Source organism: Bubalus kerabau, chromosome X (genome assembly GCF_029407905.1).
Source record: "Bubalus kerabau isolate K-KA32 ecotype Philippines breed swamp buffalo chromosome X, PCC_UOA_SB_1v2, whole genome shotgun sequence".
NCBI classification, from domain to species: Eukaryota; Metazoa; Chordata; class Mammalia; order Artiodactyla; family Bovidae; genus Bubalus; species Bubalus kerabau.
In genome coordinates, this window is record NC_073647.1 from 138,534,168 (window position 1) to 138,678,346 (window position 144,179).

Here is a 144,179-nt window from a genome sequence, read left to right on the forward strand (position 1 = left end):
GAGGAATACTTTACCAGTGACAGCTTTTAAATCAATGGACTCAACACTTCAACACTAGATGGAGAAACATTTATATGGATGTTAAAAGAGGGCAGAAGTCAAAGTAGATGATAAATATATGAAAAATATTAATGAAGAGAAACACACCCTGCAGAGCTGTTTAAGTTGTGGGTTTTAAATCCAGATTCTCAGATAGCTTGTGTTTCTAAGGGTAAACATGACATGACAATTCTAAAGCAGGCTGAATGTTATGAAAATATAAATGACAACGACCTGGGGCATGTTCCAAATAAACCAGAAAGAATGATTCCCTTCGATGGCCTATTTCACACCTAGTGGAGTGCATCACCACAGGGACTTAGAAAACTGCAAAGGAATATGATGTGACAAAAGGACCGTATTCACTGGTAAATTGTTACACGAGCATAAAAACTTCACTTCCCGCTCTTCACAAACTTGATAATGACTTGAAGGTAGTTTTTCACTTAAGATCTTTGAAACCAAGCAGCTAAGTGAAAAATCCCAAGACAACTTTTGGAACACTTTAATCAACAGAATGGAAGTATACAAATGAATTTCAAAATGAAATCAATGCACCCAAGAGGGAGATCTAACATGAGAGTATCTACAGCTCACAATGAGAATCTGGTCAGATGGAAGAAGGCCCGAGTCCAAAGCAGAGAGTAAAGAGGGATGCGTAAGAGAGAGGAAGGGCTCTGGGACCGAAATATCAAGACGTGCTCATCTGATGTCTTCAAATTCCAGACTCCCCAAGGCCATAGTTGGTGGTTTGGGACAAACATGGTATTTGGTCACAAAGAGCAGCAGTAGAGATCGGCTGTATCTGGAATGGGGAGGGAGGTGAGACATCTGGGGAGACTGTAGACAGTCTATGATAAAGAAGACGGAGGTATGAGAGCACGGGCACTAATAAGGCTCTGTGTCCCCTTACGACAGGCGCCAACCAAACCACAGCAATGTACTATGAAAAATGACTCAAGTTACTGCTTTAGTGGAAGATATGAAGTAGCTACAGGAAACTTCTGTGGAAAAGGTCCAGCTTATATGGAGAAAAATACACATTCAAGCACTGGATTATCTATAGCGCCATGTTCAGAGTTGGTGGAAGAAAGGAGCTCTTTCCGGCTGACTTGCAGAAGGCCATCTTTTCTTCACGTAGAGGACTGAAGCATTCAGTTCTTTACAAAGTTCTGTTAGTCTTCATCTTATCCCTACAAAGAAAATAATGGGGACAGCCCCAGTGAGTTTATGAGGACAACCTTCTCTATTGTAACTGAGATGTACTCAGAGCATTTAGTTACAGTGACGATTCAAAAACCCACGTCTTATCTCAGAATTATTCTCTATAGTTACTACAGAAACAGAATTAGCATTTAATGACATATATACACTAAAGCAGTTCTTTCCTCTCAGTGAAAAACCTGCTTAGAAATGGGGAACCACTGCCAATGGGCATGGGGTTTCTTTGGGGGATGGTGAATATGGTCTAAAATCAGACAGTGGTGAGGAGCACACCACCCTGGGAATTTACTAAAAACCACTGAGTTGTATGCTTTCAAAGGGTGACTTTTATGGTATGTGAATTATATCTCAATAAAGTTGAAATTCAAAATCTGCTTAGAAATTAAATTTTCTTAGCATTTCTCGTTCACCTAATGAATTTAATATAACTACTAAATACTTTCCCAGGTGGCCACCAATTATCCTATTTCTGTTAACTGAAAAATTTTCAGCGTCAGGGTAGCCATTTTAGAATCTTAAAAACTGCTTTCTGATAACATTTGCTTGCCTAATAAGATATCAGAAATGAAGACTCAGGGACTTCCTTGATGGTCTCAATGCAGGGGGCATGGGTTTGATCCCTAGTCAGGGAACTAAGATGATGCATGCTGCCCAGCATGATCAATAAATAAATAAATAAAATTTCCCCTAAATAATAATGTATCATCCTTTAGAAAAAAGAAATTAAGACTCATACTTAATTACAGTATACAACCTGCTAAACTATTTAAATAGGCTTTAAAACAATATTCAACTAAAACCATCTTTTTACAATCCAAATGGACTTTAATGTTCATAAAGACCATTTTCTGTGCTACCCAAATAATTCCCCCACCAGAGCCATCCCTGGAATTAACTGCTCATACTGATACCCAATATACTACTTGACTTATACGAACTGAAAATGGGATCAAGGGAAACTGAGCCAGGTGTTTCAAGCTCATTTAGCTTAACCTTGGCCAGGGATGGTGTGTATATGTGTATACACACACCTGTGTGCACGCTCACACTCACGTGCATAAAACAAACTCCTCTAAATTTCATCATTTGAGGTGAGTGACCAATGCAACAACATTGCACAGAGGCCCATCACAATACTTCCAGAGGAAAAAAAGTAGCAATATAAATAACCTTTTACATCCTTCATCCGAAAAGATCAATGCTACTATAATGGTACAAAGTCACAAAGCTATATAAACCCTATTTGCCTACAAATACCTGTCTGTTGCACTGTGTTAGGAATCAAGGTTTTCAGGGTAAGAGGAAATATATACAGTTAAAATAGATTAAGGAGAAATATTACAATGTTAAAAGAGAATTAAAAATCAATGTGAACTTACATATCTTAAACCATGTTTTATAGGTCTGTGCAGAAAAGAAGACTAGAAAAGATGTCATGTACACCTCCAGCTCCCAGATTAGGGTCTCTAATACCCATTAAAAGTAAACAGGAGTCTTAGTATGAGATGAACTTAGGACATCCTCTTGGGCCAAAAAGTAAGGAAGCTTTCAAAGACCAACAGGATTTCACCAATGGAACATAAAGGATATGGCTAGAAATAGCTTCCAATGGCCAAAGGTGTGCCAATTTTAGCATCAAAAAGATGGCCACTACATGCAGCGACAGGGTGAACCTCAGAGAGAAGAGAGCCAGACACAAAAACAGCATGCACTGTATGTTCCATTTATTTTAAATTCAAGAAGAGAAGAGAGTCAGATATAGTGATAGGTGATAGAGTTGGAGTAATGGTTACATGGTGGGGAGGGAAAAAGGAGAAGACTGTGACTAGGAAGTGGCCTTTTCAGGTCCTGGAGATACAGATGTAAAAATTCATCATGTTACAAACTTTGTATCTGTACACTTTATATATATATGTTAAATACTGACCAAAATATACCAACAAAGCAATAAAAATCTACCACATCCATAATACTACTTAAAAAAAAGGAAGCCTGAAACTCACCCGTCACCATTTAAGGTGGTTTCTAACTCAGCATAGGCCTGGAAAATTTGCAATTTAAAAGAAAGATTTAAATGCCTATCCTGCCTTGCCAGGAGGAACTGTACTTCAGAAGGTACCTAAATGACCTTAGTTGATGAGGAAAAACTTGATAGGAGAATGTCAGCTAACTGTCAAAGGAATGACACTAACAAAAAACTCATCATTTTATAAACATTAACAAAATTACTGATTCAGGCCAAGTTTTTCAACTGGTCTTAATAACCCCTAAGTGATGGTTGTATGGTGGCAAAGTAACACTACGCATATCATTTTCTGATTAAGAAGGGAAAATTAACCACACTGTGGAGGGACCAGGCAGTCACCATCTGAATTATGGGCAGTCTTAACATTACTAACACTGGATCAACCGAACTGCATGGGTCTCAGAGTGTAATTCTGCATCCATATTTATGAAATATTCTAGCAAAAAAAAAAAAATGCTCCACTGAGCCTTTAGATGAACTTCCAGTTTACGGGAGAGCCAGGGTTTCAAAGAAAAAAAATCAAACAAATCAAGGTGGGACATTTTGCAGGACAACTGGTATGGTCTTTCAATAACAAAAAATTGTTCTACATTAAAATCTAGAGACCTATTCAGATGTGTTATGTGGTCCTGGAATCGATTTGTCTTTGGGACAAATCAGGGGAATTTTCATGATGAAAATATAATGACACGGAAAGATGGAGACAGTTAAATGAAATAAAACTAGACTGCGTGACAGTATGAAAAGTCTGATCTCATTTGGGAAAAAATACATATACATATACAAATAGCAAAACACCTGGAAGGACACAGATAAAGCTCTAAGAATGGTAATCTCGGGATTATCAGAATACAATAGTTTCTCTTTTTTTTTGCTTATTTATATTTTTTAACAGTGTACATATACTGCTTTTTGATTATGAAAAGATTACTTTAAATTAAACAAATAATCAGAACCCTTACTGTTGTTAGTAGAGTTGGAGCTTAAAGGTTGTCAGAAGAAAGAAAACTGGAAACCAAAGACTGGATTATTTATTGTCGTTATTACCACAAAGTAGTAAAACTCGTTATTCTGTGATTGATCATTTTCTTCATTTCTTTTATTGTGGTAAACTATATGTAAAGTTTACCCTTTGGTTAAGATGGAAAAAAATGTTTTATTAAGTGTACAGCTCAGCAGCGTTCAGTACATTCACAGTGTTGTACCACCATCCATCTCCAGAACTTTTTCATCTTTCTCCAATGAAACTTGTCCTCATTAAACACTAAATTTGTTTTTCCCCTACTCCCCAGCCATGGCAACCACCATTCTACTTTCTTCAGGTGCCTTACATAAGTTGAAGCATACAGTATCTGTCCTTCAGGGTCTGGATTATTTCACTTACCATAATGACTTCAAGATTTATCTATACTGTAGCATGTCACAACCTTATTCCTTTTAAAGGCTGAATAATAATAATTGGATATGGATAAACCCACTGTTTACCTTGATTGATAATTTTAACTTTTTTATTTTTCTGGTTTCAATCCATCTACGGACTTTCTCTAAACATTCTTCTGTCAATTCTATGGATGATGACAAACTGAATTACTTTTTAAATAAGATTGGTGGCAGGATACACACCCTGATTACTGCTTTTAATACCTCCATAGGGCAAGGACTCCCAGAACATCAGGTCCGCTACTGAAATGGCTACTCTGGTGACCCAGTTCGTGCTCTCCTTCCTGTCTGGGGTGAAAAAATACTCCCATCTTTCTTTAGGGATCACTTTGCTTTTCCAGTGGCAAAACCACAAAGATGTGGCTGAAAATATCAATCGTCTGGCTGGTAGACTCTGAGGAAAAATCAGATATTTTGTAATAGAAAGAAAAGTAGTCAATTACTGTTTTGCCTTGTATTTGGAAGCGTCCCTGGGCTCACTGCTGGGATTGCTCCAATCGTCAGCTTCAGCTGTGCTCTTGTAATGGCGCCATGCGGACTTGTTAAAAACTGGAAGTCTCTCAAAGGATTCACTTGAAAGGGCCTAAGGAGAGAAACAAAAATGTATACTAAAGGTCTACAGTGTCATCTTGCTCATGTGAAATACTAACTCAAATTTTACTATTCAAAGCATCAGAAACCTTAATGTGGAGGTATACTAAAATTACATTTTAGCATTTTACTTAGACTGGACTGGATGAAATTAAAGCATTTTTTAAAGGAATAAAAACATTCACTCATGAAAAACCAGTAAACATGACGAGAACAAAAACCATTTTCGTTCAGTTAATACTGATGAAGATATCCGATTGTCTTAAACCAAACACTATTGTCCACTGGGTAAATGCTCTCCCAGAGGGCCCAGAAGAAATAAAGTTTCACGGTAGATTTATAAATATAAACTCATAGAGTGATATCAAACAGCATATCATTTCTGTGTATTGGCATCTAAGATAAACACCCCAAATAAAGGGTTATTTTATGATATAACATATAAAACACTACACAGCTGTTAAAAGGATGAGCCAGTTCTATGTGAATTGATATGGAAGTATCTCCAAGAGATATTGGAAAGTAAAAAAGAGCAAAGTGCTAAAATAATCACTGGTGTGAAAACAATTAGATTCTCTCTCCATATGTTTATCAATACAGAATCAACTTATAAGAGGATTCACATGAAACTGGTACCCATGGTCACCCCAGAAAAGAGAACCCAGTGGCTCTGGGCCAGTAATGGAAGACAGTTTTCCCTTTCACAGCTTTAAAATTTCATACAATGTGCCCCTATTACATAATGAAAAAGTACTCCAAATATTCTAGAGTTTCAGTTCAGTTCGGTTGCTCAGTCATGTCCAACTCTTTGTGACCCCATGAACCGCAGCACGCCAGGCCTCCCTGTCCATCACCAACTCCCAAAGCTTGCTCAAACTCATGCCCATTGAGTCGGTGATGCTATCCAACCATCTCATCCCCTGTCGTCCCCTTCTCCTCCTGCCTTCAATCTTTCCCAGCATCAGGGTCTTTTCAAATGAGTCAGTTCTTCACATCAGGTGGCCAAAGTATTGGAACTTCAGCTTCAGCATCAGTCCTTCCAATGAATATTCAGGACTGGTCTCCTTTAGGATGGACTGGTTGGATCTCCTTGCAGTCCAAGGGACTCTCAAGAGTCTTCTCCAACACCACAGTTCAAAAGCATCAATTCTTTGGCACTCAGCTTTCTTTACAATCCAACTCTCACATCCATACATGACTAATGGAAAAACCATAGCCTTGACTAGACGGACCTTTGTTGGCAAAGTAACGTCTCTGCTTTTTAACATGCTATCTAGGTTGGTCATAACTTTCCTTCCAAGGAGTAAGCATCTTTTAATTTCATGGCTGCAATCACCATCTGCAGTGATTTTGGAGCCCAAAATATAAAGTCTGACACTGTTTCCATTGTTTCCCCATCTATTTGCCATGAAGTGATGGGACCGGATGCCATGATGTTAGTTTTCTGAATGTTGAGCTTTAAGCCAACTTTTTCACTCCCCTCTTTCACTTTCATCAAGAGGCTCTTTACTTCTTCTTCGCCTTCTGCCATAATGGTGGTGTCATCTGCATATCTGAGGTTATTGATATTTCTCCCAGCAATCTTGATTCCAGCTTGTGCTTCCTCCAGCCCGGCATTTCTCATGATGTACTCTGCATATAAGTTAAATAAGCAGGGTGACAATATACAGCCTTGATGTACTCCTTTCCCTATTTGGAACCAGTCTGTTGTTCCATGTCCAATTCTAACTGTCGCTTCCTGACCTGCATACAGATTTCTCAAGAAATTTCTCAAGCAGATCAGGTGGTCTGGTATTCCCATCTCTTTCAGAATTTTCCACAGTTTGTTGTGGTATTCTAGAGGTTAGAAGTAAATAAAAGTTTGATACCACCACTGAATGAGAAAACTTGTATTACAGAGAACTTTGTTATCTGATCAGACTTTTAGGTAAATATATTATAAGCACTGAAATCTTGCAACTTTAAGCCAGCAAGTCTCTAAAATAAAAGACTTCAGTTTATGAAAATCTGTCTTTTAAATGAGTCCTTTTAATGGATATGTAAATTTTTAAAAAATCAGAACTTAGAATTAAGGTTTTTAAAAATCAGTATTAAATTTTCATATCTCCATATTTCCTATTTTGCTCTGAGCATAAAATCAAGGGTCATAACTTGGTTTTCACGTAAAAGTGAAGTAAATCCTAGTTGAACATAAGATATATATTAAATCATATATATGATTATTCATATATTCATATATATAATATGAGATGATGATACAGTGCTAATCTGCTTTAGTTATTAGAACTTACAGCTTTAAAAAGTAAAGATGCTTTCCTGTAACAGAAATGAAATTCAGTACCTTTAAATAAATGACAGCATCAGTACCCACGCCTTCCATAGAATAGAGCTTTAGATCTCCTTGAAAATATCTAGCATACAGCCGAGAAATTGGCAAGCCATAACCAAATCCAGCCTATTGAGAAAAGAAAATTAATACACTGAGAAAGGCACAAAATGCTAACACGTTGAGTTTGAGGACCATCTGAAAGATTAGAATTAATTCTTGATTCATATTTAAAGCAAATACATTGACCCAACCCATACTATGATGTACATACAAGGCATCTATGGCAAACAATCTATTTTCATCCTCCAAAAATATTTCTCACGTGTTTGGAAAAGAATAGAAACACTCCTATTTTGACTAATGCTTTTTTTAAATATCACAAATAATGCTTTTAATTATTTAGCTTCTTGTAGTACTCACATAACAGAAACTGACAAATCCATGTTGTCGTTATTTAGTCACTAAGTCACGTGTAACTCTCTTGCAATCCCATGGACTATAGCCCAGCAGGCTCCTTTGTCCATGGGATTTCCCAGGTAAGAATACTGGAGTGAATGAATGGGTTGCAATTCCTTCTCCCAGAAGACTAATGCTTTTTGAATGTTTTAAGGCAACTGTTTTGCATTGTTTAAAAACAAATCCCAAATCAAGTGGAATTTGAACTGGAAACTCAACTAAACCACATCATTCCAGAGTTCTATTAACTCATTTCTTTGCTCTTTATAGTGAACATTCAATTGAGTAGCACAGGAGTTGAAACCTACCAGTACCAAGGCTAACACAATGAAAAGAAAGTGATCTCCTAAGGGCTACTTCCTAAAGCTGTGGGAACACTACAGTATTTTGAGATGTGGTCATCCACGTATTTTTAGAGACAAGAAAGCAAAGCCAGTACCCTCCTGTATCTCTGTGTCATAGAACCCTGACTGTAACAGGTTGTTGGGGGAGGGGGGGGAAGATCTCCGATACTGACAAGAATAAGAACAATTGAGACTAATTTCAAAACCTCTGGGTTGGAGAGGAAAGGGCTGTTCCTCAAGCTTTGGCCCCTCTGATTAAGTCCACCGACAGGTTAGTGAAGGAGGCAGTGGGCAAACACACAGCAGTGGTTGGGTGGGCTTTAGGTTCAGACAGGTGAAACCCACTTTTTGTGCAACTAGCAGTTTGCTCAACCTAAGACTGTTTTCTTATCTGAAAAATGTAATAAAAAGCTTACATAAGAGCTTCTGTAAGAATGAAATGATATAAGGAGTGTAAAGTCTTGGGACAGTGTCTAAGACACAGCAGAATGAAAGAAATGGAAGCTGCCATGACGGCTACCACCCAGCAGTAATTTTACTAAGTTCTGCAGCTTTCAATTGCTTTCTAACAGCTTTCCTAGATTCCCTCCGTGGGGTTAGGGCCTAAACAAGGGTTGGGTGTGATAGAGTCCACCATCATGGAAGGGCTGCAGGACAGGCAGAACACGGCCAGGAGCAAAGACGAGACAGCCGAAATGGTGACTGAGGTCACCACAGCAAAGCAATCAGCGGACTCTGGAGGAGGCTGAGGAAACCTGCCTTCTCCAGTCAAGCAAGGCCCGGAGCCGGCTCCCAGGGCTACCAGGGAACAGCTGAGACCATCTGAGCCCGATGCAGTCACGAGTGTGAGGAGACGGGTGACCCCAGGGTCCCACGGAATGCAAAGGAGGGGCCTCTACCTCAGATTTGGTCAGGTTCTGGAAAGTCTTCCCAGGGTGTCAAAGGATCAATAGGAGTTGGCTGGGACAGTTCCAAAAAAGAAATGCATGTGTCACAGCACAGGGCTGTAACACAGTAAGGTGCTTGATGATGAAATTACATTTCCTAGTAGTACATACCCACATGCCCGCTTACAGGCTGAAGAGAGCTAACTGGGAGACATGCTAGTGGAAGCATTTCTTCAAAAGCAGAGCCACACAGCACACTGGAAAGAATGCAGACAGACATGGCCAGTGCTGGCTTGACCATCACGAGCTCAATGACCTTGGGCAAGCAGGTAACCTCATTTCCTCATCTATAACGTGTGAGGTTGGATGCACACTTTTTACAACTCTTACTTCAACTGCTCAGTTTCATTAAAAAAAAATGACATCACAGCTGTCCTCAAGATGCTATTTTGAGACCTGGAAGAGACGATCCATATTCCTTTTAAACAACTGGTGAAGGCTCTAGATTTGCTTGTGGCATTTTGTTTTCCTTTTGACATTTGTTTAAGTAGGTACCAGAAATTAGTCAAGGTGATCAGTTTCAAACTGATCTCTCAAATATTTTCTTGAATCCTATATAAACGACTTCCTCTCTGCTTTCAATATGCTGTGTTAACAAACTCTGTCTTGAATAAATGATGTTAACTGTTGGATTTTATTCATACAAGTAAAACATAATCTCATGTGCTTATCAGACAGGTGAGACTTGAAAATGAAAATGTACACCCTGAACTATTTTGCAGAATGATAGCTATGTTGCTGTGTTTAATGACAAAGGGTTCAATTGTTGTTTGTCAATTAGAAACACTCAGCGGGGGAAGAAAATGTGGCCCTACCAGGATCTAAATGCTGCCATGGTAACCAGAGGCTTTCCTCACTGCCTTAATAGAGCTGAAGATTTTTTCCACATTGAGACACAAAAGACTCTGAAAATGCATACACAACCTATATGTTTCCTGCTTATGTTATTTCATGTAAAAAATGTAATGTGTTCATAATTTAACATTTAATTATATAAACAAATTTAGCAGGGGAAGTTCTAAGGCCCTGGCTGATCCAAGCCATGGAGGTATGCAGCGCCCAGGGCCTGCTGCAGCCAGACACACGGTGCTGTTCCCCGTTCACCTGCTATTAAACTTCCACCCCCGCCAAGGGGAACGCCAGGTGGTACGCCAGGTGGTAAATGGTGCTCTGGCAGCCTTCTTAACCATGATGTTTTTTTCTCTATTGGGAAGGTAGGCACTCAGCTCTGAGTGTTTTTTACATACAAATTAGAGAAGAAATCTGAGGCCAAAAGAGTCATAAAGAAAGTGGCAGTAGCATAAAACTCCCCCTCCTTCAAACCAGGTGGAAAACATTCAAATTCAACAAGGCTAATGCAACACCCTGGGGAAACAGCCTGCCCTGCCCGTTCTCGTGTTAATGGTCCTTCCTCCAACAACAGCTTGAGAGGCTTACCAACGGGGCAGCTCGGGTAGGCTCCAGGCTAGGTCTTGGAGCAGTTGAATACATGTAGTTAAAAAGGCGATCTATTTTTCGGAGTGGAACCCCACCACCTAGGTCACTTATCTGTAACGTACAAAAACATTAAAAGAAGAAAAAGTCATCATCAATATACTTAGCAGGTGGCAAGGAGTTCATTACACAAAGTATATGACAGATTACTCTAAACTGTGCAAGGGCTTCAACTCCCAAAGAAATATGGTCCCTTTGTGAATGGTATAAAACAAAGGAGGTGGGCAACTGGGGTCAGCATCCAATAGGCTTGGGTTTGAGATCTTGATCAGCTCCCTAAAAATGGGGTTCTAATGAAGTTTAAACAAGGTAACTTAAGCCAAGGATCTAATGTAGTACTTAGAAATAAAAACTCCCAAACTCATTCTATGAGGCGACCATCATCCTGATACCAAAACCACAGGCCAATATCAATGATGAACATAGATGCAAAAATTCTCAACAAAATTTTGGCAAACAGAATCCAATAACACATTAAAAGGATCATATATCATGATCACATGGGCTTTATCCCAGGGATGCAAGGATTCTTCAACATTCGTGAATCAATCAATGTGATATACAATATTAATAAACTGAAATATAAAAACCATTATGATCATCTCAATAAATGCAGAGAAAGTCTTTGATAAAATTCAATACTCATTTATGATAAAAACTCTCTAGCAAGGAGGCATAGAAGGAACCTATCTCAACATAATGGGCTTCCATGGTAGCTCAGATGGTGAAGAATCTGCCTGTAACCCAGGAGACCTAGGTTCGATCCCTGGGTTGAGAAGATCCCCTGGAGGAGGTCATGGCAACCCACTCCAGTATTCTTGCCTGGAGAATCCCCATGGACAGAGGAGCCTTGCGGGCTACAGTCCATAGGGTCAGAAAGAGTCGGACATGACTGAGCAACTAAGCACAGCTCAGTACATCGCAACATAATAAAGGCCATATATGACAAACCCACAGCAAACATTTCTCTCAATGGTGAAAAACTGAGAGCATCTCCTCTAAGATCAGGAACAAGACAAGGGTGCCCACACTTGCCACTATTATTCAACATAGTTTTGGAAGTCCTAGTCATGGCAATCAGAGAAGAAAAAGAAAAGGAATCCAGATTGAAAAAGGAGAAGTAAAACTCTCACTCTTTGCAGATGACATGATACCATACATAGAAAACCCTAAAGATGCCATCAGAAAATTACTAGACCTAATCAATTAATATAGTAAACTCACAGGATATAAAATATACAGAGATCATTTGCATTCCTATCAGCTAACAATGAAAAATTGGAAAGAGAAATTAAGGAAACAATTCCATTCACCACTGCAGCAAAAAGAATAAAATACTTAGGAGTAAACCTAAAGAGATAAAAGACCTGTATGCAGAAAACCATAAGACACAGATGAAAAAAATCAAAGAAGACACAAACAGATGGAGAGATATACCATGTTCTTGGATTGGAAGAAACAATATTGTGAAAATGACTATACTACCCAAAGCAATCTACAGATTCAATGCAACTCCTATGAAACTACCAATGGTATTTTTCAAAGAACTAGAACAAAAATATTTTACAATTCATATGGAAACACAAAAGACCCTGAAGAGCCAAAGCAATCTTGAAGAAAGAAAAATGGTGCTGAAGGAATCAACTTTCCAGACTATACCACAAAGCTAGTCATCAAGACAGTATGGTACTGGCACAGAAACAGAAATATAAAGCAATGGAACAAGACAGTCTAGAGATAAACCCACACACCTATGGGCACCTTATCTTTGACAAAGGAGGCAAGAATACACAATGGAGAAAAGACAGTCTCTTCAATAACTGCTGCTGGGAAAACTGGACCCCTACATGTAAAAGAATGAAACTAGAATACTTCCTAACACCATACAAAAAATGAACTCAAAATGGATTAAAGACTTAAATATAAGGCCAGAAACTATAAAGCTCTTAGAGGAAAACACAGGCAGTACACTTTTTGACATAAATCACAGCAGGATCCTCTTTGACCCAGCTCCAAGAATAAAAATAAACAAATGGGACTTAATGAAACTTTGAACCTTTTGCCCAACAAAGAAAACAATAAACAAGATTAAAAGACAACCCTCAGAGTGGGAGAAAATAATTTCAAACAAAACAACCGACAAAGGATTAATCTCCAAAATATATAAGCAGCTCGTATAGCTCAATACCTGAAAAATAAAGAGCTTAATCAAAAAATTGGCAGAAACAGCAAAGGAAACTACAAATAAGGTGAAAGGACAATGCTCAGAATGGGAGAAAATAATAGCAAATGAAACAACTGACAAAGAATTAATTTCCAAAATATACAAGCAGCTCATATAACTCAATACCAGAAAAACAGATAGCCCAATCAAAAAGTGGGGAAAAGACCTAAAAAGACATTTCTCCAAAGAAGACATACAGATGGCTAGCAAACACATGAAAAGATGCTCAACATCACTTATTATTCAGTTCAGTTCAGTTACTCAGTCATGTCCGACTCTTTGCGACCCCATGAATCGCAGCACGCCAGGCCTCCCTGTCCATCACCAACTCCTGGAGTTCACTCAGACTCACGTCCATCGAGTCCGTGATGCCATCCAGCCATCTCATCCTCTGTCGTCTTCTTCTCCTCTTGCCCCCAATCCCTCCCAGCATGAGAGTTCTTTTCCAATGAGTCAACTCTTCGCATGAGGTGGCCAAAGTACAGTCAGAATAGCCATCATCAAAAAGTCTACAAATAATAAATGCTGGAGAGGGTGTGGAGAAAAGGGAACCCTCTTGCATTGCTGGTGGGAATGTAAACTGATACAGTCACTATGGAAGACAGCATAGAGCTTCCTTTAAAAGCTAGGAATAAATTTAAAGAGGAGAATGAAAAAGCTGGCTTAAAACTCAACATTCAGAAAACCAAGATCATGGTGGCAAACAGATGGGGAAACAATGGAAGCAGTCAGAGACTTTAATTTTGGGGGCTCCAAAATCACTGCAGATGGTGACTGTAGCCATGAAGTCAAAAGATGCTTGCTCCTTAGAAGAAAAGCTATGACCAACCTAGATGGCATATTAAAAAGCAAAGACATTACTTTGCCGACAAAGGTCCATCTAGTCAAAGCTATGGTTTTTCCAATAGGCATGTATGGACATGAGAGTTGGACTATAAAGAAAGCTGAGCACTGAAGAACTGACGCTTTTGAACTGTGGTGTTGGAGAAGACTCTTGAGAGTCCCTTGGACTGCAAGGCGATCCAACCAGTCCATTCTAAAGGAAATCAGTCCTGAATATTCATTGGAAGGACTGATGCTGAAACTGAAACCCCAATACTTTGGCCACCTGATGCCAAAACCTAGAGCCTATTATACAGAGTGAAGTAAGTCAGAAAAAGAAATATAAATATCGAATACTGACACACATATATGGAATCTAAAAAAAATGGTACTGATGAATTTATTTTCAGGGCAGCAATGGAGAAAAAGACATAGAGAACAGACCTATGGACATGGGGGAGGGGAGGAGGGAGAGGATGAGATGTATGCACAGAGGAACAAGAAAACTTACAATACCATATGTAAAATAGATAGCCAATGGGAATTTGCTGTATGACTCAGGGAACTCAAACAGGAGCTCTGTGACAATTTAGAAGGGTGGGATGTGGAGGCAGATGGGAGGGAACTTCAGGAGGAAGGGGACATTGGTGTACCTATGGCTGATTCTTGTTGATGTATGACAGAAAACCACAAAATTCTGTAAAGCAATTATCCTTCAATTAAAAAAAACAGGCAAAAGACCTAAACAGATTTCTCCAAAGAGGACATATAAAAGGCCAACAGACACATGAAAAGATGCTCAATATCACTAATTATTAGAGAAATGCAAATCAAAACTACAGTGAGGGAGGTGGTCCTAAGATGGCGGAGGAACAGGATGGGGAGACCACTTTCTCCCCCACAAATTCATCGAAAGAACATTTGAACATTGAGCAAACTCCACAAAACAACTTCTGAATGCTGGCAGAGGACATCAGGCACCCAGAAAAGCAGCCCATTGTCTTCGAAAGGAGGTAGGACAAAAATATAAAAGACAAAAAGAGAGACAAAAGAGTTAGGGACAGAGATCCATCCCGGGAAGGGAGTCTAGAGGAGAAGTTTCCAAACACCAGGAAACCCTCTCACTGGTGGGTCTGGGGGAAGTTTTCAAATCTCAGAGGGCAACATAACTGGGAGGAAAAATAAATAAATAAAACCCACAGATTACGTGCCTAAAGGCAACTCCCAGCAGAGAAGTACCCCAGACGCTCGCATCCGCCACCAGCAAGTGGGGGCTGAACGGACAGGAGGAAGAAATAGAAAATATTAACAGATCCATCACAAGCACAGAAATCAAAACTGTAATCAGAAATCTTCCAGCAAACAGAAGCCCAGGACCAGACGGCTTCACAGCTGAATTCTACCAAAAATTTAGAGAAGAGCTAACACCTATCTTACTCAAACTCTTCCAGAAAATTGCTGTAGGTAAACTTCCAAACTCATTCTATGAGGCCACCATCATCCTAATCCCAAAACCAGACAAAGATGCCACAAAAAAAGAAAACTACAGGCCAATATCACTGATGAACATAGACGCAAAAATCCTTAACAAAATTCTAGCAAACAGAATCCAACAACACATCAAAAAGATCATACATCATGACCAAGTGGGCTTTATCCTAGGAATGCAAGGATTCTTTAATATCCACAAATCAATCAATGTAATACACCACATTAACAAACTGAAAGATAAAAACCATATGATTATCTCAATAGACGCAGAGAAAGCCTCTGACAAAATTCAACATCCATTTATGATAAAAACTCTCCAGAAAGCAGGAATAGAAGGAACATACCCTCAACATAATAAAAGCTATATATGACAAACCCACAGCAAACATTATCCTCAATGGTGAAAAATTGAAAGCATTTCCTCTAAAGTCAGGAATAAGACAAGGGTGCCCACTCTCACCTCTACTATTCAACATAGTTTTGGAAGTTTTAGCCACAGCAATCAGAGCAGAAAAAGAAATAAAAGGAATCCAGATTGGAAAAGAAGAAGTAAAGTTCTCACTGTTTGCAGATGACATGATTCTCTACATAGAAAACCCTAAAGACTCTACCAGAAAATTACTAAAGCTAATCAATGAATATAGTAAAGTTGCAGGATATAAAATTAGCACACAGAAATCCCTTGCATTCCTATACACTAACAATGAGAAAATAGAAAGAGAAATTAAGGAAACAATTCCATTCACCATTGCAATGAAAAGCATAAAATACTTAGGAATATATCTACCTAAAGAAACAAAAGACCTATATATAGAAAACTATAAAACACCGATGAAAGACATCAAAGAGGACACAAATAGATGGAGAAATATACCATCTTCATGGATTGGAAGAATCAATATAGTGAAAATGAGTATACTACCCAAAGCAATCTATAGATTCAATGCAATCCCTATCAAACTACCAACAGTATTTTTCACAGATCTAGAATAAATAATTCCACAATTTGTATGGAAATACAAAAAAACCTCGAATAGCCAAAGCAATCTTGAGAAAGAAGAATGGAACTAGAGGAATCAACCTGCCTGACTTCAGGCTCTACTACAAAGCCACAGTCATCAGGACAGTATGGTACTGGCACAAAGACAGAAATATAGATCAATGGAACAAAATAGAAAGCCCAGAGATAAATCCACGTACCTATGGACACCTTATCTTTGACAAAGGAGGCAAGAATATACAATGGATTAAAGACAATCTCTTTAAGTGGTGCTGGGAAAACTGGTCAATCACTTGTAAAAGAATGAAACTAGAACACTTTCTAACACCATACACAAAAATAAACTCAAAATGGATTAAAGTTCTAAATGTAAGACCAGAAACTATAAAACTCCTAGAGGAGAACATAGGCAAAACACTCTCTGACATACATCACAGCAGGATCCTCTATGACCCACCTCCCAGAATATTAGAAATAAAAACAAAAATAAACAAATGGGACCTAATTAAACTTAAAAGCTTTTGCACAACAAAGGAAACTATAAGCAAGGTGAAAAGACAGACTTCAGAATGGGAGAAAATAATAGCAAACGAAGCAACTGACAAAGAATTAATCTAAAAAATAGACAAGCAACTCCTGCAGCTCAATTCCAGAAAAATAAATGACCCAATCAAAAAATGGGCCAAAGAACTAAACAGACATTTCTCCCAAGAAGACATACAGATGGCTAACAAACACATGAAAAGATGTCACCATCACTCATTATCAGAGAAATGCAAATCAAAACTACAATGAGGTACCATTTCATGCCAGTCAGAATGGCTGCTATCCAAAAGTCTACAAGCAATAAATGCTGGAGAGGGTGTGGAGAAAAGGGAACCCTCTTACACTGTTGGTGGGAATGCAAACTAGTACAGCCACTATGGAGAACAGTGTGGAGATTCCTTAAAAAACTGGAAATAGAACTGCCGTACAACCAAGCAATCCACTGCTGGGCATACACACCGAGGAAACCACAATGGAAAGAGACACGTGTACCCCACTGTTCATCGCAGCACTGTTTATAATAGCCAGGACATGGACGCAACCTAGATGTCCATCAGCAGACGAATGGATAAGAAAGCTGTGGTACATATATACAATGGAATATTACTCAGCCATTAAAAATACATCTGAATCAGTTCTAATGAGGTGGACACAACTGGAGCCTATTATACAGAGTGAAGGAAGCCAGAAAGAAAAACACCAATACAGTATACTAATGCATATATATGCAATTTAGAAAGATGGTAACGATGACCCTATATGTGAGAAAGCAAAAGAGACACAGATGTATAGAACAGCCTTTTGGACTCTGTGGGAGAGGGAGAGGGTGGGATGATTTGGGAGAATGGCATTGAAACATGTATAATATCATATAAGAAACAAATCACCAGTCCAGATTTGATGCAGGATACAGGATGCTTGGGGCTGGTGCACTGGGACAACCCAGAGGGATGGGATGGGGAGGGAGGTGGGAGGGGGGTTCAGGATGGGGAACACATGTAAACCCACATGTAAACACATGTAAATATGTATTGATTCATATCAATGTATGGGAAAAACCACAATACTATAAAGTAATTAGCCTCCAACTAAAATAAATAAATTAAAAAAAAACTACAATGAGGTTATTATCTCACACCAATCAGAATGGCCATCATCAAACAATACAAGTCCTACTGCACTGATGGTGAGAATGTAAACTGATACAGCCAGTATGGAGAACAGTATGAAGACTCCTTAAAAAAACTAGAAAATAAAACTACCATATGAACCAAAAATCCCACTGCTGGTCATATACCCTCAGAAAACCATAACAGAAAAAGACACATGTACCCTAATGTTGATAACGGCACTATTTACAATAGCCAGGACAGGGAAGCAACCTAGATGTCCATCGACAAATGAATGGATAAAGATGTGGTACATATAAACAATGGAATATTACTCAGCCATAAAAAAGACACTCAAAGCCAGTTCTCTTTCCTTCCCTTTGATTCTTCAATGTCTACACACTATGAAACTAACTGATAATTCAAGAGTATGTACAAATAAAGCAGTTACCTTAATGGATAAGTCTTCTTTACCCAGAGTAACCAGGGTTTTAACAGCTGGGTAGCCCTCTTTTCTATCTTCATATAGTTCAACTGTTGCTCTCATTGAGTTCTGAAATCACAGAACCTTTTTTTTAGCATGACACCAATTCACAAACTACTACTTTAAAGAAACCAGCAAAAATTTACCAATAAACAACAATTCTTTAGTGGGACAAATATTAGTTGGATTTCTATGGCACTTTTTTCTCCCTCTAAAGAACTTAACATGTGTTAAGATCTAGGAAAAATTTTCTGATGCTTTGTTTTTTCATCTCATTTCAGTCTCATCCACCATACTAAATGCTTATTTTTCTTTCCTTCCTTTTTTTCTTTTTGTTTTTGCTTTAGGGTATTTAAATTATTCAACTTTTAACCAAGAGGGATGTTTTTATCACGTGTAATGAGGCTGTAAAGGCTCACTGATACACTTTAAATTCGATTATCAGTTTGCATTTACAGAGCACTCTTCCTCTAAAGAAGGTGGAAAACCAGAGATGATTTTGGCTTCCCACAAAATAAATCATTTGGCTGGGGCAAAAAAAAAAGTCAAAGAAATGTCAAGTGAAAAGAAATTCTGAAAAAGCCACAGCTTTTGAAGAATAAGTTCACAATTGAATCCCCATCTCAACCTTAAGTGTCACATCAGTAACATTATAATTCGGGGAAGCAAATCAGCATAACTGATTTTTCTGGTGTTCAGTTTACGGTTTTACACATTGGAAGAAATGGAATTTTACTCAAATGCCTTGTGCTTGTAATACTGCTACTTACATGCCATTAGCTACCAGTTAATAAAAGCAACAGTTTAAGTTGTAGAGAGTCTATTTCTTTTTTTTTTTCCTATTTTTTACGTGTGTGTGGTGGGGTCCTTTTTGGTCCAGCCCTTCCACATCTTTCCCCTCTGCCTCTGCCAGAGCTTCGGAATTTTCTAAAATGACTCAACTGTGTAAGGGTGTTAACATATCTTTCGGGACTGGAACAATTGCTAATGCATCAACACGGTTAACAGTCAGAAGCATAAAAGAGGCATACACGTGTTTTTATTTTGATCTGGATACCACTAATCAAGCTTTTGCCAGGTTTGGAAACTAAAAAGTATCTCTAAGCTCATATCTAAAGAAAAAACAGTATGGATTTTACATAAAGTCATAATGGTACAACTAAGCTTCAAAATCAATATGTACCAATATTCAGGAAAACTACAGTGTACACAGCAATTTTTCATCTCAGTGTACAAATTATAAAACCCACAGGATATCAGAAATAGAATTTTTTAAGTGGTTATGCAAAACCTTTTTCTTATGCTAATCTAATGAATCCATTATGCCCTGAATCAAAGTAATTTAAAATGAAGACTTCTTTCCATATTTTCAAATTCCACTTACCTTGAACAACTCAAAGAGCATGTGAAAGAGGTGTGAGGGCACATAAACTACCTGAATAGGTTTGTTTGGAGCTTTGGCTGAAAACAGAGACAAAACCGTCAATGAGTAAGGACCAAGACTAGAAGAAAGTCAAGAATGTTGTTGCATCCTTACTTCCAAGTACATAAAAAAGAATGCTACAAAAAACTAATGGAGGATTCCAACTCTAAAAGCAGGATGAAATTTCGCTCCTTCACTTACCAGCTGTATGACCTCAGGCAAATTTTTCTCTTTGGAACTTAAGTTGAGCAAAACTGGAATATCATTACGTATGTCCTAATGTTGAGCATTACATAAGGGCACCCAAACATCCCCTGCATGGTGCATGCTTAGTCACTCAGTTGTGTTTGACTCTTTGCAACCCCATGGGGTGTAGCTGGCCAGGTTCCTCTGTCCATGGAATTTCCCAAGCAAGAATACTGGAGTGGGTTGCCATGTCCTCCTCCAGGGGATCTTCCCAACCCAAGGATTGAACCTGCAGTTCCTGTGTCTCCTGCATTGGCAGGCAGATTCTTTAGCACTGAGCCGCCATGGAAGCCCTCAAGTATCTCTTGGTATTTCTCAAAATGGGGGCTACCCTCCACCACCACAAGTGACCCTGGTGGTCAACCAGGAGGAGGTGAAACCACAGAGCAAGGGGGCACATCCTCTTGGAGAAACGGACGAAATAGGAACATTAAGTTCTGTTAAACTATGACAAACAAGGCATGCTACCAGCAGCTAGCAGACCAACCACCAGAGACCTACAGTCCTTTCGCCTTGTGTCAGAGACATTCTGAGGAAAATCTGTGAAACCCCGAATCCCAGCATAGGCTTGAGAGTAGATACTGGACAACTTAGGCTTTCCTCCTCCTCATGATCCGGAATCATTAAGAAATCGACACTGCGTAAACTTTCTCAAGTAGAAATGTTATGATTTCAACTTAACTACTTCCTCTACTAAAGCAAGTAATTAACAGTAATATAAAGGAGAGTGAGCATTTGTTTGCGTGAGCAGTTTACAAAGAGCTTGCAAATACATTACTCAACTGAACCCTCATGACAAGAGAGAAGTTGAGAAGTGCTTCCTTTATATGAAAAGGTGAAAGTTCTCTACTTAATAAGGAAAGGGGAAAAAGAAATCTGTGCTATAATAGTTTTGCTGTCACACCTCAAATTGCAAAAGCATCACATGGCTGTAGAGTATGTATATACTTAGTTAAATGTACTCTGTACATTTCTACATTTTGAGAAAGAGCAACCACATTCACATAACTTACATTGTAGTATATTGTTATAACTTTTATTTTTTTTGTTATAACTTTTATTATCAGTTACTGTTGTTAATCTCTTTCTGTGCCTAATTTTAAGTTAAATTTTATTATAGATATGGATGTCTAGAAAAAAACAAAGTATATAAACAGGGTTTGGTACCATCTGTGGCTTCAGGCATCCACTGAGGGTCTTAGAATGTATTCCCTGTGGAAAAGATAGGACTACTAATGATTTTTTAAATTTTTAAAAGAAGAAAAGTAAAAGTTGCTGTACCCTCTTCCCATCAGTCTGCACACACAGGCAGCTTTAATACTACATATGCTTCAGTCTTTCAGTTCCTGTTTTTTTCCATTCTATTCTGTAACCCTAATGAACTCTTAGGTACTTTGTCCACAGGCTCTTTTTAAAAAGCTGTAATTAGAAAAGATGCAAGCACCCCTATGTTCACAGCAGCCAAGAAATGGAAATAACCTAAATGTCCATGAACAGATAACGAAGATGTAGTACATATATCCAATGGAATGCTATTCAGCCATAAAAAAGAAGGCAACAATGCCATTTGCCACAACATGGATGCAACTAGAGATTATCATGCTAAGTGAAGTCAGAGAAAGACAAATATCATGATATCACTGATTTGTGGACTCTCAAAAATGGTATCAATGAACTTACTTACAAAACAGAAATAGACTCACAGACATAAAAAAGAAACTTATGATATATGCAATATGGAAAATAAAAAAGCAAATTTATGATTACCAAAGGGGAAAGTGGGTAAGGAGGGATAAATTAGGAGTTTGGGATTAACATATACACACTACTATATATAAAACAGATAACCAACAAGTATCTACTCTACAGCATAGGGAGGTGCACTCAATATTTTGTAATAAGCTATAATGGAAAATAATCTGAAAAAGAATATACACACATATATAATAGAATCACTTGAAACTCATATAACATCAACTGTTTCAATAAAAATTAAAAAATAAAATAAAGTGGGTTTCCTGTAAAAAGTATATATGTTGGTAACATAACCAGGTAAATATTGTTCACTTCAGCATGGCCACAGGAACGTACCAGAATGATGGTTCCTTCCTTATAAGTCTAATGTGTCGAGTTATGCATCATTGGAAGGAGAATGTTCTCAGGCTTAAGATGAAATGGATTCACTTTATCCACCTCCAACAGCTCAAAATCATGATACCTTTTTAGGTTGCCAAATGTTTGGACCATGTATTTCTGATACAGTTTGATCTATTTCCTAGAGTTTCTAACTCCTCCTCCTCTTGGGTAACTGGACAAGAGACGTAATAGACTGCTATCCAAACATGCTGCACAGCCATCACTGCAACTGTTTTTGACTGAAGTTCTAGAATGTTGTCTGCATTTGAAATCACTTTCTTTTGGCATTTAGAAAGGCAGGAGGGTCTTCTGATCAGGACAATGCAGCTGAGAAGTTCAATGCCGGTCAGGTTTTCATTCATGCTGCTGGTATTTTGCCGAAAGTCTGATCTACATTGGTTGTAATAGTCTTGTTGAAGAATGAGGAACTGGATTATTCATTTGAGGGAGCTGGTGTTGACTTCCCCTGGCAGCTCTCCCCTAAGCGGGAAGGCTGACGTGAAGCTCTGAGTGCCTGGTCAAGACTTTTCCACTGGCTTTAGGATGAGCAGGACAGCCAGCCAGCCTCTGACTGGAGGGTCCCCCAAATGTTTGAATGGAGAGGGCTTTACTTTAGGAAAAGTTACATGAACAGCCCTAGTTTTTCCCAGGTTGTTCTGGAAGAAACTATTTTCATTGTTTGCCCCAGGGAAAATGCTAGTGGCTGCCAGCAGGAGAGCAGAGCCAGAGTCAAGCTGCTCCCAGTACCCATCCTTACCCCACCTTAGACGGTTCTCCATTTATCCCATCTTCTGATGTCCCAATCCAGTCCTTGGCCCCCTCCCAGCTCTGCCCCCAGCACCCCTCCAGGATCATCCAGTGCCATTTCTGCCGCAGCCTTCTCCTTTGTGGCTTCTTCTGTTCTGTCCCATCAATCAGCCAGTGTGCTTCCGCCTGGTTACTCTTTGGCTGGAGGTGGGATCAAGGACCGACTGATGAGTCCCCCTGGGTTCTCAGCTGTTTCTGTTTGTATTCCCTGTGGTCTTTTTAATGGATCCCCAGGAACACGCTGAATGCTTGGTCCCTCTTGTACCAGAAGGCATGATTAGTTATATAAACAGTCTTCTGAGATCAACCTCTTCAGTTCAAAACTCAGGGAAATTAAGGTACTTTTGATAGCTTTTTTTTCAACCATCATTCTGTAGGAGCCATCTGAGGGCTTGCTCAATTACTTGTACTTTTCTTCAAGAACATCATAGTTTAGATATCTTTCCTTTTTTTTAAACCATGTCAAGTGTTTTGGTCCATAGCTCTTCCCTAATACTGGGCCTAGCCAGGGGCTTGACAGAGTGGACCCTTAATAGATGTTTGCTGGCTTTCTAAAATAAGGCATAAATGGAATATGAATTTTCATCTAAGGGCGCATTTCTAAAAGTCAATAGAAAAAGTGGCCCAGATTTTTCATGCTCAAGACTCAAGAAATAATGAAGTCTCTATTTGTATAGTCACTGCTCCAAACATCATTAGTTGAAAAGACATTTAATAAATGCCAACAGAACTCTATGTTGGGTATAAAGAATTTAATTTTCAGATAGTTCTCCTATGAGAATGAAAAAAAAAAGGAGACCAAGCAGAAAAAAATAAGAGAAACTTGATCTGTGATTGGTTGAACTCGTGGATGCAGAAGCACTGGATATAGAGGGCTGACTGTACTATGCCAATTCATATAAAAGACTTGAGCATCCATAGATTTAGGAATTTACAGGCAGTTGGGGAGAGGTCCTCGAACCAACCCTCTGCGGACACCAAGGGAGGGGTATATAATAATAGGAATTCAATGCATTTGGGTCTCCAGCATTCCATTTCTATAATGGGCACAATACAAGGATGGGAATGGGGGGAAGGGATAGTGAGAGATGCACATGTACACACAGCTATACTTAAAATGGATAACCAACAAGGACTTACTCTCTAGCACAGGGAACTTTGCTCAACATTATGTGGAAGCCTCGATGAGAGGGGAGTTTGGGAGAGAACAGATGCATGTATATGTATGGCTGAGTCCCTTTGCTGTTCACCTAAAACTATCACAACATTGTTAATCAGCTATATACCAACATAAAATTTAAAAGTTTTAAAGAAAATAAATAAAATTATTTCTCATATCTCACTGGGTTAATGTAAGGATTAAACGAAATAACAGTGATAAACTAGTTTACCCAGAGCCTGCCACACAGTAAGCCATCAATAAATAAGTGTTGGCTATTCCATTACTAAAAAATTAACCTCAACAGTGTCAACACAGCTACCGTAAGGGCTTTTTCAATTCTCGAGCAGAAGCACCTAACTAAAAATATCCACAGAAGTATCCAATATGAGGAAACTAGGCATAGGTCACAGATCCCAGGATAGATGTGTACTTTTTCTATGAACCCTCTTATAACAAAATACACATAGTATGGACAGAAATTTTTACTTTTCCAACAAAACATAAAGCTATGAATCAACCTCTTGACAAGAAAGACTAATCTAGAAAAGGTGAAAAAAATGCCAGTGTGGTAACCAGAAGTCTTATCTTTCCCAAGTCAACCTTGACTTCCAGTAGCCAGCCTTTATTACATTTCTAGCACATGCTTATGCTCTATTTGAGGACTTAGAAAATTTATCCTTCCATCTCCTCACAAGGAGAGCTCACAGCTGAGTGTCAGAGGTGAAGTGACTTGTCTCCTAAGTGTCAGGATTCAGATTTCCACCCCCTGAGCTGGCTACAAACTTCATGTCTTTCAGCCATGTTGCTTTACCATGGGAATGCAAAAAAGGGAAGTAAAAAGGTTTACTTACTTCATGTTTTGGCAGTTGCCAAAAGAGAAAGAGAACGTGGAAATGAGAAAAAGCACAGTGGGATAGCCACCTGTCTTTGGAGCAACCACATGGGTTGCTGTGGGTAACTAACCAGTAATATTTGAAACCTGATGTAAGGTAAGTAAAATTCTGTTATTTTTAATGTTTCTTGAAATGTATTACTAAAAGGAAAAAAAAAGGAAGATTACTACAGCTAGCCCCCCATATATAAAATGCTAGTGATGACTGTAAATACTGATGGTGTTCACACACTATGTTCTGCATAAGCCTATTTACTCCTTTCTCAGGGGGCTGAAATGGGCAAGGAAAAAAGTCAAATAGTCAGAAAATGAGATGACGGGTCGATCTAACAGAACTTAACAATCTCAGGTAGCAACACATTGTTCTTTGAGGGTTAATGGCAGCCTTACTCCTCTGAAGTGCAGAACAGAGGGCAGTGAGTGCCATCACTGACGTTGTTCAAGGGACCTGGTGGACCCAGCAGGGTTGGAAAATGGGAGCGTCCTGAAGAAGGTGCTATGCTAGTTCACACGGGCTCTGAAAATGAATCCACAGACTCTGGATCTGATTCTTAGCTGGGAAAGAGTCTGCTACAAAGCCGCAGTGTCTGCTTCAGGTATTCATGACCGACCTCTGACCTGCTGTCTCTATGATGAAGCTTGTGAGAGCTCAAATGCAGTTCTGAACTGCACTCGCAAAGAGCTTTGGCTTTCAAGAAACAACAAGTAGAAATCCTAACTATACTGCCCAAAGCCACAGGAAACTAGGGGCTACCTGTAACTACCAGCATTCATTTCTCTTAGTGATGGCAGAAGGGGCTTCAAAAATCACGCATAAGATGGTGCCAAAAACACTTGGAAAACTTCTCTTTTGGTGGGGTGGACTGCCCAGAGAGACAGGGAAGGAATGCGCTGACCTGACTGGCACCAGGTATCAGCAAGACCAAGCGAGTGAGGCTGGCACTCATGCCAAAGAGCAATTAATTACTACCGGTGAGTGCGAGTTTCATGTCTGACGAACAGAAATCTGGACGGTGAGGTCAGGTTCCACCTGGCCAGTAGGGAGAAATAAAGCTGCTTCTCAGAAATACTCAAGCAAAATCTACTTGGTCCTAGAGGCATATTTCGGTAAAATAGGGGTGCAACTCTTTTCAGAGAACCCAACAGACTTTTCAAGCAGCTTTGATTCTCTATCTCCCAGTAGAATATTGGGGCAGGAGTCCTGTCATGGCAGCCTGAAGTCTTCACATTCTGAACTCATTTTAAGAGAAATAGATTTTTGGAATATTTTTGAGGAAATGTGGTTTATCTTTAATGCATAGCCTAAGAACCCATACCCTAAGACTCAGTCACTCTGCTTCTAAGAATGTAACCAACAGAAATACCTCCATACATTCATATGTTTTCCCACCCACACACATACCCCTTCATGCCCCATCAGATGGAACATGGGAAAATTAGAAATCCTAGATGCCCATCCAATGGAAAAATGATTACATAAATTAAGATAATCTACACCATGGACAATCTCTAAAAGACAGAAATACATGCCAAGATCTTTAAGGTGAAGTGAAATATGTAAGTTAAAGAACATGTATGGTTTTAGACTCATTTATGTAAAAAACAAAACTGTATGGGAGACAGTAGTGGGGACTTTTACTTATTCTACATTTATGCTTGTATTATGATAAGCATGTCTCTTTCATAACTTACAATAAAAAAGTAACATGTAAATATAGTTCCATATAACTAATAGAAAAATCAGCTAAAATGCCACTATTCAGGGAGCTGCTATTTGTATTATGGTGGTAATAAATCCTTTGACATATTATCCAATGAACCTGCACAATAGCAAACTTTTATAGCCCATGTTTACAACTTTTCTCAAATATTAAATATTCTGTAAAGCATTATTCTGAATGGCTGCATAGTATTCTATCTTATGGGTATGCCAGAATTAATTTAATAACCCCTACGGTGGAAAACTTGGGTTGTTTTCTAATTTTTCTCTATAAGAAAATCACTGTGGGGTTTCCTTGGTGGCTCAGTGGTAAAGAATCCACCTGTCAATCCAAGAGACACGGGTTCGATCCCTAGTGCAGGAAGCTCCCACATGCCACGGAGCAACTAAGCCCAAGCACCGCAACTACTGAGCCTGCCCTCTAGAGCCCAAGAGCTGCAACTACCAAACCCCCCATGGCCTAGAAGCCTGTGCTCCACAAGAGAAGCCACTGCAGGAGAAGCCCACACATCACAACTAGAGACTAGCCTCCACTCACCACAACTAGAGAAATCCGGGCAGCAAAGAAGACCCAGTGCAACCATAAATAAATAAATAAAATTATTTTTTTAAACCCACTGAGATCATCATTCTTTTTTTTTTTTTTTTGATCATCATTCTTATACACAGATCTGTGCAATCTCTATGTTCTTATAATAAATTTTCTGAAGTTTATTTACTGGACCAAAGAATATAACCATTATTAATTTAATGTACTAGGCGAAGAGACAGAACACTGTTAGCCTTTTGTTAAAGAAAGGCTGTACCAATTTAAATGTACACCAGAAATATGTAAGTGTTGGGGAAAGGTATTTTTCTGGGCATCAATTCAAAGCATTAAAATGTTTTAATCACTGCCATTTTTAAAGGCAAAAATATCATTTGTTTTCCTTTGTTCTTTTTTGATTATTAAAGTTAAACACCTTCCCATTTGTTTAATGACTGTTGGCATCTGTTATTTTGAGAACTGTCTGTTTATATCTTTGTGCATCTTCTACCTTGATTACTTCTGTTCCAAAACCTGGGGGTTCTCATAGATTACTGTACAAAAACTCGTTGACCAAAGACAAAGAAAGGGTTTTAAGAACACATAAAAGATGAAAAAGCAACACAATTTGAGGATCTCAGTGAAATATAGCTCAGGTAGAGTCAGTTTTTTAGTCAGCTTATTTGTATCTGAGGTAAAAATTATTTTTCTTTTACCATTGAATTCTTCAACTTCCAGCTCTGGAGCTACCAGATAATACTGTTCACAAAGCATCTTGGCGGTTTCATATGCATCTGCAAAATGAGAAAAAGAAGTCTAGCTGATGCACTAATACTGTGGACTCAGACAGATAGGCTTAATAAACAAGGACAACGTGAATCAATTACTGCCTTTAAAAAATAGCCTTTTTGGGCTACAGAAAAGGAATTACAATAACTGAACCAAAATTCCTCTTTTAGTTTTAATGACCACAAGAATATAAATATGCTGTATTAATGACAACATGCTGCTATGCTGTGCTTAGCTGTGTCCAACTCTGTGCAACTCCATGGACTATAGCCCATCAGGCTCCTCTGTCCATGGGGATTCTCCAGGCAAGAATACTGGAGTGGATTGCCATGCTCTCCTCCAGAGGAATCTTCCCAACCCAGGGATCAAACCCAGGTCTCCCAATGACAACATAAGCCAGCTCTATACAAAACAAACTTTTAAATATTCCTGCAAGGTATTTTTCATGATAATCTATAAATTCAAAACTGAATTTCTGACCAGTCTTCAACCTGACTAAACTGTACCAAAAAGATATTTGCTGCAATTTCAAAAATAGTAATGCCAATCCTCTTAAGATCTTCCAATTCTTTGTAAGTGAAACACCAACATGTATTTTCTAAATGAACAGATTTCCATGAGCCACACAATTTAAGCTACTGGAGATACTACTCTTGCTTTAAAATGTCCTTTAAATCACATACACTTCAATAAAATATTTTTTTTATGTCCTTTAGGTAAAGGTAACAGGTTGCGCTGTGCTTAGTCACTCAGTCGTGGCCAACTGTTTGTGACCCCATGGACTATAGCCCTCCAGACTAGAATCCATGGGGATTCACCAGGCAAGAACACTGGAGTGGGTTGTCATGACCTCCTCCAGGGGATCTTCCCAACCCAGGGATCGAATCCAGGTCTCTCACATTGCAGGCGGATTCTTTACCAGCTGAGCTACCAGGGAAGCCCAGGTAACAGGTTCGGGCTGTTATTTTATCAAAATCTGAGGAGCAACAGTTTGTTTTTGAAAGAAAAAACAGACAAAGGGTTAGAAGATCAGAGCCATAAAGGTCGAATGGAAGAGAGAAATCAGGAAGTTACAACCCAAAGATGGGAACAAATTCAGAAAGCTACAGTGAATTGTTTTACATTGCATGTGTGCCTTTTCTCTTCAACTGTAAGCAATCTGAGGTCAGGGTTTGTGCCTTACACTGGTTTTGTAACTCACACAGAACTAATTCCATGACTGTTAGATAGTCAACAAATATTCCTTGACTTGATCAATTGTGGGCTTCCCTGATAGCTCAGTTGGTAAAGAATCTGCCTGCAATGCAGGAGACCTCGGTTTGATTCCTGGGTTGGGAAGATCCCCTGGAGAAGGGAAAGGCTACCCACTCAAGTATTCTGGCCTAGAGAATTCCATGGACTGTATAGTCCATGGGATCATAAAGAGTTGGACATGACTGAGTGACTTTCACTTTCACTTAATCAACTGTAAGCCTTTTGATAATTTATTTTTTTAAAAAACAGGTTTATTGAGATATAATTCTCATACAAGTTACCCACTTAAAGTGCACATACACTTCAATGATTTTTAGTTTACTTGCAAAGTTGTGCATCCATGACAGCAATTAATTTTACACTTCCAATTCCCCCAAAGGAAACTCCATAACCATGAACAGTCATTACCCCACTCCCATCCAGCCCTAGGTAATCACTAACCTACTTTTTGTCTCTACAGATTTTCCTATTCTGGACATTTCATATAAATGAAATCATAGAATATATGGCCTTTTGTGACTGTTTTCTTTCACTTAGCATAAAGTTTTCAAGAGTCACCCATGTTGGAGCATGCATCAGTAGTTAATTTCTTTTGATCACTGAATTAATATTGCATTGCGCAGATATATCACATTCTGTCTATTTATTTATCCATTGACAGACATTTGGATTGTTTCCACTGTTGGGGTATTACATGTGAACATTCACACGTGCATTCACACTGCTATGAACATTCATGTGCAAGTTATTTTGGTGAAGATTTATTTTCATTTCCCTTGGGTATATACCTAGGAGAGGAAAACTGCTTGATCACCTAGCAGCTTTATGTTTAAATGTCTGAAGAACAGTCCGAGTGTCTTCCAAAGTAAGGAGATTTTTTTTAAAGTTCCATCTTTATCATTTCTAAAGATCAGATATTCAAATTGCTTTAAAATGCTTCAAGGTCACATTTGCAATGTCCTCCACTGGCTATCAGCTCTTTGGAGACAGGCTCACATTTCTTTTCAACTCTTCACATCAGTACTGTGCATAGAGGAGCCACATTCAAGATTCAAGAAGGAAGAGGAAAAGATGGAAGGAAGGAAGCGGGGAAAATAAGCCTGACAGAAATTAAGTATATAAAAAATTGACAATGTCAACCTAAAATAATACAAAAGGTAAAATCAGGGTATGTTCAGACTGTAAGTTTTGGTTCATTTACCTCCTATTACTACTAAATTTCAATTTTGCCTAATATTTGACTTTAGAGTAAAAATTCTTACTTTATTAAACTTTTAGAATTAAACCACTATAAAGAACCACAGAAAGAGACATCAGAATCTCTTTGACAAGATGAAATAACGAGGACTAGCCAAAACAAACATAAGCTAGAGGAGAAAGAAATTTAAAAAGAGTTCATCAGTGTAAAAACAGACATTAAAGTAGGACTGGATTTAAACCTTAATGAAGAAGAAGATAATTTAGAATTATATTAAGTTCACAAGTTTTTTTCATAGGGTATAATAAAACTCATCAAATATCTCTAAAGTTCTTTTGAAATAAGCAAAGAAATCCAGACATACTTTTTGGGCTGTGGCTACACCACCAAACAATGCTACATCTCCACCTAGTGACACGACAGCACAAAGCTGACCAAGAACTTCCAACACTTAAACCAATAAGTACAAAAATCATACAGTGATGCTTCGTGATCCATATGCAACGCCAATACATCTCCACAAAACCACTCCTCCAAGTATATAACACCATAACTGTGCTTCCATTCACTACAAAACAGGAAATGAGTCCAACTCAAAACGTGCTAGCTCTTCATGACATTAGCTTGCCCAGTAGCATGAGATTATAACAGCATTATTTTTTTTTTAAAGTTTGACACAAACGTAACATGTGGAAGATGGTACAGTCCAGATAGATGCAGCCAACTTCTGAAACTCAAAGACCCACCATGATTCCTAAAACCACATGTGAACAAGCATTTCCACAAATCACAGTGCATCAGCGCTGTAATTGGGAACTGCATCATGATCCTTGAGAAACTCAAGACAAGAAGACTCACATGCACCATCAGCCAGCCAGAAGTATTTTGGGGGCAGTAATAGCAAAATCTGTATTTGCATGCATCCTTACAAATTCCCATGGCTCTCTTAAATAGAACAACCCTGCCCATATGAAAATTCTCCAGGTTCAATCAATTATAATGATGAGAGACGTTCTTTCTGGTCAGATGGGGAACTAGTGCCCTAGAGGGGTCCCCAAAACTGCATGTGCAGAATTCATTAGCAAGTTCACAGGTAAAATGAACGCCTGGAGATTCTGATGCAGCAGCTCTGTGTAGCCTAGGAATCTGTGGTTTAAAACAATAAAAAAACTTATTCAGCAAGTAATTCTGAAAAGAGAAGCTAGATTTGGGGACTACTGGCCGAGAAAGTCAATGCTAGGTCATGCTAATTCTGTCACTGTCACTCGTAGGATATGAGTGATCATGGGCGCTGGCAACTATGACAGCATATATATACTCAAATAGGACACTTCTGTTCAGGTAAAATAACATAAAAATAAAAAAGTTTTTAAAAATCACCAACATTACAACCAAACTTCAACTACTGGCTTAAAAATTCATTTCCTTTATATCTAGAATAAAATGCAAGTTCTACTAATAAGCTTTCTAATAAAACTTTTATATTTCTTAAATAGAAACCAAAACCCTAAAATACAGTAATTTATCAAATTACTTTTATCTGTGATATATTGAGTTGGCTAAAAAGTTCTTCTGAGCTTTTCGTACCATCTTGCAATAATACCCAAATGAACAAATGGCCAACCCAATATTTGAGCCACCAATCTTTTTTTTCCTTTACTTTTTATTATTTAAAAAAATTTCAATCTTTTTAAGATGTTTTTTCTTTACCATCAATCTTTAAAAGGAAGTATTAGGAAATGATTATTACTGCCACTGAACATGTCATTTTCATTAAGAACCTGTTTCAAGAGAAATAGAGTACTGATGATAAAGTAACTAACAAAACTGCAGTTGTAGCACAGTTCTACTTCCCCAAGGAAGAGTACCCTAAACGTAAACACACAGATTAAAATAAAAAAAGACTGAGTCATTAAGAGTAGAGGGAAGGTTCACATAGCAACAAGCACAACAGATCTACTATAGCCAGGAATCCTGCATTAGATGTTAAGAAAAGCACAAAGGAATATTTAATACTGTATGGATGTTATGTTATTCAGTTCAGTCACTCAGTCATGTCCGACTCTCTGTGAACCCATGAACTGCAGCACGCCAGGCCTCCCTGTCCATCACCAACTCCCGGAGTCCACCCAAACCCATGTCCATTGAGTCGGTGATGCCATCCAACCAACTCATCCTCTGTCATCCCCTTCTCCTCCTGCCCTCAATCTTTCCCAGCATCAGGGTCTTTTCAAATGAGTCAGCTCTTCCCATCAGGTGGCCAAAGTATTGGAGTTTCAGCTTCAACATGAGTCCTTCCAATGAATATACAGAACTGGTCTCCTTTAGGATGGACTGGTTGGATCTCCTTGCAGTCCAAGGGACTCTCAAGAGTCTCCTCCAACACCACAGTTCAAAAGCATCAGTTCTTTGGCACTCAGCTCTCTTCACAGTCCAACTCTCACATCCATACATGACTACTGGAAAAACCATAGCCTCAACTAGATGGACCTTTGTTGACAAAGTAATATCTCTGCTTTTTAATATGCTGTCTAGGTTGGTCATAACTTTCCTTCCAAGGAGTAAGCGTCTTTTAATTTCATGGCTGCAATCACCATTTGCAGTGATTTTGGAGCCCCAAAAAATAAAGTCTGACACTGTTTCCACTGTTTCCCCATCTATTTGCCATAAAGCGATGGGACTGGATGCCATGATCTTGGTTTCTGAATGTTGAGCTTTAAGCCAACTTTTTCACTCTCCACTTTCACTTTCATTAACAGGCTCTTTAGTTCTTGTTCACTTTCTGCCATAAGGGTGGTGTCATCTGCATATCTGAGGTTATTGATATTTCTCCAGGCAATCTTGATTCCAGCTTGTGCTTGCTCCAGTCCAGCGTTTCTCATGATGTATTCTGTATATAAGTTAAATAAGCAGGGTGACAATATATAGCCTTGACGTACTCCTTTTCCTATTTGGAACCAGTCTGTTGTTCAATGTCCAGTTCTAACTGTTGCTTCCTGACCTGCATATAGGTTTCTCAAGAGGCAGGTCAGGTGGTCTGGTATGCCCATCTCTTTCAGAATTTCCCACAGTTTATTGTAATCCATATAGTCAAAGGTTTTGGCGTAATAAATAAAGCAGAAATAGATGTTTTTCTGGGACTCTTTTGCTTTTTTGATGATCCAGTGGATGTTGGCAATTTGATCTCTGGTTCCTCTGCCTTTTCTAACTCCAGCTTGAATATCTGGAAGCTCTTGACTGACATACTGTTGAAGCCTGGTTTGGATAATTTTGAGCATTACTTTACTAGCGTGTGAGATGAGTGCAATTGTATGGTAGTTTGAACATTCTTTAGCATTGCCTTTCTTAGGGACTGAAATGAAACCTGACCTTTTCCAGTTTTGTGGCCACTGCTGAGTTTTCCAAACTTGCTGTCATACTGAGTGCACCACCTTCACAGCATCATCTTTTAGGATTTGAAATAGCTCAACTGGAATTCCATCACCTCCACTAGCTTTGTTTGTAGTGATGCTTCCTAGGGCCCATTTGACTTCACATTCCAGGATGTCTGGCTCCAGGTGAGTGTGAGTGATCACACCATCATGATTATCTGGGTCATGAAGATCTTTTTGGTAATGTTATGTTATTAGATGTTATCATTAGAAGACTTTCCTATTCAAAATTCACCAGAGAACCCTGCTATCCATATTAGTCTCTATCCCAAACACGTGCCATTGTTTGTTTACAAATATCAGAGTCTGGACAAGGATGAATCTGAGTGAATGCTGAAAAAACAAACAAAAAGGATACCGAAAATCATAAAGCTCATGCTTAAGAAGCACTACCCAAACAAGGTAAATTCATATGACCACAAAGCATTACACAGTCACAGGTATGCTTCTTTTAAGACAAGCTGAAGTCAATTCTCACAAGGTTTATCTATCATCATCTACCCAAAACCCATCCTGAGAGGAGAGAATCAGGGTTTTGTTTTAAGTGCAAGAACCTCTGCCATTGCCCAAAACACAGCCAACTGGAGAAGTGAGGAAAGAACATCTAACACAAGAGCAACCAATCCACAGGCTGATCAGACGCATAAGCGTCCTGGGCAAAGAGAGAGGCTGAGTTGATGAAATTCATCTTCTACGCCTTCAGGATGGAGACAGGCAGGCAGGGCAGAAGACAAAAGGATACATGGAGAGTTATGATGAGTAGAAAGAAGGCCTGGAGTGCCTGTTCTCACCCTTAACAAGCTGCTCTAAAAGGTCTGCTTGTCTATAGACAAGACAGTGGGGCGGGCGGCCATGACTTGACCAGTTCAGTCACTCAGTTGTGTCTGACTCTGCGACCCCATGGACTGCAGTATGCCAGGCTTCCCAGTCCATCACCAACTCCTGGAGCCTGCTCAAACTCATGTCCATTGAGTTGGTGATGCCATCCAACCATCTCATCTGTCATCCCCTTCTCCCCTTCTCCTCCTGCCTCTTTCCCAGCATCAGGATCTTTTCCAATGAGTCAGTTCTTCGCATCAGGTGGCCAAAGTATTGGAGTTTCAGCTTCAGCATTGGTCCTTCCAACGAATATTCAGGACTGACTTCCTTTAGGACTGACCAGTTTGATCTCCCAGTCCAAGGGACTCTCAAGAGTCTTGAGAGTGACTTGACCAACCCACTTACTAAGATACATAGGAAAAAACCCTGCTTTCTGCTGCCCAGTTGCAATCTCTATAGCTCCGACTGGAATGTGTTTCTTGCCCTAGGATTACCATGGGACCTACTAGGTTCTCTGAATACATCTGTCTCCTGAGTTAGCGGGAGTGGGTCTCTCTTACTCATCACCTGAAGAGCCTGAAGTGAGAGCACAAGACATTATTTCTGACCAGAATAATGACATGCTCTCCAGATTCCATCTGTGTGCTATTAGGCTAAGCTGAGCAATAACAGCATTTAGGAACATCACAGGTGAGCTAACGTTGCTGTGAGAGCTGACTTTTGTACCAAGTACTTCAGTCTGTACCTTTAAAATGATCTTACCATAGGATTCTCCATTTTGTTTCGCAGTTTCTTACAAAGAAAGGAGGGAAAACAGTCACAATGGAAGGCACCTCCCAGAGGATAATGGGAACTGCTCTACAACGCTAATTCTAGCATTCACTGCCAGGAGGCTGTAATTTGCAGATGTGTAAAGGTAGATATTAATGTGCTAAATAAGCAGCAAGGAGGCATGCTTCAGTGTGCTGCACATTCAATTACTGTGATGCAGGATGCACCCCACTCTAACACATTTATACAACTGTCTAGTCAAAAATAAAAATATTGTCCCTACCTTTCTACATAAAAGTTTCCTAGAGTCTGTCTCAAGAGATCTAAGTATGGGATCACTGTTAGTTCCTTCAGGCTTCCTAAGGCTATAAAACACACATGCGCATGTGCATACCCATGTATAGGCACATGTGTGTACATGCGCACGCGCCCGCGTGCACACACACACACAGGTCATTTGGTGCTGACATCTGACTATGCTTACACCACGCAGGACCTTCACAGCTGAGAAAATCAACAGCTGAGCTGTCATTAGCACTTAGAACCCCTATACCCTCTACCTCAAGCTTCCTAAAACAAAAGGAAAGGAAAAAAATATGAGAGACAGAGATGCTGAGTTAGAAGATTAACTGAGAAATCTCAGAAGCTAAGAGGAGAAGGGGAAAAACCAGTGAAAACAATACTGTCTTCAAAAAAGGAAGGCAGTGGGAAGACATCACTAAGAGTTGTGGATGCTGACACGCATCTCTTCCTCTTCTGACGGTACTGGGGGGGATTGGGAAGAAGAGCTGGAGAGGCCTGGAGCCTTGAGGACTCTGCCTGCTGCCCCTGGGGCACCTGGCAGTGGAGGCTCCAGTGTCTTTTTACTAGAAGACATGGAAGAACTTCTAGGCCTTCTGGGAGCCAGTGCTCTCTGCCTTGTTGATTCTTTCTCAGACTTATTTTGAACCAGAAAGAGCTTCTGCTTGGGAATCCAGACACTCCAAGAATTAAGAATGGGGTCCACAGGGCATGAAACAGAAAGCTGCCTATTAAAATGTGCTTTGTCCACAAGGAAGAAAGAGACTTTCATGTTTCCTGCTAGGCTGTCCAGCCAATTCTGCCATGGCAGGAAAGGCAACTGATTTAAGACTAGTGCCTCGCTGAGGAATAAGGATTATATGTACCTGGCTGGGAAAACCAACTGAATATAAAGGTTATGAGTAGAGAAGATCAGATACTGAATTCATCCAGGAAGGTGGTGTGTGGTGGGCACTGGAGATGGGGAAACACACACGTACTACGGATTTCATAGAGATGCACGTTATTCCCAGTTGCACACCGATCTCTAAAGTGGGTATGAATTCAAATGTAGAAAACAATGTTCTCACTGGGTTATGAAGACAGGTGATTTTTATTCTCTTCCATCTTTTCCCACATTTTCTCAGTTTTCTTCAGTGAGCACTTTTTATGCTTAGATAGCATCACCAACTTAATGCACATGAATCTGAGCAAACTCCAGGAGATAATAAAGGACAGAGGAGCCTGGTGTGCTGCAGTTCATGGGGGTCACAAAGAGTCAGACACGACTTAGGGACTCAACAACAACAATATGGTATTAGTCCTCTTAACTGACCAAACTGGGAACAGGAGTTGGATGATTGACAAAAAAGTTGCATAGTAAGAAACCATAAAATATGACTACAACTGTAAATATTAACCTAAAACACACAAATGAATACACAGTTTATTCCTCTACCAATATTCTCATGTAAGGCCAAAGCCCCTCCTTTGAATAGGGGTTCCAGGTCATATTTTTTAGATAAACAATACTGCACACAGACAGCTATGAATTCCAATTTCTATTTCTTTAAAGTGCACTAAAGATACTTGTCAAGCAATCTGAGTGCACATTCCTGCTCATATTTTTACTCACCGCTGGAAGGCAATGGCACCCCACTCCAGTACTCTTGCTTGGAAAATCCCATGGACGAAGGAGCCTGGTAGGTTGCAGTCCATGGGGTCGCTGAGAGTCGGACACGACTAAGCGACTTCACTTTCACTTCCATGCATTGGAGAAGGAAATGGCAACCCACTCCAGTGTTCTTGCCTGGAGAATCCCAGGGACAGGGGAGCCTGGTGGGCTGCTGTCTATGGGGTCGCACAGAGTTGGACACGACTGAAGTGACTTAGCAGCAGCAGCAGCAGCCCTGTCACCTAATAGTTACCTTGTTCCCAGTTACTTCATTACATTTTTAGGAAACTTTTTTTATCCAGCCTTTCCAGAGCATTCAACCTGATTTTTATGGAAATCAGTTTCTTTTCTGTACTCACATTTCTTCAGTTTACATAACATATAAATAAATTATGTATGTTTATACATATTCATGTGGTATAACTTACACCAACAGTTTGAAGACAAGTGACCCTTAGTTAACACAGGCCTCCCCAAGTGGAAGAAGCACCACTGCATTCTAGAAAGTATGTCCAAGCCAAGCATCCTCAGTGTGCTGTGGTGCGATTTATGATTTATGAAGGTGGCAGAGAGCTGATGGTGTGGAAGTTGCTTCAAAGGTTCATGCACTTTCAGAATCTAAAACCAGCCCCCACTGTTGTCTTCCTCAAGGAAAGAGGTTATTAAGAAATGAAAAACAAGGTTTGAAAGAAGTGGTGGGGAGTGGGAAGCAGGGCAGTCCTTGCCCCGCCCCTCCTGAGTGTGAGGCGTAGCCATGCATTGGGGGAGGCGGCAGAGGGGCATGGGGGTAAGCTTTGCCTTTTAGTTGTGCCAGACAAGCAGTAGGAATGATTCCATGAGAGGATGGATGGAATAACCTGTGTTCACCCTAAAAGGTGGGTTTGCTGAGTACAAAGTCAAAAAGGGCAGGAGAAGGAGTGAAGATAAAGTTGTGAGTGAGCCCAGAATGAGGGAGGGAGCCATCTGGCCCAGGTCAAAGCCTCGACTGAAAAGGCCCAGGAAAGCAGGAGACACAAACTTCTAGGTTTTTTCTTTCAAATACTGATCCAACTGTCTTGCACATAATCCTCGGCTAGTGTTTGGTACAAAACTTCTGTCCCTGAGAAAAGTGATGCAAGCATGAATGAGAGTTAATTCCAGCCGTTTAGGAATTTACACCCCCGTTAGAGCTTCCCTTGTGGCTCTGCTGGTAAAGAATCCACCTGCAATGCAGGAGACCTGGGTTCAATCCCCGGGTTGGGAAGATCTCCTAGAGAAGGAAAAGGCTACCCACTCCAGTATTCTGGCCTGGAGAATTCCATGGACCGTTTAGGCCACGGGGTCGCAAATAGTCGGACATGACTAAGCAACTTTCACTTTAGAGACACCAACAGCAGCATCGCTACAAATGACGCCAAGCCCAGGCAGGATTCAGTAAGAGCGGCACAGACAATAAGGGCTGCAAACACCGGCCCTTGCTCTCCACCAGCGTGCACCGCCTCCTCTGACTCACGGGACAGCAGCGCTAAGGACTGCCGAGAATGCCCATTAGTTCTCTACTTACACTGACTCATGGCTACGACCTCTCTAAAAATGAGCGAGAGGCTTTTTGTGGAGAAACACTGAGATGATAAAAAAAGGAGTGTATTTTTACAGCTTTATCATGAAGAACTGCAAACACAGACATAAGCACAGAGCACAGTGTCAAGAATCCTTGTGTGCTCATCACAAGACTCAACACTTCCCAACACAGCCCAGTCTTTCTCACTGCCCACTCTCTAGAGTCAATCCCACATGGCATTTTGTATCAAGTGTGGTATCTCAAAGAACCTCTCTTGAAGCTAAGGATGCCTTTAAAACGAACATAACCACAATGCAAATATCACACCTACAAAATTAATAATGTTTCTTGGACATCTGGGCTTCCCTAAAGGCTCAGCTGGTAAAGAATCTGCCTGCAATGCAGGAGACCTGGGTTCGATCCCTGGGTTGGGAAGATACCCTGGAGAAGGGAATTGCTACCCACTCCAGTGGGTATCATCAAATATTCAATTGTTTTATCAATGTCCTAAATGATTTTAAATATTTTATAATTTACACCTGAATATTCATTAGAAGGACTGATGCTGAAGCTGAAGCTCCAATAACTTTGGCCACCTGATGTGAAGAGCTGACTTGCTGGGAAAGATTGAAGGCAGGAGGAGAAGGGGACGACAGAGGATGAGATGGTTGGATGCCATCACTGACTCAATGGACATGAGTTTGAGCAAACTCCCAGAGATGGTGAAGGACAGGGAAGCCTGGCATGCTGCGGTCCATGGGGTCGCAAAGAATCAGACAAGACTTAGTGACTCAACAACAATTTATGCCAGAAACAAACACAAAGGCACCAACTTATTACACAATCAATGGTATAAGTGAGAAGGCACATGACTCGTGGGATTGCCCCAGGATACTCATGGACTTGTCTACCTCCAGCCCTTGTTGGGTGCTTGTCCTGCTTCAGGAGCTCTATTTATGTCAACTCATTGAACCCTAGGATACAGGTGAATTGCCAAGAGTACTATTTTATTGATGAAGAAACGGAGGCCCAAAGATGTTATATAACATGTCCAAGGTCACCTAGCTCATCTAAATGTCTATCAGCTGATGAACAGATAAAACAAAATGCAGTCTATTCACACAATGGAATAGTATTGGACCATAAAAAGAAATAAAGTACCAATTTATGTTACAACATGGATGACACTTGAAAACATTACACTAAGTGAAAGAAACCAATCACAAAAGACCACATACTGTATCACTTCATTTACATGAAATGTCCAGACCTGGAATATCTGTAGAGACAGAAAGTAAACTAGTGGTTGCCTAGGGCTGGGGAGAGGGGTAGTGGGGAGTGACTGCTAATGAGCATGGGGTTTTCTCTGTGGGGTGATGAAACACTTCTAAAATTGGATTATGGTGACAGCTGCGCAACTCTGTGAACAACTAGAAATCCCTGAATTGTACATTTTAAATGAGTGAATTGGATGGTATGTGAATTGTACTGCAATAAAGCCTTTTTTTTTTTAAAGTAAATTACCAGAGGTTGGACATCTCTGAAGCCAAGGAGTATTTATTGACCATGTACACAGGCATATACTAAGTTCTAGGTGAGTTGCAATGTAAGTATAAGACAAAAACCCTGACTTCAAATTGCTGGCAGTTCAAGAGAAAAGGCCTCTATGCAATGTATCAATATTATAATGCCCTTTTGTTTTATGGATATGTGTCTTGTCCATAAGACACATGTGGCAGTCAACTAGGTGAACCAGGTTTTCTAGATCATAAAAGCTACTGGGCCAGGGCCAGGTGAACATACAAGCCCTGGTCAGACGGATCCTGCTTCCCTCCGCTGCCAGGGGCCTGCAGAGGGTTATCTTGTGAGAGAGAAACCTACAGGTATCTTCGGGAGCTGAAGCCGAACCTATTCACTTATAACTGGAGTAATGTGAGTACATGTTTTCTAACTAAACAGAAGCCAAGGCAGTCTGACAAGCCTTGGCTGAGCTAAGGCCACCAGGGGGATACCCAGGTTAACCAAATATTAGTAACACAGGTTTTCCTTAGCTTCAGCGGCTGAAGATCTGGTCTGTTTCCCAAAAGGGAGGCTGCCGACATTGGGTCCCCTCCCTTGGCCCTCTAAGCTTCGATGGCAAGGGTCACTTCACTTTAGGCCGGCTTGAGAGCTTTGCCAAAGAGACCAAGCCCTGCTCTACCTGTTCTCACCTAGCTACACAATCCAGACAAAGGAACAGCAAGAGAGATCCTGATGACGATCTGGGAGAGCGATGGTCATGACAGGGTAAGATGTGGGTTTAGAAGAAGGCTGCAGGAGACACGATCCAGGAAAGGGGACAGTCTCAGAATGTGAAGCTGCGCAGGGTAACCATAACACCAAAAAAAAAAAACTGGAGAGGGCCAGGAACCCGCTCAAAGATTTACAACCAGGAAGGCTTTTTGGAGCTAGCATTTACCTTAAGTGAAAATTGAGGAAAATGCTGTTCTAATGGACTCTGTTGTACCCTGAGGCTAATGGAACAGAGCCCAGCTCAACGTCCAGTGAACCCATGAGCACAAATGCCTCATAGAACCTACAACCTGGAGGGCATGTCGGCAAGATGTCTACTTTTTAACCAATGTGTGAATTCAGCTGAATTTTACAACAAGGGTTTATATTCTCAAATTTTCAGACAGTGGTGGCAATCAAAACTTAGACTCTTACTTAAACTCATAAATATTTACTATTTAGCTAGAACTACAAGAAAAACCCTGGTCCGTGAAGTAGAAAATCCCATTTTGAGCATCACGAACTATGCATCATTGCCTGAGCTGCCAAGAAAGAACAGATCATATTTGGATCATGCAGCTTGGGCCCACAGTGGTCTGATGAACCAGCAAACAGTTCAATGCCATAACCCTACGGCCAAGCTGCCTCAACAAAACTGCATCCCTAATGCATCCCAACGAAACAAAATCTCTAACATGACACTGGCCTCCTTACCTTTCACAACATCAGCAACGTTGCAGGTGGGATCAATACTTCCGATGTGTTTTGGATGCACAGGATTGGTGTCACCGCCAAACAGAAGTGCTAAACACACCCAAGAGAAAAGGGAGAGGATTAAAAACACACCCGGCTAGGATGGTCAGGCAGAGGAATTCAGGGCTTTTAAGTTTTGAAACGATCCTCTCATTGTGAAAGCTGTTTTAGCAGCCACAGTGACTTAGAGTAACAGAATCCACTCACCTGGTTGGCGATCGGTTATCATACAGTGGAGGACCTGCCATGCCGTGAGACCTGCCACGTGCAGTTAGGAGGTCCTAAAGCAGCAACATGAAGCACGGATCCAACCTGCTCTCCCTGACCCAATGTGATCTGGTTGAAAAACTGCTTCCTTTCATCTTGAGTCAAGTTAACCCACCTTCTCAGCAATATCCTAGACAGTTATTCCAACATTCACTAAATATTTACAAAATAGTCTGCAGCGTTAGGCTAGGCTTACAAAGGGTCTTTTACCATGAACACTTCAAATGCCTCGATCATAGAAGTTACTTTCACCATACTACACTATTTGTGCAAGCATTTTTAAGAGAACACTCAACTACTTTCATAATATACAAGGTTGGCAAAATTTTACTTCTGAAAAAAACCCAAGTTGTGGTACATATATACAATGGAATGGAATATTACTCAGCCATAAAAAGGAATGAATTTGAGTCAGTTCTAGTAAGGTGGATGAGCCTAGAGTCTCTTATACAGAGTGAAATAAGTCAGAAAGAGAAAAAAAAAGTATCAGATATTAACGCATATATATGGATTCTACAAAAATGGTACTGATGAACCTATCTGAAGGTCAGGAATAGAGATGGAGATGCGAGAACAGACTTATGAACACAGCAGGGAAGGAAAGGGTGGGACAATTAAAGACAGTAGCACTGACATATACACACAAAGTGAAGTCGCTCAGTCGTATACAACTCTTTGCGACCCCATGGACTGTAGCCTACCAGGCTTCTCCATCCATGGGATTTCCCAGGCAAGAGTACTGGAGTGGGTTGCCATTTCCTTCTCCAGGAGATCTTCCCGACCCAGGGATTGAACCCTGGTCTCCTGCATTGTAAGCAGACGCTTTACCGTCTGAGCCACCAGGGAAGTCCATTACACACAACCACGTGTAAAACAGACAGCTAGTGGGAAGTTGCTATATGACACAGGGAGCTCAACCTAGTGCTCTGTGACAACCTAGAAGGCTGGGATGGGGTGGGAGGGAGGTTCAAGAGGGAGGACAATTTATACAATTGTATACTTTATAATTATAAAATATGCATAATTTTGGATGATTCATGTTGTTGTATGGCAGAAACCAACACAATATTGTAAATCAATTATCCCCCAATTAAAAATAATTTTTTTAAAAAGCCAAAAGGAGACCCCTTCAAAGAAAAAAGCAATCTGAATGCAAATGTTTATATGTGTGACTATTTTTAAGTCAAACAAGAAATGGGAAATAACTTAGACTCTACGAAAGGAAAATGCTTAAATAAAATAGGTGAAGGTTTTAATTATGAAAGAGGACAAACATGGGCATTAGGCCAATATGTAAAGTGCCAATTGATTAAGTGGAAGAAAAACAAGAGATGCGCAAGTTTAATGATCGAAAAACATGTACATGGTTTAATGATCGAAAACCATTGGACACACATATTCAGGTCAGAAAGAAAATGCAGTTATCTAGGTAGTTTAATTCAATAGTATTGGGGTTCTTTTTTTTTTTCTTTTAAATTTCCTGTAAATTGCCAAACATTTACATTTTCAACAGACATACATTTAGAACAAACCCACATTTAACAGCTGCATAACATTTGTTTATCCAAATAAAGTAATATTACTAAAATAAAGATGCTCTGTCCATTTTCTAACTCAACAAAGAGGATGAATTCAACTCTAGACACTAGATGCTTTTTCATAAAAATTATGAAATTGGACACAGAGACACGCTGAAAATGAGTTTAAAAGTTTTTGTGGAGAGAATTTTAGTTATTCTTTTCTTATCTGCTTATCAGCCTAGAGAGGAGAGTAAAACTCTCAATACAAGATTAGGGTTTGACAATTCCACGTAATCTGATTTCACTGATCACTGTGAAATGTAAGATCAATTGCTCATTTTGCCAACATGCCAATTCAATATTCTCAGTATGATTATCTCAGGTTTGTTTTTAAAACCAAAAAAGGAAACCATGTGCCATCCTGGATAAAGATTAGAACTGACTCTAGAGACACTGGAAGTATTCAGAGATGAACACCAGGCTGCCAGGTGCCTGTCAGATACTATGCCCCACCAGGAACATAACAGCAGAGGCTTAAAAGGCAGGCAGTGGTCCTGTCTGTAATATGAGTATCCAAAAAGCCTTTCAAGGATTTCCTTTAACTGAGAGTTCTAAAGATTAGCTTTTTCATAGATAAAACTCACTTAGGAAAAACTGACCTAGAAGTAAAATTTCTAGACAAAAATGCAGATCAGTAATTGAAAGTGAAGCAATAGGAAAACATTTGGGTGAAATCACTCTGATTATCTTTTCAATACTGGACCAAGAAAACCCAACTTACTGTGCTGGTTAATAAGCATGCGGAAAGAGATGCGGTTGGTATAAAATCGGTCCAGAAAATACTGGATGTTACTGCTAATGAATGGATCAAACCCAAACTTCTCCTTGTACTCGATCACTCCTTGGGCCATTGTAGGAACCACATCATTGTGTCTATTTCTGACTTTAATTAGGACTTGTAGAAAGCTGCATGGGAAGGAAACAAAAAAAGTGGTCAGTCTTTATGTTTCATGGACTAATGCACAAATTTCCCAGCTTTATTTTGGAACTATTTACCTGCTGGTATTTTTATAGGCAGAACCATCATTATCATCATAGGCTACAAGGAAGTACTCACAAGAAACTAAAGGATTACCCAGTTTTTGCTTGAAACTTTCTATAGAAAGTCTTCCTTCGGAAATAGCTCTTAAATAAAGAAACAGAATGCTCAAATACCTTTTTAGGAATCCACTGACTTTCTAGATAAATGATTACATATGAAACAGACCCTATAAATGTTTGCTGAATACACAACTGCAGAATTTATTGATGTTTCTTCTGACAACATGAAGACAATACCAAAAATCTCCAAGGATTTATGATGGACTCTTAAAAAGATAGCTTCCATGAAGAAATAAATGGTGTCAAACTGTTTAAAAGCAAAATTTTGAAGCAAATTTCTCACAGCAGTACAATAGTGATGGAACACAGACAGAACAAAGGTGATTAAGACAAACCTATTCAAATATTTGGGTACATTATTGTAAAGGTGTAGAGGGAAAACTATATTGGAATGGTAACTAAGAACAGAAAGGCAAGTCAATGGAACCAAATAAAAACCTTGGAACCAGAATCAAGGATGAATGAGAAGGTGTGTGTAAAAATTCAGCAATACTGATGATGAAGAGACAGTGTAAGTCAGTAGGGAAACAAATTAGTTGGGATAGCTGACTAACAATGTAAGTCATGCTCCAATTTTAAACCTTATGCCCAAAAATGGATTAAAAAACTTAAATGTAAAAGGGTGAAATTGTAGAAAAGAAAGAAGAAAATCAGGTGAGTAAGTATATAACCTTGGGAGTAAGGAAGACTGTTCTAAGCCTAATACCAAAGGCAGAAACCATGAAGAAACAAATCATAGGACTGTCTAGGATCTCGGCAATTTTATAAGGACACAAGAAGAGTTAAATCTGAGAAATATATATTCACAAGAGTTACTATTCTTAGTAAAGGAAAAGATGAACACACCCTAACAGAAAACTAGGCAAGGGGCCTGGTATCAATAGAAAATGTACCAGAGGGCATGCAAATGCCAATAACTTTACCTTCGAAATAATAAAAGAAAAGCAAATTAAAACAATGCAACACTATGCTTACTGGACTGGCAAAGAATAACCACTGCTGGCTAGAGAGTGGGCACGTAGCTGATGAATTTCTAGGGGCAACTGAGCAGCCTGTATCAAAAGCCCAAACAAAGTTATTCCACTCCCAGGAACTGACTCTAGGAAAAGAACTGGAGAAGGTCAACAACCGTATTTCAGAGCTGTTCTTTAGAGCACTACTTAGGGTAGCAAGAAGACCACAAACTATTCTAAACCCAGTAACAGGAGATCAAGTCATCTGACTTATCTACAGGCGGACCACTATGAAATTACTAACAGTGGTGTAGACCTATAATACTGACACTGTTATTTTTGTAAAAAACAAAACAAAACATTCTGTACATATAGAAACATGTACGCCAAGTTAAAAGTATGGATGGAAGGAAAATGTTAACAGTAATTTAATTTCCCAGTAATGGAAATTTGGAGTGACTACCTGCATAGTCTTATGTTTCTCAATGATGAAACTCTTCTGTAATAAATACATATGTACAGAGACAGCAAAAATGAATAAGTCAACTCAGAAATTAGAAGGTCAAAATTATTCATGAGAAATTTTCTAATGGACCATTTATCCTTTACATAATGCTCTTCCCAATGTATTCATAATGAAATATTACTAAAGTAACAATTCATTACAGTAGGAAAGTGACTCAACGTATCTGTAGGGAGGAGACTTGCCTCAATGGTTCAATTCTCAGACTACTTTCCCAATCTTCTGGGGCTCCTTTTCTTTTTTGCAACAAGTCTTATTTAATTTTACATTTTTGGCCACACCCAGGGCTTCCCTGGTGGCTCAGACAGTGAAGAATCTGCCTGCAATGCAGGAGACGTGGGTTCGATCCCTGGGTTTGGAAGATCCCCTAGAGGAGGGCAAGGCAACCCACTCCAGTATTCTTGCCTGGAGAATTTCCACGGACAGAGGAGCCTGGTGGGCTACAGTGCATGGGGTCACAAAGAGTCGGACACAACTGAGTGATTAAGCACAGCACTGTGGCACATGGGACCTTAGTTCCCTGATCAGAGATCGAACCGGCACTGCCTGCATAAGAAGACAAAGACTCAACTCACGTATGATTTCCCTGCTCACGACTCCTATATAACCTCTCACTGAGCAGAAAAGGCTGCTACGATGAACAGGACTCCCCATTCCTTCCTTTACCACAAGCATCTGGCTTCTACAAGCCCAAGTCTCCCAACTAGCTTCATGGCAACCTGGGCAGGTTACTGAAACTCACTGAGCTGTTATCATTACGATCTTGTACACACTGGATCCAGAAGTTGGCAGCTTCTAAAGGCTTGTGTCCACAAATTACAGGACTGCAGGAAGCACACAGCAGAAATGTAATATCACAGATGCTCACAAACCTACATCCCCAAATCTGAAGCTAGAGAGGTCAGTCCTTATTTGCAGGATACCAGCCAAACAAACTGTCACTAGCTAAGGACTTTGGTGAAAACAAAGCTTCTGGATTTGATTCATTTAACTTCGATAACTTAAATGACAGCAAAGGCCTGTAACAAGGAAAGCATTATAGCCGGGGCCCTAATCCAATGCCTCCTCTTCCACATTTCATAGACCCATTAACAAAACATCTCACAAAGTAAAAACAGGTCAGGACTTTTTTTCCTTTGCATTTTAATTTACAAGTACATCTGACCTAGTGACTCAGACTCAGACTCAGACCAGCAGTTCTGGCGATACGGTGCATTGCAAAGAGCAACTGTACTGAGGGAGAGTAAACATGATTTAGAGACTCAGCTCTGCTCCAAACTGACGCTACGATCTTGGGGAAGTCACTTCCCATCTTGACCTCATTTTCCTTATCTGTGAATTGAGACAGCTGGGTTAAATGCCTGGAGCTAAGGTCACTTATGTAATGTGATATTTCTTAGTTCTTTTTATGGAACACCTACATGTAAGGCATTTGGCCACAATGATGTGGGCCAGGTTTCTACTTGGAAATTCCTCAGCACAACAGGCCTGCCGTATGCATTCAATGATGGGTACATGAAAGAGGAGAAAAATAATGGGAAGAGGACACAATTTCTCTTGGCGGGGGAAAAAACACACTCAGAGCTGGGTGTTTTCTGGTTAAATGAAGAAGAAAAACTGGAAATATTTTCCATCAGCATGCAAATTTAGCAGTCCCCATGCCTAATAGCAGCAATGGAATTCAGAATAGTTATGTTAATAGCATACTTTTATGCTTCTCCATAATAAAAGCATTATCTTTTCTCTGAGCTCAAATGTAATTACTGCATTGAAACTTTAAAAACAAATTATAAGGGACTAAGTACATAAACTCATGTATACACAGAGGTCAGTGCATTCTTAAAACTACCACTAGGTGGAACATTTACTGCAATATTTACAGTGGGTGCCCAGCACCAGTTCACCAGAAAGAAGCACAAGTATTAAGAATTAGATCATGAGGTGTAATTTGAAGGGTCTCCTGGTACTAGTTAAATTCTTAGCTCAAATTTATAGAGTGGGGAGGGAGGTGGGAAGGGGGTTCAGGATGGGTGGGGGAAGAGACACACATGTATACCTGTGGCCGATTCATGTTGATATATGGCAAAAGCCATCACAATAAGTAATTATCCTCCAATGAAAAATTAATTAATTAAAAAACTGCAATGTTGAGCTGTTACCCATTAAGAAACCTAATGCTTCCATCCCACTTGTACTTCTTGGCTCTCAGTGACGTGAGTTCCATTTACCAAAACATTTTTTTGACTTTCAGGTAAGTTTAGTATCCTACTTACTTATCCAAGACCTGCGGATCTTCAGGGCTCTTATTTTCATATTCTAGAAGTTCAAGAAAACTCTGCATATACCTGAAAAAGAGATACTGTGTTAGTTGCCTACCCAACATCCAGCCTCCTTCCCCTCTTCCTTTGTCACCAGCCAGTTCAGTCCATGGAATTCTCTAGGCCAGAATACTGGAGTAGGTAGCCATTCCCTTCTCCAGGGAATCTTCCCAACCCAGGAATCAAACCCAGGTCTCCCACATTGCAGGCAGATTCTTTACTGTCTGAGCCACCAGCGAAGCCTTGGAATATCTTAAATTTCCACCCAGGTATCCATCCAATCCCCTTGCTCTCCCATGGAACTCCAGTGCTTCAGGGGAAGCTCATACTATGCAGAGCTCCTGAGTGGCCAGTTTTCCTCTAGGTAATCCTATTCCTCTTGTCACTAATTCCTAATTGGTCTGATAGTCCTGGTCTAAGCCTGTCACTGCACTGCATTCCCCCGAACTCAGGGGTTGGCTCAAGAATGGAGCCTCAATTCAGGCCACTAAAATGAGAGCAGATTTGCTGGTGGTCTTTGGGGGAGAGGTGCATGTAAAGCCTGCAACTGCTGCAGCTATTCTGTCACCAGGAGAAAATCCAGTCAGGACAGAGGACAAGATGGTTGGATGGCATCACCAACTCGATGGATGTGAGTTTGAACAAGCTCCAGGAGTTGGTGACGGACAGGGAAACCTGGCCTGCTACAGTCCACGGGGTCACAAAGAGTTGGATACGACCGAGTGACTGAGCTGAACTGAATGAAGTCAATCCATGGAAAGTAGGACCTTGAAAATCTCGTGACTCTCTGAATTACACCAACTCCAAAAGCTCATCCTATGGGAGGATCTTAGTCACCATTTATTGCTTCAGTCAGGCTTAGTTGGATTTTCTGCTAACTTGCTAATACACATATCCTAACTGGGACACCAAGTCTATAGTTTGATTACCAAAAAAAGTGCATAGAATATTTAATAAGCAAGTGTGTGACCCTGAAAAGGATGCTAAGAAGTTAGAATCAGAAATAAAGAAGACTCCTTCTCAGAGTTAACCTAAATTCATCAACATGTAAATGGAGGAGAAAGAATGCCTCTTCTCAGTTCAGTTCAGTTGCTCAGTCACATCCAACTCTTTGCGACCCCATGGACTGCAGCACGCCAGGCCTCTCTGTCCATCACCAACTCCGGGAGTCCACCCAAACTCATGTCCATTGAATTGGTGATGCCATCCAACCATCTCATCTTCTGTTATCCCCTTCTCCTCCCATCTTCAACCTTCCCCAGAATCAGAGTCTTTTCAAATGAGTCAGTTCTTCGCATCAGGTGGCCAAAGAATTGGAGTTTCAGCTTCAGCATCAGTCCTTCCAATGAATATTCAGGACTGATTTCCTTTAGGATGGACTGGTTGGATCTCCTTGCAGTCCAAGGGACTCTCAAGAGTCTTCTTCAATACCACAGTTCAAAAGCATCAATTCTTCAGCGCTCAGCTGACTTTATAGTCCAACTCTCACATCCATACATGACTACTGGAAAAACCATAGCCTTGACAAGATGGACCTTTGTTGGCAAAGTAATGTCTCTGCTTTTTAATATGCTGTCTAGGTTGGTCATAACTTTACTTCCAAGGAGTAAGTGTCTTTTAATTTCATGGCTGCAATCACCATCTGCAGTGATTTTAGAGCCCCCCCGAAATAAAGTCTGTCACTGCTTTCACTGTTTCCCCATCTATGCCTCTTTTAGGCCCTTTGAAACAGGTCCTGTTGTTGATTGCCAACATATCTCAGTCAGGGCCAGCGTAAGCAATAATGTGTCCAGTAAAGATCTGGAGAATGGAGGAAATAATGCGATTCAGGATTCCAATTACTTAGAGGTGTGTGAGCTCTGCTTTGGGTCTGAACATGTCTGAACAAATTATCCCTTATCCCAATTATTTTTAGTAACTAATTACTACTTATCCTACTCTTCTGCTTTGGATAGAGGATGAGGGCATGCCAACAACTAACCATGACCATTTAGCTTATAAACACATAAACAGGAATGATATCTTATTAATCAGCCTCACCTGAACTTTGTGACAATGCATGATACTAAAGCATGTTCATCTCGGGATAATTTTTTAATATGGTTTCTGAGCATTTAAGGCTATGAATCAGACACTGTTAAAATCATTAGGTCAAGCCATCCTAAGAGGCCACAGGCAGCCATCCACAGTGATGCCCTCAGGCCTGCCACATGTCAGCAGATTTTCAGGCTGGCACACCATCCTTACAGAAGGGGATGTCATTTAAAAAAATGTTATAAGTGGAAAGAGGTCGAAGATTATGCTGAGCTTCTCATCCTGCAAGTCAAGAAAGCACGGAGAATACACTGACTCAGGTGAGCTTCACGGCCCAATATACTTAAGATTCGCTTTCGAGAAAAAAAGGAAATGACAGGTCAAGATGACACATGCTCCTGAACTGGATTCCAAGATTGGGGTGATACAGTAATATTGAAAGATAGCTAGCCTATCCAGAATTTCCGGCCCAGTAGCAGGCCTCTAATAGTGCTTATATACTTCGTGGTGGAAAATCTCTTATCATGGTCTCAGAGCAATAAGAAAGTCTCATGCAAGCAAGCATAATACTTGCTGCTTCTAAAACAAGCTATGAGTTCAGGGCAAAATCCAACTGACTCTGAGATGGAAGCCAAGGTCACTGTCTCTCTGAGCTATCCTGGGTCCTGGGTCCTGGGTCTGCTGCACCAGCCACGGCTGCCTGTCTGGGAGAGGAACTGAATACTGTACCTCTAAGACCACCCATAGACTGCTTCTCAGATGACTCATTCTCAACCTTAAGAGTGTACTATAACCAGCATTACTGAGGAATGACTGGTGAATGGCCATCCTCCAGTAGCTCGGTCTAGCCACCAACTAATGAATGGTTCCACTCTCCTTGCATCCGGCCTCACGTACTCCTCCAGCTTTCTCCATGGGGACTTGCTCTCTGCTTGGAGAATACAGAGGAGACACGGAAGCATTTCCATGTAAATCCCTTTCTAAAAATACACCACCTGGTCTTCCCTCCTACCATTCAGCCACTGCCTCACACTCTGCCTACTGAGTGGGCAGTTCAGTCACAAACTCAACTTCCTCAATTAGACAGCACGTGCTTTAAGCATCACATTAAGTTATCCTGTTAAGATTTTTCAGACTTTTCATGGGGCAGATGAAGCACAGCAGGTAGCTGATCTTTTTCACTTGGGACGCTCCCCTTCAAATGACTTAATTTGTCCTAAAATAAGTATGATCTTCCAAAAACTTTTTTAAAAGGAAAAACAGAAAAAAACATGACAGAGACTGGATCAAAGTAGCGACATTCCCCTAGTCAAAGAAAGAATTGGGAGACCTGCTCACAGGGGCCACTGCATTGGTATTCTTTCCATAATTTTCTTCACTTCCCTATTTTTTTTTCCAATGAAAAATCACATTTATAACCGAAAAAATTTTAAGTCAAGAAAGTGTCTGGTACAGTTGAGAAGTTATTTCCCTTAGGACAATTATACACTATCTTGAGACTTCTCCACTACCACCCCTCCCCCTCAGAAAAACTTGGGACTTCACTGGTGGTCCAGCAGTTAAGACTTTGCCTTCCAATGTAGGGAGTGTGGGTTCAGTCCCTGGTCAGGGAGCTAAGATTCCACATGACTCAGAGAAAAAAACCTAAAACATGCAACAGAAGCAATGTTGTAACAAATTCAACTGACTTTGAAAATGGACTGCGCCCAAAAAAAAAAAAAACTTAAAACTCTCAATTACCTGAAAATTCAGATTTATAACCAGAAAAAAACTGAAAAGTCAAAGAAGTGTCTCGTACAGTTGAAAAGCATTTTCCTTAGGATAATTACACATTGTTGTATTAGTTTAGAAAAAAAAAAAAAAAACCCTTTAATTACCTAAGAAACCCAGCTATCCTGAATGAGTAATACCCACAGGAAGCAGTACGTGTACTTTTAGGGAGAATGGTCCCAATGCCAAATGTTCTGAGCATTCTGGGTAGACCCATCTGCTCCACACTATGTACTTACCAGCTCTGAACCAATCCCACCGAAGGGCGGTTAAGCAAGTTCTCCGGCAGAAGATTAACTTCTCTCATTGTGTTAGCCAGGCGCACAGGAAGCTCCTTTCGTAGGAACATATACGAAGTTTTCTCACACGCATTATCTCTCCCTATTAACAGATGAAAAATGTTCCGTGATTTTATACCCTAACAGATGGAATAATAAGGGTTCTCGTGGTAGCCCCGGAGAAGGCGATAGCACCCCACTCCAGTACTCTTGCCTGGAAAATCCCATGGACGGAGGAGCCTGGTAGGCTGCAGTCCATGGGGTCGCAAAGAGTCACTTTCACTTTTCACTTTCATGCATTGGAGAAGGAAATGGCAACCCACTCCAGTGTTCTTGCCTGGAGAATCCCAGGGATGGGGGAGCCTGGTGGGCTGCCGTCTATGGGGTCACACGGAGTCGGACATGACTGAAGTGACTTAGCTGCAGCAGCAGCAGCAGCATGGTAGCCCAGTGACTGGCTGGGAAGAAAACATTAAGTAACCCTGCAGTCTCTAGTTAAATCTTTATCCTCTGAAATAGCAAGCTTAAGAAAATAATTTAATTAGAATAGAAAAGGAGCATTTATTCCAAGAGGCAACCTCGAAAGCTGTGTTTTTTTCCTCCGCACAAATACATCCCTAGTGTTCCCAGTGGCGGTATAAAAGTGACCTGGGATATAATCGAAATTTGTTTTCAAATAAACGCTGTGGGAAAACTGCCAAGTAGAAAACTAGGAGAACGTGTAAATCCACTCCTGTTCACACGGGTTTCCAGAAGGCAACAGACCCATTCATTCCACAAACATTCACCTACTGTGGGTCGACTGCTTCCTAAGACTTTCTTCAAACATGTTTCTCTCAGGACCAGGAAGCAGCCACAGACCCTGGGTCTGACCGAGACACAGGACTCGGGAGGTGCCCAAGAAGCCAGCTCACAGGTGCCCTCAGCACTGGAGTGGTGGCACAGTGAGAGAAAAGATACCAGGCCACGTGAAAGAGGAGACCCCAGGCCCCTTCCCTGGCTGCCATGTGACCCCAGCAGTTCCATGATTGGTCTTGCTCCCAAGCCCCACCCTGCTGTAAATCCAGCGAGGATGTGACAGCAAGGACAGGAGCTCTGGGGACAGAAATGTGCTTCAGCCTCAACTCCGCCCTTGTGGGGGGTAGGAAACCCTTCTTAAGCTTCTTAACTTCTGAGTCTCAGCTGCCTTAATCTGTAAAATAGGGATGAAACATCCATTTTTGTAAAGACGACATGTGACAAGTACAGAGCCTGATACAGAGCCAAGTGTTCAGTGAATGTTAGTTCTTCTTCTGTCCTCTCTGATACTTACAGGTCCGGCCCAACTCCCTCACGATCGGATAGGCCTGCCCGATGCCCCATGTCCCCTGCAGGCCGCTGGGAAATGGGCCACCTCAGGGCCAGGCCCGGAGAGAAGGAAGCAGGGCTCACCTCCAAACTCTCCACTTTCTTCTGCCTATGATGAGGCAGCAAATTAGAGCTTCAGAAGCAAATCCATTCTAACACTTCCAGCCCAGTTCTGGTTTCTTCCTTTCCTGTCCTCACCGAGTGAGACTGGAAATAAAAGAACCCACTTTTGAGACTCATCTGCAGAACCTGTTCTGCCCAATGCCCCCTTCTCCATTTCCAGAAAAGTCAAAATAAAAGATTAAAGTCTTAACCCATCCCTCACTTTCCTCATTCTAATTGAGTAGTATATTGAAGGCCTCCAATAAATCTGTAATTAATCAATAATTCTGCTTTTCCCTTTTCTCCTAAGGGAAATACTGCAAAAAGGAAGAGAAGTGTAGCATCTCAGCAATGACCTTCCAACACTTACTCGATACACATTTATCTGGCTTAGATAATTAACAAAATGATTCAGGCTGCTGTGCTTCAGATTTTATATATATATATATATATATATATAAATCATTCCTGAAATGTTCTGCATAAATATAATTTTTATGGATGAACCATTGTTCATCCAAGTGCATTAAAAATGCTGATATTTCAAAACAACTTGTGGTGAATCATTATAAAATGAAGGACCTATTATCAAAATTAAAATGGGCATGTACGTCTGCATGTACCAGGAGAAATAGTTTGTATCCTGGTTATATAGAAAGGACATTTTCTTTTTTAAAAAAAAAAGCACAAAAGAAATGATGACGTTCTCCTTGCAGAAGGAAGTTAGGGAATGGGAAAGAGCGAGAACCCTGTGGTGTCGAATTGGAAGTGGAAGTTATCAGCATGACCTCGGTATTCTATCTGAGTTTTGGGGGTAACAAAAGTTGACGTGCTTAAGTCGCCATGTCCACAGCACGAGGAGCCGCAGATGAACAGCACAGTGGTGGTGGGGCGGCGGGAAGCAGGATGAGAGGGAGGGCCAGGAGAAGTGACAGTGGGCTGGCAGCTGCCAGGTGACAAGGGGTGATCAGGTTCACATCTGTTCTGGAAACCCACAGGGCTAGATGGCTTCTGAGTTGAAAGGTTTTCAGATTTTAGGAAGTTAAAAAAAAAAATACATCCACTGCAAGAAAGAGTCCATCTACACAGACACAAGTGTGGTACAACCTGTGAACATCCACACTGAGCAGGGAGGATCATGCCCCAAGCCACTTCAGGCCAGGTTTCGCCACAGACTGAGTTTGAGCACCAAGGGTATGAAAAAAGAACTTCCATTTGTCAAGTTTTGTGGATTTCAGAATTGAGATCAAAGGTGACAGAGCCTGCAGAAGAGTAATGCCAAGATCGGATGCCAGAGATAGACTTGGGTTTAAATCCTGAGCGCCCACTGGCTTCACGAATGCCACCAAGTGTCAGGACACGTCTAAGAACGGGACGGAGCTCACAGAGGTTGCGGCGAGGGTTAAAAAGCGCTTAACATTTCACATGAACAGGTTCTTTAAATTGAGAAGAGGGGACTCATTAAAGCACAATCACTAATAACACCGGATGGTACAAAGCACAACAGCCCGAGGCCCCAGGGTACCAGATCAAACGGACTGATGCTAAGCCCCGCAAGCCTGACTGCATTCCCGTTCATCGAGGTCGCCTGTGCTCATTTGATGATTCTATGTAATTAAAAAAGGATTAAAAAGGATTAAAGTATGTTCTGTGTCCCTGCCACTCACTTTTCTTTTCTTCCTAAACAAAAGCCTTGAGGTTTGCATTGGTCAACTCTGCACTAACTAGAGGGCTACTAACTACTGGGTGTGGCCTGAATTAACCAAATTTCAGGAAGCTTTGATTTAGCCTTCCTGGATGATCAGCCTTTCATAAACGAGTGTTGAAAGAAATCTTATTTGTCTGTATACCCATCCCCCACCCCCATGGCACTCACTGGAGTGCCTCACCTATGGAAGCTTCTCAATGATTTACTCCAAGAATAGAGAATACTTTCAGAAGTTTGTTGTTTTTTTTTAAGAATACCTGCAAAAATCTCAGGTTTTGCCTCCTACATTCTAATTTAGCTTCAGAGATGAATTCTTTGTACTTGGATACCTTAATTATACATCAGCTTTGACAGGGGGGTGTCTTTTATCATTAGTTAATTAGTGAGCCTAAAAATATATATGGAATGCCTGATTTTTTTTAACCTTTCCGTGGTTTTCCTTTTCAAAGTTTTTTTGTCCTATGTGTTAATATGAAATACTCACTTTAAATCAAAGGGTTTCAACTATTTTTTTTCAGTTAACTTACCAAAAAGACACTTGGGTTTTAATTGAATGTCCTCTCAAAAGGGTTGTGTTTTTCTAAGGCTTCTGGCATACTGAGTATTTTCCACTTATTCTTCCCAGTCATTTGACTTCATTTTTTCCCTGCTTACTTGGCTTCTCCACATTCCTTAATTTTGATTTTCTATTTTTATTCTGCATTCCTCCATGGACTTCATCTTATTCAAATTTACCGATTAAATCTTTCCCTAATATTAGTTCAGAAAATGAAAAAGAAGCATTGGGTGAGAGGCATGGAAAATTGTCATTTTATAAACTTAAATACACTCGTGTATTTCTTCAATTTTTCCTTCTTTTTTGAGGACCCTTTAATTCTCTTTTGTTTTCTGTTTAGTTTTCATACTTCATCCTTTCATTGAGAAGTTGGAGACAGTTACCACATTTGCAAAAAAATGTGATTGCTCTGTCTAGAAAGGTTCCAAAGAGCTTTCCAATTCACCAAGACACAGGATAAATAGACACAGAAACACAAATGACTTTTTCCCATAAATGACTTCTGATTTAACATGGTCACCAATAAGAAAGCAGCATTTGACCAGCCTTCTGAGAGCAAGAGTTCTAACTGATTATTCTCTTTATCCGGTTTCCACTATGGCCTATATTTCTGGTGAATCTCTAATCCTCTTTTCGACCAATTTACAGCAAGTAGGAAAAAATTATTATTTCTCCAGTTAATGGAGTGATATGATAAATAAAGCATAGGGCTGAGCACATGCCTCCCCAAACTGTAGTCTCCTATCTGGATTACTTAAAGGCTATCTTTATCCACATCTTTCAGCTTTAATACTTGGTGGGAGATGTTTTGGGAACCAAAGCAAGGGAATCAGAGAATGGAAAAGCAACGCAAAAATAGAAAAATTAGCGGCAAGGCACCAAAATCCAACAGAATGATCAGCTCATTCTGATAATGCTGCTTTTTCTAAATATCAATTAAATGTTTGTGTTTACAATGCATTTTTACCACTAACCATGTTAGAACTGTACACGAACAACAGACTGGTTCAAAATTGGGAAAGGAGTACGTCAAGGCTGTACATTGTCACCCTGTTTATTTAACTTACATGCAGAGTACATCAAGTGAAATGCTGGGCTGGATGAATCACAAGCTGGAATCAATACTGCTGAGAGAAATATCAACAATCTCAGATATGCATATGATACCACATTAATGGCAGAAAGCAAAGAGGAACTAAAGAGCCTCTTCAGTTCAGTTGCTCAGTCATGTCTGACTCTTTGCGACCCCATGAACCACAGCATGCCAGGCCTCCCTGCACATCACCAACTCCCGGAGTTCACCCAAACTCATGTCCATTGAGTTGGTGATGCCATCCAACCATCTCATCCTCTGTCGTCCCCTTCTCCTCCTGCCCTCAATCTTTCCCAGCATCAGGGTCTTTTCAAATGAGTCAGCTCTTCCCATCGGGTGGCCAAAGTATTGGAGTTTCAGCTTCAACATCAGTCCTTCCAATGAATATACAGAACTGGTCTCCTTTAGGATGGACCGGTTGGATCTCCTTGCAGTCCAAGGGACTCTCAAGAGTCTCCTCCAACACCACAGTTCAAAAGCATCAGTTCTTTGGCACTCAGCTTTCTTTACAGTCCAACTCTCACATCCATACATGACTAATGGAAAAACCATAGCCTTGACAAGACGGACCTTTGTTGGCAAAGTAATGTCTCTGCTTTTTAATATGCTGTCTAGGTTGGTCATAACTTTCCTTCCAAGGAGTAAGCGTCTTTTAATTTCATGGCTGCAATCACCATCTGCAGTGATTTTGGAGCCCCCCAAAATAAAGTCTGACACTGTTTCCACTGTTTCCCCATCTATTTGCCATGAAGTGATGGGACCAGATGTCATGATCTTCATTTTCTGAAAGTTGAGCTTTAAGCCAACTTTTTCACTCTCCTCTTTCACTTTCATCAAGAGGCTCTTTACTTCTTCTTTACCTTCTGCCATAATGGTGGTGTCATCTGCATATTTGAGGTTATTGATATTTCTCCCAGCAATCTTGATTCCAGCTTGTGCTTCTTCCAGCCCAGCGTTTCTCATGATGTACTCTGCATAGAAGTTGAATAAGCAAGGTGACAATATACAGCCCTGACATACTCCTTTTCCTATTTGGAACCAGTCTGTTGTTCCATGTCCAGTTCTAACTGTTGCTTCCTGACCTGAATACAGGTTTCTCAAGAGGCAGGTCAGGTGGTCTAGTATTCCCATCTCTTTCAGAATTCTCCACAGTTTATTGTGATCCACACAGTCAAAGGCTTTGGCATAGTCAATAAAGCAGAAATAGATGTTTTTCTGGAATTCTCTTGCTTTTTCCATGATCCAGCAGATGTTGGCAATTTGATCTCTGGTTCCTCTGCCTTTTCTAAAACCAGCTTGAACATGTGGAAGTTCACGGTTCACATATTGCTGAAGCCTGGCTTGGAGAATTCTGAGCATTACTTTACTAGCATGTGAGATGAGTGCAATTGTGTGGTAGTTTGAGCATTCTTTGGCATTGCCTTTCTTTAGGATTGGAATGAAAACTGACCTCTTCCAGTCCTGTGGCCACTTCTGAGTTTTCCAAATTTGCTGGCATATTGAGTGCAGCCCTTTCACAGCATCATCTTTTAGGATTTGAAATAGCTCAACTGGAATTCCATCACCTCCACTAGCTTTGTTCATAGTGATGCTTCCTAAGGCCCACTTGACTTCACATTCAACGTGAAAGAGGAGAGTGAAAAAGCTGGCTTAAAACTCAACATTCAAAAAACTAAGAACATAGCATCCAGTCCCATCACTTCATGGCAAATAGGAAAGTGGAAACACTAACAGATTTCATTTTCTCGGGCTCCAAAATGACTGCCCATGGTGACTGGAACTATGAAATTAAAAGACGCTTGCTCCTTAGAAGAAAAGCTACGACAAACCTGACAACATATTAAAAATGAGAGACATCACTTTGCCGACAAAGGTCCATCTAGTCAAAGCTATGGTTTTTCCAGTAGTCATATATGGATGTGAGAGTTGGACCATAAAGAAGGCTGAGCGCCAAAGAACTGCCTTTGAACTGTGGTGCTGGAGAAGACTCTTGAGAGTCCCTTGGACAGCAAGGAGATCAAACCAGTCAATCCTAAAGGAAATCAACCCTGAATATATTCATTAGAAGGACTGATGCTGAAGTTCCAATCCTTTGGCCACCTGATGCGAAGAGCTGACTCACTGGAAAAGACCCTGATGCTGGGAAAGACTGAGGACAGGAGAAGGGAGAAACAGAGGATGAGATGGTTGGATGGCATCACTGACTTGATGGACATGAGCTTGAGCAAGCTCAGGGAGATAGTAGCAAAGGACAGGGAAGCCTGGCATGCTAAAGTTCATGGGGTTGCAAAGATTCAGACACGACTTAGTGACAGAACAACAACAATGTTAAAATGGGTAAAATATAAGTGACAAAATAATATTTCAGGGGAATCTTTTGTTTTTCTTCAGTTGTATTTATAAGATTTCAATCTTCTGAAGACACTGAATTTTAGGATAGGTAATTTATTTTAGAACTTACCAGAGCTATAAGCAATGATTAACTGAATAGTCCTTCCAAAGAAACAGTGGAGAGCTACCAAATGATTGTAAATATCCTTCAAAAGAATCCCTCCCCACTCCTTCTAGCTTCATTTATACATTTATTCCCGGGCGGCGCTAGTGGTAAAGAATCTGCCTGAAAATGCAGGAAACACAAGAGACACAGGTTCGATCCCTGGATCGGGAAGATATCCTGCAGTAGGAAATTCTTGCCTGAAACATTCCATGGACAGAGGAGCCTGGCGGGCTACAGTCCATGGGGTCACAAAGAGTCAGACCACCTGACTGAGCGCATACACACATACTTTGAAAATGTCTGTTTTACTCCATGTCCAAAAGTATTATTTCACTGCCTGGGAAGTTTTAAGTTTTCCTTTGGGAAAACATACTCCTGAATTTCAAGAGATCAAGATAGGTAGTAGGTTTGGGATCTAGCAAACTTGAGGCTGAGTCCACTCCAGGCCAGACCATTTGGGTTATTATTACTAACAGCAAGCCAGAAACTTCAGAGCCAAAGAGTGCAAGATCAGGTGTTTCACACACACCTCATTCCCTACCAAACTCAATGCCCCAACAACAGTCAAGTCAAAGTGAAAGTCGCTCAGTAATGTCCGACTCTGCAACCCCATGGACTAGACAGTCTATGAACTTCTCCAGGCCAGAATACTGGAGTGGGTAACCTTTCCCTATTCCAGGGGATCTTCCCAACCCAGGAATCAAACCCTGGTCTCCCGCATTGCAGGCAGATTCTTTACTATCTAAGCCACACAACAGCCAGCTATCATACTATTTCTCTCAGCCCAATGTCTATTTTATTATGCTCACAGATGCTGTGGGTCAGGAATTCAGAAAGGACACAGGAGGTAAGGCTGCTCTGGAACCTCAGCTGGGAAAACTTAAACATTGGGGGAGTGACTGGACTGTTGGGAGCTGAAAGCATCCGAAGGCTTCCCGCTCACAAGGCTTCAGCTGACTACTTGCAGACTGAGACTGCCCACTGGAGCATCTTCTGGTGGCCTCTCCAAGGGCCTCCTCACAGTATGGTGGCCTTGGGCCAGCTGGATTCTGGGATGGCTTCCATAAAAATGGCAGAGGCTGCATGGCCTTTTATGACCCAGCCACAGAAGTCACACTGCTAGTCCCCTTCTGTCATACTCAAATGGTCTAAACAGCCACAGCTTGCCCAGGCTCCAGGGGTAGAAGACCAGACCTCCTCTCCCGACCGCCCCCAACTTGGTGGAAGGCTGGCAAGGGTACATCATAGGATAGCATCGCGTGGCCGTCTTTGTACCATGCCATCTGTCCTCTAAGATGTTCATAAACAGGTGTAGAAGATGATTTATTTCTCAAATTGCACTTCAAAGCACTCTTCTACTACCTGAATTTGTTTTCTTTGCAGTCATTTTTTGGCCATTTTAGTTTCTCTCGCTGTGGGCTCTCCTCAGATGGCAGGTAGCCCTTGCTTGCTCAGTGAGGCAGCCTAATGACTAAGGCAGCACCCCAAGTGCCTCATGGATTACATAGGTCTTTTTGGTGGGGTCCTAACACCATACCGTGTCAGACTTTATTTTTTTGGGCTCCAAAATCACTGCAGATGGTGACTGCAGCCATGAAATTGAAAGACGCTTACTCCTTAGAAGAAAAGTTATGACCAACCTAGACAGCATATTGAAAAGCAGAGACATTACTTTGCCAAAAAAGGTCCGTCTAGTCAAGGCTATGGTTTTTCCTGTGGTCATGTATGGATGTGAGAGTTGGACTGTGAAGAAAGCTGAGCGCCAAAGAATTGATGCTTTTGAACTGTGGTGTTGGAGAAGACTCTGGAGAGTCCCTTGGACTGCAAGGAGATCCAACCAGTCCATCCTAAAGGAGATCAGTCCTGGGTGTTCATTGGAAGGACTGATGCTGAAGCTGAAACTCCAATACTTCGGCCACCTCATGAGAAGAGTTGACTCATTGGAAAAGACCCTGATGTTGGGAGGGATTGGGGGCAGGAGGAGAAGGGGACGACAGAGGATGAGATGGCTGGATGGCATCACTGACTCAATGGACAGGAGTCTGAGTGAACTCCGGAAGTTGGTGATGGACAGGGAGGCCTGGCATGCTGCGATTCACGGGGTCGCAAAGAGTTGGACACGACTGAGCGACTAAACTGAACTGAACACCATACCAGCTTCCCTTATTCACCTTAAACAGTTCATTCAGCATCTTTAGAGAAGAATCCTCTTTTTGCTCTTTACTTTGCCTAAGGGTAGCTGCCTGCCTACTAACGTTCTCATGGTCAGGTTGGAAGGTAACCCTTCGTTTTTCATACTTCTGGTTCATTCTCCAGTTTTCATTCAGCCAGCTCTACCTGTTACTCCCGCCCTGTATCCCTGGTGCTGCCTTACTAAGGTAGGAGCCCCTCTGGAAGTCACAGTGCCTCCTGAGTAGGCTCTAGACCCCAGCTATCCAATATAGGAGTCATGAGCCATTAGGGAAAATGTGAATATTCAATTACGTTATAATATCAACGATACATTCCCCAAGTGTGATCACTGTGTCATGGATATTAGGAGAACACCTTTTATACTTATGATATATTAGGTTGGTACAAACGTAATTGCGATTTCAGATTGTGAATTTAAATCATTATAATTAGGCTCAAACGCACCTTTATTAATCAAAATAGGAACCATTACAATCAACACATTTTTGCCAATGAGAAATAAGTTCGTTTATTCCTGTAGCATAAAAATCCGTGCATTTTTCTGCCTCCTGCTGGTTGTGGAAACATTTTCCCTGCAAAAAGTTGTCAAGATGCTTGAAGAAGTGGTAGTTGGTTGGTGAGTGGTCATGTGAATATGGCAGATGAGGCAAAACTTCACAGCCCAATTTGTTCAACCTTTGATGTGTTGATTGTGCGACACGGGCATTATTGTGGAGAACTAGGCCCCTTCATCTCATTGATTTGTTGAGCATGCTTCTCAGATACAACGGTTTCGCTGGGATTCAAAAAGCTCTAGTGGATCAGACTGGCAGCAGACCACCAAACAGTGACCCATGACCTTTTCTGGGAGCAAGTTTGGCTTTGGGAAGTGCTTTGGTACTTATTCTAGGTACAACCACTGAGTTGGTCATGGCCAGTTGTAGTATAAAATCCACTTTTCATCACACGTCACAATCTGATTGAGAAATAGTTCACTGTTGCATAGAGTAAGTTAAGACAATACTTCAAAACGACAATGTTTTTGATTTGTGGTCAGCTCACGAGGCACCCACTTCTCAAGCTTTTCCACTTTTCCAACTTGCTTTAAATATCAAACGACCATAGAATGGTTGATGTTGAGTTCTTTGGCAACTTCTCACATAGGTGTAAGAGGTAAGCTTCAATGATGGATCTCAATTGGTCGTTGTCAACTTCCAATGGCCAGTCACTATGCTCCTCATCTTCAAGGCTCTCATCTCCTTTACAAAACTTCTTGAACCACCATCGCACTGTATGTTCATTAGCAGTTCCTGGGCCAAATGCATTGTTGATGTTGCAAGTTATCTCTGTTGCTTTACGACCCATTTTGAACTCAAATAAGAAAATTGCTTGAACAAGCAATAAAGGTTTACTGTATAGCACAGGGAACTACAGTCAATGTCTTTTAATAACCTATAATGGAAAATAATTTCAAAAATAATAAATGTGTATATGTATAACTGAATCACCTTGCTGTGCACCTGAAACATTGTAAGTCAACTATACCTCAATAAAATGTTTAAAAAAAAAAAAGTGGTCGAATTTGCTTTTTGTCTAACATCAATCACTTCCATAGTCTAAAATACATATAAAATACACAGCAAGTAATGTCATTAACAAAAAAAACAAGTCAAGAAATGAACATTAAAATGATATATAACATAATCACATTTATTTAAGAATGCATTCCAATACCAAATGGCAAAGTTCAACAATGCAAAACCACAATTACTTTGGCACCAACCTAATATATAAGTATCTAGAGGTAGTCATTACACCTGCAACTTACTATCAAAATGGTTTGGCCAAAAAGGTGGAGAGGCAAGGAACACAGGAGTAGGGATGGATAGAAGGGTAAAGAGATTGAAAAGCAAATATGTAAAGTGGCTGATGAATCTAGGTGCTAGACACGGGTGTTAACTGTATTGTTCTTATCATTTTTTCTAAGGTCTGAAATTTTCGAAATAAAAATTTTGGTTTGGGAGAGACACTGTGAATAACCTAATTATCCAACAATAAGGAAACAGTCAAATAAATTACAATATTGCATATTTATTAGCACCACGCTCTAACCAACTGAGCTAACCGGCCCTCATAATATTGCATATTTACATGGGGAAATACACAGTCATTAAAAGGAGTTTTTAAAACTCAACAACAAAAAAAAAAACAAACAACCCTATCCAAGAATGGGCAGAAGACTGAAACAGACATTTCTCCAAAGAAGACATACAGATGGCCAATAGACACATGAAAAGATGCTCAGTATCGTTAATTATTAGAAAAATGCAAATCAAAACTACAATAAGGTACCACCTCACATGGGTCAGAATGGCTATTATTAAAAAGTCTACAAATAACAAATGCTGGACAGAATGTGGAGAAAAGGGAACCCTCCTACACTGTTGGTGGGCATATAAGTTGGTGCAGCCACAATGGAAAATAGTGCAGAGATTCCTCAGAAAACTAAAAATAAAATTAGCATATGATCTAGCAATCCAAACAAAAGTATAAATCAAAAAGATACATGCATCCCTATGTTCATAGTAGCACTATTCACAATAGCCAAGACATGGAAACATCCTAAATGTCCACTGAAATATGATGGATAACTAAGATGTAATACACATACACAATGGAATGCTACTCAGCCATAAAAGAATGAAATAATGCCATTTGCAGCAACATGAATGCAAATAGAGATTATCATACCAAGTGAATTAAATCAGAAAGATAAATACCATCTGATATGACTTATATGTGGAATCTGAAATATGACACAAATTAACCCATCTATGAAGCAGAAACAGACTCACATAGACAACAGATTGGTGTTTACCAAGGGGGAGGGGGTTGGGGAAGGGATGAAGTGAGAGGTTGGGGTTAGCAGATACAACCTTTTATACATAGAACGGAGGCTTTCCAGGTGGCACAGTGGTGAAGAATCCGCCTGCCAATGCAGGACACGTGCGTTTGATCCCTGGGTTGGGAAAATCCCCTGGAAGAAGGAAATGGCAACCCACTCCAGTATTCTTGCCTGGAAAATTCTATGGACAGACTACAGTCTGTCCTCTATGGAGGAGCCTGGCAGACTACAGTCCATGGGATAGCAAAGAGTCGGACATGACTGAGCACTCATGCAAACAATAAGATCCTACTGTGTAGCTTAGGGAACTATTCAATGTCCTGTAATAAACCATAATGGAAAAGAATACGAAAAATGTGTGTGTATATATGTGTGTATACATACATATATAATTGAATCACTTTTCTGTACAGTAGGAATTAACACAACATTGTAAATCAACTATACTTCAATTTAAAAATGAAAAAAGTTTTTAAGGAAAAAAGCAGTCGTCTGAAAAAGGTCTTACTATAATTAGAGCCATTCTACTTAAAAAAAAAAGCCTACCAGAGCTATTGTATTCTAAAAAAAAAAAAAAAATCTCAAACAGAACATGCTACTGTATGCAGATCTTCCTAATGGGGTCTGAGGCCCATGCTACCTTCATGAAATGTTTTTGATGCTCTTGTAAGACAAGAGGGTGCAGGGTGATTGTGACGAGGTTCTCAATTAAGGTAGGTGAGGGTTACTGGATCCTTCCCTGAAGGAGATATGTGTTTGGCTGAGGGAAAGTGAGTGACATCAACTAGCACCTTGATCCTCTCTCTCTAGAGATCTTGTTTGTTGGCTCTTAAAATACATGTGTCCTTGAACTTCCCAGGTGGCTCAGTGGTAAAGAATCTGCCTGCCAATGCAGGAGATGCAGGTTTGATCCCAGGGTCGGGAAGATTCCCCTGGAGAAGGGAATGGCAACCCACTCTTGCCTGGAGAATTCCATGGACAGAGGAGCCTGATGGGCTACAGTCTATAGGGTCGCAAAGAGTTGGACACGACTGAGACTGAGTGCACACACACATACGAACAGATTAGTGAGAAACCTGCCCCTCTCTATGTCATAAGGTCAAACCGAATTATAAGTACATTTCACCACAGGGCCACAATTTCTGCCCTTGGCTTGGGCAATCCCTCTCCCATCAGCCCTCGTCACTCAGTTCTATGTCCCGTGGATCTCAGGATTCCTCAGCATAATACCTGGCACATTGCAGGTGTTTACTATTTCCTGATGAGCACTGAAAATTAAAATACCTAGTAAGTTTCAGTATTAACTTACAATAGCAAATAAAATTCAGGGGTTCAAGATTAACATTTGCTGGTAATGGTAAATTCCTTTAATAGATGATCACTTCATTCTATATATCTGCTTGGGCGTATTCCAATCTTTATAGTTAGGGGAAGAAGAGCCAGAAGGTAGACAGGAAGGTGATAATAAAGTGGCAGTATGGTGTGTCGGGCCAGAGGGACATTTTGAGAATGACTTCACAAATAGAGTGGCTGGAGTATGTGAGCAACAATCATAGCCAAAGTCACCACCCAGATTCAAGTCATTTTAATTCCAGAAGCGGGAGGGTAGGGGGGGGCGTGGTTAGGATCTAGTCCTAATAGTGGATGGTGAGTTAACAGAATGTCTTGTTGTCATGGAAGCAGGAACAGTTAAGTCAAGGTCACAATATACTCATCATCGAGGTTAACTGAGGCAAAACCTTAAGTTAACCATTACAGTGAATGAAGAAGCTTCAAAGCCAGTCACGCTAAAATCACTATGTTTCTTGGAAAATGATCAGTTTACAGAGCTGGGACCTTCAGCCAACAAACTTGAAGATAATTAACATTCGAGGTTAAGAGCTCCCTTAGCAGGAAGCTGGTTTCATCCAGGAAACACTGTGTCACTAACTTCCCACAACAAAAGCACGGCCAACATCTACTGAGCACCAACCATGAGCCATGCGCTGTGGGGCATTTTTTCAAGTTCACGGGTGCAACATGGTTCAATGCTATCATTTCCATTTTGTAGAAACGGACACTGAAGTGTATGCAGTGGGATTAAGTGATTTGTCCAAGCTCACACACATGGTAGGCAATGGAAATCAAGCTTTGAGTACAAGTCCACACAGACCAGTTATGGTATTTCCAGAGAGAGACAACAGGCACACTAACAAGGGTGGGTCCTTCGAATAAGTAAATAAAGTAAATGAAGTGTAAGTAAGTGAAGGAGGTAGCAATCTGATGGCTCCGAAGTGGTAACACTAGACAAACATGAGATTATGCAATTTCCTGATTGTTTAACAGAACAAATTTAGACAAAACCCCACCATTACTAATAGAGACTGTTTGCTAGAAAGAACTGCACTGGGGTTTAACAGTACATTAGGTAGGAAAAAACGGTATGTTATATTGAAAGAAAAAAAGCGTACGTTTAAAAGCTCCATCTACCTGAATTTTAACTGTGGTTTCGCTCCTAATTTTGCTTAGGTAAGATACTTAAATCATCTACGCTTCAACGTCCTCCTTCAAGAGAGGGAAACATCTATTTCACCTGGATGGAATTGAGCTCCATCTGTCTACTACTGTGTCTGGTCAAAAGTGGTACACAAAGGGAAGTTGCCTTCACCTCCTAGAAAGAATAATTTCTGGCTCCCTCTGGAAGAGGCAGCCAAGATGTTAGGTCAAGTAGCTGGCGCTGCAGGCAGCCTCTTCATTACCTGGTGCACCGCCTTTCTTGAGTGTAAAACTGGGGAGGTTGGACAGAGAATCTCTAAGCTCAAGCGCCCACTGAATCAATCTATGGGGATAAGATTTTCATTTAGACACCTTGCAATTATTTATCCCGCACCAGCCTTGCCTAATGTACAATCTGGGACAACTCTGGAGAGAGCATTGCTAGGAGCGAGTAGCCAAGAAAAGGAGCTAGAAATCAAGAAAAAGAGTACATACATATATTTACATTTGTTTTCCACAAACACACACACACACAGAAACAAATCCTCCAACGATGCTTTGGATAAAGGACAATTGGGTTAGGGGCTGACCCGGTGGTCCAGTGATTAAGAATCCACCTTGCAATGCAAGGGACACTGGTTCAATCCCTGGTCCGGGAAGACCCCACATGCCACAGAGGAACTAAGACCGTCGCCACATCTACTGAGCCTGCACTCTAGAGCCCAGGAGCCACAACTACCGAATCCCACGCACCTAGAGCCTGTGATCCACAAGAGAAGCCACTGCAATGAGAAGCCCACACACACAACAGAGAGTTGCCCCCACAACTAGAGAAAAGCCTACGCAAAGCACAAAGACCCGCCAAAGTCGAAAAAGTATACCTGTGGCGGATTCATTTTGATATTTGGCAAAACTAATACAATTATGTAAAATTTAAAAATAAAATAAAATTAAAAAAATAATAATAATCTTTTAAAAAAAAAAAAAAAAGGACACCTGGGTTAACACTTAACATATACCCAGAAACCACCTCTATTACACAAACCTCCAAGGGAGAGGTAGAGAAAGCATGCCACAAACGCATGGGATGCAAGCATTCTGGCTGGCTGATAATATACTGACGTATTTGTCCCAACTTCTCATTCATTTAGAAGCCCTTCAAAGGCAGCAACTATGCCTCAAGGATTCCGCAACGCTTCTCAGTTTCCACTTCATTCTGAATCCAGAAAGTTTGACAAATGCTGACGGACTCCTGGGAATTCCCTGGTGGTTCGATGGCTAGGACTCGGTGCTTTCACTGCCAGGGCCCAGGTTCAATGCCCGGGAACTAAGATCCCACAAGTCGCATGGCACGGTCAGAAAAAAACAAAAGTTGATGGACTCCTAAACATCTTAAGTGTTAACCTTCAGCATCTCAAAGACTTTATCGCTTAGTGTTTCAGAGCTCTTGGGCAAAAATTTTAACAGATCTAACACAGTTCTTAACACTGGAAGCACATTATAGTCACCAGTAAGTAAAAAATACCAGCACCTAGATCCTACTCTCAGAGACTAATTTAACTGGCGTCTACGGGGCTTTTTTTGGTGGGGGGCAGGGGTGGGGGCGGGCAGAGGGCACTGGTTTTAGGAGTTCCCCAGATAATTCTCAGGAGTGCTCAAGGCTGAGATTCACTGACCAGCATCTAATCACAGAAAATTCAACAGCAGGATAAACCAAAGACCTCCTCAGGCTAAGACAGTGGCTGAGCATCCCAAACTTTTTCACTGACCCATCTATTTTTAGTCTCTATTTTCCTGTTTGAGTTTTGTTTCAGCCTCCTAGGAAACTGCGCACACTGGAGCACATGACAGGACCAATACAGGAATGTTAACATAGCAAAACTTTCTGCTTAATGCTTTTTACTTCACCTCAGAAGCAAGAGGAAAAATTAACCAAATCTATACAAAGTGCACAGTCACGTATTAAGGAATATCTGCTACCAAGCTTGAGGAAACAAAACACTGTACTCTTCTAGGACAGATCCAAGGTAGGGTCGGGTAAACCCTGAGTCTGCTCTGGTCAACGAAAATGTAGCAATTCGCTGGGAAAAGATGTGCATGTTACACAGCACTTGGGATACTTAACTTCATGCCTTGAGAAAATGTTAAAAGAAATACATAGTGATTTATTCCCAAGAGTGACAACCATTCTACACTGACCTCCACGCCCTAGTAAGAAAGAAACATTGACACGACTCAAATGATGGAGTGGAATCAGAGGTCAAGTCTAAAAATGAAAAAGTCCCAACTACTTGGGTGATGCTTAGGGAAATAACCTACCAAGTTAGAACCCCAAATATTCAATCACAAGGAATATAAACATCAACCTGTGTAACAGATGACAAATAGCTTACTGTAGTTTTTGTGCTATTTATTATAGCAGAAAGAATCATCTCCAACAGGATGAGACACTGACTGGGAAAGGAGGTATCCTCAAGGGATATGAAGGAAATCAAACCCAGCTCTGCCACAAATATGGTGAAACGGGCTCCCTGAAGATGCTTTCAGGCTAGCTTCAATGAATGCCAGGTACCCATTCATAGTTCCCAGGTACCCATTATAGTTCCCTTAGCACATTTTCTCTAAGTTAGCTAATTTACCAAAAAGAATTAAGTGGGCAAGAACAGCAAGAATCTCAAGTAATAGACAAGGAGCTGCCATCACCAAATTTTACCAGAAATTACAAGGCAAAAGTTAGCATATGATATTTAGCTGAAATCAGCAAGTTCTCCTTTTGGAGAGAATTTATAAATATTCTACTCTGTGACAAAACAGCAACGAGAGAGAAAGATACAGGGTCTTGATCATTGCTGCTGTGCAAATGAACAGCAGAACTGAGTAAGAGAGTTGACTGCAAACATCCCAGCAGAGAGGACAATGAATTCCAGAGGGATTTAGTAACAATTTACATACTGCTCTAGGTGATAAATCTGACCATGATAAAAGCATTGTAAATGATTGAGTATATTAAAACTCAGACTGTGCACTAAATAAAAAGGAAACATATTCATTGTCAACATACGTAAATAGATGGGCAAAAGCTGTAAGCCTATGGCACAAAAACTGGATAAAGAATTAGAGATGATATTCTTCTCACAAGCCTTTAATTGTATACTTTGATAATTATTTTATTAAAGAAGAGAGCACAACAGGAAACAACAGTTACACAGAACAATAGCTTACTGTGCAAAGTAGACACAGGGAGTTCACACAAATGATTAAAACTCCAGAGCCCAGACAGACTTTATTTTTCTGGGCTCCAAAATCACTGCAGATAGTGACTGCAGCCATGAAGTTAAAAGATGCTTGCTCCTTGGAAGAAAAGTTATGACTAACCTAGACAGCATATTAACAAGCAGAAATGTTACTTTGCCAACAAAGGTCCGTCTAGTCAAAGCTATGGTTTCTCCAGGAGTCATATATGGATGTGAGAGTTGGACTATAAAGAAAGCTGAGTGCCAAAGAATTGATGCTTTTGAACTGTGGTGTTGGAGAAGACTCTTGAGAGTCCCTTGGACTGCAAGGAGATCCAACCAGTCCATCCTAAAGGAAATCAGTCCTAATATTCATTGGAAGGACTGATGCTGAAGCTGAAACTTCAATACTTTGGCCACCTGATGCGAAGAACTGACTCATTTGAAAAGACCGGGATGCTGGGAAAGATTGATGGCAAGAGAAGGGGATGACAGAGGATGTGATGGTTGGATGGCATCACCGATTCAATGAACATGAGTTTGAGTCAACTCCAGGAGTTGGTGATGGACAGGGAGGCCTGGCATGCTGCAGTCCATGGGGTTGCAAAGAGTTGGCCACAGCTGAGCGACTGAACTGAACCAGAGCCCAGTGAATAAACGGTCAAGGGCACTTTACACACATTAAAATGAACAAAATAAACCCACAAGGGGAAAAAAACAAAACTTTTAGCTTCTACGTTACCTATTACACAAAGTCATAAAACCTCATTTTGGGAGGGCTGCAGAGAAACCAGTACACTTCAACTCTGGGGACAGCCCTATAGATTAAAGCTATACAATCCCTCGAAGTCTTTCATGTGGTAATTCCACACAGGGGCACAGATCCTAGAGCTAAGCCACCGATCACCTGGATGAACCTTAGCTATCCCAAAGTCACCCTCCAGATAGCCAAGACTGAAGCAACTTAGCAGCAGCAGCAGCAAGCAGGGCAAACGGAGCTTAAACAAGAACAACAAAAATAAATAAATAAATAAAAATAAATGCAAAATAAGAGCAATCACAGCACACTTCTTTAACAGGGAGCCAAACTTAGAGGTTGCAAACTTTCTGTAAAGGGCCAGAAGGTAAACAGTTTGGCTTTGTGGGCCAGTCTCCATGGCAACTACTCAACTGTGCTGCTGCAGAGGTTCAGAAGCCACATATGCTATGTAATGAATGGACATGGCTGTGGTCCAATAAAGCTTTATTTACAAAAATAGGTGAGCCAAAACCTAGAGCATGTACAACATAAAGACCAAACCCTAATGGGAACTATGGACTTTGGGGGATAATGATGGATCAGTGTTGGTTCATCAGTTGTAAAAAACGGCCCACACTGATGCAGGATGTTGATGGTGAGGACATTTTATTTTTGGAGGTAGGTATGGGAGTTCCCTCTACTTTCTGCCCATTTTGCTGTGAACCTAAAACTACTCTTAAAAATGAAGTCTATTAACTGTAAGACAAAAACAGGTAGCCGGCCCTTAAGACTATAGCATTCCAAGGGGGAAAAAAAAAAAGGATTTGCCCAATTCTGGAATCAGATAATCATGGAAGCAAAATATCAGTAACAGAACGCACACAAAATGAAAAGGAAAAATGGTGGTATTTTCTGCCTCCATCCAGTAATAAGACCAAGGTTTCCCAAATCTTGCCAACAACCCGATCAATTTCCCGAGGTTTAATGGGAGGAAACCACTCAGTCATCCGTAGGTCGGTATTGTGACCTGTCCCCCCTTCGGAAGCATACCTAACTGCCAAGACAACAATCAGAGCCGGAACTACACCTGAAGTGCTCAGAGTCTCATAAACCATGTTGAAATCCAGTCATATCAGATCTTTAGGGCCCAAAAGGTCAATTTGTCCTTTAAATTTAAATACTGACCCCATGCCGTCTATGGGGTCACACAGAGTCAGACACGACTGAAGCGACTTAGCAGTAGCAGCAACATGCATTAAGCCACATTAGATATCTGTCCCCGAAATGGAATTATTCTTGTCCCCTTCCAATTCTGAATCACTGGCTTTCGTCTCTAAACAGGTGAGTTGAATTCTTGGCAGCGCCTTAGAGCAGAATAGCCTGACTGCTGACAGAAAACCAGAGACAAATCCATTCTTCTCCCCAGTAGTAATCAGGCTTTAAGAAGTATGACTTTACAAACCCAAGGCTTTTCAAAGAGCAGTCATTTGGAAGCAAAGTCAACTTTTCAGTGGGCACTGGAACCTTAAAATACCTTCTCAAGGAAAAGAGAAGGTAGCTGGGCTCTTGAACCTCAAAAAGAGTCCAACAGGGAAACTGGCTGCTGCCTCCTAATAGCTGAAGGCTCCAAAGTTCGCAGAACCAGTGTTAATTATGGTAGAAATCTTTTCTGTGAAAAGGCAGAGTTGTCAGACAACCTCTCTTCTGGCGGCTTTATTTCAGAGATGCTATATTTAAACGTGGGGACCTTACAGAAGTTTGCACTTATATAACCACTGACTAAATTAAAGCGACATGATGTTTAATAACCTTTAGATGAAGTCAATAATCACCACTTACTGAGCGCCCACTCAGGGTAGAAAGCAAACAGCTGAGGTTGAGAGAGGTTATGGAGAAGAGGTGAGTGCCCACCCTCCAGAGAGAGACAGTTTAGAGTAAAATCAAGTAACAGAAGCAAATATCTTTAACACAAGTGTGGCTGTGCAAAAGACAAGGGCAAAGGAACTGGAAAATAAAACAGATGGTCTATAGAGAGAGGATCAGAGTGATTAATGAAGGAACCAGAAGAGGACAGGGTAAAGCTGAAAGATGAAAAGCATGTCCAGGTGAAAATGTGAATCATTTCCTATGAACACATTTGAGATCCAGAAGGTTCTACCTTTAAGTTATATTGCACAGTCCAAGTTCTCCTTCTCTTATATCACTAAGAGAACTTTTAACTCATAACAACCACTTAATAGGAAGACCCCGGGCTTTTTCACAAAGAACCACCATAACATGAACTGCCATTTAAAGACAGTTAATTGGTCCAAAATTCCTGAGAGTACCAGATTTATAGGGGGAAAAGAGAGTAAAAGTTGTACTGAGATATAAAAATCAATAAATGTTTATTTTGAACATTAAAATGTAATATTTCTATTACTCTTAATAAGGAATACATACAGTCTGAAGCCTTATTGTCCAATAGAAATACGAGAGCCACACGTCATTTTAAACGTCACATAAAAAGAAACAGGTGAGATGTTTGATGCTTTATTTAATGCAAATGCTCCCAAAATTACCATTTCAACATGGAATCAATATAAAAGTATACTGAGATATTTCACTATTTTTATATTGTCTTTGAAATCCAATACCTCATACTTCCCTGGTGGCTCAGACGGTAAAGCGTCTGCCTACAATGCGGGAGACCCGGGTTTGATCCCCGGGTCAGGAAGATCTCCTGGAGAAGGAAATGGCAACCCACTCCAGTATTCTTGCCTGGAAAATCCCATGGACAGAGGAGCCTCTTAGGCTGCAATCCATGGGGTCGCAAAGAGTCGGACATGACTGAGCGACTTCACCTTATACTTAGATCTCAATTCACAGGCTAAATTTCTATCAGAAATAATTGGCCTACAATTAGATTTCATCAAATTTACAGTTCAGGTAGATTCACATATTTAAACTGTTCTAAACATACTTAAAAGTTTTCCAATTAACTGAATCAAGTTTAAACTTAAATTAAATCAACTCAGTTTCCCAGTTTTAATCACATCAGCCACATTTCAAGAGCTCAATAGGTTCAAGTGGCTAGTGGTGACAAAACTGGACAAAAAAGGTCGAAATACATAGAAAGATAATCCCTGGAATCAAAAATTCAAACCTAATTACTAAAAGAAACATAAAAAAACCAAAGCAAAATGTATAACACAAATTAAAGGATTAAAGACAGAAAATGCAAGGAAATTATAGATGTTTATCATTACAGATAATAGATCCGTCATATCAACAAATATAAACTGGTTGAACTTAGCCACATAAAGAAATGGTCTGGCTCACAAAGCAAAACCCAACTTTAAGTTTTCAAGACAATATTTAAAACAAAGTAATTCAGAAAGTTTCAGGAAAATTAAAACAAGGAAAAAAGGGCTCCAGATCTCAATGTTAAATAAGGTTGCATATTTAAAGCCAAAAAGCACTGAACTAGTAAAAGCATAGCACTCTGTATCCTAAAGGGTGTATCTCGCAATGACAGTTAAGGATATCTATGCGGCAAATGTAACATTAACAGGCACAAAGCAAAAATCATAGGCAATGTGTGGAGAAACAGAATCGTGTTACTAGGAGACTCGAACCTCTCTTAGCCCATGACAGGCCCAGTAAATTAAAAAAACAAAGGTTATAGAAAATTCAAATAACATAATACAGCAGATTTGATATATCAGACCCTGTGACCTGAGAAGAGAACACAACCTTATTTTTGCTTCCCAAGGAACAATGACAAGAAATGAGCCCTGACTGGACTACAAAACAAACATCAAGAAATTAAAGAAATAATGATTCAGATAGCATTCTCTGATCACAACGCAACAAAACTACACATCAACAAAATGAGAATACAGGGTACATTTACACTGGAAATTTAATAACTCTTAGTTAACTTAAGAAGAAAACGAAGATGAAGAAGAGCTGCGGGGAAAAAGGATCAAATACTATACATATCAGCTGCTAAAGCAGTGTTCAGAGGAATGCTTGTCACCTTCAATACTGAAATAAATAACAAAGAAATGAATTTTCCCATTCAAAAAGAAAAAAATAACAACACTGAGCAGATCAGGGGGGATTAATAAACCCAAAGTAGACGTTAATGAACTAGGAAACAAAAGTCATAAAGCTAAGAACTAAATCCAATCATATAAATCAACAACTAATCTCATCAAAGGGGGGGGGGATATAGAAGGAATAAAAGGGGAACAGCCACAGAGAAAATTAAGACTAAGAGACTACTATCTCAGCTATGCAAACTGACTTTAAAACCTTGATGACTAGGATAATTTTCTAGAGAAATATATCAAAATGGACTCTAGCAGAGACATAAAATCTATACAGATCAATACCACAGACTACAGAAACCTGTCAAAGAGCAATAGTTCCCAAGACACACTAGGTTTAAAAGGTTCTGTAGGTGGATTCTACCAAATCTTTAAAGAACAGATAGTTCAAAGGATAAACTATGATCTTAGGGCAGAAAAACAATTTCTCCTGAAACAAGCATGACACTGACAAGAAAATCTAATAGACTGCACATACACACAACACCCAGAGCCAAATTGCACGGAGATCAATATAATGAACCCAGGAATTCATCATACTATTCTCTCTAGTTCTGTGTATGCTTAAAATTTTCCATAATAAAAAGCTAATGTTTGACTCGATAAAAAATACTGAATCATTACGCTGTACACCTGAAACTAATCTTATAAATCAACTACTCTTCAATTTAAAAGTTTTCTTTACTCAAATAGAAAATAATTCTATCGAGATGCCCTTCTTCACTTATCAAAAGTTTGACAACCATGTGGTAGAACTGTAGGAAGATAGGTACTCGCAGAAACTTCCAGTGAGAGGATAAACAGACAACCTTGATATGGAAGGCAATTTAACAATATTTATCCAAATTTCAAGGCTTCCCTGGTGGCTCAGACGGTAAAGAGTCTGCCTGCAAGGCGGGAGACCCAGTGATCCAAATTTCAAATGCACATAGCCTTTGATGTAGAAATCCCATTTTGAGGAATCTGTCCTATACAAATACTCACACATGCATGAAAGGACGGATGCAATAATTCACTGTAACATGGGTTGTCACAGCAAAGACTGGAAACAACTTGCTAGCCATCAACGGGGAGCTGGCTAAGGAATATAGTACATCATACAAACTCTTAGATGCCATAAAAAGAAAAAGGAAGTTCTGCAGTTATAGATATGGAAAGTCGTCTGAGGAATTAAGTAAAAAGCAAGGTAGACACAAAAGTATTACGAGTTGCCAGTTATGTTAAAATGGGGAGGCAAGTGGACGAATGTTGGAAGCTGACTTTTCTATGTCGTTTTGCACCTTCTGAATCTGGAACCATGTAACTATAATCTCAGACCAAAAAGAACCTTTTTTTTTTTTTAATCACACCCTTTGGAATTGCACTATTGCAATTATAAACTCATAATCCATTTATAACACCTGCTATTCTTGTGACAGTTGCTAAGTGTGTGAAAGGCCATGTTTTAAGTAAAGACTGAGCTCAAAAGGCATAGAGAAATAAGACCCACAGATGAAAGGGGGACAACTCCAGATCCAGAAGATCATCTTAACTGGTGGTTCTCAACCCTGGTGATGCTGAAGAACCACCCAAAATACCAATGCTCTATACCCCACCCCCCCCCCAGAACATTTATAGTAAAGTTTGGGGGATGGGGCAAGGCATGAAAACCATGCCTCTAAATGCTTTATATAGCAGTGGTCTTCAACAGAGGCTGATTTATTTTGCTCCCCTGCAGGACATGGTGCTGTCTGGAAACATGTTGGCTGTCACAACTCAAGGGTGAAGGGAGTGGTGGGTGCTACTGGATCTAGTGAGTAGAGGCCTGGGAGGCCCACAGCGCACAGGACAGAGCCCGCACCTGCCCCACCCCTAAAAATGTCAAGAGCGCTGAGACTGAGGAATCCTTCTTTCAAATAAAATCAGTGCTTCTGCAGTAACATGCAGTTTTAGCCTTCCTTCTTAAACAAGGAAGATCATCTCATTTACTAGTGTGGATATATTCGCATAATAAAGCTATTTCTGTGCCCATAAAAACCACAATTTGTCAGTGTGGTTGTCACAAATACTCTAAACGTGAAATTCCGAGTATATCCTCTCTCCAGTCCCTGTCCAGGTATTCTAGTCAAAAACTCAGGTCCCATTTGTAAAGCAGCCAGGGGGAAAGTCACGAAGTTCACCAAGTGGCAGCCTGTGGATCGACATGGTCCAGCATCTGTTCTGAGCCCTGCGTCTTTTAAAATATATTGAATTGGTGCCAATCAGCTTCCCTTTCTGGAGCCAGCACATATGGGGTGGGGGCAGGGAGGTTGCCACAGTCCCCCCACCCCAAGCTGACTGCTCCCCACCCGGGGCCTTTAGCATTTGAGGTGGCCCTCCCCTGCCGTGTGCTCCAATCACTCTGGGCCATAAAAGCCTCCTAACTCCTGTGCCTTCTCTCCTTAAAAATACCCCCACACCCCTTCTAAATTCTCAAACTCCCACATCACTTGCCAAAATCAGACTGCTATCCAGAGCTGGAAGAACCAAGAGAATGGTAGAAGCTGAAATGGCCTCTTTGTGTGACAACTGTCTACTGTTGTCATTAAAGACAGGTTGCCTGCCACCTGATTCATCTCTGGGCATTACAAAGGAGGCCTGCGTTTCTAGCAAATTCCACCACAATCTTATATATATAGCACTTCTGTGAGCTTCCTTATAAGGAAGACTTCAGTTAGTAAGCTTCTTTCATTATCCGAGATTAGAGTACCCCTCCACTACTCCCCAAATAGGTCAGAAGCTTTATATGGGAAATACCTATCCGAAGATTTGGTAATTTCTTTGTAAAAAGCTCATCCCTCTTCCCTTGAAATTAGGATCACACAGTTTTGGAGCTGTGCTTTAGAGATGACCTTATACAACCCACATGTGTTCTTGAGGAGGAAAATGAACTCCAGTGAATTCAGTCCCTCAGCCAAGGCCAGCAGGCTCTTGAGTCACTGGCACAGCAAGAATTAGAACATTTCTTTCCAGATAATGGTCCCATGGGTTTTCCACAATAACACTATCCCCCACTGTGGTTTTCCTCCTCAAATAACATCTTTGCCAGAACACCTATTAATGTGGTAGATAGGAGCTGCTACAGAAATAAATTAACCAAAATGTCTCCAAGCTACCAGGGCTATCACTTCAACTTGGGAGAGTAGAAGGAGGGAACTAGGAGTCTCTGGATTCTTTTTATGTATTTTATTGTGAATTAACCTGTCTCAGTTTACCCCACTGAAAAGTGGATACCTTCAGACTCTCTCTAAACCACATATTAGGGATGGAAACATGCTATTTATAGCAACAGAGACATTTTCTTTTTAAACTTTGAAGGGGGCGGGGGCTCTGCCTGAAACCTCTAAACTTCTCACAAATGACAGAGATGGTAAAGTAAAACTAATGAAAAGCTTCTGGGAGAGAAGTTTAAGATGCAAAGGTTCACCTATCACCGAATTCTGATTTCCCTCATCATTTGCTGGCAAACTGGTTTCTTAACATTTAATTTGGTCTCAACTAACCAATTCCGCTCGTCCTATCCCAACTGTGAACATCACACGGTGCTCTGGCTCTCCACGAAAGTGCTACCTACTCTGCACTTGGATTTTTATGCCCACCTGACATCATCTCTTGACATTTACCTAAGATTCATTAAACGACCAGCTGCCCCGTTATTCTCCCTTGAGAGCTTAGAACATCTCTGCTGCTCCATTTTCTTTCCCTTCCAGGATGCCTTGCTCTCACTCGATACCTGGCTGCGCACTTTGGTTTTATCACTTTCACGTGTTTCACAACCAGCTGCCCCGCATTCAGCAATTGTGAGTATTCCCTACGTGCTTGCACCGGCACCACTCTGGGGAAACACGGTCCAGTTTTAACAGAACGTCGTGGACTCTATTCCCATCTCAGCTAGGCCTCATGCAGGTTGGGGGCAGGGTCTTCTGTGCTCGAACCTCACTTCGTGGAAGCTGCCCACCAGCCCACCGCACAGGGGAGAAGCGAGGGGACGCAGGAGAGGCACGACGAAAGGTGTGGCACCTGACTCTGCTCTGGCGCCAGGAGCCCACACGTCAGTTCTTCCCCAGCATCTAAGGCATTCGCAGCCCAGGCCACCAACTGCTTTACCAGAACACCACCAAGACAGCAGTTCGAGTCCGGCCGCTCCGGCCACCTTAGGTGGTGCCTCAGAGCACCTTAGAGCAGAAAAGGAACGAAATGTCATTGCATAATTTATTCGACCGCAAGGCGTTTCTAAACAGGTCTTACCCAACACACACACACACACACAAAATAAATAATAATAATAATAAAAAAACCCAACGACCTAAACATAAAACCCTTGAAAAGCCACCCACATTCCGCTCCGAAGTTTTAATGGCCCGGAGGTCTGCGTCAAGCAGATTGGAAGCTAACGACGGCAGGTTTGGGAAGTCCAGCCGCCCGGGTTGATGCTCCTCAGACGCCGTTTCTGTGTGTCGGGGTGAGCCCCCGGCGGGTGTGCGGGTGCCAGGCCCTACCCCTCCGTGCCCCCAAATCCGAGCCTCTGGGAGAGGCCCCGGAACCCCGCCCGTTGTTCCCACGGACTTTGCCCGGAGGCCGCGGACACCCGCGGCGGTGGGCCCGGAAGGTAGCGCCTCCGCACCCTGGGGTCGTGGGGACCGTGGCCCCGCACTTACCGAAGTCCAGGAACTGCTTGATGGAGAGCGGCGACGGCGAGAAGCGCGAGTAGCGCTCAATCTGCTTGGGCACCGGCTGCTTCAGCAGCAACCGGAACAGCCGCATCCTCGCCCCGGCAGCGCAGAGACCGGCCGAGACGCTCAGGCGGCCGCAAGGACCGGTGCAGCTGAGCCGCGCGGATTGGGCACGTTCGCCAAGCGCGCACCCCGGCCTCTGCCTCCGCCTCCGCGCCGCTGGTGCAGCCTCCGCAGCACCAGCAGCACAGCAGCCCCCTGGCCGCGGCCGGTTACCCGCGGCTTTCCCAGGCCCCGCCCACGGGGGCGGAGCCGGCCGCCGCACGTACGCGGGGCGCGAGGGGCGCGCGGCCGCACGCGCTGGCTGCTGATTGGCTGCTGCCGCTCTGGCTTTCTTTCGCCCGGGCACAGCCCGGCGCCGGTGCGTCCCTCCTTTCTTCCTGGGACCCAAACAAGCCCGGCAAGTGCAACTGACCCGGGTCCCGTCCCGGGCTAGGTCCTCCGCGGCTGAAAGGTGGCGTAGGTGCAAGGAGACTGGGAAGAGACCCGAAGCCCTCGCCCGGAATCCGATCCTACGAGCTGCTCAAGGCCCCTCTCTACCGAAGGCATCTCTTCCGGGAAGCCCTCCCTGGATCAGCTGACTTTGACTTCAGGGTATTCGTTGCATCTTGATACGTTTTCATTTTCTGTTTACCACTTAATTATAGAGATTGCTTCGTGCCCTCCACCACCATCACCACCGTTGGGCAGAAATAAACTCACTGGTTCGGATTTCTGCCTGCCCGTCACCATTGGACGGAATTCATTATAACATCATTGATTCTGTTTCGTGCCCCCCCCCCCCCGCCCCGACCCTTCACCTTCGGACGGGATTGTTAGGTCAGTGCCTTCCTATTTCGTGACTCACCGCCCCTGGTTCCCACCAACCCTCCCTTCCCACCCTCCTTCATGGGCCAACACCTTTGGGCAAGATTAATTGATAAGTCACTATTTCATGCAACCACCACCACCAGCATTGGACAGGGTCAGTTATAAGGTCACTGACACTTCATTTCGTCCCTACCCCTACCCCCCTCCTGTGAATGCCCCGTAACATCATTGGACAGGATTAATTGTAAGGTCACCGTCTGTTTCGTGCCCCCCCTGCCCACCCTGTTTTGAAAGGATCTACCTTTCCTTTCAAAACACTACTCCTGCAAAGGACCAAATTTAAGGTCTTAGGCACTATCTTTCAGACCCCTTCATGACCACCACCACCATAGGACAGCCCCCTGACTCTTTTTCATGCCTCACCACCACCACACCACTTCTTCTGGACAGGAGCCTGTGTTTACACTATGTTTACACACTGCGTTATTCTTTGTGTAAGAGTGAACTTGAACTCAGGGCTCAGTATGTGAAATCATTATTTCCCAAGTAAAGGTATAAAATACAGCTTGCTTTAACCGTTTCCACCAAACTTTGCTTTATTTTTAGCAATGTATCAACTAAATGACCGGTAGAATGGGACTTCCCTGATGGGGAATGACTAAGACTCCATGCTTTGATCCCTGGTCACAGAACTAGTTCCCACATGCTGCAAGAAAGACTGAAGATCCCGTGTGCCACAGCTAGGACCCTGGCATAGCCAAAGAAATAAATATATTTTAAAAAATGAAAGGTAGAATATTCTCTAAGGAAAGATAAAAATTTAACTGGAAATCACTCCTTTGGTCTGGTTGGACTGGTTTTCTCAGTAGGATTATTGGTGTGTAGCTGTTTAGCTTCTGTGCCTTCGTTGGGTTTTTATGCACCCAATTCTCTACTCTGAACTTAAAAAGTCATACGTATACTCAAAAGACATCCACTGGTCTTCCCTCACTTCTAGATTTTCAAGTACACTTTGGTCATCTTGGTGCTGGTATGTTATGTAGACTACCGTGTCTTTCCCATTCAAAACAGAAGCCTAAAAGACATACTAACAATCTCGTTAACCAGGAGCTTTGCCAGAAGAGCTAAGCAATGCTGATGGTGTGCATGGGCAGACAAAAAGACCTATGGTCTGTGATTCCCCCAGTGACTTTCTCGGGGGCTACCTGGAGGCACAGTGTACTTGGTGGCAATGTGGGAGTAGATGAACAGGAAGACTGAGTATCCATGGAGAGGGAGTTTTTCCCAACCTAAGTTGCAAATCGCTGCTGATCTTTCTGAGCTCAGAAAGACTTGTTTCACTCCTTCCTTTTTTTAACTGAACAAAATGCTACTTTACATCTATGTATTCTGATTTACTAAACTTTCATGTGCCTAGTTTTATTAATATTTCTCCAAAAGGTGGCAAAGTCTTAGAGGCTGGAAACAATATGAAAGAGCCTGGTATAATAGAAATTGTCCTAGTCCAGGGCTGAAATGAATCCTAAGCTTGGTTCTATCATTAACTAGCTGTGTGACCTTAGACTAGTGGGGGGAGATAAATTAGGAGCTTGGGATGAACACACCCACTACTCTTGCCTGGAGAATTTCATGGACAGAGGAGCCTGGCAGGCTACAGTCCATGGGATCGCAAAGAGTCAACACAACTGAGCGACTAACACTACTATATATAAGACAGATAACCAATAAGGACCTACTGTATAGAACAGGAAACTCTACTCAATATTCTCTGATAACCTATACAAGAAAGTTATCTAAAAAGGAATATATGTTAATGTATAACTGAATCACTTTGTGTACACCTGAAACTAACACGACATTGTGGCAAATCAACTACACTCCAATAAAAATTTTAAGCGTGAGAACCAGTGTGCTGCGGTATGCACTCTAACCCAGGGCCCTATTCCTTCTTATTAATGCCTCAGACCTGAGCGCACGCATCTCTTAGATCTACATCAAGGGAGGCCTTCCCCCATCATAAATGCTACTCATTCCCCTTGCTATATACTTTCCTGGCTCTCGTGCCTCCCACTGTAACACGCAAAACACTTTGTTATGGTTTTATTATTGCTGTCTATTGACTAGCGCTGCTTTTGTCGGCAATAGACATCACCCTGTAACCACTGGATCCAGGTCTGGCTTATTCACTGCTTCATCCTCAGTGTCCAGCATAAGTACCAGCCAGTATTTAGGTTCACAACAAATTTTTTTAAATAAATGAAAACCAGCAACAACAACAAAACCTACCCCAAATCGCATTCCTTTTGATCAGCTCTCAGTGGAGAACAAAGGCAAGGGTAGTGTTCTGAGTAATTAAAACGATAATGGACACTTCATTACATAATAATTTGATAAAGCCAAAATCCAAAGTGGACTCTAACAGATGATAGAAAAAAAAATAACCCCTGATTATCTCACCATCAATCACTGGTGGGTGGATCTTGTCATAAAATGCCTCCACCTTCATTTGACTCTATGAAATTCTGGTCTCCCTGTCTTTTCCTCTACTCTCTCTTCACTCTCAACAAATATTTTTTTGAGCACCTACTGTGTGCTCTGTGAAAGTGCCTATGTTGTCTTTTCACAGTAAATCTGATGGTGAATATTATCTTTATTTGATAGGTGAGTGAACTAAGACGCACAAAGCTTAACCTAATTTAAGATTACACACCTTGTAAATGACAAGCCACATTCGAATCAAGATCTCCTGACTCTCAATTCTATGTTCTTTCATAATACTGGCCTGAATTGTTCTTAATAGACATTTTTTAAAAAGTATTTTTAGGTTCATAGCAAAATTGGGTGAAAAGTGAATTACCACACACAGCCTCCCCCACCATCAACAACCCACACCAGATGGTACCTTTGCTACAGTGAGCCTACATTGACACATCATTATCAATCCAAGTCCATAGTTTACACTGCTATTTATTCCTGGTATTGTACAGTCTATGGCAATGGACAGAAGTATTCCCTGAAAAATCCGCTGTTGTCTGCCTACACATCCCACCCGCCACCAAACCCAGGCAACCACTGATCCTTTTACTGTTACCATAGTTTTGCCTTTTTCAACATGTCATATAGTTGGAATCATACAGTATACAGCCTTTGCAGAGTGGTTTCTTTCATTTCCCAATGCGCATTTAAGATTCCTCCTTGTCTTTTTGTGGTTTGATAGCTCATTTCTTTTTGCTGCTAAGTCGCATCAGTCGTATCCGACTCTGTGCGACCCCATAAACGGCAGCCCACCAGGCTCCCCTGTCCCTGGGATTCTCCAGGCAAAAACACTGGAGTGGGTTGCCATTTCCTTCTCCAATGCATGAAAGTGAAAAGTGAAATTGAAGCCGCTCAGTCGTGTCCGACTCTTAGTGACCCCATGGACTGCAGCCAACCAGGCTCCTCCGCCCATGGGATTTTCCAGGCAAGAGTACTGGAGTGGGTTGCCATTGCCTTCTCTGCATTTCTTTTTAGGTCTGAGTAATATTCTATTGTCTGAATGTAGCAGAGTTTTATTTATCCATTTGCCTCTTGAAGGAAACTGGTTGCACCCAAGATTCACTAGCCCACCTTTTGATTTGAAAAGTGGAAAATAAGAGTGTGGAGATGAGTGAACTAGAGGAGCAACAACTATTTACATGTTACTAAGTGTATACTTTGAATCAAATATTGGTGTATTTGAAGCAGTAGCTCTATTTTCCCAAGGGTCAAGATTCTTGATTTTTTTTTGACAAGCTATTTTCAGTGGTTCAGATCCTCTTGAAGTCCATTTATCCTAGTCTTTTCAGTTCTAATTAAGTTTTTTTGGTCTCAATGGTCTTTCTCTTGCCTCAAAAGAGGTCAGAAAAGACTAACTACAGGGATAGTGTGGCAGATTAACTTACTGAGAAATGAAATCTGGGTTTTGTTTTTGCTGCTCTTTTAGGGAACAAAACAAAGGGAAAGCTAATCTTCGCCCACCTAAAAGACAATGGAGACTTTGGATCTCGGCTTTGGGCTCCTGTGCCTTGGGAAATTTATTAGCTGTTCTGTAGAGAGGGTTCTTTGGTTTCTAGGGCTGAAAACAGGTTGCAAGATATTAAGAGACATTCTGGTAGTCTCTGTAATCCCACCTCGGATAAACCTCACTGGCTATAATACTGAGCAAAGCTGGTAGTCTCTGTAAATTCATTCCCTCTTCCCTTGGTAACTACCTCCCACTGCCTTTTGTTTACTTCCCAGTGCGGTGCAATTGTGCTTTGGGGGTGCTGGGGAGGTGTCCAATGGGGAATAGCCCACTTTGATGGTGTTAATAATAAATGAGATATATGGCTCAATGTAAAAACTCATGAGCTTAATTCTGAACACTGGCCATGGTTCATGGTTTTTGGCACATGACCAGTTGAGGCCAATAAAAAGCAGAAGAATGGACTTCTCTTGTGATCCCGTGGTTAAGACTGTGCACTTCCACTGCAGGAGGGGGTGCGGGTTCCATCCCTGATGGGGGAACTAAGATCCCACAGGCCAACTGATGCAGCCAAAAAAAATTTAAAAAGGCAGGAAGCATTTCCTGGGAGCTTCTGTAAAAGAAACTTACTTGCCATTCAGAAAAAGCTTCTGGAAGGATTTCTCACTCTTTCTACCTCCTCCCCATCTCTAAGCACACACTCAGAAGAATCAGTGGACAACCATCTTGTGAGCAGGGTGAAGCTGACCATGTAGAAAGCAGAGCACAAGTGGGAAGGTTAGGTCCCTGGTGATGTTGTCAGGCAACTAAACCAAAACAATCCTGAAGTTTCCTCTGAGCTTCCAGTTACACAGGCTAGTACAAACTCCTTTATGGTTTAGGCCAGCTCTGGAAGATGCATATTACTTAGAGTCAGAAGTATCCAAACTGGCACACAAAGCATTTTCCAGATACCCTGCCTACACAATTAGGAACAAGACCCACATTGATATCTGTTGATGGATGTCTCTCCAGCTTTGCAAGTGGGAACTCAAACTCAGATTTAATATGATTTTTTAAAAATAAAAGTAATATTTCATGTGTCCAAGTGTTAAAGAACAAAATCACGTCTTATAATATTCAGAAGAAAAGAAACAGTTCTGGAGGATGGTTAGTAAGTCATGGCAGATGCAGTCAATGGATCATTATACTGTCATTAAAAATTCATTGTGTGAAGTCTATATGAGAACATGGGAAATGCAAACATTTTAAGTAGGTTAAGCCAAGATACAAAACTTTATTTGAGCTCAGCTATGAAGAAATCACAAAGGCTTCATAGAAAAAAGTCTGGAAGTAAACAGTGAAATGCCCACAACAGCAACACCCTAAAGAGTGTTTTGAGTGATACTGTTTAGGAAATTCTCAGAGTTCTTGGGTGGGAAGTGATTCCAAAACATGAACCAAACTAGGTAACATGAATGGCCTTATTCAGTCCTCCTTCACCCCAAATGAAGAAGGTTCATTATACAGAGACATGTTGGAATCCACTGTTTTTATTCAAAGCATGATTTTATCAGTTCCGATTAATATTTACTTAGCACCCATAATTAACTGAGCATGAATCATTATGCACAGTGGACTCTGATATGTAAGGTGCCACCTCTTATCTGGAAAACTTGGTGTTTCTTACATGAGTAAGTCTAGTACAGGCTTCACCCATCCAAGCTGTTTGCCAAGAAGCAGCCGCCACCCTTACCCCTGACTATCACCACCCCTAATAGTGAACTTGACAGCAAACCTGAGTCAGTTCTCAAGTTGCTAAGATTTCATCAGAGAGCCTTGTTGTGTAGCTACCAGGAGGGCCTCTTCCCCAGGAACTCCAGAGTCGTCTTATCAGCCCCAGTTCTTTTCACCTTCCTTCTCCTTCCACTGATGCCAGTGTTCTAGAGGTGTGAAGCTTTGAGGACAATCCAGCCAGCCATTCCTCACAAGGAGATGGAGGATTCCTGCTCTCAGATAATCTGGTCCCATGTACCATCCCATGCCTGAATGTGAACGTGCGTGAATGTGAAAGTCACTCAGTCGTGTCTGACTCTGCGACCCCAGGGACTGTAGCCCACCAGGCTCCTCTGTTCATGGGATTTCCCAAGCAAGAATACTGGAGTGGGTTGCCATTCCCTTCTTCAGGGGAACTTCCTGACCCAGGGATTGAACCCGGGTCTCCTGCACTCCAGTTAGACCGTCTGAGTCACCAGGGAAGCCTGATGTCTGAGATAACTCTAAATCAGTGATACTAAAGAAACGGGACTGGGGCCAATTGCCTACCACAATTTGAAATGTGCAATAGAATAGAATCGAAAAGGCCAGATCTCAAAATCTAGAGAGATTCAATCTCGTCAGAAGTATGACTACTAAAGCCCATATGGGGCTATTGAGCACTTGAAATGTGCTGACCTGAATTGAGACATGTAAGTGTAAAATTCACACCAGATTTTGAAGACTTGGGATGCAAAAAAAAAGGGCGGGGTGGGGGAGAAAGAGGGAGGGAAGGAGGAAGGAAGGAAGTAAAGGAAAGCAAAAGAATATACAAAACTGTCTCATGAATAATTCTGATACTGATTACATACTGAAATAACAGCATTTTACATATACTGGTTAAATTATATACATTACTAAAATTAATTTCATCTCTTTCATTTACTCTTTTTAAAATGTGGCTTCCAGAAAATGTCAAGTTAAACCTGTGGCTCACATTTGGGGCTCCTGTTAGATTTCCACTGGACAGTGCTGTGCTCGATATATTGCAGGGTGCCCCTTCTACCTCTGTGTACATAGACAAGGTAACTAACATCTGCTGCTGGGCTTCTCTGTGCCAGAGCTGTGCTGGGTACGGTTAGCTCTTTCAATCCTTGTATCAATCCTGCAAGACACTCAAGAGTAGACCCACTTACAGATGAGAAAACTAAGGCTCAAAGAACTTAAGTAACTTGCCTAAGGTCATCCACTGAAGTATGAAAGAACCAGTAAATTCAACACTGGATACTTTTTCAGGGAATTATTCATTTGCCAAGGCTTTTCTCTCTGCCATGGCTCGGTGACCTATACAAGCAGAAGTGATGCCAAAAAAAATGGGAGGAGACGTGTTTTCTAAAACTGAAATTGCTTCACACGGACTAGCCTCATTAAAAAAACAAACTACACCTCCCTAGTCCTTGAGGCCAAGTTCCAAACACATGACTGGTGACAAGTGATACAGCCCTGCTTTTCTTTCCCTCGGATAGTAACCTGGAAAAAGGTTTTCAGTGGGTGCTATTGAAGAGCTAGACCTGCCCCATTCAAAAAAGATTGCTATACGTTTTTTGTCATTTTATGTTGTGTGTGTTGCCATAGGAGCATTTAGGTTATTTCTACACTGTCTTTCCTTCCTTCCTTCCTTCTTTTTACATATTTATTTATCCACTACAAATAGTAAACAGTACGGTTGTGAATGTTATCTTTGGACAGGTATATGGACTCCATGAGAAAGTCTAATACTACAAGATAATGCAAATCAATTAAACCAATTTATATCCTATGGATGAATAAGAGATTTTGTTAATCCACATTCTCTTCTTCAAAACTTGGTATTATCATTAATACAACATTGTAAATCAACTATACTTCACTAAAATAAAAAAACATGGTATAGTCAGCTTCATCAAATGCTCTACTTTAGGGTTCGGGTGTTGGTTCCTGGGTGTTAATACTGCTTTATGTATTTCATTAAGAAGAGAGGCACGCATGGACCTGTGGATCTTGAGTCTAGGATTATTAACTCGGTTCTATGCAATTATGGAACCCCTCGAAAGCAGTTAGAGTCATAGCACACATATCTCTAAATGCACATGATCAGCTCCCCTAAACACCTCAGCCCAGTGAGGGGCACAAAGACCCAGCCTCAGTCTTGATGCTCTTCTGAGCTGGGCAGTGTCTGTCCTTTCTCCAGAGACCCCTTCCCTTCATTCAGCCTCCACCAGATCAGCATCACACTACTGGACCTGGAGTTTCCCTTCCAAACAGGACACAACTTCAGTGTCCCATTTCCTCACCTGCTTTGCCCTTTCCTAGCACCACAGCCAAGGAGTTGGGTCGATAGTTCTGGCTGTGTGGGTCTTTGAGCGGTCCTCATGACACCAGGAAGGCCATCTTCTGTTCCTCACTGAGCTAAAGGATCACCCCTAGGTACTGGTAACCCCCACTTGGTTATCCCGCAAGATGAGGCATGTTGCTATTTACTGACAGTGTGGTTTTAGGCAAAAGTTATTTAACCTCTCTGAGCTTTGGTTTCCTCACTTGGAAAATGGGAGTGTTAAAGACTGCTACAGAGATTTGTTCTGAGAACTGGAGATGGTATCCTCCTGGCCTCAGCAAGCTTTCCGTTATGGGGGTTAATGCCAAGTGGCTATACACTGTGTGTGACAGCACAGCCTACGAGACACCTGACCTCAAAGGTCCAGGCCTAGATCTGCCACTAACTGGCCCTGTGGGGGTTGGAAAATTGCTTCATCTTTCCATGGCCAGTTCCTCATATGTCAGGTGAGAGAGCTGGACTTCAGCTGATCTCTAAAAAGGAGCTCATGAGTCTATGAGAAGAACTCTGACTACAATACTCAATTATTTATTGCTGCCAACGTAGTCACCCACAGCTATCATTCCTCAGGTACTAACTTATTCAACAGATCCTGAGTGAAGAGTGAGGACAAGAACTTTCCCAGGAACGGAGACAAAATAATTTTGTTTTACCCAAGGGAATAATTTCCAAGTCTGAAGGGCTAAGGAAATAGTAGAAGGGGGGGAGGATATCTACCCTAAAATTTATACATAAAACCTATGTTTGTGTTCAAAACCAAGTTCGGAACTTTTTGACATTGTTCTCCAATTACTTTTTCACCACTCAAGATTATTAGATGAGTCAGAGCTATACCCTGTTTCTCCTTGTATAACCCTTTTCTTCTTTTATTCCTTTCCCTCAAAATGGCTTCCTTCTTTCACTGCATTTTTTTTTCTTCTCTGCATTCCTGCTGTTGCTTTGGTTTCAGTGAGAAAGTTACTTTGGTCTCGAGTTAGTTTTCTTTGGCAGCATGACCTGAGGAACACCTGTTCTCATTCTTCAGCTATGTTCCCTTGTAGCCACGATCAAAGAGTTCCATTTGAATTAGACTTAAGCTGAATTTCAGTAGACAACTGTAACAGAGGACCATTTTTTTCTTTCCAATATTTTAACCTTCAAACTCAGGCAACTCTTTTGGCTTTTCCCTTAGCCTCCTTGGCTTCTCACATGGTGGGAGCCTGAGCTGTATCCTCCCCTTAGACTACTCTGAACTCACCAACCTAAGAAATAACCCTGTGGTCCTTTGCCCGCCCGCAGGGCTGACCCTGTTCCTGATGGAGAACCACCATGTACACACCGGATGAGAAGCAGTTGCAATGAAATGTTCATTTACTCAGACTCCTGGAGACACAAAATCTCTCCAACCACGTCAGGAGAAGGAAAGGAAGAAAGAGGAGGAGAGGGTGAGTTCACAGGTCGAGTCTCAGAATAACCAAGGCTCGAGACAGAGACAGCAGCTATCAAGGACTAGAGAGCTATGAGGAAGAGCAAGTGATGGAGTGCTTGTGGCCAAAGGTGAACAAGTGAACAAAGAGATGTGGTTAATGCCCCAGGGCTACTGGTAGGGCAAAGCACATGTGTTAAGTATTTCAGCCCTTCCCCAAGAGCAATTTCCCATTGGACTTCTCACCACCACAGCGTTCCCTGAAGGCTCTGTTCTCATGAACATCTGCCAGAAACACTCTGAGGAGATGAGAATCCCTAGGTTCTCTCCCCATCCATCCACCATGCCACATTTATAGTAAGGTCACCCATCATCTTCATGTCCAAAGGATATTTTTTAGTTCTTATTTTTCTTGACCACATGTCACTTCCTCCTTGCTGAAAAACTCTTGTTTGAATTCAGTGGCTCCCCACCCTCGCTGTTTTTCTCCATGCTTTCTGGTCACTTCCGGGTCTCTTTTCCTGACATCTGCTCCTAGGCTTTATCTTAGAGTTCCCTGGAGCTCTTTCCTTGCTTCTCTCCTCCCAGACAATCTTTCACTATCTCCACAGCTTCATTTCCATTAAAACTCTGACTACCAATAAATCTTCTGCCTCTATATGCAAATGCCAATTTGCCATTTCCACCTGATGGGCTCAGTGACCTCAAGCTACACAGGTCCGAAATTATATTCAAGATCTTCCCACCAAATTTCTTCTCTTTCAGCATTATTTCTGTCCTTAGAAAATAGTAGTTTTGCTGACTGGACTGATTCAACTAAGAACCCTGGACATCATCCTTGGCATCTGCTTGGTGTCGCCTCTCACACCCCCTCAATCATCAAGTCTTTCGATTCTCTGTCCTATAAACCTCCTGAATCCTTCCTTTTGCATCTCTCCATCCTCCTGCCAGCATCCTGGCCTCGGTGACCATTACTTGTCACCTGGGCTGTGGCGGTGTCTTTACACATTGGTCTCCTGGCATCTTCTCTTGCCCCTCATTCCATTCTCTCATCTAATGCAGCCTAGTGAAGTGAAATTAGCTCACTTGTGTCTGACTCTTTGTACATATACAGTTCATGGAATTCTCCAGGCCAGAATACTGGAATGGGTAGCCTTTCCTTACTCCAAGGAATCTTCCCAACCTAGGGATCGAATCCAGATCTCCCACATTGTGGGCGGATTCTTTACCAGCTGAGCCGCAAGCCTAAGGGATCTTTAAAAGTGTGAATATGGTCACGCCACTGTCCTTAAGGGTCTAGGAGGCCCTGCCTAGTCTAGGCCCTCCCTACTCAGCTCGCCATCTCCTCTTGTACAACTCTTGCTCTCATTCTGTCTGCTCCAGCAATACTGGATTTATATGAATGCCTTAAAAGGTGATGTTTCACCTGCCTACAGCTATTGGATGTGCTCTTCCTTCTGTCTGAAAGGTTCTTTCCACCCCCAATTAACCTGAGAGCCGATTCTTGCTCATCTTTCGAGTCTGCCTTCAACATTACACCCTCGTGGGGATACAGGGGGAGGGAGGGAAGGACAGACTGGGAGTTTGGGATCAGCAGATGCTAGTGTATATAGAATGGATACACAAAAAGGTCTACTGTATAGCACAGGGGACTATGTTCCATATCCTGTGATAAACCAGAATGGAAAAGAATAGGAAAAAGAATATATACGTGTATAACTGAGTTTCTTTGCTGTATAGCAGAAATTAACACAACATTATAAATCAACTATGCTTCAATAAAATTCAAAAATAAAGAAATCTGATTCTCAGGAACACCTCTGACCATCCAGATGGACTAGGTCTCCTCTGAATCACTCACATAGCGCCATGTGGTACTCCTTCATAGCACAGTGCACACTTGAAGTTAATTAACAGCAGTTTTGGCTTAATGCCAGTCTTCCTCCGGAGAAGGCAATGGCACCCCACTCCAGTACCCTTGCCTGGAAAATCCCATGGATGGAGGAGCCGGGTAGGCTGCAGTCCATGGGGTCGCTAAGAGTCAGACACGACTGAGCGACTTCACTTTCACTTTTCACTTTCATGCACTGGAGAAGGAAATGGCAACCCACTCCAGTGTTCTTGCCTGGAGAATCCCAGGGACGGGGAGCCTGGTGGGCTGCCATCTATGGGGTCGCACAGAGTTGGACACGACTGAAGCATGAGTTTACTTCAAACACTCTATGAAAGAAAAGCTTACTAAACAATTAATGATGTAAAAAAGATCATTGAACAGATTATTTGCCTATTTTCTGGGACAAACTCTTTAAAGGACACTTGCCTTTAACTGTATGCAGCTATACTTTTGATTTTAAAATAAATCATTCAGGCAGGTACTTTTGATTTTAAAATAAATCATTCAGGCAGGTACTTTTGATTTTAAAATAAATCATTCAGGCAGGTGTTGCAAAACTTTAAAGTCATTTTTCATTTTAATCCTCACTGTAACACTTGCAATTTAAAAAATGATTTATTTTAAACAAAGAGCCTCAGAACTTCCATTGATCCCAGCTTGATTATCCCTTCTATTGACTCAGAATTAAATGGGTTTAACTGTAGGGTTTCAAAGGGAATCAGAAATTGTGTGGCAAGCCCTATCCTTCCAGAGCAATGGCTCTTGTTTACCTTGAGTGAATTTTGGCACCTTTGCTCTGATGAATAAGGGATCGTGGAATGTTTAGGAACTTGCTTTTCCCCACCAGAACGAATGTGGTACTTTTAATGGCATCCCTTATTCTTACACATCAAGGACTTCTTCAGATGAAAACTGACAAGTCATTACCAGGTGCTAGGCCTTTCAGAAGTCCTCTGCCCTTCCTGCCTGCAGTGCACACACCATTATCATAGGTCATTTCTGCCACCCAGCTCTCTGGGAAACAGTGATTGTGATAGGACTTTTTTTATTTTATTGGAATATTTGGAATATTTATTTATTGGAATATTTGTTTCTTTGTTGTTGAGTTGCTAAGTCATGTCCGACTCTTTTGCAACCCCATGGACTGTAGCCTGCCAGGCTCCTCTGTCCATTTGATTTCCCAGGGAAGAATACTGGAGTAGGTTGCCATGCCCCTTCTCCAGGGGATTTTCCCAACCCAGGGATTGAACCTGTGTCTCCTGCATTGGCAGGTGAATTCTTTACCACTGAGCCACCACAGAAGCCAGGTTAGTTTCTGCTGTACAGCAAAGTGAATCAGCTATACGCCTACATATGTCCCCTCTGTTTTGGATTTCCTTCCCATTTAGGCCACCACAGAGCACTGAGTTCCCTGTGCTATACAGAAGGTCCTTATTAGTTATCTGTTTTATACACAGTAGTGTATATATGTCAATCCCAATCTCCCAATTCATGTGGCAGCATTTCATTTAAACACTGCACCCCTATCCATTCAAGAAAAGTCCTCTCATTTTTATTAATTGCAAAAATCAAACTGACTCCCAGTGCAAAGCCCATCCCTTCCTCTAGGACAAGGATGCTAACTACTATTAGGTACTTCCCAGACAATCTGATTTTGGGGTGGCTCCCTGTACTGGGGAGACATTTTCATGTTCCCTAGGACTATTTCTCCTTCCCTGGCATGTAGGGTTGCCATGTAAAATACAGGACATCCAGTGAACTTTGAATTTCAGATAAACAAGAAATAAATGTTTTGTACAAGTATATCTCATGTGCTATTGGGAACATATTTATACTTGAAAAACTTACTTGGTGATCATGTGAAATTCAAATCATACTGAATGCCCTGTATTGATTGACTGCTTCTGTTTGTTTTTTACTAGATCTGGCAACTCTACATGATTTTCTTCATCCAAATTTGTTTTGTTCTTTATCCTAAAATGGCATTTTTTGAGTCTTAAACAATAGTCTTTATTTTTACAGAGAGCAGTGCAAAATGAGGCTGTTCCTCAAAGGGTGACTGGGAGCTAGAAAATCCATCCTGAGCATGAAAGGGAAAGTGTTAGTAGCTAAGTTGGGTCCGACTCTTTGTGACCCCACGGACCATACCCCACCAGGCTCCTCTGCCCATGGGATTTCCCAGGCAAGAATACTGAAGTGGGTTGCCATTATTTTAATGGACTTCCTTCCCTATTTCATTCCCCTCTTTAAGAACAGTTATTTATTCACCTTCTACTCTTATTTGGGGAGATTAAGTTTTAGTGATCAGGGGTTGTAATAGGACGGACCCAGCTTTCTGTATAAAGAGCCTCAGAGCCACACACACGTCAGGTGAGATTAGAAGAGGGCCAATCTGGAGCTTTTTCTTCTGATCTTCTACCATTAATTCTACTCCTTTGAATTCAGCAATGCCGCCTCTAAATTGGACTTCTAAAGCATCTCTGGGACACTAATACAAGTCACTAATACCTTAGGAGAAATGGTGGTGATGATTTTAAAATTTTATCTCCATCTACCTTTTAAAAATAAACTCCTCTTTGGAAGTATAACAGGTGTGTCCAATTAATAAGTGAACACATTTTCTCAAAATGAACATACTCAGGTAAGCAGCACCCAGATCAAGAAACAGAACATTGAGAAGGTAATCCTGTCATGTGCTACAATATGGGTAAGCCTTGAGCACGCTCTCCTATTGGAAATAAACTAGTCACCAAAGGATAAATACTGTATAATTCCACTCATATGAGGTATCTAGGGTAGATACCTCTTTATTGATTTCAGATTGATAGAAATAAAAAGGAGGATGGAAGGGTAGTTACCAGGAGCTGAGGACAGAGGAGATGGGACGTTCCTGTGTAATGGGTATAGAGTTTCAGTTTTGCAAGATTCAAAAGTTGGAGATATTTGCTGTCCAGTATGAATATACTTAACACTACTGAACTGTACCCTTAGAAGCAGTTAAGGTGCTAAACTTTATGATAGGTATTTTTTTTACCACAATAAAAGCCCAGAAGTCCTCATGTCGCTCCCCAATAACTCCTCCTTGTCTAAGATGACAACTATCTTGATCTCTAAAAGGAGCCCTTCTGAAAAGATTCTAGAGTTAGTAAGGGGGGAAAACGTTTATTAGCATCCCTCCATTCAGACAGGGAGACTCCTTTGTATCAGAAAAGGATTTGATCATGGATATCAGAGTGCCTGGCATACAGGAGTAGCAGCTCAAAACTGCGAATTCCCTGCTGAGAGCCCTAGGCACGCGGGTGTGGGAGGAGCTGAAGGGAAGTAAAGGGCACCGAGGAACGAAGATGAAAGTGCTGGAAACAAATGCCAGCCGCTTTGCAAACCTGCCAAAGTTTAGCCCTGCATATTCATTACAGGTTTATTCACCGATGATGCGTTTTTTTCTCTTTCACTGTGTTGACAATATGATCTGTAGGTTCATATTTGAATCCAGCCCAAAATATAGAGCTATTTTTTGTTACTGTATGCATAGCTCTAACTGCTTGTTTTCTTACCAGGGTGTTTACTGCCAATGTATATGGCATGAGACAAAAGAGATGTGCTTGTTAATGCTTGCCTCTGAACTCCTCAAGGGAAAATTCTAAACTCTAAGCAAATTTAGGTTCACTTAATTTTACAACTGCCTTAAGATTTGATCCACTGGACTGTTTGATTATGTCCTTTTCCAAGAGGGCACCAAATGTTTCAAAGAACAGATGACAAAACTGTAAACATTGATCAAGAAAATGGATAAAATTGCTATTTTAGACCACAAATGGTAGCGACTGGGGCAGAGTTGAACAATCTTTTACAGTCTTGCAGCCAAGGGAACATGATACACCACTCTTTGATATCAGATGGTAGGTAGATATGCTGGGAGCCTAGGAAAGAAATGATCTTGTCAGATTATGCTAAGGATTAGTTATTTAGACCAGTGATCTCAGACTCAATGATCCCTTTTATAACATAAATTTAATAGTCCTCCTGTACTGACCTGAAAGGAAATTCAAAGGTGATACCACATACTTCTACAATCACTGTAAAAAAAATCAACATAATGACCTAGTAGAAGGGAGAAATAAAAGGAAAGTTATTTATAATAAAATAGCATGTACCTCAAAACATAAACCCTTCAGCATGGCAACACCAGACCACAAAATAAAATAGCCAGAAAAGTGAAAGTGAAAGTCACTCAGCCGTGTCCGACTCTTTGCAACCCCATGGACTATAGAGTTCATGGAATTCTCCAGGCCAGAATACTGGAGTGGGTAGCCTTTCCCTTCACCAGGGGGTCTTCCCAACCCAGGGATCAAACCCAGGTCTCCCACATTGCAGGAAGGTTCTTTACCAGCTGAGCCACAAGGGAAGCCCAAGAATACTGGAGTGGGTAGCCTTTCCCTTCTCCAGTAGATCTTCCCGACCCAGGAATCGAACCAGGGTCTTCTGCATTGCAGGTGGATTCTTTACCAACTGAGCCATCAAGGAACTTATGATAATCACATCATCACTGAATGACAGCTCGAGACACAGACCGACCCAGGTGTGCTTTGGTGGCAACTCAAATTACAAAAGCAGACCTGCCCATGTGGCTATGACTTCCCAACATGGTGAACAACTCTTGAAAAATTCTAAGCAAAATTAATTTAATCCTTTAATTTCCACAGTGCTTGCATTCTGGGAAAATTAGGTGCTTATTTTCACCTACACGCAGGTTCAGCAGGACATCTGAAGGTCAGTTGGAGCATAAAACAATTTCCAATTCCAGCATCTCAGGATCTCACCCTTTGAATATTACCTCCCAATCATTGTGACAACCAAAAAATGCCACCATCAATCTCTCAAATCCACCTTCACCCCTGGACAATACCCCCTCCTATTTAGTACCTCTGATTTAGAGTAAAAAAAAATTTACTTGCATAACCATTTTTTAAATCTTCAAATACATCACTGTTAAAGAAAAAAAAAAAAGGATCCATATCCTCAGAAACTCCTCCATTTATGACTCACATTCCTTCATGATTTTTGAACAATGTGATCTTCACTTTTACAATCCCACCAAAAAGGAATTTCCCAACATGTGAATCAAGAGTCAAGATCAAGAAAGAAGATCATCAAGAGTCAATAAATAAAATTATATAGTATTTTTCTCTTGGGCATACTTAGTATTTTAGTCATTAAAATAAGAGGTTGACAAAGGAAAAAAAGCAAAACCCTGCAGGTTGTCTCATCAAGAAAAGCAATTTAATGAGAAGGTATGCAGAACTAGGACAGCAGTACCTATTGTAATTAGTTTTGTTCCATTTTTGCACTTATTCTGTTTGTGTTTTTCCAAAATGCTCAGTAATTGTGAAAATTTTTCATTACCAACATAAATCTAAATCAAATATCTTACAAACGCTATCAGTTCCTGTCTATAGAGCACTGCCCTCAGATGGGGTTTCATGCATTTTGGGGCCAGTGGCATGCTGGAGCCAACTGGTTCTGGCTCAGGAGAGTTCACTGCACTCAGCTCTTCCTAAGTCTGCATTCGGTGATGCCTTGTGGGTAGGCTGAAATCAGCAGTGATGGAAATTGTCACGCCATGGAAATTGGAAAAAGCTACTAATCAGGTCCACCCTCTCCCACACATTCACCAGATACCACTGCATGGGGCTGGCTTGCAGGAAGGAACCTGACACAGAAGTATGAAAGACAAAATTTGTTATAAACTCTCTTCGAAACCCTTAGTCCAAACTGGGCTCTCTAGTGTTCCATCAAATTCTAGCAAAGTATAAAATGACAGCTCATAAATAACCAAAGAGCCAAAACAAAAACATTAATTCACTAGCATCTGAATATTTAGTACCAAGTTTATGCAGAACAGCCTCCTTAGGATGGGGAACACATGTATACCTATGGCAGATTCATTTTGATATATGGCAAAACCAATACAATATTTTAAAGTTAAATAAAATAAATTTTTTAAAAAAGTTACAGAAAAAAAAAATCTAAAAAAAAATTGTCCCTGGACCAAGGCAAGGTACAAATTAATTATTTCGTGTGTAATGGACCAATGGATAAGCTGCCAATTTGAAAGAGATAATTAAACATCGATATTTAACATTTTTCATTTTTATCAAAGGGGATTCTAACATTTAATAAGCATTGTGCCAGGTATTAAGTAAATATTATCTTGTTTGATCTTCACAACCACCATGCAAGGTAATCATTAGGGGAACCATATGAGATTGCTGATGGTTGACCACTTTTGACCTCTACAAGTGGCAGTTTCATAAGGCTTCACCTAATATTATGTTCTCTGTGTTACAGACAAGGAAGCCAAGACCCCAACATACCAATCTTTCAAATGTCAAACAGCTATTAAGCGACTAAGCCAGGATTCTGCACAGACCTGACTGGCTCTAGAGCCCCTGTGTATTCCACTACACACACTTACCAAATGAACAGACTGTTAAGCTCGTCTGATACACTGCCAACACTAAAAGAAATCTTAGAATTAAACTGCCTTGAAATAACTCACCGTAAAAAAATAATAATAATAAGGACGTGTATTTTGCCAACATCACTAAACACTGGCTTCCTGGGTTTCTTAACCATAAATGATTAGAAATAATCATCACTATTGATACATTTTAGAGACTGAATAATGTTTTAATACAGGTCACAACCACCGTTTAATCTCTTCTTAAGAAATCAAATTAATGTTTATTTGTATTTAATAAATTCCATTAACATTCAATTTATACTTTGAAAAGTTAAGGTTTATACTTAACAAATGACTTTTTAAAACGCTGGGCTATATTACTAGTACCAGCTAACAAAGGTCTTATGGTCACAGTCTATGATTCTCAACCCACCACTAGAATGATCAATGCTTCAGAAGAGCATTACAATCACAAATATTAACGGGTATACTACAGAACAGTGAGAGTCGCTCAGTCATGTCCAACTCTTTGTGACCCGGTGGACTACACAGTCCGTGGAATTCTCTAGGCCAGAATACTGGAATGGGTAGCCATTCCCTTCTCCAGGGGATTGGAGTTCAATTGGCGTTCAATCTGACCTAGGGATTGAACCCAGGTCTCCCACATTGCAGGCGGATTCTTTACCAGCTGAGCCACCAGGGAGTACAGAAGCGTCTCTTAAATGTTTTAAATTAAAACTCACAGTAAAATCTTGACATAATACACATATGCCTCTATATGGATATACACGAAACAGAAGTGTCATGGTGTGTAAAAAACACTGATATTTTCTATACTATTTCATTTTTTAGAAACATGGGCCACAACTTAGTATTTCCCTTTCACAAACTCACTAATGTGCTGTAACCCCCAGTTGAACAAACACTGTCTTGGAGAACTTTATTTTACAGACCTCATCTGCATCCTCCATTTATTCCTTTCCCTCTAGGTTACTCTGTTCTGTTCATCTAGAACTTTGGCCCCTGACTTACCAACTTCCTTCTTTGGACACACATTTACAAACCATCAGCCCTGTGCCAGACACTGTGCTAGATACAGGAGAAGCAGGATTTGTACCCACACCCTGGGATCCCAACACTCATCCAAACAACAGGCAAATAAATGCAAACTTTCAACTGTGCTTGTTGCTACAAAAGGCTCCAAGACAGTGGGACTTGACCTACTAAGGGAAGACTTCCTGAGGAAATGGTACCTGAGCTGAGATGTTAAGATATGTTCTATTCTGTTTTATTTCATTAAGAAAAGGCTAGCCACTCCTCATTATCTTCAACCCCTAATCTACTACCAGCTACCACAAATCTAATTTCTGTGTCTATAGATTTGCCTATTTTGGACAGTTTATATAAATAGAATCATATATCATATAACATGTGGTCTTTTGTGACTGTATCCACCCAGAGTCATGTTTTCCAGCGTCATCCATGTTAGAGTACTGTATGGATATACCACATTATGTGCATCCATTTGTCAGTTGATGTACATCTGTGTTGTTTCCACTTTGGGCTATTAAGACATGCTACTATGAACATTTGTGTACAAGTTTTTGTATGGATTTACCCTTTCTTTTCCCTTGGGTATATATTTAGTAGTGCAATTGCTAGGTCAAATGGTTAACATTTTTAGGAACTGCCGAGCTATTTTCTGAAGCAGCTGCACAATTTCACATTCCCACCAGCAGTGTATGAGAGTTCCAATTTCCCCATATTTTACCAATACTTGTTTATGATCTGATTGTTTGATTATTACCATTCTAGTGGGTGTGAAGTAGTATCACACTGTGGTTTTGGTTTGCATTTCCTTGATGGCTAATGAGGTTGAACATATTTTCATGTGCTTACTGACCATTTGTATATTATCCTTGGAGCAATACCTATTCAAATGCCTTGACTATTTTTTAATTGGGCTTTTAATCTTTTTATTATTGAGTTGTAAGAGTTCTTCATATTTTTTAGATACAAGCCTCTTATCACATAATTTACAAATACTCTCTCCCATTCTGTGAGCTGTTTTTTCACCTTCTTGATAACGAACTTTGAAAAACAAGCTTTTAATTTGATGAAGTCCCAACGCCATATCTTACACCACACTTCACACTACAACCATCAACTCCATTTTACCTCAACAATGGACTCTGATAGCACCCAAAGCAGTGAAAATTCTGCTTTCTTAAATTTCAGTGTCCTTTCTCTCAGAGTAAACCCTTTGTTCTTCTAGCTTTCTCTATCTGGTTTCTATCACATTTGCTCTGTAAACCCTCAAAGACCTCCAACCACCAGCCTTCTGCTTTCTCCCTGTTGGTCACACTTGCCTCTTGCCAACCTTACCGTCTTCCACTCTCATCCAGCCTAACCCTTCGAAAACAACACTACAGACTCTCCACTCCCAGTATATTCCACTCCTTGCCCCACTATCTTTTTCTTACAGTTGTTCTGTAACTTCCAACCACATGTCCATCTGACCAGCCACCCTCTCTACTTCTGCTATTAATAGTAAGCAGTGCTGAAAAAAGTCAGGGAACTAGGTAAGTAAACTATGGCTTATCTACTCATTGGAATGTCACCAAGATGATGTCTGATTTCTACGAAAGATAATCATATGGAATGAGTTTATGCTATGATACTTTTATGAAGAGAAAACCTGTACATAGAAAGACTAAAGGAAACTAAACTAATGCAATGCTGGGTTTTCTTTATGTGTGAAAAATAGAGATGTTTTTCTCCTTTCCTGAATTCTTCTCATTTTCTCTGTATGTACAATGCTTTTGCTCTGAAATAAGCCCTAATACTTTATTTCTAAAAAAGATATAGTCACATTCTTTCTTCAGTTCATGTAACTTCAAATATTCAGTTATTTAATATTTAATTCAGTTTTTAAAACTGAAGCATGCAGAGTCAGAGGTTTACCAGCATCCCTCAAGAAACTAATGACAGAAGAAGAAATATAATAGTAATCCTAAAGTGATATTGGGGTACACAACTTATTTCCTGTAGGTTCTGTATCATCGATACTGTATTTCAGATAGTCCTGTGTTAGTTGCTTGATTAGAGATTCAACAGCACTAGTATTGATATAAATAGCATAAAAAGAGGGAGGAGAATATAGGTGAAGTCCCATCTAAATCAAAGTGGGTATATGTATGGGTGAGTCTCTTTGCTTTTCACCTGAAACTACCACAACATTGTTAATCGGCTACACTCCAAAACAAAATAGAAAGTTAAAGTTGAATTAGTTTGAGTTCTAAATTCCCCTAATATATTTAAAACATGGCCCCACTCACATAAACTATCAGAGAAGACATTTACCAAGTAAAAACCCATCTATGATTCAGATACCTAATAGAACAAATTCCAATCTACCAAAGGAAGTGCCTTAGAGTCACAAAAGGATTTTTATAATCTGGGTATACCTTGTATGGAACACATCATTTGGAGGGAGGAGCCACCCCAACTTGGCATTGAGTTTGAGAATGAAGAGCTTAAAGGAAAGTGAAACCTGTTGAGACTAGTGAAGAGAGCCAATTTCAATGAAACAGATAGAGGGGGGAGGATGTCTTAGTGTGGGTTCGTCCAGAAGTAGGCCCTGATCCATCTGAACAAGGAATCCAGTGCAAGTGGGCGATTTGGGAGGAGATCGCGGGGCGCTTGGGCAGGGCAGTGGGGACTCCACAACAGGAAGGGGCGGGAAGGAAGCCACTTCAGAGGGTGTTTTCAAGCTAGCTGCCACCGTGGGCCGCTGGAACCTTATCCTGCTGGGGGACACAGGGTGACCAGCAAGAACACATGCACCCGAGCCACCCCTCCTGAGAAGCCCAGGCCCTTTGGGGGCTGCCCTGGCATCCAGATTATGTCTCGGAGCAGAACAGCAGTGGCAGACTGTTGGAAGGTGGAACATGTGTGGGAACATGCAGAGAGCTGGCAGTGGAGAAACAAGCGTCTGCTACAGCTTTTTGTTTCCTGTTGTATTGTTTAGTCGCTCAGGCATGTCCAACTCTTCTGCGACCCCCCTGGACTGTAGCCCACCAGGCTCCTCCGTCCCTGGGATTTTCCAGGCAAGAATACTGGAGTGGGTTGCCATGCCCTCCTCCAGGGGAATCTCCCCGACACAGGGATCAAACCCGAGTCTCCTGCATTGCAGGTGGATTCTTCACTGCTGAGCCACCTGAGAAGCCCCATTGTTCCTTTTGGTGCTTTTGAAAAAGTGCTCTGAGTGACTTAAGAGTCATGGCCGACTTTCTGACATCCTCTTAGGCACACTTCCGTTGTTCCTACACCAGGGTGCACAGTGTTACACCCGTCCTGCTGGTGACACGCCGAGTTCTCCCACTTCACGGCAGGCTGAGGGCCTCGGTTTGCGCAGGTGGCTCGTTCTGGTCAGACCTGTTGTCTGTTTTTGGTGGATGTGGTTCCGGGTGGTAGAAAATATGGCCTGCCCTGCTATTAGAGCTAAAGCTCTGGCACCTTCAAAGCTTTCCTGCCAACAACCTGCTCCAGTTTTAGACTTGTTGAACATGTTCCCCGGGCAAGGAACAAAAGATCAAATGCGGTTAGTCACTCTAGAAGGGAAGCCGGCAGTTTGCATTCCAAGAGGACTAGGTCTCTCCTCTTTTCCTCCTTCCCAGCCTCTGCACCCTCTCTCAACAGGAAGCACTCAGCTTCTAAACACTCTTCAAAGGCCCAAGAAAGATTGCAGAGTTCCTAACGTGCAGTTTATGGCATGGAAACACTTGGCAGAGGAAACAATAACAAAGTCAACGCCACCTTGCCCTTCCTGTGTGGTTATGTAATCAGAGGGCAAGCTGCTCTCTCAGGCAGAGCTGGGAGAAGGCTGGGTGGACAGTGCTGCACCCTCCATGCCCTGAAGGGTCGGCGGTGGGGGAGCCCCCTTCCAGCTCTCAGGAGGCTTTGACCCGGGCAGCGTCTGGGCGCCGCTCTCTCCCCCATCATCTGGAACTAGGACGGCCCCTATGACACGTTCCTGAGGATTTCAAAAGGCGCCCATCCCTTCCTCTGGGAGCACAAAGCCCCATGCTGGGGACCGCAGTTTGGCAGGGCTTGGGCTAGATTTCAACTCCTGCTTGGCGCCCTCGGTCAGGCATGTGAGGGCAGAACAGACCCCACCCACCCCCAACAGTGCACATGAGGACCTTGTCCAGAGTGGAAACTCTCCCAGGCACGGCAGAGACCACTCCATCCCAGGTCAGGGCTATTGCTTACTCCGTCTCACTTCTCTTGAAGTTCAAGACCCTGAAAGGTTTTTTCCCACTTCAAAGGCTAGCTCCTGGCTCCGGCTACAAACTGCTCTCTTTATAATTTACTTGGAAATCTCTGCCTTTTGGTGAGTTTGTTTACCTAGATCATTTGGCCTTCTGTATCAGCATTTCCCCCCAAGGCTATATATAATCACTCTTTCTGCCCCAAGTGGCATCACTTTGTGGCCAAATATTTGGGGAGGCAAATGTCCCCTTTTTTTAAGATTAAATAAACAAAAAGCCTAAAGGCAGGGAATTGGTCAAATCTGGTTAAGTGGGAGGAGAGAAATTTGCATAAGAAGACCAGGTGCCTCATGGGAGGAAAGTAAGAGATGCCAGTGCAGGGTCACTTCCCAAAGCTGAGGTAGAGACCAGATGACTCTTAAATCATCAGCAAGGGAAAGGAGACAGGGGAAGTGGGGCTGATCCTTCACTGGATAAAGCAGGAAAGAAAGCAGGGTTTTGGACCCCTGACCAGTGCTAACTTGGTTCTCTTGACAGCAAGCCTCCATCTTCAGGAAGAGGTGGTGTGAGCAAACCAGCAGGCTGCCCTAGCAGCATCTGGCTCCGGGATCTTGACCCCAGATGTGATCTGGGGATTCAGGGAGCTGCTGCTGGAACCACTGGCTTCAGAGACACACCAGACCTGTAGTAAGCTGCACCCACAAAACAGAAGCTTCCCACCATGCCTCTTTCCCTACTTAGGAGAGGTCTGAGTTTGTCTCACATGACTGTATCTGATTGGTGGAACGGAAATTACTCAGCTGCCAGGGAGTCTGGGAAATGTAGTTTTAGATGTGCAGACCCTGCTATATATAAAGGCACACTGAAAGGAGGTTGAAGTAGATGCTGAGCAATCATTTCCTCCATGATTCTTCCATTTGAAAACCTTCAATGGAAAGCAGGGCCTGGGCCCAGGAGACAGCAGACTCTGGCAACTATGTTCAAACTGTAGACCCTGGCGAAGAGACTAGGAGATGTTATAAGATGTTCCTGAAACTCCTTGCACCCTAATCATCCTGTAGACTGGAAGGGGAAAAGAAAAAACTACACCGTAACTCCCACATATGCGTTCACCTATCTTTCAAACATGGAGAGAAGGGAACTATGATTCCAAAAAATGCAATCACTTAAAAACCTTCCTTACAAACATGTTTCTCACCCACAGACCTTGCTGTTCTGCCTAGTATGAGAATTCCATCTCCATCCTTTCTTGCCGATTCCTATTCATCATCTGAGACTCAGCCCAGGTCACCATCTCCCCTGACCAGGGAGGTGACTCTCTGACCTCCTCAGGCTGGGGTAGATAAACCTCATCTGTTCTCTAGTAATATCCTGATAATGAAAATTACAGTGAACTGTGATTGCCTTACTTTGTGCCAGGCTCCAAGAGGTATGTCCTCTCACTATCTCATTTTACAGATGAGGATGCTGGTGCACAGAGAGGTTGTATAACCTGCCCACAGTCACTTAGTAGTCAGTGACAGCTGTGACTGTCCCAGGCAGCACTGTCTTCAGAATGTATGCCTGTGGCCAATACGCTGACTTCCTCTCTTTAATCTGTTGTTGCATTGCCCGCCCTGCCACAGTGATCTGCCGGTCAGTCCATCTACAGGTGAATCTATATCTCTGTCTTCTCTACAAATAAGCCATGTTTTTGTATGATGTTAAAATGGGGGGTGGGGGTGGGAAAGGAACAAGCTTTTCCTCTCTACCTAACACACTGAAAGTTCCAGGACCAGGGTCCAAATTCCTTGATCCTTCTCTTTCATCCTCTACTGTCTGTTAACACAAGGGCTATTTTCTCCTTCAGCAGAGAATACCAGCCTAAATTACAGAGCAGGCTACAAAATTACTACCCTCAGCTCTCTTCTCTGCCTGTTTTCTCCAAAATAGATTCTTTCCGTTGGTTGTATAAATACAAGACAGAACCCACCACTGCTTTGAAACCACGTGGGAAAGTGTATCATCAACTTGGAGCTCTGTTGGAGCCCACTTTCTGGCCAGGGTCCACCGAGCACTCCTTGAGAAAGGATGGGGTTCCTAGACACCCCAGCCCACGCACCAGCACTCTCCGGCAAATATTTGGGAAAGTGCAACATGCCCCTGGGAGTCAGGAAGCATTTCCATGTCTGCGCTTGTGCCTCAGCTGTTTATTACGCTTTCTAACAGAGATGACACTTGCCAACAACGTCACTAGGGAAGCTAGCTGGTCGGTCCCTCTACTGGGGATCAGTCACACCTCTTTCACACCCTCCAAGTGCCAACTTACCTTCTCACTTTACTCAAACTCCTTTGTCTTCCCTTTGTCTGATATTTGCTCGGCCCACTGATTTTGGCTCAGTTCAGTTCGGTTCAGTAGCTCAGTCGTGTCCGACTCTTTGCGACCCCATGCGCTGCCACATGCCAGGCCTCCCTGTCCATCGCCAACTCCCAGAGTTTACGCAAACTCATGTCCGTTGAGTCAGTGATGCCATACAACCATCTCATCCTCTCTCATCCCCTTTTCCTCCTGCCTTCAATCTTTCCCAGCATCAGGGTCTTTTCAAATTAGTCAGTTCTTTGCATCAGGTGGCCAAAGTATTGGTGTTTCAGCAGCATCAGTCCTTCCAATGAATATTCAGGACTGATTTCCTTTAGGATGGACTGGTTGGATATCCTTGCAGTCCAAGGGACTCTCAAGAGTCTTCTCCAACACCACAGTTCAAAAGCATCAATTCTTCGGCACTCATCAACCAGGTATTTCCTTTGCCCTCTTGAGGGTAACTTACAAAAGAAACTCTGTTTAACCATCTTTCAAGCACACTGTCTGGGCCTCTCTTTGGGAAAGTTCCCCCTGCCTCCAGAGTGCCCTTCTGAAGCTTTGTGTCCTCTACAGGAAACAGAACAATTCAGATGGAGCAGGCGTGAGGGCTTTGCCTATCTCCTTTTGTGTGATTTACACATCAGAAAGCATCATTTCTTCTGGGCAGCACACTATTATACCAAGGCACATTGTCAGCAGGAGAGACAGGAAAACACATAAACATGTTCAAGGAGTGATATTTGTAACTCATTATTGTTTTAAGACATCTGAACTCCCATCCAGGCTAAATGACCAGCTCTATCCACAACCAGCTTAGAGAATGTCAGTTCAATCTACAGACAGAGTGCGATGTTGTCAAAACAGTGTTGAGCAAACCCTCTAATGAAAACCAAAAGAAGTTGGAGAGAATGAGAAAAATATGATGGAGTCAATGAAACATGGCATTTCATCTTCAGCTAATGGTGACACCAAGCAATACATGCACAAAAGCCAAAGTGAATCTGAGTGGAGGGCACAGGTTCTCAGCCTTGGCTGCACTTTGGAACCACTTGGGTATTTTTTAAAAGATCCCCCACGTCCAGGCCATACCCCAGGCCAGTGAAATCAGAATCTCTGGGGATGGGTCTCGGGCATCGTTATATTTGAAAGCTCCTCAGGGATTCTGATATGCAGCCCAGTTCAAGATCCACTAGTTTAAAACGTCTGACCTTTGCTCACACCACTTAGACTCTCCTTTCAGGTGTTGTCAGGCATGGAGGGTGAGGAAGAGGGCACCACCTGCCTGGTTTTGCTGCTCACCCATGCCAGCTCAACTTGCCAGCTGCCCACTCAGCTTCTGAAGCTACCCAAAAGGTAGAAACTCAAGGTCAAAGTGATGCTCATGTGAGGATTAAGTTACTAAATATTAGAGCATTAAAAGCCGGACAGCCAAGGCACAAACAGAATAAAAAGACACGAGTGTACGTTAAGTAGCAATCTGTGACACCTTTATTGGTTCTGCTCCAAAGGAGGTGTTGGATTTGCCTATTTGATGTACTGCTACCTGATGTTCAATTGAAAAAGAAAAAAAAAGACCTGGAGGGCAGGAGGGGGCTTCTGAAGTGCTGGTCATTATCTGTTTCTTCAGCTGGATTCAGGTTACACACGTGTGCTGTTTGTGAAATATGGCCACCTGTATAGTTACGATATGGGAACTTTTATACATATACACTGTAGTTTAGTAAAATGTTTTAAAAAGAGAGAAACCCAACACAGGTCGGTGAAAAAAGGTCATAGATGTTGTCAAAAATAGAAAGTCCCAAGAACAGTATGAAGAAGCCTGTTAATAGCACTGAGCTTGATAATGGCCCCATATTAGAAACCATTCAAATCATAGGGATTTGGCTGGATAAATTAAGGTTCAGCCATGGAACAGAATACTATGTAGCTATTAAAATTTTATGTGGTAGGAGACTGTATCATGACATGGAAAAGTGTTCACAGTCTATTTTAAAGTTAAAAAAATGTGGATTATAAAACATAGATATACATTACATATTATCATGCATCTTCATGCACACTGCTTTTGAGATAAACAAATGTGTTAGGCATATCTACGATACGAAGTCAACAGAAAGAAAGAGAGTATGCCGATAGGACCTGGACTCAAGTCCCCATTCAACTTATCTACTGACAAGTGTTTGCCTTTGGCCAACTTGCTCAACTGTGCGAAAAGAGCTTTATCAGGATGAATTCACATAGTATACAGTTCATCCACGTAAAGTGTATAAGTTAATGTCTTTTAGTATATTCAAAGAGTTGTACAACTGTCACCACACCCTAATTTTAGACATTTTTATCACCCTGTAGCATGGCACCCACTCCAGTACTCTTGCCTGAAAAGTCCCATGGATGGAGGAGCCTGGTTGGCTGCAGTCCATGGGGTCGCTAAGAGTCAGACACGACTGAGCGACTTCACTTTCACTTTTCACTTTCGTGCATTGGAGAAGGAAATGGCAACCCACTCCAGTGTTCTTGCCTGGAGAATCCCAGGGACGGGGGAGCCTGGTGGGCTGCCGTCTATGGGGTCACAGAGTCGGACACGACTGAAGCGACTTAGCAGCAGCAGCAGCAGCCACTGGCACTCACTCTCCATTCCTGCCAAGCCTCCTAGCCCTTGGCAACCACTCATAGATTTTCGGTATATAGTTGCCTATTGTGGACATTTTCTATAAACTTAATTGTACAATGTATGTTTTTTGTGTTTTTGGCTTCTTTCCCTTAGCATAATGTTTTCAAGGGTCATCCATGTTACAGAATTCATCAGAATTTCATTCCTTTTTATTGCTAAATAATATGGCATTGTACAGGTGTATCATATTTTGCTTATCCATGCATTAGATGGTAGACATTTGCATTTTCTATTTTTGGCTATTATGAACAATGCTACTATAAACATTCACACAGAAGTTTTGTGAAAACAAAGTTTTGTGAAAAGCATGTGGATGCATGCTTTAATTTCTCTTGGATATATATCTAGGAGTGGAATTTCTGGGTGTGATATAATACAAAAATATATTTAGTCTTTGCCCACAGTTCCTGGCAGAGCTCCTAAAACCCTTGCAATTTCCTGAGCGATAGGAATTTTTTTTTTTTTACTATACACAACTAGCGCCTTTCAATCACACCTGAGTGTATGCTAACGAAGTGACTTAGGATGGCGACCAGAAAGATCAAGTGATCAGAGGGTTAGAAATTTCAGCCCCACCAACCAACCTCTGGGACAAGGAGGTGGTGCTGAAGATGGAACTCTGTAAAAACTCAGTGAGATTCGAAGAGTTTCCAGGCTGGTGAAGACCTGGACTTGCTGGGAGGGTGGTATAACTGGAGAAGGCGTGGAAGCTCCATGCTCCCTCCCTTCTCTATACCCTGCCCTGTGCATCTCTTTGCTCTGGCTATTCCTGAGTTGTATCCTTTATAATGGGCTTCCCTTGTGGCTCAGCTGGTAAAGAATCCGCCTGCAATGTGGGAGACCTAGGTTCGATCCTTGGGTTGGGAAGATCCCCTGGAGAAGGGAAAGGCTACCCACTCCAGTATTCTGGCCTGGAGAATTCCATGGACTGTATAGTCCATGGGGTCTCAAAGAGTCAGACACAACTGAGAGACTTTTATTTCACTTCACATCCTTTATCATAAAGCCATCAGTTCAGTTCAGTTCAGTCACTCAGTCATGTCCGACTCTTTGCGACCCCATGGTCTGCAGCATGCCAGGCCTCCTTGTCCATCACCAACTCCCGGAGTTTACTCAAACTCATGTCCATTAAGTTGGTGATGCCATCCAACCATCTCATCCTCTGTTGTCCCCTTCTCCTCCTGCCTTCGATCTTTCCCAGCATCAGGGTCTTTTCAAATGAGTCAGTTCTTCGCATCATGTGGCCAAAGTATTGGAGTTTCAACTTCAGCATCAGTCCTTCCAATGAATATTCAGGACTGATTTCCTTTAGGATGGCCTGGTTGGATATCCTTGCAGTCTGAGGGACTCTCAAGAGTCTTCTACAGTTCAAAAGCATCTCTTTCTTTATGGTCCAACTCTCACATCTATACATGACTACTGGGAAAATCACAGCTTTGACTAGATGGACCTTTGTTGGCAAAGTAATTTCTCTGTTTTTTAATATGCTGTCTAGGTTGATCATAAGTTTTCTTCCAAGGAGCAAGTGTCTTTTAATTTCATGGCTGCAGTCACAATCTGCTGTGATTTTGGAGCCCAAGAAAATAAAGTCTGTCACTGTTTCCACTGTTTCCCCATCTATTTGCCATGAAGTGATGGGACCAGATGCCATGATCTTAGTTTTCTGAATGTTGAGTTTTAAGACAGGTTTTTCACTCTCTTCTTTCACTTTCATCAAGAGGCTCTTTAGTTCTTCTTCGCTTTCTGCCATAAGGGTGGTGTCATCTGCATATCTGAGGTTATTGATATTTCTCCCAGCAATCTTGATTCCAGCTTGTGCTATAAATCTAAGTAAAGTATTTCCCTGAGGTCTGTGAGCCATTCTAACAAACCATTGAACTTGAGGAGGGGGTTGTGGGAACTACAGTTTATAGCCAGAAGTACACGTGGCCCAGGACACTGGAACTGGCATCTGAAATGGGGGCAGTCTTGTGGGACTGAACCCTTAAATCTGTGCAATCAGCTGTTAACTCCAAGCAGTTAGTGTTAGAATTAAATTGAATCATTGGACATCCCATTTGTGTCCAGAGAACTAGTTGATTGGTGTCAGAGTACACCACAGACTGGGTCATAAGGTAATTCTGTGTTTAACATTTTAGAGAGCAGACAAATTGCTTTCTAAAGCAGTTGCCCTATTTACTCCAGCAATACATGTGGACTGCAATTTCTCCATATCCTTTCCAACACTTGCTATTGTCTGTCTTTTTTATCACAGCCACCCTAGCAGATATTAAAGTGATACCTCATTGTAGTTTTGATTTGCATTTCTCTAATAACTAATGACATTGAGCAGCTTTTCATATGTTTATCATCCATTCATGTATCTTCCATGGAGAAGTGTCTAATGAGATCCTTCATCCGTTTTTAAATTGGGTTGACTTTTTATTATTGACTTGTACTTTTAAAATATATTCTGGATATGAGTGTCTTATCAGATATGTAAGTATGTTAACCCATTCTGTGAGCTGTCTTTTCACTTTCTTGATGGTGTCCTTTAAAGCACAAATTTTTTTAATTTTGATGAAATCCAATTTATCAATCTTTTCCTTTAGTCATTTTTTTCCCTTTGGTGTCATGTTTAGGAGGCTTTCAGGAATCACATCTTTTAATCTTCTTATTTTGGGTGCCAGGCACAGAGCCTGGCATATAGCAAGCACACAGTATTTGAGAACTGGGACGACATATTTTTCTTTATCTAAACTTGGGAATTCACTGATCACTGCATCATTCACCTAATATTGTGTAACAAACAACCTCAACTGAGCAGCATAAAACCACAAACATATATGATTTGGCTCATGAGCCAATGGGTTAGTCGGGCAGTCCTTCTGATCCAGACTGGCTCTCATGTCTGTGTTTAGCTTCTAGCTCGGCAGGTGGTTGAATGATCTAGAATGACCCCACTCAACACATCTGGTGGTTGGTAGACTGTCAGATGCGATGCCTGGGTTCTTGTGTAGCCTTTCACTGACTAGCAGGCTACCTCATGGTCAGAGTTCCAATTCCAAGTCCCATTACCTAAGCACTTTTCAAGTCTTTGCATATATCACATTTGTTCATGTTCTATTGAGCAAAGTAATTCACATAGCCAAGCCTACATTTGAGAGATGGAGAACTACACTCCAGCTCTTAGGAGAAAAGAAGGATTTGTGGCCATTTTTTCAATTTACCACAAACACCTCAGTGCTCCTACACTGTTAGGCTCTTACAAAGGATGTAAAAAAAGACCCTCTCCTCCTTTCAAGGAGTTTACATGTCACTATGGGCATTCATTCATTCAACAAGTGTTTACTGAGCATTTCCTATGTATCAGGCACAGTTCTGGGCTCTTGATGTATCTCAATAAGTAGAGCAGACTTATAAAGATCCATCCCCTTTCCCCATGGAATTTACATTCTAGTGGAAATTGCAATAGAAGAGATTTCAAATAGAGTTCAAATTGTCCTGGTGGTGGGGAACATTTCTTTGGCTATACCTATATACAATCAAGATAAAATCCAAAACTTCGCCCCTGGGAATAGGAGGGAAGGAGAAATATTCCCCTCAAGAGCACAGAGCAAAAGAGTAGAAGATTGCAAGGCATCCAAAAAAAAAGTAAACTCCTATGGAAAATGGAAATTTGTTCTTGTATTTTCAAAGTGAGCTTCTATCAGTCAGGGTTCAACCAGTGACATATAAATGATAGGAGATATATATTAAGAGATTTAGGGAATTCCCTAGTGGTCCAGGGCTTAGGACTCTAATTGCATGAAGAGTGACTTTGTGCAGTTGTGGGGCTGGCTAGGCAAGTCTGAACTCCAAAGGGCCAGCCGTCAGGAAAAACAGGCTGGAATTCCCAGGCGTGAGCTAAAGCTGAAGTCTGCAGGCAGAATTTCTTCTTCTCCTGGGAAACCCCAGGTCTGCTCTTAAGGCCTTTCACCCGATTGAATCACCCAGATTATCTAAAATAATCTCCCTGATTGTGGACTTTAATCATATCTACAAAATACCTTCACACAGTACCTAGATTAGCATTTAATTGAATAACTGAAGACTGTAGCCAAGCCAAGCTGACATGTAAAACTGAACATCACATGAATTGATTGCCCAATTCTGTCAAAAACCACTGTACATGTTAAATGGGTGAATTATATAGTATGTGAAATATATCTTAATAAAGCTGTAAAAAAAAACAGAGTGGTTCATTCTATGCTTTGGGAGATCTAGTTTCAAAAATAAATGTGGACTTGGGACTTATCTGGTGGTCCAATGGTTAGGGCTCTGCACTTCCAATGCAGGGGGCGTGGGTTCGAGCCCTTGTCAGGGAACTAGGATCCTGCATGTCACATGGAAGCCAAAAACAAAATTTTTTTTAATTCAGAATTAAAACAAAAATTCAGAACTTAAACTGCCCATGTAGAAGAGTTCTCATGGCAGCACAGTAAGTGACAAAAGGACCAAAAGTAAACGTGGGCTTAAAAGTCTTATTATGAAAAGTGTTTGACTCAGTCTGAAAAGGCAGAACAGAAGCTGTAACCCGTGAGAAATATGGGCTAGCTCACCCTGAGCGCAACACTGTTCTGTCCTCTCAGCTAGGAGTCGGGAGTCATTTCTCTGTAGCTTCCTTACTGCCTGCGTGCCATAGATGGATTAATGTTTACTTTCCCCAGCCAGTCACCAGAGGAGACAGATGCTGGGAGAGCTGAAGAGCATGGTTTGTGCTAAGAGCCCCAGAGGGTCCTTGGGCCCCTGGGCTGGTTATGGGATGTAGAATCTGGTGCCACTTAATAAAACCCATGTCGTCTCCAATTAGCTCTGTGTACTGTCTGCGCTCAAGTGGCTCTAGCCTGTGGGCAGCGGTGAGAGCTCCGCTACTGACATGTAGGTGGTGCATTAAAAAAAAAGTGTGCTGAGGGCTAGACATGTTCCAGGGTCTGGAGCAGAATGAGCTCATTCTAGGCTCCAATAGCTTGGAGGAAGCCCACGGGAAAGGAAAGATGAAAACATGGAGAATGCAACTGGGGCGGGCGGGAGGGAGGGCACACGTCAGAACTGGGAACAAACGAAGGAGGGAAGAGGCTGGACTGGCTGAAACACTGTCCTGGGGAGGTGGCTGCAGGGCACGGAGGCTCTGGAAGAACAGGCGAAGGAATGGGGACCAGATACAAGCAATCAGTGGTGTCCAAGGCGGGGGCACACACCTCAACAGGTGGTCAAGATGGATGACCCACTGCCGTGGGGGAAGGAAAGGCATTAACTGTGATTGATCCAAAGAATAAGAAAATAGACGCAACTAGTAGGTAATATATGGATTCCTGCCAACACCCACCTCCCCACCTCCCCCATGTGGAGGTCAGACAGGCACAAGACAAGAACACACCAATTATTTTGAAGACAGAGTGGGAATTCCTCAGTTGAAGGGAGGAGAAGCTTCATATTCGCTTCCTGCATGTTGCAACATTGATAAGGGTGTTTACAGATTCTAGTCTCTAGTTATGATGAAACCAACTCTCGTAAAATAAACGGGTGACTTTGAAAAATCCCACAAAGGAAACCCTGGTTAGAAATAATACGCATAAGATAAGACGAATCAAACAACCAGAAAATGTTAAGAATTCTCCTTCTCACAATGCAACGAATGATGCATTTCTCCTCCTTCTAGAACCTTCTGTGTCTACCACAGTTGTAGTCAAAACAATGATTATTTATTCAGATCTGAAATTATGCAAGAATTCAAAATTATCCAGGTGCCTATTTAAAATATAGATAAAAAGCTAGCCCAGGGTATAGCCCATGTCTTAATATACTAGTTAATGAGAGCATATCATTAATAAACAGGTAAGAATATAATAGGTGTGTGTACTAAGGAAGGTATACAGGAAAAAAAAAAAGTGGAGTTCATTGCTGTAAGCAACATGAAGGGCTATTTCCAGAGAATATTGTATGGTACATGGGTTGTTCTAGGTTGGGTTCATCTAGAAGTGGACCTGGAGATGATTTGATGTGAGTAGCTGAACCAAGAGATGGACCCAGGAAGCACGTGAGGAAGGAAGATGAGGAGTGAGACAGACAGGGAAGGGAAGAAAATCAACATAGGGTGTGTTAGTGAGCAGGTCATCACTGTGGGCAACTGAGATGACTGGAAATTGGTATAGAACATGCCTTAGGCTTGTCCCTCCTCCCCTGGGCCATGGACCGGGCTGCACAGCAGGAGGCGAGCAGCGAGCAAGCTAGTGAGTTTCATCTGTATTTACAGCCACTCCCCACAGCTCACATTACTGTCTGAGCTCCACCTCCTGCCAGATCAGTGGCAGCATTAGATTCTCACAGGAGCGAGCACCCTACTGTGAACTGTGTATTCTAGGGATCTAGGTTGCGTGCTCCTTGTGAGAATTTCTAATGCCTAATAATCTGATTCTGCATTATGGTGAGTTGTATAATTATTTCATTATATAACCCAATGTAATAATAACAAAAATAAGGAGTACCATAAATGTGCTTGAATCATCCCAAAACCATCTTCTTCCACTCCTATCCCCACACCCTGGGTCCAAGGAAAAATTATCTTCCACGAAACTGGTCCCTGGTGCCAAAAATGTTGGCGACCACTGCCCTAGGGGAAAGGGAGATGGAGAAACTACTCCAGCTTCTGCCATCAATTGTTGAGAGCCACTCACAGGGCATTTACTCCCCACTCTGCCTGTGCTTGGACCATCCCAAGGAAGCCCTCAGAATGACCATCACAGGGGCTTAGAGGAGGACGCATGCATGGGAATGGTGAGGGCCAAGAGACATGGCCGTGGCACCCCCAGTGTCTGCTCCCTGGACTTGTTTACAGTTTGACTTTTTACAATAAGCAGCATTTATTCTCTGTCTCATTATTCTGTTTTTTAACTTCTCACTTGTCAAACTCTGGGCAGGGCAATGAGCCCAGGCGTGGGAGTCCTGAAGGCCTCGGAAACAGTCTATCAACAGAGGCTGAAAGGCAGCACGTGGTCCTCCCAGCCCATCTTAAAGGAGCTCCTGGACTGTTGGGCTTTAGAGAGGAATGTGGTTTTTATAAAACTTTGCTGAGGACTCTAATATGTAACACTGAAACAGAAAAAACTGAAAGGAAGGGTTAGGACTGGGTGGTCTCAGGGAGACTCTACAAGGTTCAGAAAGTTCAATTCAGCTAAGAATGAAGCGAAAGACACCCAGTGTGGCCCTAGTTCAGAAGTCAAGCTGAGTGAACGCCAGGTGCTGAGTGAACGCCAGGTCTGTCCGAGAGGATCAGAACATTTATGAGTTGTAGGCAAGTCCAGAGAAGTCTGGATGACAAAGGAGACATTGTGAGGGGCTCCAACACCAGAGAATAGGGTGGACTTTGCCCAACACCTGCCAACACTAAGGCCATCCCATCTACCAAACAGAACCTTCGACATGCTGTGCTGGAAGCAAAGATAAGTACTATCAACTGTATTTGGCCACCACTTTGGTGCAAGTAGAATTTCAGGACCCATCTAGAAGGGTGTGCATGCGTGCTTAGTTCTGTCTGACTCTTTGCCACCCATGAACTGTAGCCCGCCAGGCTCCTCTGTCCATGGAATTCTCCAGGCAAGAAAACTGGAGTGTATTGCCATACCCTCCTCCAGGGGATCTTCCCAACCCAGCGATTAAACCTGCATTGCCTGCATTGCAGGCGGATTCTTTACCCACTGAGCCACCAGGAAAGCCCCACTTAGAAGGAAGGTACTGCCAAGTGGGAATGAAGTGCTCAAAAGGAAGTTCCAGAGCAGCATGGCGAGGCAGCCAGAGCCATCATTCCTAATCTCAGCTTCCCAGGCAGGCCCAGCCTATGGGCAGGAGGAAAAGGTAGATAAATACACAAGAGGCATGAGCCACCCTCACTGGCATGTCCTCCATGACAACAGATCTTATTGGGGGCATAGAAGAGACAGCTGAAGTCTATTTGTTCCACCACTGAAGCAGTCGGAAGAGAACTTAGGAGGTTGCCAAATACACATCATCATCTCATGATTTCTTTAACTTGTTCTATCATTAGAACAGGGTTTCCCTGGTGGCTCAGATGGTAAAGAATATGCCTGCAATGCAGGAGACCTGGGTTCAAACTCTGGGTCTTGAAGATCCCCTGGAGGAGGGCATGACAACCCACTCCAGTATTCTTGCCTGGAATCCCATGGACAGAAGAGCCTGGTGGGCTATAGTCCATGGGGTTACAAAGAATCGGACATGACTGAGCTTAGTGCCTAACCACACATCATTAGAATGACTGCAGGTTATGCCAGAGGGTCATGTTAAAACACTGCTCTTATTAGTATATTAACAAAGGTAAATTGTGGGGCAGGTAGGGTGCATCAAATTCATTGATCCCTTGGGAACTAGAAGAATGAGCTACAAGATACCATGACAGAGACAGTCAATGGGTGTGTGCGGGAGTGGGCAATATGAAGGCCAAAAATTGGGAATGAATGACCAACTGGGAATGAATGCCGGCCATGTTTCTGAGGTTTTTTCCATTGATCCTCGCTGCGACCCTAAAGGGAACTAACAGATAAGGAAACGGAGCCAGAGAGAGGTTGGGTGACTAGCTGTGTTAATTCATTGGGTCCACCAAGATGGGATGAGGAGTGCAAGAGCCATATGGGTGAACTTCAGGGGAAAGGTTGGGGGCAGGAGGGGGAGGAGATTGCAGAGCTCGCCTCTGGGTGGCTTGCCAGTCTGCGCCCTGTGGAGGACAGAGGATCGCTAGGAAAAGTCCTCGAGCCGTGCAGCTCTAGGAAAGTCTCAACCAGGCTGATGAGGAGACCTTGAGCCAAGGTGGCCCGTGAGAGGAGTCCCACGTGTCCCCAGGATGGCCTGCACCAGTACCAACTGTGCCTAATTGTTGGCTGGGAGCAGCCCATCCGGGAAACACAGCCTCGGTGCAAACGCAGCCATGAATTCAGAGGGGCACAAGCTAGGCCCTCAGTCAATTATGCTCCCAAAGCAGGAAGTCAGAGTGGCGCCCTTTCATGGCTGCCTTGACAACCTAAGATCGCATGACCAGCATATAGTGGGACAGGGATCTGAGCTGAGATCTTTCTGATTCTAAATCCCACCTTTTTTGCGGGGGAGGGGGATCACTGCACTATGTACATGCGTATATATCTTGGGCATGAACTAAGCAGCATCACAGGACTGAATGTAACCGGGCAGGACTCTGTGGGGTCTTCCCAGAACAGGACTCCCCTCCAATGTCTTCCACCTGCCTTTTGTCTGTAGAAAAAATTTTTTGAAAAATTTAATCAGAGAAGTGAGAAAATGCAGAAAGACAGGCAAATTGTCAAGCAAGACAAAATAGTAATAGTCTAGCCATTAAACAAAGTCAAGGACATTTAGCTCTTCCTCAAGGGCTACAGATAATATTATAAGCCATGGCCTTGAGATCTGTGGCAGACCCTGAAACCCTCATCAGGCAGAAGAACTTAACTGTATGTTGTCCACAGTATGTAGACCCCATCCTGGTTGGAATCAGAAGGTTGATGACGTTGACTCTCAGCTACCTCACCACCAACCAGTCAGAGGAATGTCCACGAGCTGATCACATCCTCCAACCCCCTCCCTCATGCTGTTTTTTAAAATGTTGCCCAGAAAGCCTTTGGGGAGTTCAGGTCTTTTAAGCTCTGGCTGTCCTGGACTCCTTGCTTGACACCGTGGAATAAACTGCACTTTCCTTCACCACAACCCGGTGTCAGTAGAATGGCTTTACTGCACATGGGTAAATGGACCCAAGTCTGGTTCGGTCACATGAAGACAAACTTGAGACATTCCACACCAACTCCTGCAGCACATATTTCTCAAATCGAATCTAGCTAGGCCACATGCACCTTTATGAAGAGATCAGAAAGACGAAAGATTTTCATTCCTATTAAAATTGTTTTTTAGATTATCACCCACTCCTCTCCGTTCTTCACAGGAACACACAAATCCACAAATATTTCCTGAGCACTCATCGTGTGTCAGAGTCTGCATCTGGTACTGGATATCCATACATGGAATTCACAGCATGGTGGCAGAGGCAAGCATTAAGAAGTAATGAAGAAAAATTATGGAGAAGGTTGTAAGAGAAAGTTCAAGGTGTCTTGAGAGAGAAAGCAGGGGGAGATCTAATGGAGATTGGGAGGTGGCGTGTCCAAATATCTCAAGCAATGAATGCCCCAGAAGGAATGGCACTGGGGTCTAGCCCAAAGTGAAAGTAAAGTCGCTCAGTCGTGTCCGACTCTTTGCAACCGCATGGACTGTAGCCTACAACGCTCCTCCATCCTTGGGATTTTCCAGGCAAGAGTACCGGAGTGGGTTGCCATATGGCATGTGTTATTGGTCCTTTGAGCATAGAAGAGCTGAAAGCTGGGTCTCCACACCTGACTTCCCTTCAGGTAAGCTCTGTGTGTATCTTCCAAGGAGCTTAGGGTATCATTCCTAGTAGAGGGCGTTACTTGACAGCTATGTTTATAGAATTTGAATTCTTAATCCTTTGCAGTCGATTTGAAAACATAAAGATAAAATAAATACACCATACAATTCTAAGCTTGTTCTTACCCCTGAGAATAAACTAGACTTGAGCTTCCTATCAGCTGGCTGTTTAGCTATTCCAGTGTAATGATTAAAACCCATGTATTTTGTGTTGCCAGTTGGTAAGATGGCAGGGGTGCTTGCAGATTATATTCTTTAACGGCTGTACAGCTCCCCTATTGCCTGGTTACAAAAATGTTTGCCTTTTGGTTCACTAACTGATTTTGAGGCTCGTTTGTTATACTGCTTGTTCAGGTTTAGAAATCTTTAAACAACATGACAGCTGTTGGTTTAAGAGGCCACCACCTCAAAACAAAATGCTTACTACTGAATTCTCATCAGTTTCTCACTCCTATTAAAAATAATTCTTTTCTATAATTGGAATCCCATCACTGAAGTACTGTTAACACTGATATATTTTCTTCCAGTGTTGTTTGTACCGTTGTGATAATACAGTAGTAACAAATTTCTGTTCTTTTTTGCTTACCATCAAACAAAGCATTCTAGGGGGATGAAAATATTCTAAAATTGATTGTGGTGATGATTGTACAACTATGAATATTCTAAAAATCACTGAATTGTACATATGTAAGTGAACTGTATGGCATGTAAATTAGAGCTCAATAAAGCTGCTATAAATTTTTTAAATAATGATTCTTGTCTATAAAAACATCTGTATGCGTATAACTGAGTCACTTTGCTATACAGGAGAGACTGGCACAACACTGTAAATCAACTATACTTCAATAAAAAAAATAATTCTTTTCCCATACAGAAGCCCATGAGACCAAGCTTTTCTTCAACAGGTTCAAAACACTCACTAATCCTCATTAATCCTCCTCTCTTCCCTATTAAACAGGGAAAAGTGTCATTACATCATGAGAGGCCAAAACCAGAAAGCAAATGGTTCGGTGGGCAATTACAGGTCTTACAGGAGCAACGGGGCACTGAGTTCCCACTGAGGCATCAAGGCTGAATCAGAGGACAGAGTATTAAAGTTAGAATTTTCCATGGAGATGGAGTCAGTGCTCTCCTTGAATGGCAGCTCTGATTTTCACTCCCTTGGGCAAGGCTCTGAACCCCCTTAGGCCTGGTGTTCTCATCCATAAAATGAAACTCAAGAAACTATCTGCTTCCTCATGCGGGTGTGAGGATTAAATGAGACGGCACACATTAGCACTTAGCAGAGCACTTGATAAATGGTTGCTTGTTATTAGGCTCAAGGTCAATTCTCCAGGGATTTTAGAGATGTGGATACTGAAGGCAGAGAGGTGGCCCGGGGTGCCCAAGTCAGGTCAGAGTAAGGGAGAGACCAAAACCTCATCCTCTCAGTGACAAAGTAGTGAAAGGAGTTTAGCAATGATATCCATGACCGCCAACAATGCCTTTCTTTTTTTTTTTTTAAAGAAAAAATAATATTTATTTACAATATAAACAAAGTCCCATCACTGGTTTGGGATATATATATGTATGTGTGTGTGTGTGCGCACATCCGCACGTGTGTGTGAAGGGTCACAAATTTTCCTTCATAAGATCATAAAGCAAAACTGGCCACCCTGTTGGCATACCCTCATTTACACAAATCTGATGCGTTTTTCTGGGTTTTTCTTTTTAAAGGTAAAAAAGAGAGAGAAAGAGAATCATGTACACAGCATGGAAGCTTTTTGTCAACTTCTCAACTGTGGCAAGATTTTCACCTGCTGCCTTAAAAAAATCCTTGAAAACCAGCCCTGTCCAACAACGCCTTTCTAATTCAACACTCTTGACAGACTGGAGCAGACCCATCCCTCTCACCCTCTGAAATAGCCTGAGAGTCAGAAGACCTTCAGGCACAACTCCTATCATCTTGCTACATCTCTATTCCCTCTTTTGAAAATGAGGGCTTGGCTTGACTCAAAAGGACTCAGTCAGTAAGGGAATCTCATCTTCCATTACATATTGAAGACTGTGAGATTTTTCAATTCTAAATTTGTTGATTTTTTTAAATAATGATAAAGTGAGCTGGTTACATGAACTCAGAGCTGAATGGTGCATCCAGGATCATAAGGACCGAGGCAGGGAGGTTTCTCTGGAACAGTCTCATGGAGCATTTGGGAGCTCTGTCTGCTTCTCCAGCTGTGGAGCCTCCAAGTCTGACTCCTCTGCCCTCAAGACTCTGAAAACTATTAAAAGTGTTCAATAAACATCTTAAACTAACGGGACTAGATTCTGATGCTGATAACTAAGAACTCTGATGGTTACAGAATAGGATATGTTTAAAAGTAACCCAATATGACCCAGCAATCCCACTATTGGGCACCTACCCTGAGAAAGCCATAATTCAAAAAGACACATGTAGCTCAACGTTCATTGCAGCACTATTTACGATAGCCAGGACATGGAAGCAACCTAGATGTCCATCGACAGATGAATGGATAAAGATGTGGTACATATATACGGTGAAATACTACTCAGCCATGCAAAGGAGCAAAACTGGGTCATTTGTAGTGATGTAGAGAGACTTAGAGTCTGTCATACACAGTAAAATAAGTCAGAAAGAGAAATACAAATATTGTATATTAACACATAGAGAAGACTCTTGAGAGTCCCTTGGACTGCAAGGAGATCCAACCAGTCCATTCTGAAGGAGATCAGCCCTGGGATTTCTTTGGAAGGAATGATGCTAAAGCTGAAACTCCAGTACTTTGGCCACCTCATGAGAAGAGTTGACTCATTGGAAAAGACTCTGATGCTGGGAGGGATTGGGGGCAGGAGGAGAATGGGACGACAGAGGATGAGATGGCTGGATGGCATCACTGACTCGATGGATGTGAGTCTGGGTGAACTCCGGGAGTTGGTGATGGACAGGGAGGCCTGGCGTGCTGCGATTCATGGGGTCGCAAAGAGTCGGACACAACTGAGCGACTGATCTGATCTGATCTGATCTGATGGAATCTAGAAAAATGGTGCAGATGAGCCCATTTGCAGGGCAGGAGTAGGGGCCCAGACGTAGAGAATGGACATGTGACACAGTTGGGGAGGGGAGGGTAGAAAAAATCGAGAGTAGCACTGACATTTGCACAGTACCATGTGCAAAACAGAGAGCTAGTGGGAAGCTGCCGTACAGCACAGGGAGCTCAGCTCAGTGCTCTGCGATGACCTAGAGTGGTGGGATGCGGGGCGGGTGGCAGGGAGGAGATACATGTATACTTAGAGCTGATTCACACTGCTGTACAGCAGAAACCAACACAACATTGTAAACCAATTAGCCTCCAATTAAAAAAAAAATAATAACCCAGTGATGTCCACACACATCCCAAAAGGTTCAGAATCAATGTCTCAAAATTTTTTTTTCAAAGTAAAAATAACTCTGCCAAATAACAGCAAAATAAGAATGTTTTTGGTTCTTCGACATGTGCATTTATTTCCAAGAAAGCCAATAATCTTCAAACTGAAGAATTGCCATGGGCAAAGAATCTGTTGAAAAAGAGACTCCTACTTTGCAAGATTTTGCAAATACATTTCTGGCTGTTCTACAGCACATCTAAGAGCCTCACGAGAAGATGCTTCACAGTGACCTGTAAGACGTACCTCAAAGTCAGAACTTTGCCTTTACTTGTACCACCACCTCTTACTGTGACCTTGGTGATCACTATGGAACAATACACTCACTATAATCAGAAATCCCCACAAGCCCTAACACAGTGTTTTCTGTTCTGCACTGGCATGATGAGACTACTTATGGTTATCAGAAATCTCCCTAGGATAAGGGAATAGAAATGGCATTGAAAGCAAAAATGTCTCATGCATGAATATTATAACAGATTAACTGACAAAGTCTGCCCACTTCCTCCATTATATAATGGACAATGGGAACTATTATACAATTACTCTACTCTTTTTTCTTTTAAGTCAAGGGGGAAAACTGATGGTGCCATGAATTTTGGATTTATTGAAATTGGGATAAACTTTCTCTCTGGTAAAGTTCCAACATACTTTCTCAAGAACTATTTGGAGACTCATAATTTCAGTCATACATTATTTTGTTCATACATGATACTGCTTTTTTAAAAATCTGTACTTCAAAACCCCAAATACTCTACAAAAAAAAAATCTGTTAGAACTAATAAATTCAGCAAAATTGCAGGATATAAAATGAATACACGAATAGGGAGGGTGATGGGAGGGAGGTTCAAGAGGGAAGGGACATGTGTATGTATACCTATGGCTGATTTATGTTGAGGTTTGACAGAAAACAACAAAATTCTGTAAAGCAATTATCCCTCGATTAAAACATAAACAAATTTTAAAAAGAAACAAAATGAACACACAAAAATCAATTGCACTATTCACACAAGAGCCATGATGTGGAAGCAACCCAAAATCCACTGACAAATGAACAGATAAACAAAAGAAAATATACACATACAGTGGAATATTTTTCAACCATAAAAAGGAAGGAAATCCTATCACATGTTACAATATGGATGAAACTTGAGGTCACTATAGTAAGTGAAATAAGCCTGTCACAGAATGACTCGATGATTCCACTTATATGAAGTACCTGGAGTAGTCAAACTCATAGAAACAGAAAGCAGAATGGTGGTTTGGTGGTTATTGGAGGCTGCAGGGAAGTAGAAAAGTAGTTGCTTTTCAATGGGTATAGTGTTTCAGTTTTGTAAGATACAAAAGTTCTAGAGAACGGACTCACAGCAATGTGAACATATTTAACACAATTAACTGTACACTTAAAAACTGGTTAAGATGGTAAATTTTAGGTGATGTGCTTCTTATCATAATAAAAAAAAAGACCCCAAAAATTTGTACTTCAAAAAACATAAAGGTGCATTTCAAATCCAGAGCCGTCTACCATAAGAAAGTACCCCATTAACATTTGAGAATACAAAAATATTCCCATATTAGTTTTTTCTCACCCTATCTTGACTCTGCAACTGAGGTATCAGACTTTGGTTTCCAATTCAAGTGAGCACTCCCTCCCCCAAGAACTATTCAGAAAGCCATGCTGAAGCTCTTACCTGCCCAAACCAGTAGAAGTCCATCTCTTCCTATAGGAATCCCCTGGGATTTTTACTGTCTGACCTGAAAATCCCTACTACTCTTTGTGGGAAATCAGAACCCTCTTGACATGAAGGAACACTACAGTCACCGCCAGCTGGCCACCAGACCAGACGAGCACTGCAGCTGAGGCACTCATTTCCCCAGAGCTGCCCAAGAAGGGGCGGTGACTAAGCAGCTGTGTGATGTGAGGAAGAACAAATCTGGATGCCAGAGCTCTTTGGGCCCATCCCCATGGCCACTTGTCCAGCTAAGCCTGACCACAGGCGGACTGCACTGGGACAAGTTCGTTGGTGCCCCATGCTCTAGACCTGGGAATACCACTTCTGGTTCAAAGCTGCAGCCAGCGCACTGCTCCAGGCTCACCGGCCCTTGCCCTCGGGCAGTAACTGCACTGCAGGAGGCGTGCTCCAGTCCCCCACCTCCAGTGTCTGCTGCAACAGATCTTATTTCTGAAGCTCAGGGAAAAGACTCGGTGCACAGCCGGCCCTTCCAGAAGGCCCTCGGCCTTCTCACACAGATTTTCCCACCCTTCTGCCAGCAGCCTTCAAACTCTGTATATCAGGAGTTCGCTGAAGGAGAAATAAGAAGGGAAACTGACCAGCGACTCAATGACAAGCCTTCTCTCTGTTTAGCGAAAGGGATGGAATGGAGGTGAGGTCAGGTAGAACTATCAAGGTGGGAAGATACACAGAATATTCTTCACCACCGACTTTTCCCCTAGGCCCCTGGGTTTACCACCTCTGAAAAGCCCAGAGACCTTTCTTCACTACACCACTCTTTCTCATTCCTGGTTCTTTGGATCTCCCATTCTGTCACTGAAGAAGTGCTTTAAGTCTTTATTGAGTTGAATTGTAGGTGAAGCTGGAGAGACAAGGGTTATCCAAACTTCCTTGGCTTCAGATCAACTATCAGTGTATCTTCAGATCACATCAGATCAGATCAGTCGCTCAGTCGTGTCCGACTCTTTGCGACACCATGAATCGCAGCACGCCAGGCCTCCCTGTCCATCACCAACTCCCGGAGTTCACCCAGACTCATGTCCATCGAGTCAGTGATGCCATCCAGCCATCTCATCCTCTGTCGTCCCCTTCTCCTCTTGCCCCCAATCCCTCCCAGCATCAGGGTCTTTTCCAATGAGTCAACTCTTCTCATGAGGTGGCCAAAGTACTGGAGTTTCAGCTTTAGCATCATTCCTTCCAAAGAAATCCCAGGGCTGATCTCCTTCAGAATGGACTGGTTGGATCTCCTTGCAGTCCAAGGGACTCTCAAGAGTCTTCTCCAACACCACAGCTCAAAAGCATCAATTCTTCGGCGCTCAGCCTTCTTCACAGTCCAACTCTCACATCCATACATGACCACAGGATAAACCATAGCCTTGACTAGACGGACCTTTGTTGGCAAAGTAATGTCTCTGCTTTTGAATATGCTATCTAGGTTGGTCATAACTTTCCTTCCAAGGAGTAAGCGTCTTTTAATTTCATGGCTGCAGTCACCATCTGTAGTGATTTTGGAGCCCAGAAAAATAAAGTCTGACAGTGTTTCCACTGTTTCCCCATCTATTTCCCATGAAGTGATGGGACCGGATGCCATGATCTTCGTCTTCTGAATGTTGAGCTTTAAGTCAACTTTTTCACTCTCCACTTTCACTTTCATCAAGAGGCTTTTGAGTTCCTTTTCACTTTCTGCCATAAGGGTGGTGTCATCTGCATATCTGAGGTTATTGATATTTCTCCTGGCAATCTTGATTCCAGCTTGTGTTTCTTCCAGTCCAGTGTTTCTCATGATGTACTCTGCATATAAGTTAAATAAACAGGGTGACAATATACAGCCTTGACGTACTCTTTTTCCTATTTGGAACCAGTCTGTTGTTCCATGTCCAGTTCTAACTGTTGCTTCCTGACCTGCATACAGATTTCTCAAGAGGCAGATCAGGTTGTCTGGTATTCCCATCTCCTTCAGAATTTTCCACAGTTGATTGTGATCCACACAGTCAAAGGCTTTGGCATAGTCAATAAAGCAGAAATAGATGTTTTTCTGGAATTCTCTTGCTTTTTCCATGATCCAGCAGATGTTGGCAATTTGATCTCTGGTTCCTCTGCCTTTTCTAAAACCAGCTTGAACATCAGAAAGTTCACAGTTCACATACTGCTGAAGCCTGGCTTGGAGAATTTTGAGCATTATTTTACTAGTGTGTGAGATGAGTGCAATTGTGTGGTAGTTTAAGCATTCTTTGGCATTGCCTTTCTTTGGGATTGGAATGAAAACTGACCTTTTCCAGTCCTGTGGCCACTGCTGAGTTTTCCAAATTTGCTGGCTTATTGAGTGCAGCACTTTCACAGCATCATCTTTCAGGATTTGGAATAGCTCAACTGGAATTCCATCACCTCCACTAGCTTTGTTCATAGTGATGCTTTCTAAGGCCCACTTGACTTCACATTCCAGGATGTCTGGCTCTAGGTGAGTGATCACACCATCGTGATTATCTGGGTCATGAAGCTCTTTTTTGTACAGTTCTTCTGTGTATTCTTGCCATCTCTTCTTAACATCTTCAGTGTATCTTAATAAGGCACAATTATCTCTAAAGGTGGGGGAAGGTGGGTTCATTCCAGATCTGGCAGTGAGGATTCACCCTAAGCCTTGAACTTAGGGTGTCATCACCACCACCCCCCACCCTCGCCCACCACCAAATTCCTTGCCTGGCCCTCAGTAGAAACAGTGATCCATTTTGGAAACAATGTGACCAGCTGCAGGAAATGCATGGGTGTGTGTGTGTGTGTGTGTGTGTATCGTGGATAGAGTCACATAACCCAGCTGTGGGCATGAAGAAAGATGCAGAGACTGAGAACCAGGTTAGAGAGGGAATGACCTGTGGGTGGCTTCCAGGTGTAGAGCACTTTTCCACAGAGCAGTTCAAGGTCATCCTGACATTGGCTGATACCTTACACCTTCCTGGAGGACAATGGGCATTTTCCCAGAAAGTAGCTTACAATTTAATGCATCTCTACAGGTTCTGAGGTTACTATCTACATTTGAAAACGTATCCAAGATATGATGTTGTGACACTTTGCTAATGACCTTAATCTTTTGAACCATGCAACATCCTGTGAGATATGTAGAATTATCTCCACTTCTGTGAATGAGGTTATTGCCAGTCAGAGCAGCTTTCCCAAATTCATAGGACTCCTTAGTAAAATGTGTAGATTTCAAACCCAGGGTCATGGCATGGCAGCACCTAGAATTTCCTGCTTTCTGCCTTCATCCCTGTTCAATAAAAAAGTATTCAGATACTTGTAAAAGAAGGTAAGGAAGACAATTCCAGAAGGGGCCTACTGCAAAGGGGGTTTGCAGTGGGGCAGAGAGATTTGGCCAACCCAGGACAAGAATGAGTGGAGATTTATAACGAAGGAGGAAGGTAGGGGCAGCGCCCAGAAAACTACTAAGAGGAAACCACAAGGATAGTGGGGTTCTTGCTAGACTGACTCAACAGGATTCTTGCTGTAGGCAGGCGTGATAAGAGATATGGAAGGCGAAGACTGAGAAATTTGATCAGATTAAGGATGGGGGTTTTCACTAAACTGACTCAGCAGGACTTTTGCCAATTAAGGACCAAGCCTACAGTTGAGGCAGAGTCAAAAAAAGAACTCAGGGGAAATTGATTCAAGTTTCATCAAAGAATCATTGTCACCCCTTGGGATGGAGATGGTAGCAGCCCTAGGGGATGGAGAGAGATGATAGGTGGACATCTAAGCATGGCAAGGGTGACTTCCCTCGTGGTCCAGAGGTTTAAACTCCGAGTTTCCAACGCAGGGGACCCAGGTTCGATTCCTGGTCAGGGAACTAGATCCCACATGCAGCAACTAAGAGTTCACATGCTGCAACCAAGACCTGGCGCAGCCAAATCAATCAATCAAAATAAAATATAAGCAGAAAAAAGTGGCCAGATCAATCACTAGCTGAGCACTGATGGAGAAGTGAGTAAAGGCCTACTCCTACACATTCCCAGATAGGACGCAATCTAAAACGAGCTGGAAAAAGCTTACACTGAGATCCAAGATCTGAGGAGCTGTGTCCTCCGGGGTACTGTGTATTAGTACAGCAGTTCGAAACAGTGAGGCCCGACTGTACAGCACAAGGAACTATATACAATCTCCTGGGATAAACCCTAGTGGAAAAGAGTATTTTAAAAAGAATCTCTGTATGCATAAAACTGAGTCACCCAGCTGTACAACAGAGATTGGCACAACATTGCAAACCAACTATACTTCAATAATAAAAATAAAGAATAACAATTCTCCTCTGGCTACATAGTTCAGAGCTTGTTATTTCAGAAGATTTGAACAATGAGTTTTAGGGTCAAAAGCTCATCCCTAGGTGACTGTGTTTGACAAACATGTGGTATGGAAGATTTCATTATTGCCTTTGATTCCGGACCCTTCCCCACATCATACCCTTCATGTTGCTGCTGCTGCTGCTAAGTTGCTTCAGTCGTGTCTGACTCTGTGCAACCCCTTAGACGGCAGCCCACCAGGCTCCCCCGTCCCTGGGATTCTCCAGGCAAGAATGCTGGAGTGGGTTGCCATTTCCTTCTCCAATGCATGAAAGTGAAAAATGAAAGTGAAGTCGCTCAGTCATGTCCAACTCTTAGCGACCCCATGGACTGCAGCCTACAGGACTCCTCCATCCATGGGATTTTCCAGGCAAGAGTACTGGAGTGGGGTGCCATTGCCTTCTCCGACACTTCATGTTAAGGCTCTGCAATTCCTCTCACAAGAAGCAGAGTGGATTTCCCCATCCCAATGATACAGGACTTGGCCATGTGGCAAATTTTGGCCAGTGGGATGTCCCAGGTAGCCTGCTGGTTTGAAGAGGACGACAGGCACTTGGAGTAGACCTAGACCCAACTATACCTTACGGCCAAGCCTAGTAAAGGCCAGCCTGAGTAAGCCAATCCCCAGGTGCACGAGGAGGAATAAACAATGGTTGTTCTAACACAGTGAGTGAGTTAGGGTGGTTTAGTGCATATCACTATTGCGGCCCTAGCTGACATGAGCAGGACCTGACAATTAGTATCTCATGGTGTGTGTGGTGCTCCTGCTCTGATGAGATGTAGCATCCCTTTTAGAACGCTGCTTTCATAACCAAAAGGACAACGTGTCTACATACATACCAGTATTAAAGGAATTTCTTTGTTTTTTAAGCTAAATTACAGGACAGCTGTTTCTTTTTTTATTCCTTTCCATTATGGTTTATCACAGAATATTGAATATAGTTCCCTGTGCTATATGATAGGTCCTTGTTGTTTATCTATTTTATATATAGTGGTGTGTATATGTTAATCCCAAACTCCTAATTTATCCCTCTCCCAGTTTCCCCTTTGATAACCATAAATTTGTTTTCTATTTGTGAGTCTGTTTCTGTTTTGTAAATATATTCAGTTGTATCATTTTTTAAGTGATATCATATGATATTTGTTTTTGTCTGACATTTCACTCAGTATGACAATCTCTAGGTCCATCCATTGCTGAAATGGCATTATTTCATTCTTTTTTATGACTAAGTAGTATTCCATTGTGTATATATGTACCACATCTTCTTTATCCATTCATCAAGACAGCTGTTTCTATAATGCCCTTAAATCCTAACCATCAAGTCTAAGCTCTTAACCTGAACTTAACTTTAACTTCTAACCTAACCCTAATCCAAATCTCTAACACTAACCTCAAATCCTAACTCTAATGTATCCAAATCCTCATCCTTTATTCAAATACAAAACTCTGCCCTCAACCCACTCACCCCAAACCCTATCACATAACTCTAATCCATAACCCTAACCCCAACATGTAGCACTAACCCCTGGCCCAAACCCCAATCCCTTTCTCTGTGACACTCTGCTTACCTGCCGCAACTCTACTCTCCTGGGGTGAGCAGCTTTTCTAGAGAAGGACTTGCTGTCTCCCAGAACCCTTTAGGCCAGGCTAGGCCAACCAGCTGGAAACTCTTTGGTTTATACTTGCAGTCCCCCAAAAAACTGAGCCTTTTAGGCCTGACCTTCCAATTGCCCTTCCTGCCTCCTCCTGCTCCAGGAGACAGGATGACAAGCTTCAGGTATCTGGGAAATTAATTCAGGAGGAAAAACTCTCCCTTCATAATGTTTACTCAACTTACTTAGTTTAACTCCAACTGTGGAGCCAGTCTGCCCAGGCACTTCAATCCTCGTGTAACTCAAGCAAGCTTCTTTACTTCTCTGTGCCCCAACTGCCTGTCCGATCATTTATTTGTTCATGTGCGCTCAGTTGAGTCTGACTCTGTGCAACCCCATGGACTGTAGCCTGCCAGGCTCCTCTGTCCATTGAATTCTCCAGGCAAGAATACCAGAGTGGGTTGTCATTTCCTATTCCAGGGGATCTTCCCGACCCAGGGATTGGACCCATGTCTCCTGCATTGGCAGGCGGATTCTTTACCACTATGCCAAATAAAATACGTTTAAGGAGAGCACCTCTTTCATAAGATGACTAGAAGGATTGGGTTAATATATAAAAGCACCTAGAACAGTACCTGGCACCATAGTAACCACCAAATAAGTGTTTGTTTTTGTTAACATTAGTATGAGTATTACCCCCTAAAAAAGTATACATTTTCCTCTTCAGACACCCACTTACTTTTATAATGAGGGCAAAAAAACCTAAACATGCTTATTTTAGAAATTTTACAAAGAACAGAAAAGTATAAAAAAGACGAAAAATAGCCCATATCCAGCCAATTACTTATATTTTGAGGACAATGGATAATTTGACTTTGCTCAGTTTGCATTTTAGTAGATTTTCAATTGTGGCAGCCCGGCCCAGACAAGCAGAACTGTACTTTGATTCTATTTTGCTCTTGGCATTCAACTATAATTCCAGGCATAACATGGGGTCTCTGTATGTTTGTCTTTCCTGCTAGGTTGGAAGCTCCTGGAGCAGAGAAACAATATCTCTTTACTCTCTGCATGTCCTGGAACTCCCAGCACAGAGCCAGACCAGGGAAGATGCCTCCTTGATGCCAGTATGCCTGGCTTCTCCCAGCTAGACCGCACCACAATTCCGCCTTAAGTCTCTGCTCAGAAACACAAAATTCTAACACAACTATCTTTGAAATAAGATGTAAGGAGAAAAGAAATTCCCATTTTTACTTTAGTGGGGGGCGTTCTGCACTATCTTTTCTCAAAGATCTTAGGGTACTTTCCTCTATTGGGTAATTTCAAATACTTTTTTCCTGCAGGGTATGTGGCTCATCAAAGTGGTGATTTTCCACTTGCAGGCATAAAAATGAAGAGAAGGCCAGCCAAAGTCATGCCCCAAAGACACATTGCATGTGTTCTGAGATGACTTCTGTGAGATGCCTGCCAAAGACCACAAACCAATGGAGGGTTCTTTCCCAACACAAGATAACTGTATTCTCATCAGCATCACTCACTGTCTGAAGGAAGCCTGCCAAGTGGCAGCAAATGTCAGCCCAAGCAGTAAAGTGAGAATCAGAAACATGAAGCTTAATGTACCATGAACATGGGTTCTGAAAAAAGGTGTTTTTGGTTGTTTTTTTTAAGAAAAAGTTGGAAGAAGCAAGAGAAGATGGAACAGACATGTCAGTTTCAGGGATAAGCCTGCGTTCCATCCATGTCCACTTCTGCCTTCTCCTTTCCCTTTCATCTTTGCAACTGGCCTGATATTCACAGCAGGAAAGCAGATCTGAGATTTGCCTTTCCCAGAAAGGCCTCGTGTGATGTTCCCGTGCAAACCGAATATTCTTACTGGAAGTGAAGTAGGGGACAGACACAATAGAAGAATGAATGTGCAAGTTTATAGTCCAAAAGAAGAACAGGCTCTTCCTCCAAATTATAAGCAGCTTCTAAATCGCATAGAACATCAGCAGAGGCAGAAAATGTATGTATGTGGATGAAAGAAATGCTGACGTCTTATATAAATCTATGCATCTGCCTCCAAAAGCGGACAATTAAGAAGTAGAAGTAAGTAATTTAAGCCTGACTCTGTATACCAAAATCCAGGAAAGTGCCAGAGTTGTCTCGTCACTGGTGTTTTTCCTCCCCCATAATAGATTCTTTTCCGTCTTCCATAAGCATTTTACCAGGCTATGTTTAGAATAGACGTCAGAGCTGGGAAACCAACTTGCAAAACAAGACTTTCCCAATGGTGCCATCTGGTGGTACTTTTCTGTATTACACTATGGCTTTGACCTGCCTGGTGTGCTGCAGTGCATGGGGCAGCAGAGTTGGACAGAACTTAGCGACTGAACAACAAAAGACATGGGGAAGGCAAAGGGCAAACCTGCAATTAGTCCTTTCACGATTTAAAAAGTTGAAGCTTTGGGGTTTTCCATGGATCGTGTGTGGAGCTGGTTTCATGAATTAGCACACTGTCCATTTTTTGTCCTTGTATTGAGCCATGAAAATGTTTCCAAAAGACCTCTGAGGAGAGATTTGTGAAAGTGCAACTTCTGGGGAAAGGGCTTTAAATCGCTGTATTTTAGAGAGAATCCCTTTAGCTGTGGGCTTCTGAACCTGGGGACCATGATCCTATTTTATGGAAAGTGAACTCCATGAAGCTTAACATAAAAAGCAGTGTGTTGGCACCGATGGGCATTTTAACACGGAGGTATTTTCACAGATTTTCAAAGGATTCCACAGCCTAGGAAAAAGCTAAGAACAAACACTTATAATCCTAACCCAATCAAATTCTACCACAGTCGACAAATTCAGTTACTCAGTTTGAACTGTACTGTTATGGAGACATCATGGCTTTGAGGCAGTCAATGGTAATTACCTCGAAGCTTTTCTAAGTATTAATACTGAATTGGACCGTGTTTCCCCAGGATGTCAGCCCATCAGGCTCAGCCCCACTCTCCACCCTATCACAGCGCACTCTAGTTCTTCTCCAAGCTTAGATGGTCTTTCTGCAACCCTCCACCTTTCCAGACTTTCATCTGCTGGTTTTCAGATCCTTCCTTTCTCAGTTGCCTGTATGCTAAGTCGCTTCAGACGTGTCTGACTCTCTGTGACCTCATGGACTGTAGCCCACCAGGCTCCTCAGTCCATGGGATTCTCCAGGCAAGAATACTGGAGTGGGTTACCGCGCCCTCCTCCACGGGATCTTCCTGACCCAGGGATCGAACCCAGGTCTCTTATGTCTACCTGCATTGGCAGGTGGGTTCTTCACCACTAGCGCCACCTTGTGAGATGACGCTTCTTTGACAACTCGAGGTATCATAATCAATGCACTCTCTCCCATGACAACCCTTTCCACCTACAGACTCAGTTGAACTTGTTCCAAACACCCAGGGCCTCTTTTCTATTTCTTCACCGATCTCTTTTAACCAAGAGTCTTTCACCCTTTCCACTTTATAAAGAGCACTGGCCTTAATAAACAGTAAGAAAAAGGAGCAACAAACCAGAGGTTGTGTGTTTCCTCTCTCTGCCATTGTTTGCCTCACTGCACTCACCCCAAGCAGACCCATCCTTTCCTTATTCCTGTTTCAAATAGAACATAAAAGCTTTTTTTATTGCTATCATTACTATTGTTCTCAGATCTGAGCTTATTCTGGTCTTTTGATTTCCATCTTGAGAAATTTATGACATGCTTTGTGTTTCTCCTTTAATGATGCCAGATTTCTGGCTTGGTACACCTCCCTTTAAAATCAAAGCTATCAAGAGAGCCCTCTGTGCAGCCTCGATGGTTTCCTTAGATCTGCCCTATTTTCTCTCCTCTCTAGCCCTTTTTGTGGTAATGTATCATGAACAGCATATTTTTTCATGAACAGTTTTTTTTTAGCAACCATTTCTTGCTCATCTCTATCTTTTAGATTCTCTGACCATGAGCTCATGCCCATATTTTCAGTAGATTTTTTTAAATCTTTTTTTCCTAAACTCTGGAGACATACCTGGGTACCCCTTTCTTGGCTGGGTCGAACTGTCCTTGTCATTTCCTCCTATTTCCCATCACTCTCGCTGTCACCTCATGGATGATGATTAGGACGGATGTAGAGTTCTCCCCAGGCTTCCCTGGTGGCTCAGACGGTAAAGAATCCGCCTGCCAATGTAGGAGTGGGTCAGAGAGATCCCCTGGAGAAGGGAATGGCAACCCACTCCAGTGTTCTTGCCTGGGAAATCCCATGGACAGAGGAGCCTGGTGGGCTGCAGTCCACGGGGTTGCAGAGTCAGACATGACTGAGCGATTAAACAACAGGGTTCTCCCTATTCCTTCATCAGTACCGAAAGGCAAGAAAGGTAAACAAGACAGACAGTGGCACACGATCAAGGCCAGAGATGAAACCAGGAAGCAATAGACAAGGCAGTTCAAAAAGGAATGCTACGAATGCTGGCTGCGTCTCCCAGCTTTCCTCTTGGGCTCACCCTGATGCAATGGGCAAAGGGGTGGATATTTAGAGAACCCGCCATGTGGCTCCAAGATCCAGCTATGGAGTGAACAGAAAATGTACAAGGCAAGGTTTTCCCTGGTAATCCAGGGGCTAAGATCTGCACTCCCAATGCAGGGGGCCTGGGTTCCATCCCTGCTCAGGGAACTAGTTCCCGCACGCCACAACTAAGACCCAGCGCAGCCAAAGAAATAAATAAAAATACATAAAAAAAGAAAATTCTGATACGAGGTAAGGGTGGGTGGAAGCTGTTGCCTCCTCCTTACCTTGGGGATGCTAGCTCTGGAGCACCAGCAGCGGAAGTCTCCTGATCGGCAGGACGTGGACCTCTTACCATCCGTAAGCCTGGGCTGTCCTGGAAACCCAGCCAGGCCGCGCAGAGCCACCCAAGGCCTCAGAGTCCACAGCTGAGGGATGAGGACCCCCAGACCAGCAAGCCCACCTAACGCCAACCCTGGAGGGGGGAGGGTGGACAGGCAACTCCCTGAGAGACTGCCCTTGTCACCAGATGAACAATACCCAGCTACCCTGGCCCACAGGGTAGGTGTCCTGCCCGCGAAGGCTCAGCACTCTGTCCTCCAGGCTGACAGCTTCTCACTGCCAGCCTCTGCACCCCGGCCGGGGGGCTTCCTTCAGCTTCAGAGAGTGCACCCCACAAACCCAGGGCAGCCAGGAGTTCCAGGGAGCAGCCCTCCATCAATGATGAAAGAGTGAAGTGAAAGTTTGTGACCCAATGGTCTATACAGTCCATGTAATTCTCCAGGCTAGAATACAGTGGGTAGCCTTTCCCTTCTCCAGGGGATCTTCCCAACCCAGGGATCGAACCCAGGTCTCCCGCACTGGGGGTGGATTCTGTACTAGCTGATCCACCAGGGAAGCCATGTGATGGAAGAGACATGATGGCAAAGTGCCCTAGTTTCTCACTGCCAAGAGCGACCACTCAGAGATGCATGCTACACAGCCTATCGGCTCTGCCCAGGGCTCATCTCCTTCCTGCCATCAAGAACTTGCCCTGACCGATTTCCCTTCTCTTGCCCCTACTTTCCCGCTGCCACTTCCTGGCTTCACCTCCCAAGTAAACCACTGGGAGTGGAATCCTAGTCCTGGCGTTGGGGCAGGGACTCGTGCTAAGACACACCTGGTTATACTTCTGTAATTCACAACCCCCCTGCCCTCGGAGGGCCGTGGTATTGAGCAGCCTATCCCGGACTAGCTACTGCACCCCCAGCCTCCCCTCGAAGGCGTCTGAGGTGCCAGTTTCCGCGCTTTTGCAGGTGAGTTCAAGAGTGTTAATAGCCTCGGTAGGGAGGCCAGAGGTCCCCAAGCGGCAGGAGGACGCTGCCAAGTGGCAGACTTTTTTTTTTCTTTTCTCTTCTAACCCTGTGTTGCCATGGCGACACCTGGTTTCACCTGAACTTAACTTTATCTCAAACCTTGAGCTAACCATTGCGTTTCTCTTATGGAAATGTTTCCTTTAAGCTATGTTAATGAACTATGTATTTGTTTGGAAATAAGACTGCCTTTCTTCAAGATTCAGGTCATTTGTTTTATGGCCCAGGATGACTCACCTTGGCCAACACTATTTCAAAATGCATGTTGTGGGTGAGGGGCCTGGTGCCACTCTTTCAGTTTTGAGGTGTTTTCTTTCTCTAATGAGCAGCTTGCTAATAGATATGTTTTGCTAAAAACTAGCAAGGGGGCCCTCTTTCTGTCCCCTTCTGATGTCTATGTCAGAAGCTTTCTCTATCTCTTTAATACTTTAAAAAGACTTTATTTCACAAAAAGCTCTGAGCGATCGAGCCTCATCTCTGGCCCCGGATCAAATTCCTCTCCTCTGGAAGCCAAGCTGGATTTAGAAAAGGCAGAGGAACCAGAGGTCAAATTGCCAACATCCGTTGGATCATCGAAAAGGCAAGAGTTCCAGAAAAACAAAGCCTTTGACTGTGTGGATCACAACAAACTGGAAAATTCTTCAAGAGATGGGAATATCAGACCACCTGAACTGCCTCCCAAGAAATCTGTATGCAGGTCAAGAAGCAACAGTTAGAACTGGACATGCAACAACAGACTGGTTCCAAATAGGAAAAGGAGTACGTCAAGGCTCTATGTTGTCACCCTGCTTATTTAACTTATATGCAGAGAACATCAAGCGAAATGCCAGACTGGATGAAGCACAAGCTGGAATCAAGATTGCCGGAAGAAATATCAATAACCTCAGATATGCAGATGACACCACCCTTATGGCAGAAAGTGAACAAGAACTAAAGAGCCTCTTGATGAAAGTGAGAGACTGAAAAAGTTGGCTTAAAACTCAACATTCAGAAAACAAAGATCATGGCATCTGGTTCCATCACTTCATGGCAAATAGATGGGGAAACAGTGACAGACTTTATTTTGGAGGACTCCAAAATCACTGCAGATGGTGACTACAGCCATGAAATTAAAAGACACTTGCTCCTTGGAAGAAAAGTTATGACCAACCTACACAACATGTTAAAAAGCAGAGACATTACTTTGCCAACAAAGGTCCATCTAGTCAAAGCTATGGCTTTTCCAGTAGTCATGTATGGATGTGAGAGTTGGACTATAAAGAAAGCTGAGCGCCAAAGAATTGGTGCTTTTGAACTGTGGTATGGAAGAAGACTCTTGAGAGTCCCTTAGACTGCAAGGAGATCCAACCAGTCCATCCTAAAGGAAATCAGTCCTGAATATTCAGTGGAAGGACTGATGCTGAAGCTGAAACTCCAATACTTTGGCCACCTGATGCGAAGAAATGACTCATTTGAAAAGACCCTGATGCTAGGAAAGATTGAAAGTGAGAGGAGAATGGGACAACAGAGGATGAAATGGCTGGATGGCATCACCGACTCAATGGACATGAATTTGAGTAAGCTCCGGGAATTGGTGATGGACAGGGAGGCCTGGCGTGCTGCAGTCCATGGGGTTGCAAAGAGTCGAACACGACTGAGCTACTGAACTGGAGGCCACAAACTGGAGGCATTGCACGAGGCTTGTAGCAGCAACCTTCTAGGTTCACAAGGGAGCTTCCAGGACACTGACCTACTGCTCCTGGGAACCCTCTCAGCTTCTGGCACCGCTTTGCTCATAGTGCAAAGGGCAGAGTGCCTGGGGCTGTAGGCTTCCTCCGGGAGAACTCAGCCAATGACTGCCAGGCATGGGCATCTGAAAGCCCAGCTGCCTAGCTTGGATCTGGGACAAACTCTTGGGGTGTAACTTAGCCTCAAGAGCTCCCCTGTGGATCTGGCCTCGGGTGGGTCTTCGCTCAAGCTCAACCTTCGCTTGCCCTCCTTGCCTTCCCTGTCCTGCTCTGCCCTGCCCTTCCTCCTGGAGAAACCTGAATCCTCATTTCAGGCTTTACTCCTGGAGGCATGTACCTCCCAACCTGTTTTACCTATTTTTTCCTGACTTATGCTGTGAGTGAACTTGAAAAGAGCTCATTACACCATAAATAACAACTCTGCTCATTATCAAATTGTTCACTGGCAGTGTCAGTTACACTGATGGGAGGAGCCTGAGTGGATGAAGGTCAGGAAAGCCAGCGCCCCTTTCCCTACTCAATCATTTCCTCTCCCTCTCAGTCATCTTGAGACTTCACAAGCCCTTCCTGTGCTCCAGGTATTATACTAAGCACTTCATGTCTGGTATGCCATTTAATCCTCAGAGCAACCTTTTGATAGTGGTACTTTTGTCACTGCCATTTTCTTTTTTCTTTTTTAAATATTTATTTATTTTTGCCTGCACTGGGTCTTCAGTGCTGCATGGGCTTTTCTCTAGGTGTGGTGAGCAGGAGCTCCTCTCTAGATGCAGTGCACGGGCTTCTCATTGCGATGACTTCTCTTATTGCAGAGTACAGGCTCAAGAGCACATGGGCTTCAGTAGTTATGGCACACAGGCTTAGTTGCCCCGTGGCATGTGGGATCTTCCTGGCCCAAGGATCAAACCCACGGGAGTCATGAGCTTTGTCTGCATCCATCTCCAGGGCTACAGAGGGATCCAGAAATTTTTCACATTTTCAATGCATTTTTTTATAACTAACACAGCTGACATTCTTCCACTGTTCGGATTCTTCTATTCTTTAGGCAGCGATTTTGTCAACTCCTTTCTTAAAATCCTTTCAACTCCTGAACACTTGAGTAGTCAGTTCCTGCCAATATGCCAGCCGGCTCTATCTGCACCTCAAAGAACTTGCTTACGCTGTTCAGGCCTACTGGAGTGACCTCCTGCACATTACGGAGGAGTTAGTACAAAAGTCCTCCTCAAGCTGTTTTCCAAGCTATTATCTGGAGATCCTGAAGACCTCTAGATTTTACAGACACACACACACCCCAGAGCCTCTAGATCACACACACACACACAGGTGCAAACTGGCCTATTAAAAGGGATTTGTCCAGGGCCCCAGGAACCAGAAAGCGGTTCCCAAGGACACCCACAGCTCTCTAGGAGACTCACGACCCAGAAGCTCTCAGACTCAGTTTTCCTTTTCTACCTTGTTATTTCTTCGTTTTATCCCCAGTTCTAAAGGCTGTGCTGTGCTCAGTTGTGCCCGACTCTTTTGTGACCCTATAGACTGTAGCCCACCAGGCTCCTCTGTCCATGGGATTCTCCAGGCAAGAATACTGGAGTGGGTTGCCATTTCCTACACCTTCAGTAAATGTTTGTCAAATATTATGAGTTTGTCTTTGAAAAATTAAGAGGGGCTTGCGTCCATTGCTGAGAACAAAGCACCACACAAAGTGACTAAGCCTCAGACACAAGCTGACTAAGGAGACAACCCTGACTGGGGTGGTCTGAGGGAGTATAGAAGCCTTCAGCTGGCTTTTCACAGAAATATGTAGAAGAGGGAGTCCGGGAGGACTAGAACTATGATGGTACAGAGGATGGGCAGCGTACAAAGCAGGTCCCTGCAGGAAGAGATAGCAAGCTCAAAAAGTGAAACTGGGGACAGTTTAATAGAGACTTATCTACAGGGCAGAGAAGGCAATGGCACCCCACTCCAGCACTCTTGCCTGGAAAATCCCATGGATGGAGGAGCCTGGTGGGCTGCAGTCCATGGGGTCGCTAAGAGTCGGACATGACTGAGTGACTTCACTTTTGCTTTTCACTTTCATGCATTGGAGAAGGAAATGGCAACCCACTCCAGTACTCTTGCCTGGAAAATCCCATGGATGGAGAAGCCTGGTGGGCTGCCGTCTATGGGGTCACACAGAGTTGGCCACGACTGAAGAGACTTAGCAGCAGCAGCAGCAGCATGTACAGGGCGAGGTTAAAGGTAATTGACAAGGAGTGGTGAAACACACCAGGGCAAGTGGAGGAAGCGGCCTCACACCTGGGTCTGAAGGGGCAAGAGGAGGGGGCAGTCTCCCAACCTGGTGGCAGCCATAGCTCAGGGTGAGGGCTGCCTGGGGGAGGCATGGATTTCAGTAGAGGAAAACAGCTGCCATCCAGCCCCAGCCAGGCAGACAGGAGCTGGGGAGTCAATACCCTGACCTCTCTTCCTGCCTCCAATCTCCTGTCAGTGTCCCCAGTGACTGGACCTAATCAGAAGGAGTCACCCTTGAGATGGGATGTGGAGGGACAAATGGAGAATATCCAGCTCAGGAGCTCAAGCTGTTTTCCAAGCTATTATCTGGAGATCCTGAAGACCTCTAGATTTTACACATACACACACACCCCAGAGCCTCTAGATTACACACACACACACACCCCCAGAACTACTGTCTATAGTTTCTCTGTCTAGCCCCCAGCCTGCTTTCTCCCAGTAACAGAAGACTGCTTTCCTTCCACTTGTATGGTTCTCCATCCCCACCCCAAGACAAGGGTGGCATGTCTTCAAAGCCTCACCTGTCATGATACCCCATGTCCCCAGCCACTGGAGGTGGGAGTGTGAGCCAAGTAGAGCCCAATGGGATTCTTCCCTGGAGCTTTCTGTCTTTCCTGTCTTTTCTTGCTTCCTTCTGATCATCTGGTTGTCCACCCACCGACAGATAGTAGAAGAGAGACGCTCATCTCTGGGGTCAACTACGCCAGGGTGACATGAGTTTGCCTTCTCCCCACCCCCCCCCCACTACATGGAAGAACATTTAGACGACAAAGAAACCAATATAAAGAGAAGCACAGAGTTGAGGGGAGAGAGGAGGTGGCAGGAAGCCCTTATGATGTCATTTGACATCTTAGAGTTCCTGAGACTGGCTCTACCTCTGGAGGTGCCAGTTTCCTGAGCCAATAAATCCCTCTTTTTGCTTTAACTGGCTTGAACTGGATTTCTATCACTTGCACTAGAAATGATGTCACACGGAAGTCCAAACAGAAAACGCATACTCACACACACACCAACTTACCCTGACCCTACCCATACCTCACACTCTTCCGCTCTGCACCCTCATAAACAGCATTCACAGAAATCTGCAGTCTCTTCAACCCCCACAGAAATGCTAAATTATTGTGTTATTTTAGGGCAGAATATAAGAGGAAGCAACTTTCGGTTTAAAAAAATGCATTTAGATCAGTATACTATTAAAGATTGCATTATAATTTCCATTTTAATGTATTCCTTAGTAATATTCATAACATATAAGGACGAAGTTTGACTTTTTCCCATTTAACAAGTGATGCATGCTGCTTCATTTATTTTAAATTAAGTATGCAAGAAAGAGCATGGTTTATCTACAAATTCAAAATGATATAATAATACTGTTTGGGGACCAAATGTGTATTAATATGTAGATGGAAATTTAACTATGTGTTACAACCTTCCAAACTGCTTCCATGACCTGATATTTGGAAGTCTTGAATTTTGCACTTAAAAAAAAATCAATTACTTTATTATTATAATTTTCATGTTTTGTTTCTAAAAGAGGAGACATGAGCACTTTCTGGCTGCTATTTGCAAGTACTTCTCCAGAAATAACACACTGTGGGTTTGGGTAATTTTATTACCCATAAAGTAAAAGCCAAATTGGATGAAAATTTCTCCTTTTAACTTCTGTTCTGAAGAACTAGAGATATCCTGATGTACTAATAAATGATACGAATATACTTTATGGGTCTGAGGGCAAAATTCAGAATGATTGTGTTTATGTCCCTCAGTGCTCATTCATTTTACTTTTTTTAAACTTTTTAACCATTTGCAAGCACACAGTTCAGTAGCTCATTCTGTTTACTACATCAGGATTCTCAATGTCTCCTCTCTTTAACCAATAACCTGTTGTGTTAAACACCAGAATAAAAATAATTGAGGGACTTCCCTGGTGGTCCAGTGGTTAAGAATCTGCCTTGCGATGCAGGAAAGGAGGTTTGATCCCTGGTCCAGGAATTATAATCCCACATGCTGCAGAACAAATAAGCCCCTGTGCTGCGAAGACTGCATGCCATAACAAAGATCCTGACTGCCTCAACTAAGACCCCAGATAGCCAAATATTCAACAAAATGAATGAATTGCCACATTCAAATAAATGAATGAATGAATAAATAAAAATTATTAAAATTAGTAATAACTGAAAGCTGTAAAATGGTGAAAACCACCACTGCGGCAGGTGAAGTAGTCAGCCGAGTGATAAAACAACCAAGTTGCTGAGGCTGGAATAAGCCTAGCTGACCTCTACTCACTGCCCCAGACACCCAGTGAACAGCTGGTGACCTTTACAACTGAAATTAGAACAGACTCCACGAGCATTTTTAAATGTTGTGAACCTCAAAACACTTCACACATCCCTGGAAATTCCCAATACCAAAACTGAAGTTGAAAATCTTGGATTTGTATTCTGGTTCCACGACTCACTGGCTCTGTGACCCTGAGTGAATGGTTTCCTTTTTTCTTTTTTGGAAGCTCAGTCTGTATATATATAAATGAAGATTTAAAACATCTAGCCAGGGAGCTTGGTCAGACCACCATGTGGGTCCACCACAGACAAATGCAAAGACATTGCTTTCACTTCAGTTTACTATCAAAGCAGCTGATAGAGGAAAGCCGCACAAAGAATAAACGTGGTAATGATCCCAATGAGTGAACAGATGTAGTTTGTCAAAGCAGCCCTTGTAGGGTGGGGAGGGAGGGGGCCCAGGTATACCTATGGTCATTTCCTGTTGATGTATGGCAAAAACCATCATAATATTGTACTTAGCCATAAATAAATAAATGAATGGATAAATAAATAAATGGCAGCCCTAGTAGAGTAAGCAGTCCACAGGGTCAGAGGCAATTCCTTCTGGCACCGGTTTCCCTTTCATCTTCTCATTTCTCTCATGGGCCTGCTTACCACGTTACTATAAGAATAAAATCCTGTGTGGACTTGGAAATGCTGTTTTCTGCAAAGCCCTATACAAACAAAGGATTTGTTTCTCTCAGGAGCAGCTAGGCAGAGAATTTAACAACTGATTCTGATCCTGAATCACCAGCCTG

At 42.1% G+C, this 144,179-nt stretch overlaps 1 protein-coding gene across 3 annotated transcripts; it reads right to left on the reverse strand.

The window, feature by feature from the left end:
• Positions 1 to 529: 529 nt before the first annotated feature.
• Positions 530 to 81,007, reverse strand: PDK3 (pyruvate dehydrogenase kinase 3). 3 transcript variants are annotated; one of them, XM_055565575.1, is made up of 12 exons: positions 80,680 to 81,007; positions 53,044 to 53,185; positions 48,956 to 49,027; positions 44,827 to 45,011; positions 42,220 to 42,309; positions 28,195 to 28,272; positions 19,951 to 20,027; positions 18,534 to 18,635; positions 10,834 to 10,944; positions 7,662 to 7,775; positions 5,181 to 5,312; positions 530 to 1,232 (listed from the first exon to the last, which is right to left on the reverse strand). In XM_055565575.1, exons 1-12 carry the CDS (start codon positions 80,783 to 80,785, stop codon positions 1,227 to 1,229), a joined length of 1,215 nt encoding a protein of 404 aa, XP_055421550.1. In that variant the 5' UTR covers positions 80,786 to 81,007; the 3' UTR covers positions 530 to 1,226. The 3 variants fall into 3 exon arrangements, with proteins under 3 accessions (XP_055421550.1, XP_055421549.1, XP_055421551.1); XM_055565574.1 differs by having other exon boundaries at positions 5,173 to 5,312; positions 80,680 to 81,001; XM_055565576.1 differs by lacking the exon at positions 80,680 to 81,007 and adding an exon at positions 79,645 to 79,666 and having other exon boundaries at positions 5,173 to 5,312.
• Between the last annotated feature and the right edge of the window lie 63,172 nt (positions 81,008 to 144,179).

Bases quoted from the DNA above. Each gene is read 5' to 3' on its own strand.
- PDK3 (XM_055565574.1), bottom strand. From the start codon at position 80,785: ATGCGGCTGTTCCGGTTGCTGCTGAAGCAGCCGGTGCCCAAGCAGATT. The intron at 45,012-48,955 runs GTAAGTAGGATA...CTTCCCATGCAG, and splicing joins GATCCGCAGGTCTTGGATAA to CTTTCTACAAGTCCTAATTA. The intron at 18,636-19,950 runs GTAAGTGGAATT...CTGTGATTTCAG, and splicing joins TGCTCTTTGAGTTGTTCAAG to AACTCAATGAGAGCAACAGT.